The 144,179-nt window shown below is 32.0% G+C and overlaps 3 protein-coding genes and 1 long non-coding RNA gene across 5 annotated transcripts; 2 read left to right on the forward strand and 2 right to left on the reverse strand.

Annotated features, from left to right (window-relative positions):
- The first annotated feature begins 21,454 nt into the window (after window positions 1-21,454).
- Window positions 21,455-25,841, forward strand: LOC143194952 (uncharacterized). 2 transcript variants are annotated; one of them, XM_076401765.1, is made up of 4 exons: window positions 21,461-21,911; window positions 21,972-22,090; window positions 22,375-22,870; window positions 22,973-25,841. In XM_076401765.1, exons 1-4 carry the CDS (start codon window positions 21,590-21,592, stop codon window positions 23,836-23,838), a joined length of 1,803 nt encoding a protein of 600 aa, XP_076257880.1. In that variant the 5' UTR covers window positions 21,461-21,589; the 3' UTR covers window positions 23,839-25,841. The 2 variants fall into 2 exon arrangements, with proteins under 2 accessions (XP_076257879.1, XP_076257880.1); XM_076401764.1 differs by having other exon boundaries at window positions 21,455-22,090.
- Window positions 25,842-26,495: 654 nt separating this feature from the next.
- LOC143194954 (uncharacterized) lies at window positions 26,496-89,668 on the reverse strand. Its single transcript, XR_013005417.1, has 2 exons — window positions 89,462-89,668; window positions 26,496-26,741 (listed from the first exon to the last, which is right to left on the reverse strand). It is a non-coding gene; the product is annotated as an uncharacterized LOC143194954 (long non-coding RNA).
- On the reverse strand, window positions 69,227-71,682 carry LOC143194810 (piercer of microtubule wall 1 protein). The gene is made up of 2 exons (XM_076401527.1): window positions 71,305-71,682; window positions 69,227-69,409 (listed from the first exon to the last, which is right to left on the reverse strand). Exons 1-2 carry the CDS (start codon window positions 71,481-71,483, stop codon window positions 69,277-69,279), a joined length of 312 nt encoding a protein of 103 aa, XP_076257642.1. The 5' UTR covers window positions 71,484-71,682; the 3' UTR covers window positions 69,227-69,276.
- Window positions 89,669-103,803: 14,135 nt separating the features above from the next.
- LOC143196330 (uncharacterized) lies at window positions 103,804-125,184 on the forward strand. Its single transcript, XM_076403996.1, has 7 exons — window positions 103,804-104,057; window positions 115,637-115,772; window positions 115,957-116,086; window positions 117,204-117,399; window positions 120,516-120,659; window positions 122,482-122,652; window positions 124,916-125,184. The coding sequence occupies exons 1-7, from the start codon at window positions 103,804-103,806 to the stop codon at window positions 125,148-125,150; spliced, it is 1,266 nt and encodes a 421-aa protein (XP_076260111.1). The 3' UTR covers window positions 125,151-125,184.
- Window positions 125,185-144,179: the final 18,995 nt, after the last annotated feature.

Here is a 144,179-nt window from a genome sequence, read left to right on the forward strand (position 1 = left end):
TTACTTTATTAAGAGTTTTTGAAGAAATGTCATAATCTCCACGTTATTAAATTTAGTTTGTGAAATAAAATATATATTTTAATTTTAAGATAATCATAATAGTTACAGAAAAAGATCTGAGTCTTTTTAGTCATTCCTCATTTTTTTTAGAATACTTAAGAACCACCTCATATTTTTTCTAGCATTTAAGTTATATATAATATATCTCTACACAAACTTCTAGAATAAAAACAAAAGCTATTGCAATGTTGAAAAAAGCAGATATTGTAAACTGTCAAGGTACAAGAATCCTTTAAATAATTATATATGAAAATAATACGAATCAGTCTTCACAACTCGGAAAAAAAAACTCCACAAGTTTATGGAGGAATATAGAAAGTGTTTCATTGTCACTCTTGTTAATTGTTAATTTTTATTCGATATTCGACTTTATCCTTTGGCCCTCCATATTATCAATCAAATCACACTATAGTTAGATTACGGAAATCCAATATCAAATATATGATTTCTTGTACATCAAATAGTTCGACGGGCTATATCTCACCAGGTTAAAGTAAGGTATGTGACACATATATTGAACAATATGATTTCTAAATTCTAAACAACAGACGTTTTCTTGGGCAAGTTGTGGATCAATAATAAAAGGTAATTTTACAATTCAGCTTAGTTCTGATGCAGGGCATTCGATGCTCGAGTATTCTTTGGTTTATGAGGAGGGGGGAAACCGGTGTGGGTAGCAGCTGTAACGTTTCTGTTTCGAGTACAGTCATGACTAAGTGCGAGGTACCTTCGTCTGTTGCACAACATTTCATCAATAAGTTAACCAATGAAGGCGTTAAACCATCGGGAATGGTTACTAGTATTTCAAAGACATAGTTTGAGGATGCTTCATTGTTTCAGAATCGAGTATATGTATAGGTCAGGGAATTCATGGAGAGACAAGAACGTGTGGTTAATGAAAGCTGGAACTGTTTTATTAGACTCAAGGGAAGTTTATGGAGGAATATAGAAGGTATTTCATTGTCATTTTTATTAAGCTTTTTTCGACATTCGACTTTCTTCTTTAGCCCTCAATATTATCAAACAAATCTAATTATGGTTAGATTACGAAAATCCGGTATCAAATATATGATTTCTTGTACATCAAATAGTTCGACGGGCTATTGTATTTCACCAGGTTAATGTAAGGTAAGTGACGCATATATTGAACAATATGATTTTATCAAGTTTTTACAGCCTGGTGATATGGCGAACAGAAGTTTGAAACATTCCGAACAATACATACAAACAATGTATGAACCCAAACCCAAAAATAACCCAAACAGATATTTAGTTTAGGAATTTAGAGACGAACTTAATATGTTGGAGCAGAAATAGCTTAATAAATCTAAACACATCTTTGGTAAAGTACTTGATAAAGGACTATATATTAGTTGCGGATGCTTTTAATAATTAATAATTTATTTAATAGTGAAGTTCAAAATTACAATTTGTGCATTTTATCTACCTAAATATTAGATGATAATTTGAGATAACACCAGATATGCTTTTCTATTCCACAGAGCTGTTATAAATGAAAGAAAATCAATCATCCCTCATTAAATGTATATATTTAAGACTTTTTTGTGTTGTAGTTACTATTAGCTATGTAAAATGAATATTTTGCTGCCCCTGTCAAATACATTTACATCTGCATCTTCAAATTATCATCATAACATTTTCCAGTAGGTTCGCCATTGATACAGCTTTGATTTATCTCACCAAATATAGGGTACTTAATTTCAATAATACTCTTCTCACATTTCCCAACTGGCGATTGTGGTACTCTTTAGAGTTATCACCAGCATTTATTAATTTGCCAAAAATTAAAATTTAATTGCCATTAAAATTGCATTGCATTACAATTAAAATGCCAAATGTTACACTGATAGTATTTTTACTAAATGTTCTTCAATACTATAAAAATCCTGATACACATTTTAAAATTATTATTTCAATTAAATTTTTTCATTTCTCTTTTTTTTTTCCTTGACTGTAGGAAACCAATTCTTTATTAGAACTAGGCAATGAAAGATGAATAATTCAAATAGAATCGAACCAAATGAATAAAGTTGAAATGTTGAACCGCTGATTTAGGGTTAGAAAAATTAAGTGACGGAGGGTGAGTTTATTTTCTTCCTTTTTTTTATTGTATGAGACCATTCCTTACATTACAGAGGTAAAAAAGAGCAATGAGGTTTGCAGCGCCAAAAATTTGTAGGGAAATAAGTGACCATCACACATATTGTTATTTTTGCATTGTAAATTCACTTAGAGGTAAACATTCAAAGAAAATATCTTATTCTGATGTACCATCGATATCCGCTCCAATACCCTATACAGAAAAAATCCTGTACCTGCTCGTCTTGTATTGAAAAATCAACTAATCTCTCAAGGTAGCCATCCATCATTGAGTTCATCTCTATCAGTATATTCCGAATTCGGTATTGAAACCATCGGAACTTTTCACTCGCATTTCAAGGCCATAGTTTGAGGATGCTACACCGTCTCAGAATGGAGTATATGCGTGGGTCAGAGAATTCAGGGAAAGGCAAAAGCGTGTCGAAAATAAATGCGAGAACTGTTTTCTTTGACACAAGGAGTATTTTACTCTGTGATTTTCTTTGCGATCAACGAATAGTGAATGCGGCTTAGTATTCTGACACTAGTTTGTATATGCCATTGATCAATAACTTTATTTTACTAAATTACCATTTATATTTGATATCTAAACTATCTTATATCTAAGAAATATGTTCTATTCTTTAAACTAAAAAAAATATGACATCTAAAGAATCTAAAATAGTAAATCAACTAATCTCTCAAGGTAGCCATCCATCATTGAGTTCATCTCTATCAGTACATTCCGTATATTTGATTCCCCTCATAGAAAAAGCTTGTATCTTATATCTAAACTATCTTATATCTAAGAAATATGTTCTATTCTTTAAACTAAAAAAAAATATGACATCTAAAGAATCTAAAGTAGTAAATCAACTAATCTCTCAAGGTAGTCATCCATCATTGAGTGCATCTCTATCAGTACATTCCGTATATTTGATTCCCCTCATAGAAAAAGCTTGTATCTTATATCTAAACTATCTTATATCTAAGAAATATGTTCTATTCTTTAAACTAAAAAAAAAATATGACATCTAAAGAATCTAAAGTAGTAAATCAACTAATCTCTCAAGGTAGTCATCCATCATTGAGTGCATCTCTATCAGTACATTCCGAATTCGGTATTGAATTTGAACCAAAAATACCACATCTCGTCAATTCTGAAAACCTCACTGACTTAATAAGAGACTTAACTATTCTAAAAAATAAAGCAGAGTTATTGGCATCGCAGTAAAAACAACGGGACTTATTTGATTCTGATGTTTGAACATCCAGTACACTGAAAGCATGATGAGGGATTATATTTGGGGGTTGATAAAAGAAACTTGTGTTGAACATAACAGGAATTTCATTGATTTTCGTTCTTTTTTAAACATTTGGATTATATTTTAACACAAATAAGTCATAAATGGAAGTTCGTTATATGTTAATAAATCATTTTTATGTACAGATTATATGTATTCTTATTAAGTTGGTTTTTAGTATCTTTTCACGCATGAAATCAAATACAGAATTAATTATTGTTCTTATTTTTATTTGCTGGGTATAAAATCAATAATCAATTAGTCAATCAAATGAATTAGACCGGTGTAATCTCTCTACAATATATTATTATTATAAATGAATGGTTTGTGATACTTTATTACAGTCATTTGATTGCAAAACATTTGATATTTTTCTGTTAACTACTAACGGACATGTATTCAACATGATGAATTCCAATAACGAATACAAACTCGTTCCGGACTATTCCATTATTGTAAACAATCCTCCATTACAACCATAGTTACGTAAGACAAGACCGCATTTCAGAACGAAACATATTTATTTACCAAAGGCCGACACTTCCTTAAATCATGCCTCAGAAAGGACAGAGGCAGCGAGGACCGACCACTACATCGCACATTATAAAAGATGTCGTCGTGCCCACCTCAGACCCAACGCCCGAGATATATTGTTTCAATTTAGCCTGGTGCAGAGCTAACTTATACTCCGCAATTACTGTTACGATTTAGGAACGGGTCATAATGGTTACGGTGGGTGTGGTTTAATGCAAGCGAAACTGTGGGGAAGAGGCTTAATTTGCCCTTAAAGTTAATTGCCTAACGCGAGAAGCCCCGATATGGTCCTGTTCGGTGTATGTACGTACGATAACAGCCCTTTTCCCAAATTTTCATTGGCAATTTAATCTTAAAAAAAGACTGTTAACTGTACCTTTTTTGTGGTCCGTAGAAATAAGTTTGCATTAGCACTCTCATAACTTCTTATACTTAGGCACACCCACACAAATACTTAAACACACTCATATACTGGGGCATTCAATAAGTTCATTGAAATTAAACGGAAATTTCTGGAAACAGAAATGACAAAACTATATAATTCCTTTATGATAATTATTACCACGTTTTTCACAAAAACTATTCCAAAATGTGAGAAGAGCTCCAAGCCTGAAGACGCTAAACGTGGCGAATTAGCTAAATACTGAAAAAATCGTTCTTTAATTCGCTCAGACTAGTTCATACTAATATCAAAACTTGTTTTGTGTCCTAAACAACTGCTTGGGCAAGTTTGAAGAATTTTTCAGAAAACAAAAAGTTCAAATAAGTTAAGAAGCTTAATATAAAATTGTAAAAGTAGTCAAGGTAGAGTCAAGGTAGTAATATCCATAAAAGTTAGGATGTGGTTATTATCTTTAACGAATTAATTTTAGGTAGACTACGATAAGGCAAGAACAGTTTCAGAAATTAATTTAAGTCTGTCTATATAAGTTCTTTTTTTGTTAAGAATGCTATACTACTCAACATTGAGGCAAGTTCATGTAGCCAATGTGAATGAGAGAATTACATACTACAATTGTTTTTGACAATGTAATAGGGAATTATATATTTAAGTAATTTCATTTAATCGTCCAGTTTATAGGCATTGCAGAGGTGCCGGAAAAGATTGCATACCATTAATTATAAAAAGCTAGCTATTTGGGAAAGTATTGTACTTGCTACAGCTGTATGATTTGTTGATAACGAAGAGTAATCTGCCAAAATATCAAGGAAGAGAGAAGCAGATCTAATTACAAACAGAAGAAAATACTTGAAAGGTATATACTAAATACTGAAAGAACACACACAATTTTAACATCATTGAGTTTTTAGGTACTTGGGTCATGATTTCATTAATATGGTGGTGGTTTTTTAGTGGGTAAACCCTTTTTCCACGAAATATACACAATAACCAACTTTTATTGTAATTTAATTAAATACTGTAAATACTGTGGGAAGTATAAAGGAATGTATCTATAAGGAAGTTGAAAAATTTTAATATTTAAATGTTTCGTAAATTAATGTCATCTTATTATTTTCTAAACTTCATTTTTGCTATACATACATATATATGGTATATATATAGAATATATTTTATCCTTTGAAGATTGTTACTATAGCGATATCTGAAGTTTGATTATAAATAACACATAATAAACGCAAAGTTAACCACGACGTCCCAAGCAATACTGAGAATAATCATTTTTTTTTAACAATGTGAAGGCGCGCGCCGGCGATTTGTATTGATTCTACCGAACCACGATGATCTTTAATATATCCTAACCGATGTGGGTAGCAGCTGTGCTCAGTTCTGTCCGCAGTACAGCCAATAACAATGCATCTTTGCGAGGTACCTTTGTCTGTTGAACAAAGTATCATCATTAAGATTTAACCAATGAAGGCGTTAAACCAACGGAAATTTTCACTCGGATTTGAAAGCCATAGTTTGAGGATGCTACACTGTTTCAGAATCGAGTACATGCGTGGGTTAGAGAATTCAGGGCAAAAGCGTGTCGAAAATGAATGCGAAAACCGTTTTCTTCGACTCAAGGGACTTGTTTTGCTGTGTGATTTTCTTCACAATCAACGAATAGTGAATGCGGCTTACTATTCTGACACAGTTGTTGCTGTTACAGTCAATAAAAATAACGTATCAAAGCAAACGATGGGGTTTGTCCATTCAAGAATTCATCATCCGTCATGACAACGCCAAGCTACTCTCCTCATTTATGACAAGGAATAAATTGGAATAAATGCGCTGGGAAACCCTCAAGCACCCTCCCTTTAGCCCTGACTTGTCACCTTGTGACTATTTTTTGTTTGCGTCCACGAAAGAATTACTTGGATACAAAATATTTGCAAACCAATGAAGAAGTCGAGGAGTAGGTGCACAGTTGGCCGACAACTCTCCCTCAAACTTTTTATGAAGAAGGAATATTCAAGCTTCCAAATCGGTGGTAAATATAAAGCACGGAGGTGATTACATTAAAAATTATTAAATTTTTAGTTTGTGTATGCCATTGATCAATAACTTTATTTTACTAAATTACCATTTATATTTGATTCCCCTTCATAGAAAAAGCTTGTATCTTATATCTAAACTATCTTATATCTAAGATATATGTTCTATTATTTAAACTAAAGAAAATTATGATATTTAAAGAATCTCTTTATAATGTTGATTAACTTCTGTTTGTTCAAACGTTACTGAAGATAATTATTATTGATTTATTTAACCAAAAACTGCGGTAATTATGTTAAGAGTTTTTAATCCCACGTAACATATGCTTCAAATAATGAATCAACAAAATCAAAACATGTTTTTCAATAACGGTGGGTCGATGTTGATATTAAATAAAACAATTTGTGTGTGAACAAAATTATATATATTTATGTAATTTTTATTCCCATATCGACGGTGGCAAATATTCATGTGGACTTATTCTAACTCTGTCACACAGATCTGGCTGAATTAGAGCAATGGTCTATGTTATGTAGTCTTTAAGGACTCTGGCTGCAAATACGTGCACAAGTCACACCCTCTAATTTATGATGCTGAATGTTCATTGCGTTCGTTAGCACCTAATGGAATCATATTTCATTACGTTCATATAATTCAATTTGGGTCAAAAAAATTACTTAAATAGTACAATATAAAAATATACAAATTATTTTAAAGTAGTACTCAAAGGTCCCGTTAACATCTTTTTATAGATGCTAGGGTGTTGAAGGGTTTTCAGTTATTCCTAAAGAAACATCGCTAAAAATTTTTTCGGGGACCCACTCAGAAAACAAACGGCATTGTATAAGGATAAATTTGAGCTCTTAAGTCAGTTGGATCTTACGCACATGTAGACCCAAGCAAAATTAAGCTAGATGAAGTGTGCGAAAAATCTAGTTTTGCTTACCACCACTAGTTCTCCCTTACATTTACGAACAGCAATCTAGCATTTTTTGGAGATGTACATTTTATGCCAAACAGGTTCTTTCTAATGTGCCTTCCAAACGAATTCCTCAATTTACCAAACTTTCAAGTACCTTACTTTACTTGATATCAGTAGATGAGTAATGGAAAACGTATACATAGCTTGCAAACATGACCCGTCTCAACTGAAAACTTTATGTGAAAAGCGGAGAAGACGCTTAATAGGAGACTAATTTAATAGGAGACAACTATGCTTATTTATTATTATGACTGTCCCTCTCAGTTGTAAAACCTAAAGTAACTAATATATGTACAAAAAAACAATTTTTAATATTAAACTATTATAGTGCCTCTAGACTATTTAAAAAATATCATATTATAAAAAATAATGATAACTAAATTCATAGTATGAAATACTTGCTGTGTATTATTTAAACTTACTCAAGATAAAATATGTATCCTGAACTGCACCCTGAAGAAAAAACTGTAAAACCTCTTTATTAGAGTACGACGAAATTTATAAAAATGTAAGAAATTTTGTCAAATTTAAATTATTACATGGTACCGCTCCGTATCTAAATAGATTCTGAAGGACGATCTCCTCTTCGGTTAGATTTAGATTCGGGTTTGTATTCAATAAGAAATCACACTTCATGTTGTACGAGGGTGGTTCAAATATTATGGAGACAAACGCTATAGATGGCGCGCATGCATGTTTTGAAAGTCGTGGCTTGAGCACGTGATAGCTGGGTCCCTTACGAACAGTGTGGCATAGTGTTTGTCGGGAGCGCATGCTACGACCATAAGTGAACGTCAAGTACCAACCGCCATAGCGCAACTTATTGTCATTCGTTTTTTAGTCTAGGAAAGCGTTAAAAAGACGAAAATTTTCCTACGTTTGAGAAAACAGTTCGGTAGTGAGTGCCTGAATAGGGCTGCTGTATTTAAATGGGCCAAAGCTTTCAAGTATGGCCTCGAAACCGTCGAGAATGAGCCACATGATTGTCGACCACGAACCAGCAACACACCAGACAATATTCGCCGCGTAATAATACTATATTCTGGAGGACCGTAGGATGAATGTCCGAAACATTTCGGCTGAACTCGGCATCAGTATTAGTAGTGTAGAGTCTATCATTCACGAAAACGTTCAATATCGCAAAATAACGGCGCGATGGGTTCCTAAACTGTTGAAGTTCAAGCAAAATTTACGCGGTTGAAGGTTTGTCACCACTTGCCGACGCGATACGAGGCGGAAGGGGGGTTCCTTTAACGCGAATCCTCACTACAAACCAGACATGGGTACAGTCCTGAAAGCAAGCTGTCGTCTAGAGAGTGGAGAAAGAAGGACGAACGGGCGCCAGTCAAAGCGAAAGCAACCAGGTCCGCGGGTAAGGTTCTTTACACGGTGTTCTGGAACCGGCGGGGCGTGCTGTACGTCGATTTCCTGCTCGCCTAACGTACCATTAATGCTGAATACTACTCTAAACTTCTGAAAACACACGTGAAATCCGCTTATCGCTCGAAACGGAAGAGCATTCCCGCACGAGGTGCGATTCTTCTCCAGGATAACGCGAGGCCTCATACCGCGTCTCACACTCGATACAATATGGGAATTATGATGGGAGGTACTAGAAAACCCCAGTTTTATAATATATAGTCGAGCATTGCATGCTGCCGTCCGACGGGTTCTCACGTATCGCTCTACTCAAGCGCATCGATTCTAGTCGATAGCAATAACCATTGCTAGTTTAATCAAGCCTTAGCAATCTTAGCTCCTGATATACTACACCAGGCTGATCCCACAAAACACAAAGCATTTCCATGGCTTTGCCGTTGATGTTGATACGTGACTAAGTGGTCCCCATTTCTTATTAGCTTTAGATTATAACATTGGATCCACTTTACATGTAAAAAACCGTTCCTATTTTTCCTTTAAAATAGAATTTCATATGCATTTATACGGCACAAAATATCCAGGCTCTTGGATACTTCCCGTATTCTTAAACTGATTGAAAATAGATTGTTATGTTGCGCTCAACAATTCTGCATATCTTTCCTGCAGTTTACATGAATCATCATCGAGTAATGCCTTCAAATATTCGTCTTATTTGTTTTTTATTTTCTAGAACGCTTTCTATGACCTTGCCGACGGCGTCACAATCACCAATTTTAAAACATCGGAACTAGTAATCGCTAGTTGAAATGTATCGAGCATGATGGTTCTGTGACCTCCAACTGCCTTTGTTTTTTAATTCAAATTCAGATATTTTCTTCGGAGTGAGCAAATTCTTATACACATTTGATCAAAATGAAACAAACTGAAAAGCGAAGCCTTCAACATGAAGTTGTAAACAAATGTAGCCGATGGTAATTCACTTTAATGCGCCATCTGTTTTAAATCGTTTATTACTTAAAAAAAAATTCTTGAAGTAAAAAAATGGTAGTACTTAATGAAAGTAGTTAATATATTAAGAAATGAAAAAGAAAAGCCGGAAAATATATCAAATTAAGACACAAATCGTAACGTTCACAAAAAAAGAACGCATTCATAAAAAATAACGATATATAACAACAGCGTGATTTCTTGGATTAATCTCGCTATTTACCACGGGCAATGGATGTCTTCTTCGCGAAAAATGTATTGTTATGTTTATTTCGACGATTTAGATGCAGCGCCGATGGTCCCGGAAAAGAAAGAATAACGACTTTCCGAACAGATTGACTGGGGGAGGGCCGTCTCTCTATTCGCCCGAAAGTCGAAAAAGCGATCCGAAAAACGACATTACGGCCGTCGTTCGCCACTCCCGTCGGTTTTTTTTCCTACGCCGAACGAAGATCGCAAATAAAAGGCGTCTTCTGGCGGCCCGCTCGCCTATTTTACAACCGGCATTAGGTTTTCGGTCACACTTTTCCCATGTTTTCGGGCTACGTCGCGCATTCTGCCAATTTTAAACGTTCGAGGAAACCACGTTTTAAAAAACCAGCAGACTCGGTCCGTGGGCTTCTCATTGATAAGTGATTCGTATAACCGAGAAGGAAAATTCGATAAAAAAGTTTTTTTCTTTTCGAGGATGGGGGTGAAGGAGGAAATTTCGCGTCAGTTATTAGACGATATTGGCATGTTAACGACGTTGATCAAATACATTTCGATATATCTCCTCTATATTTATATTCTATATATATATATATATATATATAGAGTATCTCAACTATAATCCATTCGATAAGAAAATGATCTCACGTAATCTAAATTTACGAAGCCAAAACGCCGCAATATTATTGCACCAACCTGGGCTTTTAATTCATTTTGGATTTTACATATAATAAAACTCTAAACTAAACAAAATAATGTTATCAAATATAATTTATTTTAACAATATAGTACATATAATGAATGCACTATCAAAAGATTTAAACTACAATAAATTATACAGCCGCAATAGTTTGTAGGCTAGTGTTACTTTTTATATCTAGTAGTAGAGCTTCAGGTACGTTTTTTTATGTAGTAGCCTGCCTGGAGACTCCTAGAGATTAATTTTTTTATATTATCTAATGCTTTATAATATTTATGATAAAAGCAAGCGGGCATATATTGCAGTTTTTATAATGTTATTCGTCTGTTTTTTCGTGTATTCTAAAACGTCTATGACGTTGATGGGCTTCAAATAAATATTATATTCTCTTTTTTTTTGTCGAGTGTCATCAACTCCATAGGATTTTGAATATATTGTTGTAAAAGAAAATTTGTACAAAAGAAATGTTAAAAATATTGTTATTTATCTGTATAATATATGAATAAAATAACATATAAATCATAATAAAACTACAGCTAAAATGAAAACAATATATTCAAAACCCTATGGAGTTGATGACACTTGACAAAAAAAAAGAGAATATAATATTTATTTGAGGCCCATCAACGTCATAGACTTTTAGAATACACAAAAAAACAGACGAATAACATTATAAAAACTGTAATATATACCCACTTGCTTTTATCATAAATATTATAAAGCATTAGATAATATAAAAAAATTTAATGTAATACAAAAAACTTTAGAGTGATAAGTAAAACGGTCCTGGTCCTAAACGCGATTTATAGAACACTCTACCTTTGGGCGTTTATATGTCCGTAATATTTTTTTGCGGGACAAGGGTTGCTCCTTGGCCGATACCAGCTTCTGCTCCACTCCAAAGCTATTTATTTCTATCTATGGAAATGTCTGAACCCTTTTAACTGTTTTCTATGCCCGTTTCTACGCATATACATATGTTCTCGCGCTTTCTTATACCTTATCTTTCTACTTGATTCCATATTTTTGTCCCTCACTTTGCCGGAATTATGTCAAATCTTAATCTATATCAAGCATTTTCGGGGTAAGTAGGAATAATACAAATATAGAATGTTTCAGCTGTTTTATTACATTATTACAGATAATATTACAACAAATATCAGAATTCATAGTATTATTACTATCATCAACATATACATATTATTTTTTTATCCTAAAGAAACATTTATTGAGAAAAATTGGCACAATATATATTAATCCTGACTTTCCAATTATTTTCTATAATTTTTCCCATCGCTTTGGCAAAATAGTGATACCGTGTCAAATCAAGGGTGTAAGTTTTAAATGGCGCTATGTCTGGTGAAAACTTCCCATTTCCTATTCGAGCTGAAACAATATATACTCACACTGCATTATCCTAAACCAGCGGACTCCTACAACTTAGCCCTTTCCTCGGTATCCTATTGAGAATAAAAATAGCTGTCAGTTGGCAATTTACCCTCAAAAAATTACAAACTTCTGCCTCATCATCTGAGCTCAGTAACAGCGATTTTGTTATGAAAGAGAGGCATTTAATTTTGGAAAGTTAACAGAGTAATTTGATACTGAAGGATTTGAATTTATCTAAACAAATCATTGCAGATATATTGTTGTGCATGTTGTGTTAGTGTTACTCATTAAATATAATTTAAATATTTGTGTTTTTGTAAATAAATTTTTTAGAGACAAGCCAAAAAGATATACTGTAGAAAAGAGCATTGTCTAAAATAACACTTTCGCTTTGGAAAAACTGCATCATGAGAGAGACGGAAAAAGACATTAACAGATGGTGGAATCATTAACAAGTTTTCGATAGATTAGAAATTAACTATTTGGTAATTGATAATAAACTCGTTATTTGGTAATGATATTGGTATATACTGGTATACACTGGTTCTGATAGTGAAAAAGACAGAATAAAGCTTTTTTGTTGTTGGCTTATCGCCCGATGCTGATAATTACCAACATAGATTGATAACCACAGAAGCAACTACTAGTTTAAGTCCTTGGGAATTATATGCACTAAATGTACTACAATGTTAAAATAAATTATATTTGCTAACGTTATTTATGCTTCATTGTTTCATTTACATTTGTATTTTGTTATGCCAGAGTCTAAATAAACCAAAACTTAGCAACGTTCCATTAAAAATTTTGATGACGTCTAATGGCTGTTTTATTGGAACGGCTGTAGTATGTTTATTGGCATAAACTTTAATATTGAGGTTATTAGATAAGACATGATTTAAAAAATGATATAATAATTTTAAAAGGCATTAATTATCATTAAAACAGAATTATTAATGAAACTTTTAAAGCTTAAGTAAATACAATGTTAAAATTAATGGTAAATAAGTGAATAAATCACCATAAACTTCTTCAAAGAGTTTTAATTACATAAATTATACATAAAAATTGAAACAATTAATTTATTAAAATTGTTCTCAATCTTTTCTCCTGTATTTTATTATTGTTTTGGACTTATTTTCCTGGACGTTTAATTATTTAGAATGACTTAATGCTTATAATATGTTACACCGGGAAAATGAAATCTTAATTTAAATTTACACCCGAACAATTTATTTTCGGATACTTTATCACTTTTGTTGGCACTTTATTGTATATAGGGGGTTACTTAATAACACAAGTTTACAAATTCGGGTCAAATTTTGGACCCGAGCAGGTGAGAACGATTCTTAACGTTTATGTTCTAAACTAACATCTTCAATCCGTGTGTTAAGTTTGCTTCTAATTTTCGAATTTGAGCATGATGGCAGCATTGCGCTCTTATAATGACTATCAGCTGATGGTGTTCAGTTAAATATTATTTTAAAGTTATTTTTGTACGGTGATTTTGCTTTAGGATATGCGAAAATGTAACGGCGATGTTGCAAAATCGATTCAAAGCTCGGTAAATGTGGAGAAACCAAGACAAATTAAAAAATCATTAAAGTTGTATATTTTCAGTACCTTGATTTTGTTGTAGTAAATACTGACAAGTCATGGGTACCCAAGATTATTTTACAACGCGAGCAGAACAAAGATTTGGAAGTGTGATGAAAATGTAAAAATGAAATGAATGAAAATTTGGCCTTATTAAGAATTTTGTCACAGCGCTCAATAGGTTTTCCAGTAGTTAACCAAGTTGTTTTCAAAACTGTCATACGTCAATAAAATAACATAATAGAAGAAATGTTCATCGGATCTCATATACGAAAACTAATGGATGACGCAAAGTTTTTACGCAAAATGTTTAACGAATAGGGGAAGCAACAGAACGGGCATCGTTTCAATATATTTTAGTGAATTAATTATGTTGGCTCAGTGAATGGAGGTACGTTGAAAATAAAACTGTAATGTGCCGGCTTGGTTAGCGCTGTGGTCTCCGACGACGGTCTGAAGATGACAGGAACTCCTGCTGTTTGAACTACTGAAATGTTTACAACATTTGAACGTTATTTATAGGCGCTATATAAAACAGAAAAATATAAGAAAGGGTAAGGGCGCAGTATTTTCTGCAAAGAATCTTGGGTGGTGTCTGAACATATCTAGATACATTTGAGCACGTGGATGGTGGCACGTCTGATGTGTACGATGGTCATTGACTGAAAGTATGCAAAGCACGCTTCAATAATATCGTACATCAACCACTCGGGGTTGCCGGATTTTCGTTACAGTTTAGTGATCAATGCTGCTGGTACTCTGCACGTGCTCAACATCTGGAATAATGTTTCTGGGTATTTTATAGACCGTTATTCTAAGAGCGCTACATTATTACTATTGCTACGTTACAACTCTCTCAGTAACTACAAATCGCCGGATTATGAGCACGTAATCAATAATTTGTTGCCAAATTAAAACAATATTAGCGCTAGAATGTCTTTCAACACTCAAAAAAAATTCTGCATTCACATCTTGTTTTTTTCGTACACAATTTGAGCGATAGGAGCGACGAATTAAAAGAGCAGCTACGCCAAGGTATAGCGAAAATCGCAGATTTTGGGACGAAGCTATAATAAGCAATTACTGTTGAAACCTAAAACATGAAACAGATCCATAAATATTCAATCAAAACCAATTCATTGAATATTTCGTTAACTAGAACCAATTTTAGAAAATGGTCTAAAGTTTTGAGTTCGCTCTTCCAATTTACCTTATAAACCAGCTTTTTGAGAGTTGCTCAAGTCCAAAACCGTGTGTAACAGGTAAATTGAAAAGTACCCGGCCTACCATAGTAAAATACATTTTTTATCAAAATTAGTTTTTTATTCAACATAATTCCCTTCAAGGATGATTATGACACGGTGCATTGTGTTGGTGAAGCAGCACTTTCTTTTTCTACAAATACGGCAGTTTTTCTGCGATTTCATCCTTCAAACGGTACAATAACGCTATGTACTAGTTGCTGATGATGGTCCTTCCTTTTTCAAGGAAGTTAATGAAAATTATACCATGCGCATCCCAAAAAGCAAGACGCCATAGCCTTGCCAGCCGACTGTTGCGTTTTCCCACGCTTAGGAGAGAATTGGACTTGGATTGGAAAGTTTGAAGTGAAATGATGGAGCCATGTTTCATCCATTGTCACACAATGATGCAAAAACTCGGGTTTATTACGCTTGATAATCTTCAAACAGTGCTGCGAATCATCAACTCTTTACACAGAGCTTTCTCATACCCAAATATACGTGAATGATATCATGTACACGTTCATTTGATATTATTAGAGTGCCTGCTCTTTCATTCAAGTACTTTTTACCGCCATTCAAAATCATTTTGTGGACTTTTTAATGTTTTCGTCGGTAACAACCTCTTTTGGGCGTCCACTGCGTTCACCGTCTTCGGTGCTCATTTCACACCATCCAAACTTAGCATACCAATCCTTGAGCAGTGTCCGGAAACTCGGCATCAAGCCAAGTTATTGCTTCAACTGTATTTTTTTCGTTCAAAAAGCAATACTTTATCAACACACGAAAATCCTTTTTACCCATTTTTCTCACAATAGCAAAAGTTGCTTCATTCAAAATGCTATAATTCACCAACTAATGATCCGACAGCTGTAAAATTCTAACACGCATCTTTTGAGGGTTAGGGCTAGCTAAAAGATATATGGATTTAATTCCCTTAATGCCATATATGTATCAGGCCGGGGACTTTTCAAATAACCTATTATTTCTAGATTCGTTTATATAATTATTTATTACTACAAAGAGAAAATTAATAGCAGACAATACACCTGTAAAATATGAATTACAGGTGAAATGTTATAATTTAGTAAAGCAAAGTTTATAGAGTGCTAAGGAACAACTAAACAATATGACATAGTTTCGGTAAGTGCGATATGAAAAAAGGACTGCCGAGTAAAGTATTACTAAAAATGAAAAATATATTTAAATTTATATCATTGATAGTGCCATAAAATGAATATCAAATGTATAGTGTGTAAATACATGATGATGTCTGCGTTTTTTTTTATAAGAGAAGCAATCCTACCACAGCTATAACAGCAGAAATGTGAGTAGAATATGTGAGGATTGCTGTATGCTATAAAACTTTGGGATGTAACCCGGACTCACGAAAATGCTGCTTCTTATGTCTGTGGGACAGCCGTGCAGTAGATTATCATTATGGGAAAAAAAGTGTAACTGACATGTAATTGGTACATGATCAACAGTAACAAAACGTGCACTACTTGTGAACCCACTGAATGTTTCAATGCGACCCCTTCACATTAAACTTGGCCTTATTAAGAACTTTGTCGGTGCTCTCAGTAGTAAAAGATCGTCTTCCAGTACTTAATCAAGTTGTGCCTAAAACTGTCACAGGTAAAAATAAAAACAGGAAAAATTGTCAGACCTGATAGTCAAAAACCAATGGTTGACGTAACCTTTACAAATTTTTGAACGAAAAGATGAAGCAACAAAATGGGCATCGTTTCAAAATATTGTTAACAACTTTCTTGGTAACCATAGATCACCGGATTACAGGCACGCAATTAATAATTTGTTACCAAATTACCACAAGACTGGAGCTTGAAAGTTTTTCAAAATACATTTTCTGCATTCATAACTTGATTTCCTCACACAAAACTAGGGTGATACGAACGTTTTGCAAGGACAACGGCTACGCTAAGAAATAGTGAAAATAGAAAAGAGATACTAATGATTTTGGAACCAGGTATGACGAGCGTTTACTGGTGGACCCTAATGCGTGAAACACATCCATAACAATTTGGTTAAAAATCTATTCATTTCTGATTTATACTTGTTAATTAAATAAATGGCCATTAATGCTCAAAAACAGTAAAATAATGAATTTATTGAAGATTTCGAAACTAGAATCAATTTTAGAAAACGGTCTACTGTTTTGGATTCAGCTTCCCAATTTACCTTATGAAAAGTTTTTTTGTTGCTCAAGTCCAAGGCCGTGTGTATTTGTATTATTTAGAATGACTTAATGCTTAATAATGGACTAGTTACACCGGGAAAATTAAATCTTAATTTAAATTGACACTAGAACAATTTATTTTCGGATACTTTATCGCTTTCGTTGCCGCTTTATTGTGCACGGGGATTGTTTAATAATGGAGAATGGAATCGTGCAAAGTTAAAAAGTTTTAATCGTTTTTGCCATACACGCGCCACAACAGAAAAAAGCAGACAGATAAAAAAATTAAACTTTCGGAGTTATGTTGCAGATTGTGTCAAGAGCCGCGCCGAAATCATAAAATTATTTCTGATACGAATGCGTATAGCAGTGGCTCGCCTTTTTCTACAATGTTTAAATTAAAAAAGTTGCGGCGAGAATGGCGCGAAGTTGAAAAGAATGGCGCATTTTTTATTGCCGCCCGTAACGTTCTTAAAAATTGCGGGCTCTGATAAAAAACGCGGTCTAATATTCGAGATATACATAAAGAATTAGAAGTTATTATGCCGAGAGTTGGCTAGAAATGGACTGAGGAAAGTTGTAATCCGGATTAGTCCCGTGATGTGTACGTTTTATCATTGGCGATATGAAATTCCCGACTCGGTTCCAGAAAATACTGGTTCAAACTAAACAACATACAATCTGATATTTATGATAAAAATGAACCCAACTGAACCACACTGGATGAAATTTCATCTTTTTTTTCTATATAGCTGAATCTCTTGAAATCTATTCTATGATTGCATGTTTTCTGATAATTTTTTTCACCATAAACTAGCATTTATTAACTAATTTTAGGAATATATGCTTCATCATTTTCTACGAAATGTTTCCATTTTTCTGGCAACATTGAGATTGCCGTGTTCGTATAATCCAAATATTGATTTATTATCGCACTTTTTCAACATTTCGTAATTGTGTAGCAGGCATGCTACATAGACTTTAGTAAAAGTACCATTTTAGCTTATACATGGTATCGTCCACATTTGCGTATGGCCGATCGTTGTCATGCAATTTTTTTAATTAATTACATCTTACATTAGATATGCTTAGTACAATCTTAATTTACAAATTAATTTATTACTACTATTCTGTTGTACTTGCATTAATACACAAACAAAAGGCGTGTACGGCATTAATACATCAGTATGTATTTCCCAAATTAGAATAAAACTAATCTACTTAACCTAGAGCTAAAAATACACTTATACACTAAACTAGTTCGTGTGATTTGATTCGCTTCAGTGTTCTGATTTCCTGCGTGTTGCTCAGTAGCTGCATTGCTTCCACGTTGCTGTGATTTAGAAACGTTATTTCATGTTTTAGTTTTTACTTCGTGTGTCTATTTGATTCCGAGGTCATGATACAGCTCTTCGTTGTTCACGTAGCGATAAACATTGGTAATTAATCCTAGAACTTTGTTTTGAGTGCGTTGGACTACTAGTTAGTTTGATGTTTTAGTGCAACCCCATATTTGCACCCCACAGGTCCAAATGATTGATATGATTAACTGATAAACCAATATATTTAATTTTAAGTCAAGTTCTTCCGACTAACCAGTACAGTTGCTTAACTTTGAGTCTAATCTTCTCTGCTTTTTGTCTGACATGATGTTTCCCGTTTAATCTACCCTCGAGATATATTCCGAGATATTTAGCTGACACATTTGGAGCTATTAAGCTAAAGTCTCAGTTATTTTCCAGTCTCTATTCCATTTGTAGATTTTTTGACTGCCACTTGTACTTTTTCTACAGCCTTAGACAGGAATATATCTTTTGGCGTTATTACTGTGTAATCAGCAAATGTTCTAAGTGTTGTGTCTTTTGGTGTAGGAACAGCAGTATAGAGCAGAACAAAAATGGTTTCAAGACACTACGCTATCGTACTCCGCCCGAAATAGGTTTAAATGTTGAGAATGCCTAAATTGTATTTCGAAAAAATATGATTCCAGCGGTCGACAATTCCGCGGTAGCTATTTGCTCATTTTGTAAATTAATCCCAAATATTATACCCATTCAAAAGCTTGTGAGACATTCAAGAATATTGTAACGCAGTATTTATTTTCTTCGAATGCCTTTTCAACAATCGCTTTTACTCTGTGCACTTGGTCGATTGTCGAATGGTGATTCCGAAATCGAAACTGAAATACTGGCATTTTTATAAATGGTCTACAGCATTTATACAGTAAATTCTCAAATAATTTTGAAATCGCAGGTAGCAACGAAATAGGCATGTAAGATTCAACTTCTCTGAATGGAACATATAAAGAAGAATAGAAAAGAACTGGAATTGAAATATCAGAAAATGTATTGTCTAATTGGAAGAAAATCAAAATTATCAGTCCATAATAAATTACTATTATATAAGCAAATACTGAAACCTATATGGACATACGGAATTCAATTACGGGGACGTTCTGCAAAGAGTAACATAAACAAAATACAAATTTTTCAGAACAGAGTCCCGGGAAGTATTGTGGGCGCACCCAAATACTACAGGACTGACTATCTTCATCGAGACCTTCAGTTACCCACAGTCAGTTAAGAAATCCAGGGAATTGTAAGAGGATGAGGAAAGACTCCATTATCATGAGAATGTTGAAGTATTGCAAATTTTGGATACCACTATAGCAGAGCACAGACTCAAAAGAATCTAACCATCTGATCTTGTATAGTGTTGTGTAGTGAGGTGCAGTTAATAAAAAAATACAGCAGTGACATTTATAGACATTATTTCACCAGGGATTGAGATAGGGCCGATGAGTTTTCCTAGTTATATACCTAGATTTAAGTTATTATAAAGACAAATGGTAGGTTAGTCGGGAACGACTAGTAACAACGTAATATTTAAATAACAATATTTTTTTTTATCAAAATTCCCATTTCGAGACCAATAATTACATCCGCTAGCTACAAGTGCACATATTTCATGTACACAGAGGACAGCATAAACATTCGTGCGGGCAGTGAAGGATTGACTAATCAGTTGAATTGGAAACTATCGACTGAAAACAGTCGAAACAGTCGTTAGTCGTCAAACCGTCGAAACAGTCGACAGTAATCGAACTAGCGACTGAAAATAGTAATTATTATTTTCAGTCAAATATACGGTTCAGACATTATGTCAGACGAAGATGTACAAACCCTTTCCTGTATAAATTGTGTGAGAGGAAAGGACCGAGATAATTGCTTGGAGCAGTTAATTTTATATGTGCTTATATTTTCCAAGGGTAGTATAAGCGAACGGAGATGTGTATATTCCTTCACATACTTTAAAAAAGAAAAGGAAAAAAATTATTACTGAATACTAATAACATGCAATTAATAATTTCATTTTAAAAGAAGTAGAATTACTTTTATATTTGAATGTTCTGTGGAAAAAGGAATGGAATTTTTCTATGGAATGGAATAATACCCCACAAATATTTTATCGTATTTTAATGTGTTAATTGCTATTTTTAAATAATATACTATAATAAATATAGACAATACAATAGAACTTAAACAAAAGCTGCAAATTGAAGATGTACATAACCATAAATACTAAATAAAAATTAAACATATACCTAATCATAGAAAAACGAACTAATCCATGACAAAATTAAAAATGATGGCACAAGTTATTGTACACACTACAGCGTTTTTAAATAAAGTAAATGCTTTATTTATTATTGAACGGTATTATTTTTTAACAAAAATCGAGAGAGTAATCAAAATATTACCTATTATTGCCATAAAAATAGTCAAATGTATTTTACAATTTTCATACACAATATTAATCTTTTTACCCTATTATATTATTAACAATCTTGAAAAATATCGTTCCAAAACGCTGTTATATTAAAATACAACAAATAGAAGTAATCTTATATATAAAAATGAATCGCAAAATATGTTCCTAAGCGCATAACTCAACAACGCCTGGACCAATTTGGCCAAATCTTTTTTTAAAATGTTCGTTGAAGTTCAGGGATGGTTTTTACGGCGAGAAAAATTAGAATTATTGCTGGAAAAACCCTAAAAATAGCCCTTTTTGTTTGAATTTGTTTCGTGTATCAGTTGACAATTCATCTGTCATCTGTCAAAAGTCATCTGTAACAGACAACTTTTTTTTTTTTAATTTGATATGACTTGAACTCAAATCCTTTTAATCCGTACGAATTGTTTTATTTATTTAAAATTTTTTATTTGTTTAAAATTTAATTCAAATTTTAAATAAATAAAACAATTCGTACGGCTTAAAAGGATTTGAGTTCAAGTCATATCAAATTTAAAAAAAAAAGTTGTCTGTTACAGATGACTTTTGACAGATGACAGATGAATTGTCAAGTGATACACGAAACAAATTCGTATATCGTGTTTTGTGCAGAGTGTTTAGTTAGTTAGTGTTTGTTTAGTTCGTGATTAGTGAAAAAATAATTTATATTTGATATGCCTCCTATAAGACGAAGCAATTTAGGTAGAAGAACCAGAAATGCTATAAACCAAGCTAATTACCGATCTAATCGTACTGCACAAGAACGTGACGACGGAAATGAACGTGAAAGAATTCGGATATCACAAACGCGTGAAGCGCGAGCGCGACATTCAACTAATAATCGCGCAAGTTTGAATCCAGCTGCTTTCAGTTACGATGTGTCAATTGACTACAGTAACTACCAATGTGTTGTTATTGGTTCTATGAACTTGGTTTGCTCACACTGTAAGGCATTAAAATACAAAAACGAAGCCAATGGATTGTGTTGCGCAAATGGTAAAGTGAAATTGATACAATTGGATCCACCACCAGAACCATTGTACTCATTGGTTTCAGGAATAGGAACAGATTCTATACACTTTTTGACACATATTCAACAATATAACAATTGCTTTCAAATGACTTCATTTGGGGCAACAAATGCAGTTCGGGAAAATTTTATGCCAACTTTCAAGGTATGTATTATAGCAGTTACTCATAATTATTTTAGCGAACAAAATTTTCTGTCACCAAAGTTAAGATGTGTTACTAATCTTCAATTTCTTAATAATTACGAAATATATCACTTAGTCATCATATTATATGGTGATTCAGTTTCAGTGACACTTTTATTATATTTTATATTTGATAGATATTAGTTAAAACTAAATATATACTTTTTAAGATCAAATATTATTTAAGTTTGATCATTGACAATCCATTAATTTATACCACACCATAATATTTTTTTTATTTACAGATACAAGGGCAAATATATCACAGAGCAGGTTCACTGTTACCAGTGTCAGATAGCGACAACAAATTCCTGCAAATTTATTTTATGGGCAATTCACCACAAGAAATTGATCTGCGTTGTGCACATAACAATTTAGTAAAAAGGTCTATTGTAGAACAATTACAAACTTTATTTCATCAACACAATCAATTGATTATATTGTTTAAAACTGCCCTGGATCTGATGCCATCCGATAATCACAAAATTGTAATCAGAGCTGATAAAACACCTGCAGGTCAACATACAAGACGTTTTAATGCACCAACTATTGATGAAGTTGCTATCGTTGTAGTTGGAGAAAACTTGGAATCCCGTGATATTGTTTTACATCGTCGGAATTTTCAATTACAACCTATAAAGGAAACACACCGCTCATATGATGCACTGCAATATCCCATTATATTTTGGCAAGGTGAAGATGGCTACGATTTATCAATAAAAATGATAAATCCCATTACAGGTAACTAAAATATTAGTTTAGCTATGGCGATAATATCTCAGTCACTATATTATGTATTTTAATTTTATATTTGAATGTTATTAAAACAAAATCTGTTTACAGGTTCTGAAACCAACAAAAAAGTCAGTTCAATGAACTATTATTCATACCGCCTAATGATTCGGGAAAATGCAGATAATCACATATTGAAATGTCGGCGATTATATCACAAATATGTTGATGACATGTATGTTAAAATTGAAACGGAGAGATTAACATTCATCAGGTTGAATCAAACCAAACTCCGATCTGAAGAGTATATTCACCTTCGAGATGCGATTAATACTGATGGAAATGCACAGAATGTCGGTCGGATGACTATTCTTCCAGCAACATACATCGGAAGCCCTCGGCATATGCACGAATATGCTCAAGATGCCATGTCGTATGTTCGTCATTATGGTACAGCAGATTTGTTCATCACATTTACATGCAATCCGCAATGGATAGAAATTAAGCAGGAGTTATTACCTGGGAAATCATCCATTGATCGTCATGATATTACAGCCAGAGTCTTTAGACAAAAGTTGAAATCTTTAATGAATTTCATCGTAAAACATAATGTGTTTGGTGAGACACGCTGCTGGATGTATTCTGTGGAGTGGCAGAAACGAGGATTGCCACATGCACACATTTTGATTTGGTTGGTTGAAAAGATAAGGCCAAATGAAGTTGATGCAGTGATATCAGCTGAAATCCCTAATGTACAAGTAGATCCTGGATTGCATGAGGTAGTTATCAAAAACATGATACATGGTCCCTGTGGAACTCTTAATCAAAATTCACCGTGTATGATGGATGGTAAATGTTCAAAACGATATCCACGGACATTAATATCGGAAACAATTACTGGTAATGACGGTTATCCATTGTATCGTCGCAGATCGACAGCAGACAATGGAAAATCAACAATTGTCAAATTAAATTAACAAGATATTGAAATAGATAATCGTTGGATTGTTCCATATTCACCCATTTTATCAAAGACATTCAAAGCACACATCAACGTTGAATCTTGCCATTCAGTGAAATCGATTAAATACATTTGCAAATATGTAACCAAAGGGAGTGATATGGCTGTGATTGGAATTGGTGCAGGGAATTCTAATGATGAAGTTACCCAATACCAAATGGGCCGCTATGTCAGTAGTAATGAAGCAGTTTGGCGAATATTTTCTTTTCCTATTCATGAGAGACACCCTTCTGTTGTTCACTTAGCTGTGCATTTAGAAAATGGACAAAGAGTGTATTTTACAGCACAGAACGCAGTACAAAGAGCTGCTCAGCCACCATCTACTACATTAACCAGTTTTTTTGAGACATGCCAAAACGATGATTTCGCACAAACATTGCTATATTCTGAAATGCCAAAATATTATACCTGGAATCAATCCTCAAGGAGATTTATACGACGGAAACAAGGAAAACCAGTTCCAGGATATACAGATGTATATTCCACCGATGCGATTGGCCGGATTTATTCAGTACATCCAAGCAATGATGAATGTTTTTATTTACGACTGCTATTAGTCAATGTACGTGGCCCAACATCATTCCAACAGTTACGAACTGTTGATGGTGAATTGTGTGGATCCTACAGAGAAGCCTGTCAACGTTTGCAATTGCTTGAAAATGACGCTCATTGGGATCAAACTCTCAATGATGCTGTAATATCATCACACACTCATCAAATACGAACATTGTTTTCTATAATCATATCTACATGCTTCCCATCAAACCCAATTGATTTGTGGATGAAGTACAAAGATTATATGTGTGATGATATTTTGTATCAAATACGGAATAGAATGGGAAATCCAAATATACAAATCAGTGAAGAAATTTACAATGAAGCATTGATTTCAATTGAGGACATGTGCTTGATAATGTCAAACAAACTATTAATTCAATTAGGCCTGACCGCGCCCAATCGTCCAATGCATGACGCTTTTAACCAAGAGTTGCATCGAGAAAGACTGTATGATCTCAACGCTTTGAAAGAATAAATTCAAACAAATCTTCCACTGTTAAATGAACAACAGAAGTATGTATTTGAAACTCTTATGAAAGTAACAAATGATGAAACTGGAGGGATTTATTTCTTAGATGCACCTGGTGGTACAGGAAAAACTTTTTTTATTTCATTAATATTAGCAACAATTCGCTCACAAAATAAAATTGCACTTGCACTCGCTTCGTCGGGAATCGCAGCAACTTTGCTTGAAGGTGGTCGAACAGCCCATTCAGCACTAAAATTGCCATTAAATATGCAAAGCAATGAAACTCCAACCTGCAACGTTTCGAAGAACTCTGCAATGGCAAAGGTTTTGCAGCAATGTAAATTGATTGTTTGGGATGAATGCACGATGGCACATAAAAAATCTTTGGAGGCTTTAGACAGAACCTTAAAAGATCTACGTAGCAATTATAACCGATTTGGTGGTGCAATGATTTTATTAGCAGGAGATTTTCGTCAAACATTGCCAGTGATTCCACGATCAACGCCAGCTGATGAACTCAATGCATGTCTAAAGTCCTCCAATTTGTGGAAACATGTTAAAGTACTTCATTTAAGCAAGAATATGCGTGTCGAGTTGCAAAATGACCAATCTGGAAACATATTCTCTAAACAACTCATTGACATTGGTAATGGCAAATTTCCTATAGACATGTTGACGGCTTGCTTTTGCTATGACTATAAACAAGTCCCAGGGGCAATCATTAAGTGTTTGTGGTATTAATCTAGAAAACCCATGTTTCTCACATGGTCAATTGTATGTTGCCTGTTCCCGTGTTGGAAAACCATCAGATTTGTTTATCTATGCGCCAGGTAATCAAACAAAAAACATCGTATACCACAAAGCAATATAATGATAATAATAATAATAATTATGATTCACATGATTAACAATAAAGCGATTACTTACTTTTCAATCCTTATATATGTTTTATTTAATTATTTTTTATTCACAACGCCCTATCACCAGGGTGATGGTTCTGTTCAGGAGAATTTTTTAAAATACGTAGGCACAAAAACTGCCACATTACAAATCTTTTTGACAGGACGAAGTCTGTCGGGTCAGCTAGTTTATGATAAAATATACCATAAATTGTAGTAAAATCAGTCGAACCAAAAATAGCGACTGAAACAGTCGATAGTAAAAAGTCAGTTACTAACGTCGATAATAAATTTCAGTCGATAGTTTCCAACACTACTAATCAGATCTAATATTCTGATGTGAAGTTAACAAAGATACCGCGTCGGCCGCAGAGCAGAGCGAAAGGCTCCATTTCTCACGTTACGCTTAATCAGCATCTTACTATTTGGGTTTATGGAATTTTGTTTACGAAATAATTGATATATTTTAGCTTTCGGTTTACCGCCAGATAAGAAACTCTTCACAAAGTTTTTGCGTATTAATTTCAAGTCTTTGATGAATCGTTTTTAAATAAAAAGAATTATTAAAGTAGCGACAAGATAGAATTTAATTTTTTAAGAGGATTGGAAGTGTAAGTACGCATATGAACTTATTAAGGAGCCGCCTGTAAGAAATACTTTTATTTCTTGGTAAATAAAATACATATATTCAACAAAGCGTTATAATGGTCACTATTCATTCAACATTCGGCTATCAATTATGTTAACAAGTACTCTTCGACTAACTCTAAGCAATTATCTGATCTCCAGTCAAGGCGTCGGCCTTTATATCCTGAAGTATACATCTCAGGATTCCCATCGCCCGGTCCCGATACCACGTCAGCCTCGATTAGCCTATGAGTCATCAGGTGCCCTCTACGTAATTCGTCAACAATGCAGCGAAAGTGTTAGGATCTGGAAAAAACCTCACAGTAGAATTAATTATAGAAAAGAAGACAGCGAAATTATCGATCCAATAAAAACGCTACTGAAATATTTTTAGGGTAAATGATGTGGCTCGATAGTCGAGTACTCAATCATTGGAAATACCGTTCAATAACATCCCAGATCCCAGTCTCAGTGTTGCCAGCTATTCGTTATCGGGTTCTAGTTGGTGCTGCTGGCACCCCGCCCGTGTCCAACATCTGGGATTATTCTGGGTATTTTCTGGGTATTTTATAGACCGTTATTCCACTATGTAAAATTCGACATACCTCAAGGTCACTACATATTTTTTAATTAATTTTAATTTATGTTTTTAACAATTTTTTTATCCAGATAGATGGTCCAGATTTACCTTAATATTATCATTTGTTCAGATCCTCCTGTTTATACCAAAGCAATCTCCGGGATAAACCGAGCAAAACCACTTATATTAAATTAAAATGGGTGTTCGCCTATTGTTTGGAGAAACTTTTACAGGCATCTTTTATGCGCACATCAATTTACATTGATAAAACGACTGAAAATTTAGTATTCCAGGGGCAATTTCGAATACTAAACTCGCCGAAAACCTGCGAAAATCCACTTATTACCTTTACAGAACAGCCAGTTCCCTCCGTGTACTACTATTAACATAAGGTTTAATTACCTCATTGTAAACTTCGTTATTTTAATATGTTTGCCCGGCATTAAATTTTGTTTTGTTAAACTGCGTATCATCCCTGACCCAAAAATTTTCTTCGTTTTTATTAGATTTAATAATCGTAATAAATTATCATACAGGAAAGATGTTTTAAATAAACCATTAAAAGGTTGGCCAAAATATTCTGTTTTCACGTAACTCACGTCATAGAATTTATTACGTAACATCGTCGCAATGTTGTTACTTCACCTTTATTCTATTATCATCATATGACCACCATCAGTTTATTTTGACTTAGATATATATAACACAATACTAATTAAAATAAAATAATAAATCTAGTTTTGCGTAAATGGGTGAAATAAAGTTAGTTTTAATTTAATTAATTTACACAACTTACTAATTAATCAGCTATCTCCGCACAATACTACAGTCCGTTTTCAGCTTCATATGTGCTATTTTCGACTTTCCATTGTTCTTTTCGAGCTTCATTACTGTTTAGAGAGCTGCGTCGATTCTGTGGGATTATGCTACGATTGTAAATTCCTTAATTACAGACATTGTCAGTTGTGCATTGTCCATAATAATAAATAACGGTTCCTCCAAATTATTTAAGATTGGTTAAACAAGATAAGGTGTTCTCCATTGTTATGTTACGTAACATCGTCGCAATGTTGTTATATCACCTTTATTCTAGTATCATCATATGACCACTATTAGTTTATTTTGACTTAGATATATAACAACACAACACTTAACACAATACTAATGTAAATAAAATAATTAATCTAATTTAACGTAAATGGGTGAAATAAAGTTAGTTCTCGTTTAATTAATTTACACAACTTGCTAATTAATCATCTATCTCAGCACAATATTACAGTTCTTTTTTAGCCTCATATGTGCTATTTTCGGCTTGCCACTGTTCTTTTCGAGCTTCATTACTATTTAGAGAGCTGCGTCGATTTTGTGGGATTATGCTACGATTGTAAATTCCTTAATTACAGACATTGTCAGTTGTGCATTGTCCATAATAATAAATAACGGTTCCTCCAAATTATTTAAGATTGGTTAAACAAGATAAGGTGTTCTCCATTGTTATGTTACGTAACATCGTCGCAATGTTGTTACATCACCTTTATTCTAGTATCATCATATGACCACTATTAGTTTATTTTGACTTAGATATATAACAACACAACACTTAACACAATACTAATGTAAATAAAATAATTAATCTAATTTAACGTAAATGGGTGAAATAAAGTTAGTTCTCGTTTAATTAATTTACACAACTTGCTAATTAATCATCTATCTCAGCACAATATTACAGTTCTTTTTTAGCCTCATATGTGCTATTTTCGGCTTGCCACTGTTCTTTTCGAGCTTCATTACTATTTAGAGAGCTGCGTCGATTTTGTGGGATCATGCTACGATTGTAAATTCCTTAATTACAGACATTGTCAGTTGTGCATTGTCCATAATAATAAATAACGGTTCCTCCAAATTATTTAAGATTTGTTAAACAAGAAAAGGTGTTCTGGTTCATTTCTCCATTGTTATGCTACGTAACATCGTCGCAATGTTGTTACATCACCTTTATTCTAGTATCATCATATGACTACTATTAGTTTATTTTGACTTAGATATATAACAACACAACACTTAACACAATACTAATATAAATAAAATAATAAATCTAATTTAACGTAAATGGGTGAAATAAAGTTAGTTCTAATTTAATTAATTTACACAACTTGCTAATTAATCATCTATCTCAGCACAATATTACAGTTCTTTTTTAGCTTCATATGTGCTATTTTCGGCTTGCCACTGTTCTTTTCGAGCTTCATTACTATTTAGAGAGCTGCGTCGATTTTGTGGGATTATGCTACGATTGTAAATTCCTTAATTACAGACATTGTCAGTTGTGCATTGTCCATAATAATAAATAACGGTTCCTCCAAATTATTTAAGATTTGTTAAACAAGAAAAGGTGTTCTGGTTCATTTCTCCATTGTTATGCTACGTAACATCGTCGCAATGTTGTTACATCACCTTTATTCTAGTATCATCATATGACTACTATTAGTTTATTTTGACTTAGACATATAACAACACAACACTTAACACAATACTAATGTAAATAAAATAATTAATCTAATTTAACGTAAATGGGTAAAGTAAAGTTAGTTCTAATTTAATTAATTTACACAACTTGTTAATTAATCATTTATCTCAGCACAATATTACAGTTCTTTTTTAGCTTCATATGTGCTATTTTCGGCTTGCCACTGTTCTTTTCGAGCTTCATTACTATTTAGAGAGCTGCGTCGATTTTGTGGGATTATGCTACGATTGTAAATTCCTTAATTACAGACATTGTCAGTTGTGCATTGTCCATAATAATAAATAACGGTTCCTCCAAATTATTTAAGATTTGTTAAACAAGAAAAGGTGTTCTGGTTCATTTCTCCATTGTTATGCTACGTAACATCGTCGCAATGTTGTTACATCACCTTTATTCTAGTATCATCATATGACTACTATTAGTTTATTTTGACTTAGACATATAACAACACAACACTTAACACAATACTAATGTAAATAAAATAATAAATCTAATTTAACGTAAATGGGTAAAGTAAAGTTAGTTCTAATTTAATTAATTTACACAACTTGTTAATTAATCATTTATCTCAGCACAATATTACAGTTCTTTTTTAGCTTCATATTAGTTTACTATACTATTTTACTATGCTATTTTCGGCTTGCCACTGTTCTTTTCGAGCTTCATTACTATTTAGAGAGCTGCGTCGATTTTGTGGGATTATGCTACGATTGTAAATTCCTTAATTACAGACATTGTCAGTTGTGCATTGTCCATAATAATAAATAACGGTTCCTCCAAATTATTTAAGATATGTTAAACAAGAAAAGGTGTTCTGGTTCATTTCTCCATTGTTATGCTACGTAACATCGTCGCAATGTTGTTACATCACCTTTATTCTAGTATCATCATATGACTACTATTAGTTTATTTTGACTTAGACATATAACAACACAACACTTAACACAATACCAATGTAAATAAAATAATAAATCTAATTTAACGTAAATGGGTGAAATAAAGTTAGTTTTAATTTAATTAATTTACACAACTTGCTAATTAATCAGCTATCTCAGCACAATATTACAGTTCTTTTTCAGCTTCATATGTGCTATTTTCGGCTTGCCACTGTACTTTTCGAGCTTCATTACTGCTTAGAGAGCTACGTCGATTTTGTGGGATTATGCTACGATTGTAAATTCCTTAATTACAGAGATTGTCAGTTGTGCATTGTCCATAATAATAAATAACGGTTCCTCCAAATTATTTAAGATTGGTTAAACAAGATAAGGTGTTCTCCATTGTTATGTTACGTAACATCGTCGCAATGTTGTTATATCACCTTTATTCTAGTATCATCATATGACCACTATTAGTTTATTTTGACTTAGATATATAACAACACAACACTTAACACAATACTAATGTAAATAAAATAATTAATCTAATTTAACGTAAATGGGTAAAGTAAAGTTAGTTCTAATTTAATTAATTTACACAACTTGTTAATTAATCATTTATCTCAGCACAATATTACAGTTCTTTTTTAGCTTCATATGTGCCATTTTCGGCTTGCCACTGTTCTTTTCGAGCTTCATTACTATTTAGAGAGCTGCGTCGATTTTGTGGGATTATGCTACGATTGTAAATTCCTTAATTACAGACATTGTCAGTTGTGCATTGTCCATAATAATAAATAACGGTTCCTCCAAATTATTTAAGATTTGTTAAACAAGAAAAGGTGTTCTGGTTCATTTCTCCATTGTTATGCTACGTAACATCGTCGCAATGTTATTACATCACCTTTATTCTAGTATCATCATATGACTACTATTAGTTTATTTTGACTTAGACATATAACAACACAACACTTAACACAATACTAATGTAAATAAAATAATAAATCTAATTTAACGTAAATGGGTAAAGTAAAGTTAGTTCTAATTTAATTAATTTACACAACTTGCTAATTAATCATCTATCTCAGCACAATATTACAGTTCTTTTTTAGCCTCATATGTGCTATTTTCGGCTTGCCACTGTTCTTTTCGAGCTTCATTACTATTTAGAGAGCTGCGTCGATTTTGTGGGATTATGCTACGATTGTAAATTCCTTAATTACAGACATTGTCAGTTGTGCATTGTCCATAATAATAAATAACGGTTCCTCCAAATTATTTAAGATTTGTTAAACAAGAAAAGGTGTTCTGGTTCATTTCTCCATTGTTATGCTACGTAACATCGTCGCAATGTTGTTACATCACCTTTATTCTAGTATCATCATATGACTACTATTAGTTTATTTTGACTTAGATATATAACAACACAACACTTAACACAATACTAATATAAATAAAATAATAAATCTAATTTAACGTAAATGGGTGAAATAAAGTTAGCTTTAATTTAATTAATTTACACAACTTGCTAATTAATCATCTATCTCAGCACAATATTACAGTTCTTTTTTAGCTTCATATGAGCTATTTTCGGCTTGCCACTGTTCTTTTCGAGCTTCATTACTATTTAGAGAGCTGCGTCGATTTTGTGGGATTATGCTACGATTGTAAATTCCTTAATTACAGACATTGTCAGTTGTGCATTGTCCATAATAATAAATAACGGTTCCTCCAAATTATTTAAGATTTGTTAAACAAGAAAAGGTGTTCTGGTTCATTTCTCCATTGTTATGCTACGTAACATCGTCGCAATGTTGTTACATCACCTTTATTCTAGTATCATCATATGACTACTATTAGTTTATTTTGACTTAGATATATAACAACACAACACTTAACACAATACTAATGTAAATAAAATAATTAATCTAATTTAACGTAAATGGGTAAAGTAAAGTTAGTTCTAATTTAATTAATTTACACAACTTGTTAATTAATCATTTATGTCAGCACAATATTACAGTTCTTTTTTAGCTTCATATGTGCTATTTTCGGCTTGCCACTGTTCTTTTCGAGCTTCATTACTATTTAGAGAGCTGCGTCGATTTTGTGGGATTATGCTACGATTGTAAATTCCTTAATTACAGACATTGTCAGTTGTGCATTGTCCATAATAATAAATAACGGTTCCTCCAAATTATTTAAGATTTGTTAAACAAGAAAAGGTGTTCTGGTTCATTTCTCCATTGTTATGCTACGTAACATCGTCGCAATGTTGTTACATCACCTTTATTCTAGTATCATCATATGACTACTATTAGTTTATTTTGACTTAGATATATAACAACACAACACTTAACACAATACTAATGTAAATAAAATAATTAATCTAATTTAACGTAAATGGGTAAAGTAAAGTTAGTTCTAATTTAATTAATTTACACAACTTGTTAATTAATCATTTATCTCAGCACAATATTACAGTTCTTTTTTAGCTTCATATGTGCTATTTTCGGCTTGCCACTGTTCTTTTCGAGCTTCATTACTATTTAGAGAGCTGCGTCGATTTTGTGGGATTATGCTACGATTGTAAATTCCTTAATTACAGACATTGTCAGTTGTGCATTGTCCATAATAATAAATAACGGTTCCTCCAAATTATTTAAGATTTGTTAAACAAGAAAAGGTGTTCTGGTTCATTTCTCCATTGTTATGCTACGTAACATCGTCGCAATGTTGTTACATCACCTTTATTCTAGTATCATCATATGACTACTATTAGTTTATTTTGACTTAGATATATAACAACACAACACTTAACACAATACTAATGTAAATAAAATAATTAATCTAATTTAACGTAAATGGGTAAAGTAAAGTTAGTTCTAATTTAATTAATTTACACAACTTGTTAATTAATCATTTATCTCAGCACAATATTACAGTTCTTTTTTAGCTTCATATGTGCTATTTTCGGCTTGCCACTGTTCTTTTCGAGCTTCATTACTATTTAGAGAGCTGCGTCGATTTTGTGGGATTATGCTACGATTGTAAATTCCTTAATTACAGACATTGTCAGTTGTGCATTGTCCATAATAATAAATAACGGTTCCTCCAAATTATTTAAGATTTGTTAAACAAGAAAAGGTGTTCTGGTTCATTTCTCCATTGTTATGCTACGTAACATCGTCGCAATGTTGTTACATCACCTTTATTCTAGTATCATCATATGACTACTATTAGTTTATTTTGACTTAGACATATAACAACACAACACTTAACACAATACTAATGTAAATAAAATAATAAATCTAATTTAACGTAAATGGGTAAAGTAAAGTTAGTTCTAATTTAATTAATTTACACAACTTGTTAATTAATCATTTATCTCAGCACAATATTACAGTTCTTTTTTAGCTTCATATTAGTTTACTATACTATTTTACTATGCTATTTTCGGCTTGCCACTGTTCTTTTCGAGCTTCATTACTATTTAGAGAGCTGCGTCGATTTTGTGGGATTATGCTACGATTGTAAATTCCTTAATTACAGACATTGTCAGTTGTGCATTGTCCATAATAATAAATAACGGTTCCTCCAAATTATTTAAGATTTGTTAAACAAGAAAAGGTGTTCTGGTTCATTTCTCCATTGTTATGCTACGTAACATCGTCGCAATGTTGTTACATCACCTTTATTCTAGTATCATCATATGACTACTATTAGTTTATTTTGACTTAGATATATAACAACACAACACTTAACACAATACCAATGTAAATAAAATAATAAATCTAATTTAACGTAAATGGGTGAAATAAAGTTAGTTTTAATTTAATTAATTTACACAACTTGCTAATTAATCAGCTATCTCAGCACAATATTACAGTTCTTTTTCAGCTTCATATGTGCTATTTTCGGCTTGCCACCGTACTTTTCGAGCTTCATTACTGCTTAGAGAGCTACGTCGATTTTGTGGGATTATGCTACGATTGTAAATTCCTTAATTACAGACATTATCAGTTGTGCATTGTCCATGATAATAAATAACGGTTCCTCCAAATTATTTAAGATTGGTTAAACAAGATAAGGTGTTCTCCATTGTTATGTTACTTAACATCGTCGCCATGTTGTTATATCACCTTTATTCTAGTATCATCATATGACCACTATTAGTTTATTTTGACTTATATATATAACAACACAACACTTAACACAATACTAATGTAAATAAAATAATTAATCTAATTTAACGTAAATGGGTAAAGTAAAGTTAGTTCTAATTTAATTAATTTACACAACTTGTTAATTAATCATTTATCTCAGCACAATATTACAGTTCTTTTTTAGCTTCATATGTGCTATTTTCGGCTTGCCACTGTTCTTTTCGAGCTTCATTACTATTTAGAGAGCTGCGTCGATTTTGTGGGATTATGCTACGATTGTAAATTCCTTAATTACAGACATTGTCAGTTGTGCATTGTCCATAATAATAAATAACGGTTCCTCCAAATTATTTAAGATTTGTTAAACAAGAAAAGGTGTTCTGGTTCATTTCTCCATTGTTATGCTACGTAACATCGTCGCAATGTTATTACATCACCTTTATTCTAGTATCATCATATGACTACTATTAGTTTATTTTGACTTAGACATATAACAACACAACACTTAACACAATACTAATGTAAATAAAATAATAAATCTAATTTAACGTAAATGGGTAAAGTAAAGTTAGTTCTAATTTAATTAATTTACACAACTTGTTAATTAATCATTTATCTCAGCACAATATTACAGTTCTTTTTTAGCTTCATATGTGCTATTTTCGGCTTGCCACTGTTCTTTTCGAGCTTCATTACTATTTAGAGAGCTGCGTCGATTTTGTGGGATTATGCTACGATTGTAAATTCCTTAATTACAGACATTGTCAGTTGTGCATTGTCCATAATAATAAATAACGGTTCCTCCAAATTATTTAAGATTTGTTAAACAAGAAAATGTGTTCTGGTTCATTTCTCCATTGTTATGCTACGTAACATCGTCGCAATGTTGTTATATCACCTTTATTCTAGTATCATCATATGACCACTATTAGTTTATTTTGACTTAGATATATAACAACACAACTCTTAACACAATACTAATGTAAATAAAATAATGAATCTAATTTAACGTAAATGGGTAAAGTAAAGTTAGTTCTAATTTAGTTAATTTACACAACTTGTTAATTAATCATTTATCTCAGCACAATATTACAGTTCTTTTTTAGCTTCATATGTGCTATTTTCGGCTTGCCACTGTTCTTTTCGAGCTTCATTACTATTTAGAGAGCTGCGTCGATTTTGTGGGATTATGCTACGATTGTAAATTCCTTAATTACAGACATTGTCAGTTGTGCATTGTCCATAATAATAAATAACGGTTCCTCCAAATTATTTAAGATTTGTTAAACAAGAAAAGGTGTTCTGGTTCATTTCTCCATTGTTATGTTACGTAACATCGTCGCAATGTTGTTACATCACCATTATTCTAGTATCATCATATGACTACTATTAGTTTATTTTGACTTAGACATATAACAACACAACACTTAACACAATATTAATGTAAATAAAATAATAAATCTAATTTAACGTAAATGGGTAAAGTAAAGTTAGTTCTAATTTAATTAATTTACACAACTTGTTAATTAATCATTTATCTCAGCACAATATTACAGTTCTTTTTCAGCTTCATATGTGCTATTTTCGGCTTGCCACTGTTCTTTTCGAGCTTCATTACTATTTAGAGAGCTGCGTCGATTTTGTGGGATTATGCTACGATTGTAAATTCCTTAATTACAGACATTGTCAGTTGTGCATTGTCCATAATAATAAATAACGGTTCCTCCAAATTATTTAAGATTTGTTAAACAAGAAAAGGTGTTCTGGTTCATTTCTCCATTGTTATGCTACGTAACATCGTCGCAATGTTGTTACATCACCTTTATTCTAGTATCATCATATGACTACTATTAGTTTATTTTGACTTAGATATATAACAACACAACACTTAACACAATACTAATGTAAATAAAATAATGAATCTAATTTAACGTAAATGGGTAAAGTAAAGTTAGTTCTAATTTAATTAATTTACACAACATGTTAATTAATCATTTATCTCAGCACAATATTACAGTTCTTTTTTAGCTTCATATGTGCTATTTTCGGCTTGCCACTGTTCTTTTCGAGCTTCATTACTATTTAGAGAGCTGCGTCGATTTTGTGGGATTATGCTACGATTGTAAATTCCTTAATTACAGACATTGTCAGTTGTGCATTGTCCATAATAATAAATAACGGTTCCTCCAAATTATTTAAGATTTGTTAAAAAAGAAAAGGTGTTCTGGTTCATTTCTCCATTGTTATGCTACGTAACATCGTCGCCATGTTGTTACATCACCTTTATTCTAGTATCATCATATGACTACTATTAGTTTATTTTGACTTAGATATATAACAACACAACACTTAACACAATACTAATGTAAATAAAATAATAAATCTAATTTAACGTAAATGGGTAAAGTAAAGTTAGTTCTAATTTAATTAATTTACACAACTTGTTAATTAATCATTTATCTCAGCACAATATTACAGTTCTTTTTTAGCTTCATATGTGCTATTTTCGGCTTGCCACTGTTCTTTTCGAGCTTCATTACTATTTAGAGAGCTGCGTCGATTTTGTGGGATTATGCTACGATTGTAAATTCCTTAATTACAGACATTGTCAGTTGTGCATTGTCCATAATAATAAATAACGGTTCCTCCAAATTATTTAAGATTTGTTAAACAAGAAAAGGTGTTCTGGTTCATTTCTCCATTGTTATGCTACGTAACATCGTCGCAATGTTGTTACATCACCTTTATTCTAGTATCATCATATGACTACTATTAGTTTATTTTGACTTAGACATATAACAACACAACACTTAACACAATACTAATGTAAATAAAATAATAAATCTAATTTAACGTAAATGGGTAAAGTAAAGTTAGTTCTAATTTAATTAATTTACACAACTTGTTAATTAATCATTTATCTCAGCACAATATTACAGTTCTTTTTCAGCTTCATATGTGCTATTTTCGGCTTGCCACTGTTCTTTTCGAGCTTCATTACTATTTAGAGAGCTGCGTCGATTTTGTGGGATTATGCTACGATTGTAAATTCCTTAATTACAGACATTGTCAGTTGTGCATTGTCCATAATAATAAATAACGGTTCCTCCGAATTATTTAAGATTTGTTAAACAAGAAAAGGTGTTCTGGTTCATTTCTCCATTGTTATGCTACGTAACATCGTCGCAATGTTGTTACATCACCTTTATTCTAGTATCATCATATGACTACTATTAGTTTATTTTGACTTAGACATATAACAACACAACACTTAACACAATACTAATGTAAATAAAATAATAAATCTAATTTAACGTAAATGGGTAAAGTAAAGTTAGTTCTAATTTAATTAATTTACACAACTTGTTAATTAATCATTTATCTCAGCACAATATTACAGTTCTTTTTCAGCTTCATATGTGCTATTTTCGGCTTGCCACTGTTCTTTTCGAGCTTCATTACTATTTAGAGAGCTGCGTCGATTTTGTGGGATTATGCTACGATTGTAAATTCCTTAATTACAGACATTGTCAGTTGTGCATTGTCCATAATAATAAATAACGTTTCCTCCAAATTATTTAAGATTTGTTAAACAAGAAAAGGTGTTCTGGTTCATTTCTCCATTGTTATGCTACGTAACATCGTCGCAATGTTGTTACATCACCTTTATTCTAGTATCATCATATGACTACTATTAGTTTATTTTGACTTAGACATATAACAACACAACACTTAACACAATACTAATGTAAATAAAATAATAAATCTAATTTAACGTAAATGGGTAAAGTAAAGTTAGTTCTAATTTAATTAATTTACACAACTTGTTAATTAATCATTTATCTCAGCACAATATTACAGTTCTTTTTCAGCTTCATATGTGCTATTTTCGGCTTGCCACTGTTCTTTTCGAGCTTCATTACTATTTAGAGAGCTGCGTCGATTTTGTGGGATTATGCTACGATTGTAAATTCCTTAATTACAGACATTGTCAGTTGTGCATTGTCCATAATAATAAATAACGGTTCCTCCAAATTATTTAAGATTTGTTAAACAAGAAAAGGTGTTCTGGTTCATTTCTCCATTGTTATGCTACGTAACATCGTCGCAATGTTGTTATATCACCTTTATTCTAGTATCATCATATGACTACTATTAGTTTATTTTGACTTAGACATATAACAACACAACACTTAACACAATACTAATGTAAATAAAATAATAAATCTAATTTAACGTAAATGGGTAAAGTAAAGTTAGTTCTAATCTAATTAATTTACACAACTTGTTAATTAATCATTTATCTCAGCACAATATTACAGTTCTTTTTTAGCTTCATATGTGCTATTTTCGGCTTGCCACTGTTCTTTTCGAGCTTCATTACTATTTAGAGAGCTGCGTCGATTTTGTGGGATTATGCTACGATTGTAAATTCCTTAATTACAGACATTGTCAGTTGTGCATTGTCCATAATAATAAATAACGGTTCCTCCAAATTATTTAAGATTTGTTAAACAAGAAAAGGTGTTCTGGTTCATTTCTCCATTGTTATGCTACGTAACATCGTCGCAATGTTATTACATCACCTTTATTCTAGTATCATCATATGACTACTATTAGTTTATTTTGACTTAGACATATAACAACACAACACTTAACACAATACTAATGTAAATAAAATAATAAATCTAATTTAACGTAAATGGGTAAAGTAAAGTTAGTTCTAATTTAATTAATTTACACAACTTGTTAATTAATCATTTATCTCAGCACAATATTACAGTTCTTTTTTAGCTTCATATGTGCTATTTTCGGCTTGCCACTGTTCTTTTCGAGCTTCATTACTATTTAGAGAGCTGCGTCGATTTTGTGGGATTATGCTACGATTGTAAATTCCTTAATTACAGACATTGTCAGTTGTGCATTGTCCATAATAATAAATAACGGTTCCTCCAAATTATTTAAGATTTGTTAAACAAGAAAAGGTGTTCTGGTTCATTTCTCCATTGTTATGCTACGTAACATCGTCGCAATGTTGTTATATCACCTTTATTCTAGTATCATCATATGACCACTATTAGTTTATTTTGACTTAGATATATAACAACACAACACTTAACACAATACTAATGTAAATAAAATAATGAATCTAATTTAACGTAAATGGGTAAAGTAAAGTTAGTTCTAATTTAATTAATTTACACAACTTGTTAATTAATCATTTATCTCAGCACAATATTACAGTTCTTTTTTAGCTTCATATGTGCTATTTTCGGCTTGCCACTGTTCTTTTCGAGCTTCATTACTATTTAGAGAGCTGCGTCGATTTTGTGGGATTATGCTACGATTGTAAATTCCTTAATTACAGACATTGTCAGTTGTGCATTGTCCATAATAATAAATAACGGTTCCTCCAAATTATTTAAGATTTGTTAAACAAGAAAAGGTGTTCTGGTTCATTTCTCCATTGTTATGTTACGTAACATCGTCGCAATGTTGTTACATCACCATTATTCTAGTATCATCATATGACTACTATTAGTTTATTTTGACTTAGACATATAACAACACAACACTTAACACAATACTAATGTAAATAAAATAATAAATCTAATTTAACGTAAATGGGTAAAGTAAAGTTAGTTCTAATTTAATTAATTTACACAACTTGTTAATTAATCATTTATCTCAGCACAATATTACAGTTCTTTTTCAGCTTCATATGTGCTATTTTCGGCTTGCCACTGTTCTTTTCGAGCTTCATTACTATTTAGAGAGCTGCGTCGATTTTGTGGGATTATGCTACGATTGTAAATTCCTTAATTACAGACATTGTCAGTTGTGCATTGTCCATAATAATAAATAACGGTTCCTCCAAATTATTTAAGATTTGTTAAACAAGAAAAGGTGTTCTGGTTCATTTCTCCATTGTTATGCTACGTAACATCGTCGCAATGTTGTTACATCACCTTTATTCTAGTATCATCATATGACTACTATTAGTTTATTTTGACTTAGATATATAACAACACAACACTTAACACAATACTAATGTAAATAAAATAATTAATCTAATTTAACGTAAATGGGTAAAGTAAAGTTAGTTCTAATTTAATTAATTTACACAACTTGTTAATTAATCATTTATCTCAGCACAATATTACAGTTCTTTTTTAGCTTCATATGTGCTATTTTCGGCTTGCCACTGTTCTTTTCGAGCTTCATTACTATTTAGAGAGCTGCGTCGATTTTGTGGGATTATGCTACGATTGTAAATTCCTTAATTACAGACATTGTCAGTTGTGCATTGTCCATAATAATAAATAACGGTTCCTCCAAATTATTTAAGATTTGTTAAACAAGAAAAGGTGTTCTGGTTCATTTCTCCATTGTTATGCTACGTAACATCGTCGCAATGTTGTTACATCACCTTTATTCTAGTATCATCATATGACTACTATTAGTTTATTTTGACTTAGATATATAACAACACAACACTTAACACAATACTAATGTAAATAAAATAATAAATCTAATTTAACGTAAATGGGTAAAGTAAAGTTAGTTCTAATTTAATTAATTTACACAACTTGTTAATTAATCATTTATCTCAGCACAATATTACAGTTCTTTTTTAGCTTCATATGTGCTATTTTCGGCTTGCCACTGTTCTTTTCGAGCTTCATTACTATTTAGAGAGCTGCGTCGATTTTGTGGGATTATGCTACGATTGTAAATTCCTTAATTACAGACATTGTCAGTTGTGCATTGTCCATAATAATAAATAACGGTTCCTCCAAATTATTTAAGATTTGTTAAACAAGAAAAGGTGTTCTGGTTCATTTCTCCATTGTTATGCTACGTAACATCGTCGCAATGTTGTTACATCACCTTTATTCTAGTATCATCATATGACTACTATTAGTTTATTTTGACTTAGACATATATAACACAATACTAATGTAAATAAAATAATAAATCTAATTTAACGTAAATGGGTAAAGTAAAGTTAGTTCTAATTTAATTAATTTACACAACTTGTTAATTAATCATTTATCTCAGCACAATATTACAGTTCTTTTTTAGCTTCATATGTGCTATTTTCGGCTTGCCACTGTTCTTTTCGAGCTTCATTACTATTTAGAGAGCTGCGTCGATTTTGTGGGATTGTGCTACGATTGTAAATTCCTTAATTACAGACATTATCAGTTGTGCATTGTCCATAATAATAAATAACGGTTCCTCCAAATTATTTAAGATTTTCTATACAAGAAAAGGTGTTCTGGTTCATTTCCCCATTGTAGACGCCATTGGAGGAAAACACTAACTCGGTATCAGCCAACAAAACTATGTATGTTTCTAGCGTGAAGAATGATATATATTGAACGAGTTATTAAAACACCTCATGACTGTTAAAACCCAACCAAGTGTTTTCGTTTATCTATGTTTAATTCTATCTCAGCATGGGTGAGCCAATATTCCATCTGGGAATCTTTATTAATGAATATTTATTAATTTGATGATATTAATATGATAGGCTCTTAAAAATTAAGTTAATTTAAAAACAATGTCTAGAATTTTCATCAACCATCTTCATGGGTTTTCTTTAAACCATTTAAAATCTGACCTTGCATATGTAGGGATAATCTACGTTCCACAAAAAAATTGCATATTCCGGAGTTTTCTGAGAGTACATCGCAGATTAACATTTAAAATAACTGTATTGAAATATAATTATATCGAGAAAACAATATAGATAAAAATCAGTTGATCTTGATTAGTCACACACTTCGTACACAGTCACACACTTATTACACAATATTTTTGATGAATCTAGCATTATATCAGGCCAATTGAAAATTCCCCGGTCTACACATTTTTTTGGAAAAACTAGTATTTTTATTCAACATAATTCCCTTTAAGGATAATATACTAAAGCGACCCTCCAACTTTTCGATGCCATTTTTGTAGTACGATTTGTCCTTTGCTTCAAAATAGGCCCCAGTTTCGGCGAGCACCCCTTCATTCACATCATTCACAGCGAGCATTCTTTTTTAAGACTTGAGAACAGCAAATAATTGCTGGGAGGGCTAGATCTGCAGAAAACGATGGTTGAGGAAGCAATTCGGAAGCCCAATTCATGGATTCTGCCATCGCTTTCACTGACTAGTGACATGATGCAATGTTTTGGTGAAGCAGCACTTTCTTTCACTTCAAATGCGGCGTTTTTCGGCGATTTCGTCCTTCAAACGGTCCAAGAACGCTATGCAGTGGTTGCTCTTGATGGTCCTTCTTTTTCCAAGGTAGTCAATGAAAATTATTCCATGCGCATCCCAAAATTCAGACGCCATAACTTTGCCACCCGACTGTTACGTATTCCCACGCTTTGGAGCGGGTTCATGGTGTGCAGTAGACTCGGATGACTGTCGATTGGACTTCGAAGAGAAATGATAGAGCCATGTTTCATCCATTGTCACATATTGATGCAAAAACTCGGGTTCATTACGCTTGATCATCTTCAAACACTGCTCTGAATCATCAACTCGTCGTTGCTTTTGGCCAAAAGTGAGCTCGCGCAGCACCCACTTTGCAAAGAGCTTTCTCATACTCAAATATTCGCGAATGATATGATGTATACGTTCAGTTGATATTTTTAGACTGGCTGCCTTTTCATTAAATTTCAATTTACGGTCATTTAAATTCAATTTGTAGATTTTTTAAATGGTTTCGTCGGTAACAAACTCTTTTGAGCATCCACTGCTTTGACCGTCTTCGGTGCTCATTTCACCACGTCTAAAGTCTACCAAACCTTGATGGCTGATTTTCCTGGGGTAATGTCCGAAAACTCGACATCAAGCCAAGTTTTTGCTTCAACTGTAGTTTACCCTTTAAAAAGCAATATTTTATCAACGCGCGAAATTCCTTTTTATCCATTTTCTTCACAGTAACAAAAGTTGCTTCACTCAAAATGTATCCCATCTATGTATCATGCCGGAAACTTTTCAATTGACTTGTTATTTTTCTTGAGAATTGACTTCTTGAGAGATTTTAGTTCAGTGTAGTTAACATTCTGTGCATTTGCTACACGTTAAGAAATATTTCCAATAAAAACCCTAACTTGATATTTTATACTATCAATACTTCTAAATATCAGTCCGCATTATTCACTAAAACGATTCAATACGGTTGAGAATCTATTGATACATGTTTATCCCCGGATTTAGTCAATCTAATTCGTCACTTTTTAAATTAGCTATTTAACTTATTTTATTTTAGTTATAAATGTTTAATTTGGACTTGATCATAAACATAATTAAGCAAATTTGTACCCGGGATAATGTTTATGATAGCTATTTAGTAAGTTTTCGCATTTAGAAATTATTTCAAGGGCTTGGAAGATACAGAAACGGGACAAGAATGATAGCGAATGCCTACAGGAAAATGAGGTTGGATTCACGTTGACGAAATCAGTCAAAATTTAATATTCCAAAGGGCGTTTAATTTATACGCTTTCGCCCCGGAAAGGTCCATTTATTACCTTGACAGAGCCAAGCGAGTTTAACCTGTAGAAAAATTAACCTAAGGCCGGAATTTTCTCACAGATGTCAAGGTCAGCGTCATGTTAAAAGTTTCCCTTTCATGTACGATTTGGGAATTTAGAAGATTAAAACCCGTTATCCCTAATTCAATTTGTATAAATAAATTATGTTTAAATTTTGCGAAAGCGAATATAATAAATTTAAAATTACTTAAAGTTGTATTTATATTTATCAGCTAATTATGCAAGATTAACGAGATTAATATGAATCATCTTTAATTCGTTGAAGAGTAACTACTTTTCAACAAATACTCTTTAACCAGTTCATATCAATTCATAATGTTACTGTTAATTCATATGCGCTCTTCGTACAAGATAAGGAATTTCATTCATATTGAAGCAACTCCACTCTATGTATTTCTGTATTTCTGACAGTGATCAGAAAATAGCAAAATCTTAGTGTTTTTGTTATGAATTCTTTTCACTAGATCAAATCATTAACAATAAATATTATTTAAGTATCATGCGCCAATCGCCTCAAGATATTTTCAAGACAACTCAATCTCAAAAAATACAGAATAGGATTTGTTCGCTATCATAATCAATTATATCATTCGTCAAACACTATATTGGACTGATTTAACTTCACAGAACTTTTAGATATTCCCTAACAAAGAAAAACAAGTTCGGGGAAAATAAAAGACGCTTTCAAATGACAATTAAAAATAAAATTCGAAAATTATTCCAAAGGCTGTAATAATTTTTCTATGATCGTATTAATCCAAAGGAAATGACTAGATTTTCGCGAGTATTTTGATTAGTGATGTAACGGGTCAATTGAAAAGTCCCCGGCCTACAATAGTAAAACACATTTTTTTGGCAAAATCAGTTTTTTTTATTCAACATAATTCCCTTCAAGGGTGATACACTGAATATAGCGATTCTCCAACTTTTCGATACCATTTTTGTAGTACGATTTCTCCTTTGTTTTAAAATATTGCGTCAGTTTCGGAGATCACCTATTCATTCGACGAAAATTTCTTCCCAGAGGACATTCTTTTGAAATCTGAGAACAGCAAATAGTCGCTGATGGCCAGATCTGCAAAATACGGTGCATGAGGAAGCAGTTGGAAGACCAATTAATTTATTTTTGTCATAGTTTTCACTTTCACTTTCAAGGTTCCATGCGCATCCCAAAATACAGAGGCATAACCTTGCCAACCGACTATTGCGTTTTTCCACGCTTTGGAGCGGGTTCATCATGTGCAGTCCACTCGGATGACTCTCGATTGGACTTCGGTGTAAAATGGTGGAACCATGTTTCATCTATTTTCATATATCGGCGCAAAAACGTGGATTCATTACGCTTGATCACCTTCAAACACTGCTCCGAATCATCAACACATCGTTGTTCTTGGTCAAAATTGAGCTCGAGCGGCACCCACTTTACACAGAGCTTTCTCATACCCAAATATTCGTGAATAATATGATGTACACGTTCAGTTGATATCTCTAGAGTGCCTGCTAGTTCATTCAATTTCAATTTACGGTCACTCAAAATTATTTTGTGGACTTTTTAAGTGTTTTCGTCGGTAACAACCTCTTTTGGACGTCACTGCCTTCACCGTCTTCGGTGCTCATTTCACCACGTTTAAACTTAGCATATCAATTCTTGATGGTTGATTTGCCTGGGGCAATGTCCGTAAACTCGGCATGAAGCCGAGTTTTTGCTTCAACAGTATCTTTTTCCCTTCAAAAATCAATATTTTACCAACACGCGAAATACCTTTTTATCAATTTTTTCACAATAACAAAAGTTGCTTCACTTAAAATGCTATAATTCTCAAACTAATGATCCGACAGCTATTAAATTTATACACGCATCTTTCGAGGGTTAGGGGTAACTAAAAAACATATGGATTTAATTCTAATAGCGCCATCTATTTGCCAGGCCGGGGACTTTTAAATTGACCTGTTATATTGGTAATAATCGGAAGTATCAGTAACTGTTATATAACAAATAGCTGTTAAACAAGCTAAACTAACTGTTTTGCCTTTTCAATAGATTAATTAATTAAAAAAACCAGCTCTAACTCTCATAGAGAGTTTAAAAATTAACAAACAAACTCCTTCCAGTCCTTTATATGCGGTGGTAAATATATGAAAGCGTAAATATGGCTATTACTTAAATATACTTGAATTGTCACAAAACTGAGGAAATTGTTCCCAAATATCGCAATAATTAATTGATTTACCAGTTTGAATATAATCCATGGAAACAAATTAATTGAGAACTAAATTCCTTTGCGATATCAAAAATTTGATAGTTAAATACTCTCTTGGCCGATTTGTGAACAAAAACTCGCCTCGCAGCCGAAGGTTAACATCAATCCTTCAGTGATATTTCGATGTCAAATGTGATGATTAAAGCTGTACCGAAATATGGCTCCAGAACCATTACCATTTACCTCCAGTGATGAAATGAAATACAAAATATTTTTAATCATTTTTAATGCATTCACACACACTGAAATATGTATTTTTTTTAATTTAAAGAAATATCTTTAATTACTTTAATTTAAATGCCTCCAAGTTTCCTTGGCGATTTCTTCAAAATATGGTCCAGTGTTACCGTATTCTTATTATTATCAATCTACACCCAGCACTTGGGAAAATTATCTACTTCTGAACTAATACAATATTATTTCGCCCATAGGACTTCAACAAATCTCGCCACCGTCGGCAATCGGATGCAACTGTTCTGACCTCTTGTAAATTTAGTCTTCTGTTTTTTTATTTCTTTCACTCATTCCTTATCTTTTTGGGATAGTTCATGCACCCAAAAAGGTCGATTTCTTTACTAATATGCTAGAGATTCGTTCACCTTTAATTTGATAATCATGCCTACATTATTATAATTGCATAATATTTGGATTTGCTTCTCAACTGTGTACTGATCTCAATCGAATAACTTTGAATTAAATCACATTAAAAAAATCAGCGTACATATTCAAACTGTAAAATAAGCCGGCTTGGTTGGCGCAGTGGTAAAGGCGACAGGACTGTCCACCTACTGTTGCAATAGTCGCGGTTTCGAATCCTGCTGGGACATGGTTGTAAATTTATGTTTGTGATTGTTTAATATTTGTGATTGTCCTAGGCAAGAGTGCAAAATCCGTTAAGGTAAATAACCACACTCACGACAGTAACCAGGCATCAGAGTAACCAGAGGTCACTCGCAAGTCAGTAGCCTTAATGCCAAGAACCCTTGTCCAGAGCTCACATTAAACTGTAGATCCAGTCCAAGCAAACGTCTAGTTGGTAAAAGGAGACTTTAAAATATAGAAAAAAAACTATAAAATAAGTCTCAGGATCATACAGGAAGGTTAGTTTTGTAAATCAGTGGAATATCTAGTTTAAAAATCTGGAGAATATGAATGAAAAATGCTATTAAAGCAATCAGGAAGCATCAATAAAGGCAATAAAATAAGTAAATAAATAAGCCCAAAAATAAAACATAAGATCGAGCATTTGTTATAATTAGCAGTCGGCTTTTCTCAAATATAAACCCCTATAATAACGCTCTCCCTACAACCTCGCTTTCGCCTCATCATTATTTTTATTAATAATAATATTATCTCATAACTCAAAGTTATACCTAACACTTTCTTGTTTTGCTTGGTGGGATATACAAAATCCCCTTACAGATAAATTGTTAAAACGTTTCTTGAAACGAATAAATTTCGCAGAGTTATATCACGTAATGTAAAATAGGGCACGCATATTAAAATAACCACTTTAACTGTACTGTCATTTAAGTTTTATTGAGTTTCTTATACGCTAGTCGACTTTATTATATGATCACATTAATTAACATAATCTTGTATGGACGCGTGACTAATACTCAGGTGATTTGTATAAAGACAAATAGGGAATTGTAAAGCGAAATATATAGTATAATATTCAGTACCATTATGACGTAATATTACGGAATTGTTCCTCTCGAGATAGATGGCATAAAGTTTATTATTTATAAGATTTAAATAACTTTTTTTACGTCCAATTTTTATGGGAACTTATGATGGCTTTTATGTTTTTACATTTTTAATGGCAACACTGAGATACGGGGCTGCTATAACTGTCTAGAATGTCAATGAGATCAAAAATGAAAAATTCAAGTATGTAGCCGAATTGCAATGTTGGAAGTGTAATGTATCAAGTAGAATAAAAAAAAACTATTACAGATAAAAAATCACACATAATGTCGGTTTTCATGAATCTATTTCAAACCATTATATCTCAACTGGGAATAAAATTTATTAATGAAGGCTTTTATCAATTATTAATATCAGTATTATTTTATCATTTTTAAACGTAGTTGGGTAAAAAGAAACAGCAATATCAAATCTATGAGTTAAATTAGAGATTTCGTTCAAATATTATAAATATTGAGGTCACCTTACAGAGCTCAGCCTCTGTAATTCCTGGAAAACCAGGAAAAAAGATTAGACTGAGGTAATTATTAATTATTAATTGGTTTCCCACCTAAGATATATTCCTCTTTTTTTCTTGAGTGAGAGGCTCTCCATTTAGTCATATAGAAAGTACCGCAATATTATTCTGATTTTTTATTACTAATTTAGCTACAAGGCTTTACACTCATTATAAGAGATGGAAAACATACAGATGGAAAAATATTGTCCTTGCTGGGTTGCTTTGGACTGAGAGACCCGATTTTTTTTCCGTTCCTTGAGAAAATATTTATTTTACATTTTGTGACAAAGATTAGAAAAATTAATGTAAATCTTCCCACCAAAGAAGGAATCTAAAGCAGGACTGGATGATTGAGGAAACCTGATGAAATATACATTAATCAAAATGTTTTCCATTGTTTACTATAACTTTTTTTTCATTTTTCTAGTAACATAGTGATACCTTGTCGAAAGACCTAACGTTGGTTCGGCAGCGATCCAATAATCGATCTAAGCCATACTGGATTGAACCAAACAACTAGTAACCAGAAAACTCTATGTCTGGTGAGTATGCTGGATGAAACAAATATCCCCATTCAATCTTCAAGAGTGTATCTTTGACAACTCTTGCAATATATGCCCAAATATGTTATGCAAGAGAATGAAATTTGTTATTCGGTATTATTATTTTTTGCAAATACATCAGTCATTTTGCTCAATGAATACCGATAAATATCTGCAGTAATAGATTCTTTTGGTTTTAGCTGTTCATAATACATTATACTTTAGGGTAAATTATATGTCTCTTTGAATGGATGTAAAACGAAATAAAACCGTAGTGTTTACATTATGTGACCTTTATTTATTGGGTAATACAAAAATATAAAAATACAAATGATAAAACGGATGGCAGCGGTGTTACCTGGAGACGAGGATTGGGCAGTCGATGGTGGCACGTCTAAACCAAACGATGGTCGAGTACTGAATGAATGGAAATACCCTTCAATAACATCCCAGAAAAACGTCTCGGGGTTGCCAGCTATTCGTTATCGGGTTCTAGTAGGTGCTGCCCACCCTTGTTCAACATCTGGGATTATATTTCTGGGTATTTTGTAGATCGTTATTCCATGATATAAAACATTCCCCAAGGTCGGTACAATACAATACTGATCCTACCATATACACAGCAAGACTTCATCGCCTTTTATCATTTAAGTTTTTTTTATTTTGGTTAACTAATCTATGTATTTGTTCTGTTGTCCCGTGTTTATTGCGAGAGCCAAATTGATGACCTGGAATAATATTTCTCTCTTCTGCGATTATTTTGAGTCTCTTAATATATAGTATTTCAAAAGTTTAGAGATCAGCTTATAGGATGAAAAATGGAGACGTCTTCTAATTTTTTCCCTGGTTTAAGAATGAGCCACTTTCCATGTGCTATGAAAGTAATTAAGTCTTAGCATGTTCTAACAGCTCTTTCAAGAGTTTTCGAGTAATTTAGTCAAAACCAAGAGCTTTTTTAGTATTGATTTCTTTATTTGCATTTGTTGTGCTTCCTTGACAATAAATTTATAATGTGGCAGATCTATTTGAAAGGGAGTGTTAGGAAAGTTAACTACATTATTTTCTTATATTGCTATAAGGATATTTCAGACGTCTACGGATTAAATACTCACTAATGTCGAAAATGTAACTTTCTTTGGTTAGCACATCTAGACACTGAATAGCTCAGTAATACTAAATGGAACACGGTTAAGTTATATATACCAAATTTTAAAACTATCGACATTAACTGTTAGGGAGTTTGTTTAACAGTTGTTTAGAGTGACACTTCGTATTTTCAGCAATAGATATCTATCTCTGATCAAAATACATGCAATCGTCTAATATATTCGCGGATAAAAAACTCGAAATAACACGACGATATTGATACTGTTCGGGTATACAAATTGTATTTTATTTCATACAAAGAACCTTCTGAAATTTCCTTTCAAATATCCCGCTGCTGCACAAATAAACGTACTCCTACGAACTATCCATCCAATATAGAACGAGCTAATCTTGAAAAATCTCCTTCGGAGTATTTACATATTTATTGAACACTACCTAACGTTCATATCTGAATATGCGATACGGCTTTATATAGATTCCCTCTCTTACGTAAGGAAACCAACTTGTCTCCTTTTTGAAATATTAAAATGGTCTCTTCTGCGATAAGATGGAATCCTTATTGGTACCAAACACAAAAAGAAAACGAAAATATATACAGTATGTACGAAAACAATCAATTTTTTGGTTCATTTTTAATATCCAGTGGTCGAGTAAATTCTTACCATTCGTCAATAGTGTAAATATTAATATTTCAATGATTTTCCCATGATAGTTTTGTTAGAAGCTATGATTCAAAACAAAGGACTAATAAGTGGTTATAAGCAGTTGAAGTAATTATGTGTTAAGAAATTAGCCTAGAAGCATTATATTATTATATATTGAGCATAAATACGTAGCAAGCATAATACAACAAGTTATACGTGCATTTACTCTAATTTAGTGTTTAATAGTTGTACGCAGCAACTCAGTCAATGCCCACTGAAACAGAATTTCTACCAAAAAACTTTTTGGTAACTACCCAAATGCAACATTTATGAACATCTAACCTATAAAGCAATATCGAACGAAAAATTAAAATAAAATAAAAGTATTTTATTATAAATAGTATTAAAGTATTTTATCTTTATCATTTATTCATTATCTGAACATATGGAAACATAATCTTTAGCATATTCGCAATAACACTCAGAGTGAGCCCATTTCCAACAAGCTTTGCAATGTTACCATAATTCCTCATTTTTAACATCTTACATACTATACATTCAAAATCTTCCTCTAAGTATTCAGAATCATCATTACATATATTATTATTATCGATAGATGTTTCCCCAGCTATATGGTCTTAAAACAAATTTCTAGTCCCCTACTTTATGATTTTTTTAAACGATTTATTCTTAATATTTAATATGGTACACTTAAATATCTGTTTTTTATATTTTCGTTGGTCGTTCTTTATTATCGATTTTATTAATTTTTTCTCCGTTCTTCTCGAAAGTGGAGATTCATGGCAGATAGTCAGGAATATGTGAATGCAACTCATTTCTACTCCTCTTTGTGGATATACTAATAATTGTGGTTGAAAAAGTATTTAAGTTATCAGCATAAGTTGTTGAAGGTTATGTAGAATTGCTTTGATGGTTGACATGTTGTGCAGGTGTAGTGGTCATTTGCCATGGCCACTGGATAGAAGATACCAGTAACTGAAGTGAAGTAATTGTAGTTTAGCTAGTGCTTCTGACCACTTACCACCTTTAGTTGTGCTGCCATTATGTTCATCAAGATGTTGATTCGGAACGACTCATGGTGCATAAGAAATAATCAAATACATAGGAAACTAAGAGTGCTGTTAATCTCTGAGTTCACAAACATAATTAACGAAAAGGTCATAAATTCGAGTATTTCCCGCTCTCCTACCATAATGCTATTTAGCAGAACTTGCAACAATATATTATTTGGTATTTAGATAGATCAATTTCGTACCTTTCTTGTTCAGAAATCCCTCTTGTTCTATCGAACGCTTGTTCACGATTCCACTATTTGTTATTTTTTTCTTCTGGGTATCTGGTGAAGTTCAATCAAAAAAATTGTTATTTTAGGTAATGTTTTATTGCACAAACAATTCTTTATTGTATATTCCTCTCGGCCTACTAATAATCTGTGAGCATATTCTTCTGCCATCCGATGTACACTGTATCCTTTTTAATAATATGAAATTACATAATACGCATGTATTTAAATCATATTTGCCGAGTGGCAATTAGTCAATTAGCAAATAGTCGTCCCTCAAAGAGTTACATATTCCCGACTTTTTTGAGAATATTTCCTGTTAACAACGTCAAAAAAACGTTTATTCAAACATTACATCTATTTAGTTCTAAATAGAGCTAACAACAAGGTAATCTTGATTCGTCACCCTCTTCACATGTAGACGACTTCTGTTTGTTCTTGTTCTTCTGCTATAACAGTATAATATAATACTTTTTGCATCATTTTAATTATACTGCAATATTAATATTCAGTGCAGGTGTAAAACACTGAAAATATTTCCAATTAATATTCCCCAGCAACTTAATGTTTAATACTTTCAACACTAGCTCTGAAAGGCATTTTATTGGAATCCTCATTATCTCATCCCTATTCGAAGTAACTGCTTAGAGGCACAGTTTATTTATGCCTATAACTATTTACTGATTTTGGCATCAAGAATTTCTCAGATATTTAACAACCAGACAAATGCTATATAGTGATTATTTTACATGTTCATGTGCATCAGTATTTTATCTCTTTTTGCTTATAGTCTTTCCAATAAAACAGCTAATGGACGCCATAAATATTTATAAAGCAACGTTGCCGAATCAAATTTAAGTTTTGGTTTATTTTGACTTTGACATAATGAAAATATTAATGTAAATAAACATAAATATACAATAATATCTTAAAGGACTTAAACTACAGTAAACTAAACAGCCACAATAGTTTGTAGAGAAAAGTTGTTTTATTATGTTTACATAGTAGTCCTTTCCACACCACCTATGAGTTCGAGTTCTAGGCGCATTTTATGTAGTGGCATCCCCTGGAGCAGTCATCTGAGACTGCACACGATGAACCCGCCCCAAAGCGGGGGAAAACTCAATAGTCGGCTGGCAAGGTTATGGGATCCGTATTTTGGGATGCGCATGGAATAATTTTCTTTGACTAACTTGAAAAAAGAGCGACCATCAACAGCGATTATTACATTGCGTATTGGACCGTCTGGAGAACGAAATTCGCTGAAAAACGACCGCATTTGAAGAAAAAGAAAGTGCTGCTTCACCAAGACAATACACCGTGTCACAAGTTAGTAAAAACGATGACAAAAATCAATTAATTGGTCTTCGAATTGCTTCCTTATTCACCGTATTCTCCAGATCTAACCACCAGTGACTATTTCCTGTTCCCTGTTCCCAGATCTCAAATTACAAATCGTACTACAAAAATGATATCGTAAAGTAGGATAGTCGCTATTATCAGTGTATCACCCTTAAAAAGAATTATATCGAATAAAAAAAAATTTCCAAAGAAATGTATTTTACTATGGTAGAGAGCCAGAGATTTTTCCTTTGACTTGTTATATACGTACAATTCAGACAATACACTTATTTTAGAAGGTTTCAAAATATAACTATTTTATTATTTTTATCACATTGCCCTATATTTTCTGCGTTTTTCAAACAGTCTCTTCCTCTTTTCCAACAAATCAACTGTAATAAAGTTTCCATGCCCAATATATTGAATATTTTTAAATTTCCGGCTCCGATAATGGCCCTTGTTTGTTACTTATTTTATAATTAACACGATTATCGATTTTGATAATTTGTTTTCTTTGAAAATCCAGTAACATCTTAAACGTATTTTTCCGCGACGGAAAAAGATCGACACCAAGTTCCCCTACCGCCTCCAATCCGCGTGCTCTCCTGTCCCCCCGTCAAGAACTTTTCTCTCGTAACCAATTTAACCGGTAAAATTACGCGGGATTTATAATTAACGTTAAACTTTCGGCTAAAAGTATGGATTGTTTCCAAAGTGCGGAGGTGAAAATGTAAATTAAACCCAAGATAAAGAGAGGCGCTGAAGCGCAATCATGCTACCTTCAGATAAAACGCTAGTTTTAAATAATCCCGACCGTTCTTAGACCGTATATTAATTAAAATATTAATTTATACACGCGTCTCGTCATGACATTCCGCTTAAATCTCATTCGAGTTCCACAATAAGGAGAATAAAATGAGGATGGAGTTCAGAAGTAGAAGTAAAATTAAAAGAGAAAGTTTAAAAGATATTACGCCTAGCATAAACTATTATTTTTTTATCTCTAAATTTTAGAAAAATTATAAATTAATTCTTCTAAAGGGATTTTTTTAATCGCCAAAGAACCACGCATGCTCCTTTCTCAAATGTGTAGTTTACATGTTGGCCTGAGATACCATACAGAAGTCTCTAAATATCGACAAAAAATAATTCAATTTCTAAGGGGTTCCAACGCGAAGGAATACCCGAAAGACTCTCGCAACATATTCAGCAACAACATATATAATATATCAAAAGTAACAGTGTACTCATGTCATCAAGATGTATAATGTTTTGTCTATTACGTTGAGTTAGAGAGGTAAGCATTAATACTATTAAACATCAGTCTGCTGGGGTTTTGGAAATAATCTTATTGTGTTGCAATGAATATTGGTACGGGAACTATAACTAAAATCTGTCAAATTAAACAAAAACAATATAATCTTGGATTTATCGAATAGAAAGTGTAACCTTGATGTTAACTGTATTCAAAATTCAATTTTTGAATTGTATAAAAAACGATGAGTAGCCTTTTTAATATAAACATAATTTAATACAATTGTTTCAGAGATAACTGTTAGTATCGAAAATATCCATAGAAAACTAGAGATATAAGGCATACAAGTCATCCATGACATCCCTTCAAACATTGTTAGGAAGCATAGAATTTAAATAGTATAAATAATATAGCCCACCCAGAGGTCCAATGGAACTTCTAGATATTGCTTTTAAATGAATACAATTCTTAAAAGTATATATTAAAATTAAAGGAGATTTGCCATTCCCATTTGTGTACAGACATAGTTATAACAAAATATTATGTTAGACCAACCTTGGTAAGACGCTAATAAAAAGAGTGTAAAAACAACAGCAGTTGATAAAGATAAAAGGTAGAATAATATAAAAAGTTCTGTAGATCATAATAGTTTTAATATTTCATTGCAGATATTTGTTTCATACTAGAAATAGGAATCTAATTAAAATATCCCAACGAATGGTTGGCAAGGGCTGAAATTAAGGAAGGGCTTGCAAAATATAAATTAAGTTTTGGAGATACCATATTAGAGAGACAATTATTTATAATTAATACAAATTATCACCTGGTAAATAGAGATGAAATATTTAATTGTGTTTTATGTAATTTAGTTTTTAGAAATAGGCCTGAAAAAGAAATACAGTAGATTATATGGCTGAATAATATGACCACATATTATATATCAATCAAATCGAGTTGTTACAATATGTGGCAAAGACTCACTACAGTAGATATGCAGCTCGAAAAAGATATATGGGAGGCAGTGTTTCGATATGTGTAAAGGCAATAACATAATAAAATAGCACCCTTCGATTTGGATGAAGACCAGCCACCAAACACACATAAGAAAAAATTGAGTGATGATGGAATTGTGGACTAGTATTATATTGTAAATTAAGAGCTTAGTTGAATAGTGACTCAGAATGTGACAGCGAGTGAATAAAACAAAGTGAATAAAAAATCGATGTCGGAGTATGGTACAATGCTGACAATACCAAGTGGCGACTATAGACTGATGATGATGATGAAGTTAAAAAGAGCAAGGTTATTATGAGCAATTTATATTTTCAAACTAAACCCAATAAAGATCGTTTTTCCTTAGATTCCTTGTGCTAATATGTTATAACTAAAATGATATATATTCTTTTAAAATTAATTATTACATTGTTACTAGTCATTTCCGACTAATCCACAATTTTTCTTTATGAAAATTTAATAATAATATAATATAATTAATGTTAATATAACTAGGAGGACCCATCGGCTCTATCCCAGTCTCTGGTGAAATAATGTTTATACATGTCACTGCTGTATTTTTTATTATATGTACCTCACTACACTACATAAGATCAGATGGTGTGATTCTTTTGGGTCTGTGTCCTGTTCTGGTGGTATCCAGAAGTTGCAATACTTCAATATTCTCATGAGAATGGAGTCTCTCCTCATGCCCCCTTAAAATTTAGCTTGATTTCTTAGCTGACTATAGGTACCTAAGGTCTCGATTTATATAGTCAGTCCTGTAGTATTTGGATGCACCCACAATACTTCTCAGGACTTTGTTCTGAAAAATGTGTGTTTCGTTTATGTTACTCTTTGCAGAACATCCCCATAATTGAACTCCGTATGTTCATATAGGTTTCAGTATTTGCTTATATAATAGCAATTTGTTATGTACTGATAATTGTGATTTTCTTCCTATTAGCTGATACATTTTTCGATATTTCAATTCCAGTTCTTTTCTTTTCTTCTTTATATGTTCCTTCCAGCGAAGTTATACATCAAGATTCATTCCGAGATATTTAGCGTTGTTTCTATATGGAATGATGGTCTACTATTTATATGTTATTGGTGCTTATACGGTCTGATTGTAGGTGAACTGCACATGCACAGATTTACTTTCGTTAATTTTTGTTCTACAAGCCTGTCTCCAATTATTTATATTGTCACTTGCCTGTTGTAATTTTCGTGTGGATTCTTCACTATTGTCTCAGACAGCTATAATCGCAGTATCATCAGAAAATGTAGCCATCGTAATATTCTCTATTTGTGGTATGTAACAAGTGTAGAGTAGATAAATCATTGGTCCCAGTAGACTTCCTTGTGGTACACCTACTTTAGTTGCTTTTATTGTAGAGTAAGCTTATTATTGTTTAACTCTAATCATTCTGACAGTAATGTACGATTTTAGTAGTTCGGTGTATTGTTTTGGTAACATTTTTTGTAATTTATGAACAAGGCTTTCATGTCAAACCTTATCGAAGGCTTGTGCTACATCTAAGAATATGGCTGAGCATACTTTTTTACTTTCGTAAGCTTTTTCAATAACATCTGTTATTCAGTGGACCTGGTCAATTGTTGAATGCTTGTTAATAAACCCAAACTGGTGTGTTGGTATTAGGTTTTTCCTCTCTAAACATGATATATGTAATGTTAGATTTGCGAATCAAGAAAAACTGTTCATTATATTAGAACTATTCAGATATAATTAGGTTACTTGATTAATTTGTAGATGTAACAATATTAAATCCAAAGATTAAAATCAGAATCTTTAGAATAGGTATTGCAGTATAAAGTAAACAGGACGAACAGTATATTTATATCATCATTTTATAACATATAAATTTTGATATGAAGTAATCCAATATATACTTCGCCATCAATAAAAGGCTGAAATGTATCGATTTCTGGATGGGTTAGAGGGAACTAACAGAACGTGTAATCAATCAAAGAGTAATATAAACCAGAACTCTGGAGAAATCTATCATCAATTTTAATATTTCAACAAGTCCGTAAAAAGATGATAGGAATCCACCTGATCAGGACAATCTGAAAATATAGAGAATATTCTGTTATTTGCTCAAGCAATCAATCGGCGCTGTTTTATTCTCTATGACTCAATATTGTTTAAAATTATAGACCAAATGTAATTTCGTCTAATGTTATTTCATATAACAACAAATTCACTTTTTATATTTTAGTTTACAAAACTGCCCAAACGTATTCCATTATTTAAATGTTCTCATTATAATTATATATTTTTTATCACTGAATATTTTGAAATTTACAAGACATATTAACTTTTTCCAAAGGTGAAACTACGGTATAATTGCCACTCACTATTAAAGTTGCAACAAAAAAGACGATTATTATTCAATGCTAGCAATGGTACGGTAGAATTTCGAAGTTTTCAGCAAAATCTCATCAGTGTTCACAATCCTCAACATCCGTTCTAACTACAGATACTCTTCACTTTAGAGGATTTTCTGTGATCTCAATGGCTGTCACAAAAGTCTCTGGGCAAGTGGATCACTATTTCATTCCTGTAAAGGATATATAATAATAGGAAATAATAAATCTTGGAATGTACTTTACCTCGTTTCACCATACCTAAATTTAATATTAATAATTCGAGACGTTTTCGAAATTGACAATGAATCTATATAAAAAAGAGCTTGAAAGAGTAATTCCCTTGCCGATCCACAGCAAAACAAAATAAGCGAGGACGAAAGTAAAAGTAAATATTAAAATGAGAATAATGTACTCGCAGATGTATCAATCACACCTAGTGTTGGGAGCCGTAACCACTTATATTTTGTTGGAAAAGATGACACTAAATGGAACAAACATCGCTGAAGATAATATAGCGCCAGTGATGAAAGTATTCGAAGAACTAGTGGAAAATTTTCAGAAGTATTTCTCTGTGAAATACTACTAGCGTTCAGATAACGTTGACGCTTCCGGATGTATATCCCAAATAAACCCGTCCGGTATGGATTTGTTTCATTTTTTGTTAGTTAGCGGGTTGGGTGGACGTTTGTCGGATTCTTTCTACACATACAATATGGAAGTTTATTGCAGTAAGCAGCCCGAAGGTCTTTATTTCGTGAGCAATACGTCATATGATGTAGTAGACAGATTTTGATTACCAATTCTCCAGTCATGAAAGAACGTAAGCATGACTCACTTCTTTTAAAATTGCCGAGGGTTTGCAACAAAATCTCCTACTAACTGTAGTTGAAACCAGAAGAAAGAACAAAAAGATCACAAAAGACCGGAAAAATAAAAAATATTTGGCTTTAAGAAGGATATGACAATTGTTTCATACATTCCAAAAAGAAACAAAAAGTAATCCCTCTTTCAACTCTTCATCATGATGACTCAATATATCCGGAGCCTATCCGTAATGAAACTAAACATGAAATAATAACATACTATAACACAACCGAAAGTGAAGTTCATAGAGTCAACCAGCTTTCTGCGAAGTTTTATGTGGCCAGAAGTACTCGTAGATTACTACTAAATGACTACTAAATGTCGCTGGAATAAACACATTCGTTATTTACAAGAGCATTTTAAAATCCGATGTCCATTCGAAAGATTCCAGAAGAATTTTCCTTACTATTCTGAGACCAGAGCATTTTCTGGACTACATGAAGTCAAGGTGCAGTTCCAGTATCTACCGCGGGAAATTCGCCATTTTGCAGCGAGACTTAACGACACGAAGACGATAGGACCTCTAAAGACCGACAAAAAACCGAATGAGATGAGTGTACTGCAAAGATCAGAAAACGAAGATATGCGAACGAATTTTTAAAATATTCTTCTTCTTTGGGCTTGTCAGACGAAACCCGTCCTTTCGTATGAATTTAAAACACCCATTCACTCACGGGTTAACAGTAGATAAGTTTTTAATATTTTTAAGATAAAATACGAGAAACATAATAAAAATCTGAAAACTGAGTTTATTACAGAATAAAATATTATTTGAAAAATAATCTCTTCCTGAGTATTGTTGCCCTAATTCCACCCTTCTAGTCATCACCCTCTTAAGTAAACATCCCCTCCAGAAATTTCCAAATAATTCTTTATATGAGAACGTTCTTATTATCTCATTTTCATTCACGGCACGTCGCAAACACCGCCGGTGTTATTTAAATACACGCCATCTAGAAACGAAATAAATTGCTAAATACTGTTAAGCATGAAATAACCCCTCAACGCAAACAACTATAAGTAAAACCCCCGACGTTATCCCTCTGTTTTTCATTGTCGAATTAGTATTGCGGAAACGCCAATTAATAGCGCCATGAAAAATGGTTCAAACACAGCATGTCGTCTTTTTATATAAGCTTATTTTATTGTTAAATACAAAAAGACGTTTCCAGCCTGGATAAAAGAACGTAACGGACAGAATGAATCATGTTAAAATTGTGTGATGTAAAACGTCATAGCTTATTCCGCTGGTACTCAAAACTGACGCAGTCAGTAATATTTTCGAAGTAACCCAAAGCGTCTACTAACATAATTGGCTACCAAAGGCGAACTGAAATAAATTAGCTGCCCAGCTGTGGAACCATAAGAGAAAACCGAAACTTTGAAACGCATCCCCTAGAAGTTTGAATAGAAGCATCATAGTTAAGGATGTACGACTACTAAAGATCACTCCAAAGATGTAAACACTGCCGAAATTATCCCTATCTGTGTACTCTTTAAATTCTATCTCTGGTCTACCGGAGTTTAAGTAGAAGCTTGCAGTTTAGGGTGTATATTATAGTACATACGAATATATCTCCGGTATTGTTCGAAGTACGATGGACCAAACATGTCACGTTTACTTGTTCTTGGAATATTTACTTAAATAAAAGTGTGTTTTCATCCCTTCACAGATAGCGCATGATATTTCTATCATAAAAAAGCGCCCATTGAGATTTATTCCCTCCAATTTCTCTAATAAGCATCATTCGCTCGTATAGTATATTTTCAATAAGGACTAGGTTCAACTTATTAATATTGACCTGCGATTACAAAAAATCATACAAGGAAAAGCCCAGCGAATTCAAATCAAACGATCTTGTTGGAGGATTGACGTTACAAAATAGCTAATAACATGTTTTTATTCTTAAGATATGTGTATATATCAGGTGCTTGCATTCTTCCATTTTTTCCTTCCACAATTTTTTTACTGTACAAGCAAGCATCCACATATCACTTCTCACTCATCTTCACTTTTGATTTGTTAGCAATGAAAACACGACTATGAAACAATTCAAAATGGTATTTTTAATCAGTTTTTGTGGTAGTTATTCTTCCTCCTTATAGTACTTTCCATCACGTATAACACTCTAAAAACTGTTTACTCATTAACTTCTAAGCTATTTGAATATTGTTTGAGAGTTTGAGCTGGATTTTCTTTCAAAAATCAAGTAATTCATTGCTATGCAACTTTTTTAATCATCTAGGCCGGTCATTGCAATTGACATCGACATTAAAACTTCTAAATTTTTGAAAAGAACACTAAAAGCTCTCTGAAAGTGTTTGGTAGACTTCGGCATCAGATTTCGTCAAATCAAGAAACAAAAGCTGAATTAGAAGACTCTAGAGAGATAGCCTAGACACTGAATGTATAACACTAAATGAAAAATTATACATCGTTCTTTCGGGGTGAAATTCGTAAACTTCCTGAAAAATGGGAAAGTGTAGAAGCTATCGATGAAAAATATACCGATTTGTATTACATTTATTGAAGCGATAGTTTATAATAGAGTTCTTGTCAGCCTTAGTAAAAGTATCTAGTTGTTATATCAATAGTTACAGCTTACCGTATGATTAATATCCTTATAACAAATTCGTACAGTTAGAGATATTGCTTAAAATATATCATTTTAAAATTTTATTCCTCAGTATTGGACAAAATCTGCACGAATTCCGTAAATCCGCCCTTATAACCTCATAAAAATGTATATTAAAATCGGTCGCTTACGTGGTGGTAACTGAGAGAAAGCGCCCGTATGAAGTGTTGCCAACTTATCTGACTGGAAGGCCTGGCAAACGACTCATGAACGTTGATTATCGTTTGCGGGTGGTAAACCATAGACGTCGACTATAATTTTCTTTATATCCATAACTACAATAAAAATAAATATATTTAACGAAAATTATTTGAAATTCTCACACTTGTGTCGGTGGTATAATTACCTCATTTCTTATCGTAAGTTGTGCTAAGAAAAACAGAAAATCATGCACTGCATGATATAATTCGAATAATAGTATGTCGAATTAATTAGCAAAAACTCTTTTCCGCCTTCTTACTCTTATCAATATTTCCTTTATATATTCAAGTAATATTATTCTCCAATAGAACTATTCACTTGATTTGGTTCACTCAGAACTAATACATAAAAGCTGATGGTTGTTTAATCTAATAGAGCTATCATAGAATATAGTTTAGAATTAATTAAAAATAAAGTCGAGCAAGCTGAGAATTTTTTTTTGAAAAACAGAAAACACATTATAAATTCATGAGTCCATAAAGGAACATCCTGAAATGATGAAATAAATTTACAGGGGATTGACAAAATAAGATGAATACCTAACATACGCAGAATATCTATTTATTAATAAGGTATTAAATAGTTCCTCTTCAATAATGTTGCAGACGAAAATCTATTATCTGCCATAAAACTTCTGATAACGGTTTAATTATGTTGTGGTCTGGCGATTATGCTCCCCTTATGCTTAACTGTAGAGAAGAGGCAGTCCGAATCGTAGCCTTCCTTTAGTATTATCCATACACAAACCCGACCGTTTGTAGGAAATAACACATTCCTCTAACCATCAAGTGTCCAGGTTTTATAACCGTTGCCCCACTTCTTTCCCAGCTTAACGTTAGCTTCCGTAATACAAAATTTCACAACCGCAGCTCTTTCATAAATTTTAGTTTTATGGTACTCCCACCGTACTTTTTGATCGACACAGAATTACTTAAGTGAATATTGCATTTTGCTGTGAAAAAAGAGTTCACGGTAGTTAAAAGTTCTCTCATCACATTTATGTTCAATGTTCGTTGGTCTCTGTCAGTTAGCTTTGGGTTTCGCCCACTATTTCTCCTCGGCAATAATACCTTGTCATGTTTTGTGTATGTTGTTATTACCGTGTATACTGTTACTTATGAGACGTTAAAAATCTAGCTAGCTAAGCAATTTACCCTATTTCAAAATCTGAGCGATCCCACCGATCACTTATTTTAACTTCCACAGAACAAAAGGTTTAATACACTAATATATCACTTACCATTCTTAGCATGTAAACTAAGCATCACATAATCATCGAATTATTTGCCTGTAAGCAGTGTTACCAACATGTAACATGTATAGTATGTTGTACTATATATATGTACATCATACTATATAACATGGTGTTCATGTTATTTTATCTCCTGTATAAGTAATTTTCAGTTTCCCCAACATCATACTTCCTTCTATATGTAAACACATGCCTTAAATATATTACTACAAACAGTTCGTTTGCTATTCAACTGAAAGCTACATAAAGCATTCTTAGTTTATAATTCTACAATACCTGTTTCACTTTTGCCTGACCCGCATTTAAAATTTCACAATAACGTTTCAGCTTCTACATCTATACCAGGTAAATGCAACTTTCTCAGTAAATTTTAAAAGATTTTAGATAGCGAGATGCTGTAACAAAATGGTGAGTATCTTCAGTTGTGTTTGTAATAAAATATTCGAAACTGGTATACTAATTAATCTCCCTAGATCTAATATTTCATGTTCATCTCGATGGCTTTATTATTCCTTAAAACTTATCGCAATAAAAATTTAGCAAAATAAGCGTTCCGAAAAATGTAGAAATATGAGTTAGAATTGGAATATGGTTTAAAACGTGGCGTATCAAAACAAATGAGATAAAATCTAACCATGTAACATTCATCCTTTGTAGAAGAACATGTCCCAGCAAAATTCAATAACCATGAACTTCCGCAAGCAACAACGTTAGATGTCTGGCAATACATTTCGATCGATGTTTGACATGGAAAACACATATAGTGACAAGACGCAAACAGCTTGGGCTTAAACTAAACCAAATGTATTGGCTGATAGGGCGTGAATCTAAATTATCATTAAATAACAATATTTTGGTGTATAAGTCAATATTTAGGCCAATTTAGACCTATGATATTGTACTGTGAGGTACTCCTAGCAAATATAACATAAATATCCTTCGGAGGTACCAGAATAAATTGTTACGAGTCATGATCGATACCCCATATTACGTGTCCAACAAACTGAATCAACGCGATGTGAAGTACTCTGAAAGAGTATTAATGCATCCCAATGTAGTTTCCAAACAGTTAAATGTGCGCGATGACAGTGTATTACATACACTCATATACAAACTATCATACGAACTAATTAATAGACACATAGAGTGAGATTTAATAATATCTAGAATAAACTAGAATAAATTTTAGTATAAGTTAGGATAGACTTTAAAATAAGTTAGAGCAGTTTCTAGAATAAGATTTAGATTATAAGTTGTACAGCAAATCACTTACTGAAGTGATCTTCTACATGCCTGGATGGTTATATTATATAACTGAAATCATGTAATAAGACTTATTGCCCAAGGGCAGATTGTTGACGTTCTAGGAGATTAATAAAAAAAAAAGAATATGAATATTTCTTCTTCTTCCTCCAGCTTGGCCAATTCACCTTATTAATTCAGGTGTATACAACGCTATCTTTTCCCGCATTTCAACTCTTCTAAAATCCCGCTTCTTCTGATCTAAAATCATCTTTATCACTACACCTACCAGGTTCACTAGTACATTAGGTCTGATGTTTTTCTTAAATAGTTCATTTAAAGAATTTTTTTATACTTTTCTAAATTATCTTAATGCTCCCATAAGCACTGAATGGCTTTTTTCGTATTTTTTATTGCACTCTTTATATGGCTCAAAATTCTACATATATATCTCACAATGAAAATGATAGGTTAACTCCAATAAACTCCAACAGCACTAACCTTTTAAAAGACCAAGTCAGGGCATTAAAATTATGTTAACTATTAATGTGTAAAAAACTCATCTCATTTTCGGAGAACCTGCTAAGAAACCAGCAAAAAAAAATAAGAAAACAGATCGTGTTCTTAAAAATCTTTAAAATCTTAATAGGTTTGCCCAAAAATATTTACACCCGCAAACAGAAATAGTCCAAAATATTATACACTATAATATAACTGACGACTAAGTTATAATATTGATGGTTATAGAATATGAAACGTAAAGATAACAACTATAGTCTGTTCAATCGAACAGTGAACTAAATCATCCAAGTTGATGACGTCAAAACGTCGCAATATTACTGCATTAACTCTGAGTTTAGTTAATTTTGATATAATATATATAATGAAATGTAATTTATTTTAACATTAAATAAATCTACATAGTATCTAACGACTTGTTTTTTATATTTCCATTTAAATCTTTAGTAAAACAGTTCAATTTTTAGGCACGTTTTTTATGTAGTGATATCCTCTGGAGGCCTAATCCATCTAATTAACAATTTCAATGTATGTTACCCTCTGTAGCGAGCATACCTACCTTTTACCTTTAATTATTGTTTCCTTCGGTGAAATATATCCTCGTGAAGTCATTTTAATATTATTGTGTTTCTCCTTAGCTTGTTCTTATTGTTATTACGGTTGTTATTACCTTTATTCTCCATTGTGAATTTGCTATGTATACAAAACAGTTAGTATTATTTCTCCTCTCATACATTTTAACCAAATATTCATGTATATTCTGAACAATAACACATATGTACAAAAAGCTTTCACACTTTATAATACGATTTCCTACAGTTAAGGTATATTAATTATATATATTATCACCTTTAGTTGTTTCCTCCTTCATCGGCCTGTCTTTAATTGTAATTGTAAGCACTCAATCACAATCACACATTTAGACACTGTCACTTTCGGAACTTTTGTTGTCTTAACACTATTTTTATTGTCATCTTGCCATGAGTGACCCAATGTCTCAAATATCCAAATCTCATCTAAATATACAAATTGAAATAGTAAGTCTTCCTTCATTTTATTATATTCCTTTAAAGGGAATGTCGGGAATGTTAACACCAATCCTATATTACACAACAGTGTATGAAGGGATGTTCTACACCCCCCAAAAAGCTGCATATCTGTAGGTTTTCTATGGATACTTTCCTGACTAAGTGATTAGAGACGCAATCTGTTTCTGACTCTGACTAATCTAATGGCTTCGGCATTTTTAAGTAGAATAATAAACAGCGATTTAGTATTTATAAAAACAAGCAAAGCGCTACAACAATGGTTGCCGCTTTAAAAACTGTAGTTGCTATAACTAATATTTTGAAGAATTTTGCAGGCGTATGACAACAGGACGACTTTAGCTGGCTGATTAGGTTAGATGTTCGAACGTATCAAACAGCACTGTATCTCTTTTTATCTATAATAATATAAGAAGGCAAATATTATCTGTATCCTGTTGGCGTGAGTTCACTGTTAATTTGAATAGAGTATATGTTTGTCCAACAATAGCATAAATTTATTTTCAAATAAAATAATATAGCCCTTATCGTTTTTTAGTGATTTGTTTCCTGGAAATAGTACATAAACCACTACGGAAGCTTGTTGAAGAATTTTGAAGCATTCTGCAGACGTTTGACAGTAGGACGCCTTCTGTAGGACGATTCGGTTAAATGTTCGAACGTATCAGATAGCACTGTATCTCTTTTTAACTAGAAAAAAATATAGGAAAATATTATCTGTATCTTAATAAAGTGAGTTCACTGTTATTTTGAATAAACTGTAGGTTCGTTGAGCAGTAGAATAAATTATTTTTCAAAATAAAATAATAGAGCCAGTATTTTCCTAGTGATTATATCAGTAGAAATTGCATGTTAGTGACTACGGGCGCTTATTGAAGAATTTAGAGGATTTTGCAGGTGTTTGACAACAGGACGACTTTTATAAGATGATTCGGTTACATGTCCGAACGTATCAAACAGCACTGTATCTTTCTTTAACTAGAATAAAATAAGAAGGAGAATATTATCTAAACCCTGATGACGTGAGTTCACTGTTATTTTGAATAGAATAGTCTATAAGTTCGTCTAACAATAGCATAAATTTATTTCGAAATAAAATAATAGAGCCCGTATCGTTTTTTTTTTCAGTGATTTACTTACTGGAAATTGCACGTAAACGACTACGGACGCTTGTGTCCGAAACTTGGACTGACGCCAGCAACGACGGATAAAGAATTAGTTCGGAAAACCGCATCCAGCTAAGGTAGAGAGCGTCGTCTCATCTGCAATTCGTCGTGATAAATGGCACGCGATAAATTCCCACTGAACAGGTAATGAACTATTTTACACCGCAGTTACAATTTTATATCGTTCGGGCGGGCCATTCGGTGTGGGCCCGCTTTATGAACGATCCTTTCTGGAGCCGAGATTGAAATTTTTCGGTTGCAAATTTGCTGGGTCAACAGTTCAAGGTTAGGCTTAATCTCGTTTATTAGAGATCTTTTTATGTCCGAACGAAAATCGGTCTGCAACATTATGTTCGCCGCGCTAACGGTGTTACAGTAGTGTAATAGACTCGAAAAAAATTGCCTCTGTTTTTGTGAAGCTCGATTTTTTCTTGTAAGGTTTTTTAAGAACTTGAGACTGTTATAAAAATTACATTAAAACATAAATTAGTGTTAAACTAAGGCATTATGAAAATGATTTGTTAGAAGAATTTTTAAAGCAAATAATTTAAATAATAATAAAAAAGAAAGTGAAGCTAAAACATTAAAAAATTAATAGGTCAATTGAAAAGTCCCCATCCTACCATAGAAAAACACGTTTTTTGGCAAAATTAGTTTGTTTTATTCAACATAATTCCTTTCAAGGGTAATACACTGTTTAGAGTGACCCTCCAACTTCTCGATACCATTTTTACAGTACGATTTGTCCTTTGTTTCACAATAGGCCTCAATCTGAGAACAGAAAATAGTCGCTGGAGGCCAAATCATGAGAACACCGTGGATGAGAAAGCAATTCGAAGCTCAATTCATGGATTTTTGCTATCATTTTTGACTTGTGACACAGGGCAATGTCTTGGTGAAGCAGCACTTTCTTTTTCTGCAAATGCCGCGTAACCGGCTGGCAAACGACTGTTGCGTTTTCCCACGCTTTGGAACGGGTTCATCATATGCAGTCCACTCGGATGACTGTCGATTGGACTACGAAGTGAAACTCGGGTTTATTATGCTTGACCATCTTCAAACACTCCTCCGAATCATCAAATCGTCGTTGTTTTTGGTCAAAAGTGATTTCGCGCAGTACCTCCTTTGCACAGAACTTTCTCATACCCAAATATTCGTGAATTATATGTTGTACAGGTTCAGTTGATATCTTCAGAGTGTCTATTAGAGCATCAGTGCTATTTCATTCAATTTCAATTTACGGTTATTCAAAATAATTTTGTGGAATATTTACATGTTTTCGTCGGTAACAACATTTTTTGGGCGTCCACTGCGTTCACCGTCTTCGGTGTTCATTTCACCACGTCTAAATTTAGCATACCAATCCTTGATGGTTGATTTTCCTGGGACAATGTCCGGAAACTCGGTAAAATATTGCTTTTTGAAGGAAAAAAATACAGTTACAGGAAAACTTGGTTTGATAAGTTTTTCTTAAACTGTATTTTTCTTTTCAAAAAGCAATATTTTATCAACACGCGAAATTCCTTTTTATCCATGTTTTTCGCAATAACAAAAGTTGCTTCACTCAAAATGCTATAATTCACAAACTAATGATCCGACAGTTGCCAAATTTACACACGCATCTTTTGAGGGTTATGGCTAACTAAAATACATATGGATTTAATTCTGTTAATGGAAGGTGTTTCTGTTATAAGAGTTTATTGCAAATTAATTTTTTACCATGCATTTCACATATTTCTAGTAGCTTTTCCTCTAAATTAAGTTTAAATTTAAATTTATATTTCTAAAGCACATTACACTAAGTTAGACATTCTCTAAAGAATATATATATATATATATATATATATATATATATATATATATATATATATATATATATATATATATATATATATATATATATTTATATATATATATCCCGTCTTACCCAGCCTATTTACCGTACTAACTGGATTGGTAAATAAAGTAATTAATTGAACAATGATAAATTAAAGTGATTGATAATACTTTTCCATGTCGGAGTAGATACCTATGGATATAAAATATATTCATTTCACATCACTCTGACCATAAAACAAAATAAAAAATTCATAACGCCAAATATATATTTTTCTTATTTATTTAACAGTAATTTTGTGGTATGTATATTAAATTTAGCTAGAATAAGTGTCCAAGCCTGTATTCAATGAATAGTTTCTGTACATTCCTGCTTTTGCCAAAGCTCTACTAAACTCTTGTGTTGTTGGGTAGAATGATGTTGGAACAGTATGGATAGTAGGTGGATATCTATATAATAAAATAGTAGTCCATTACAATAAATCTAGTAACAATGTTATATACAGAAGGTTTATATCTAAACCTGGAGAAAAAGTAACTTCGGTTTTTCCAACTTGGTGGTTTTAAAATGACATATTTCTAGTAAAACTTATTCATTAAAACCATAGATGGAAGTAGCGTCACTGGTTTACAAAGTCAATAGATATTGTGATTTAAAAATGAAGATTGCTAAAGGTTATTCTGTTATACTATATTTGTAAATCAGACCTGAAAAAAGTACAGCTCTGCAAAAAGCAGTGTGAAATATTTAAAATAAATCGTATCCGAAGGCCAGGGGCTTTACAAAGGTTTTCAAAGCCAACATTGAGTCCTGAGAAGATCTAAGTGATTTGTAATATTGGAAAAATGTTTTTCATCATGAGCTGCTCAGACCTGGACAAATATTTGACTACATATTTTTTTACATTTTTTTTTCTCGGCTAAGGCAATATCATCAATTTAAAAGCCGAGCAGAATTAATCAATAAAAAAATTTTCTATCTGTAATAGCAATGTCTTCTATAACTACAACAAAATTCCAACGACACACATTTTAGTAACCCAACAAAAATTGAGAGGTATTGGCTGAAAAATAGTGTTATTCTCGACAAAACTCTCTTAATGATTTATAACTAGATACAAAAGAGGCTTATGGAAATCAGTTCAGTTCTATGTCCGAAAATCTGAGAAAATAAACAATGACGGAGTTATTGTTTTACTAGAAAAATGTTAAAGGATAATCAATCAAAGCGGCATATATATTAATGATTATAGCTTGAAATTTACATGAATAAATTCGTCATAAAAAAATTAAAAATACTACGAAGTTACTTCTTCCAACCATTATATTAGATCTGGTACTTAATAATTAACATTTTAATTACATTAGTGTTAATATATAACATTAATAAAACACGATAAAACCATCGGCTTTAAAAACTGATATTTATTTAGCTGATAGTAAAACATCATCTGCCACCATAAGGTAAAAACAATGTTATTTAAATATAGCAAAAGCAACATTTTGAAAGCTACAGATACAAGTCTAAGAGCCATTAGAACTGTTCAGTAATAAAAATTAATATTAAATAACTTAACTATGGTAAGTATTGAGAGATCACTAGTAGTTTATGAAATTGCTTCTTAAATAAAAAAATTAATAAAATATTTAATTTAAACTTTAATCTTTATTCTGGTTACGTGTAATAGAAATGTATTTATTTCAATGGAAAATATCCATATAATAAAAAGATAAATTATAATAATATGCTCTATTAATACACTTCTACGAAATTTAAGCCAACAGTTTTGTAAACTGAATTATTTTTCATAATTGCTTACCACCAAATGGTTATAATAATAATGTGTTATTGGATTACTCATCCAGTAATCAACAAACAACATTTCTTATACACTTCATAAAATCGACACTAATACTTTATTAGGTCAATTTTGAATATGAAGTAACTTCAGAGTCTAATATCTATTTTCCCATCGTTTCTTATACTCTTGTCTTAATTCAGCTTCATAGTGAGAGACCGAAACATGATACACAGTGATGACATAATACACAATATTATTTTAATTATTTTTAAAGAACCTATCTGGTATCTAGTGGCACGATGCTTTAACCGACCAATACTGTGAGGAAAAAATAGCTTCAAAGAAAACTCGAATTTTACCGATAGTGGCAGAAACCTTCAGAAAACAAATCATGGCTCTGGCTGGTATAAAAGTAATTTTAGTTATTTTTATTAAGACATATAAAATTAAATACCATATCTAATATTTCCGAAATAGGTGTATCAAAACAAATATGTGCATTTACTGTAATTTTTGTGTTTATGCTTGTGATATCAACTATACCTGCCATATTCGCTGGAAGTAGTTTTGTAAAAAGGATGTTCTGGTGGCCGCCTCTGTACCCCATATCCGTAAAACCAACTGGGATAATCGAATCGTTTCGGTAACTGACACGTTCTGTAGAAATCAGATGTTCTCAATCTTGGTCCAGACTGACCGTCAGCGTCCGGGCAGTCAACCATGGCACGCGAGTCTTTTACCAATGTTAGGAGAGATGAGGATGTGACAAAAAAACGCAAAATGTAAAAAAAACAGACGACGAAACCGTCTTCGTTGGAGAGATCGACAAGGGTGTCGTTTTTGAAAGTAAACGTCAGTAACGGTTCGCCATTTGCCAGATTATCGATCAATCTTTCTATGGAAACCTTATATAGAAACCAGGTAATTTGCGGTATGCTAATGTAAATTTATCTAGATGTTCCCATTAATGAAAATATACAAACAATTGATTATATCAGATTTTTAAATATTTAATATCTATTATTAATATTAGTATCTAAGCACATTTACGTTATATTAACGAAATATTTGCTACTCAGCAAATAAATTAAATAACTGCACAGGTGTAGAAGAAATATTTTTTATTACAATGAAATATTTTTAACAAAAAAACGAACAGACTTCAAGAAAATAAATAAGGAACAAAAAAAACCTTTTAAAATAAAATATGTACCTAATAATCGTTGTAATAAACAAATAAAAATTGAAATAAACCTTATTCAACCTATTAACCACTCGTATTTTATATTTTACTATATACAAAATTTAGCTAAATACCTACCTAAACATATTTACCTATTTACAACATTATTTTAACTACTACCAAGTAATAGCTTTGAAGATGGTACCGAGTCCAAACAATACAAAAATAATGATAATAAGCCGGCTCGGAGGCGCAAAATTGCAAAGGCGACAGGACGGTCCACCTACTGTTGCGATCGTCGAGGGTTCGAATCCTTGGAGCATGGTCATAAATTTATATTTGTGATTGTATAATATTTGTGATTCTAGGCAAGAGTGCAAAATCCGACAAGGAAAATGATCTCAGTCTCGCCAGTAACCAGGCTGGTTAAGACCGGATGTCTTCTGGGATAATTTCTAAGGTCCGTTTCTAGTTTAGTTTATAGGACCGTGGTTCGGAGTCCACGTTAAACTGTAGGTCCAGTCCAAATAAACCCCTAGTTGGTAAAAGGAGACTTTGAAATATATATAAAAGATAATTAAAATAAAATAATAATACAATTTTGTGACATATACAAAGCCGCTAAAGGGGGTCGCTGTATACTCACACAAAAATAGTTTAGTTAAATTTAGACGGAAGCCTGCTGTTCAGAGTATATTGGATGTAACCAAAAACTGATTTTGGTAGCTCGATTACTAAACTATAGCTGCAAATGCCACAGCAGAACTCAAACCTCACTTGGGTAACATTGTTTCAACAAAACCTGTAAGGCGGGAGATCCACCAAGCTAAAAAGACAAGGCTAAGCTCTGGAATAAGTGGTGCTATGGTTTGATGAATTATTGTTAACATTGTTTATGTCTGGAAAAACCCAAATGAGGTCTACGATAGAGACTGCCTGCTTCCTATAGTAAAGCATGGGAGAATGTATGTTATTATTTGAACGGCTATATCATGATATTCAGCTGATCCTTTCATTCACATTGCTTTTCGAGTTAATGCAAATGAGCGTCTCGATATCTCCAATGATGAAGTACTTACTCTCACTAGCATATTGCTGTCAAATAGTACCGTATTCGAAGATGATAAAGCACCTTTATATACAACCAAAAAGGTTCCAGTTCACATTCAATATTGGTTAAAGGATACGTGACATCAAAATATAATGAAACATCTTCTCCTGTCAGAATAATGAACATAACCATTAATATTAGTGTTAGAACATAAGCTGGTCGTCGTGCGTTACCTTCCGTTCGTACCGTGTGCACATGTCATACTTCATCTTGCCATTAATTACCATTATTACCTATTTTATAATGATTGTCCGTCAATGTTGTTGATTACTATGTATTAAGATTACTAATCATGGGTTATTGTTATTGTCTACCAAAATCGTTGTCATTTTCAATACCATCCATTATCATTATTTTTCATTAAATTTGTTTGCCGATACTATTGTTCATCGGTACCGCCAGCACAATTAGTTACAATATATTGTCAGCGCCGTTATATTTTGAATATTTCATGGCATTAGAAGTACCTGTCGTGATAGTCACCAATCCTTGTTATAATCCTACTAAACATTGTCAATGAAAATTAGTTGCTCAAGTACGTTTTTGTTATTTTTACGGAACTGTCATCCGACCACCTCGATATCAAGATCTCCCACGCTTATTTGCTTCTATATTTTGTCATTTATTGAGTACTAGCGACCCGCCCCGGCTTCGCACGGGTGCTATGCTGATACTAAATTAAATACACTACAGAAAAAATATGAACGTTGTATATAAAAACATAGCGGCCCGCTCCGACTTTGCACGGGCATAAAATATATATGCCTATGTCACTCAATGAAAACATGATTAAAATCGATCCAGTATTTTTGGTTCATTCATTACTGCCCTTGGCCTGCACGCATTAAATTTGGAGTAAAACAATTCCTCTTCCCCTATACTTACTATGAAGATTTCCTGCTATCTTTGGAATATCTAAATTCATACAATTTTTATTACATTACACATTTTTAAACGCAAATTTTAAATTTGTAATATCTCCGAAAATATTTGTTTAATTTACATGCTGTAAGGAACCATATTGATCTATATTAATTGCACACTGTATTTAAGGTACTTAATTCGATAAGGATTAATGCCGTATTGCTTAAAATAGCTTCGTAAATAAGCCATTTTCTCACGTAAAAAGTAAACAATAAAAATGGTTAATGTGGGTTATCCCTAAAAGATAAACATATACCATCGCGGACTTTTTTGTAGACCTTTTTATGGTGTACAATACTGTAGTACATTAATTTGATCTAACTCGTAGGGTTAGGCAGCGTTTTTGCTAATTGCTAAATAAGCCTAAAAAATAGGTTAATTTACGACATCACGTTAGAAACCTCTAAAATTAGCAATGTTGCCTTAGTACATTATGCATGTATTATACATATAAACCTTCCTCTTGAATCACTCTATCTATTGAAAAAAACCGCATCAAAATCCGTTGCGTAGTTTTAAAGATTCTGTGCGCTTGAAGGGATATAGGGACAGAAAAGGCGACTTTGTTTTATACTATGTAGTGAAGTAGTTTTTATAACATTTAATTTGATCTCTGTTTTTATTTATTTAAGATTTTAATTGTTTTATATCGTTTTATTAAATATAATATTTGTTTTACGTCCTGGACTTTGAAATAATCCTACAGTAGTAGTGAAGAGACATATCTTCAGTGTTATTGATGAAGCATTGACAGACGTGCTTGTGTATTATGTAGGAATGGAAGAATACTCCGGCAGATACTATTCTAATGCAAATATTAGTAAACAATACCTTATTCATAAATAAATATTGTATATATGTCAAATATTTATGTTATTTTGTCCATCCACTGTAAATGCCTTTTGTCGCTTCTTAATGAAAAAGGTGTTATACTGCGAACAAAAAATGGTAGGTTTATATCTGTCTGTTATATGTGTGATCATTAAATAGGTTTAGGACGTCGGCGTTTTCTGTACAGTCACACAAAGATGTCGCCATATGTTTCTGCTACAATAATCATTATCAAGTAAAACAAAAGTGTTTGTTTTAAACCCTACATGTTACATAACATCCTACCTTTAATATATTAAGTTATATCTTTTTATGTCTAAATTTACTCACTAAACCTGATATGTGGTAGTAAACTTTTTCTATTTCTACCTGAAAACTACTTACCTTACTAAATGAGCCGTTTAAATTTAATATATCATGTTCTTCTACCTTTACGTGTCTCCACCCCCGACAAATAAACCGGCGCCCTCATCCCACGGGCCGGCTTTATCGCCGGTACGTGTCACGTTTTGAAGAGATAATCCTTCGTCTCGGCCACCTCCGCTGATTGATTGGGACGTGAGAGTTGACCGTCGTCGCCGCTATCGGACAAAAGACGAAAAATAATCCAGTTTCGGCCTACTGCGACCGGTATTTGGGTCACGTGCCGTTTTAATGCCGCCCCGAACGTCGACGTCGTGGATCGGTCGACCGGCCGCCCCAGGAAATTGCACTTTGTGTGTCTTTATTTTGATCGATTCGTTTCGCTTTGACGGCGTCTTCCGCTCCCGTCGGTTTCTCAAGTTTGGTTTGGAAAATTGTTGGTGGCTGTTTGTCCAAAGAATCGTCGTTTGTCGAACTGATTATATACGAACCCTGTACCACATAGACTAAACCTGGATAGTATAATAACAAAGTACTGTAAAATTTGTCAACAATGTGTCTAACCTACAATTTGTCTTGTTATTACGTTTAGTTCTTTTTTTCTTGGTTTCTGTGCTTCCCTTACTTTATTATGACGTGTCGGAATATCTCCTGATTTTCTTCTGTTACTGCCTGTATACATTTCGTTTAAAAAATTAGATTTAATCACTATATTATACCTAATGAATTTGCAATATCTGCAAAAACAGTTAGTATTAATTCTCTGCTCTTAAATTATATTCTAATGATCAAAAGTATATTCTAAAGGATTACCAAATATATATACCTATAAATAATTCAAACTCTACATTATAATTTTCTGCAGTTATCCCATATTAATTATATATTAATATTTAGTTGTTTCTGCGCTTGTAACTCTGTGTTGGCAATTATCTGCATTGGACCATAATCCAACAACAAAAAAGGTTCATTCATTCCCTCTGACGATCAGACTCACTGTTTGAACTAATTACCCAATTGTTAATTTTAACGCTTCGGTCATGTGTCAATTTTTTTCTGCCGGTGTGGCGGAGTTTATCCGAAGAGAAGGTATTATTGTAGAAACTGTTTCTTTCTACAGCGAATCTTTTTTCAGACTTAAAAAGTAAATTGCATAACACACAACCATTGAATTTATATTTAGCGACTACACTAACACTCATTCCGTTCCAAGAATGAACCCACGCCTTTTGCCACTATGAAGAATAATATATTTGTAATGAATTATTAGGAAACATTATATATGCTATTATAACTTTTACCTTTTTCCATCCGATTTTGTTGTCTTGACTCCCTTTATTGCCGTTCTGCCAAGAGTGGCCTCAATAATCGTTTTAAATAATATTTATATGGAAATATCTACTCACTGCTTTTATATATCTTATAAATTTAAGCCCGAATATTTGCAATAAAAATACATCTTAATATTTAGTAGTATTAGTTATTGCCTCTTAAGGCATTTTAATGTAATTTAATTGGTAATATTGAGTAATGCTTATTCGTCAAATAAGTGGAAAAATCCGCACCGAGTTTAAAACGAGTTTTGCGTTTTTACCAACTGAATTTGGCAATTCATTCGACAATATTGTTGACGAGCAGTAGCTATATGTATGTATATATATCTAAGAGAACTATTGGACCTATCTTATTCTGTGAGGTTTTAATCATGTAGCTATATTGCATGATTATGTATCATTATTTATTGTTAACGGTACGTGTGCCGTCTGGCGAAACGTTTATGCACAGATTTACTTTCGTTAATTTGTATTTTACAGTTTAGGTCCAATTATTTATATTGTCACTTGTCTGTTGTTATTTTCGTGTGGTTTCTTCACTATTGCCCCCGACAACAAGAATCTCAGTGTCATAAGCAAGTATCACATGTGTAGAGTAGATTGAGAATTTGCGCCTATACAATTTCTTGTGGTACACTTCCTTTAGTTTCTTTTATTGTAGAGTAGGCTCCCTCTTATCTCTAACATTCTGGCTGTAATGCAAGATATTAGCAGTCTTCGGTAACACTTTATGTAGATCTGGAACTAGGCCATCATGTCTTGTTATATCTTATAGAAAACTTTTTACTACATCTGAAGACATAGCTGAACATATCTTTTTATCTCCCTGGGATTTTTTAATTATATATGTTATACACTATGAAACTGGTCAATTGTCGAGTGTCAAGTATGAATGTATTAATATACCCGAACTGGCGTGTCGGCCTGTTTCTCTATATAATCAGTTTTTTTTTCAACAGAATATTTTGAAATAACTTAGATAATACTCAGGTGGTTTAGACGAACAATACTTGGCTACACTTTATACATAGCAGATTACATTCTAGATCTGCCTATCCCGTGCGTTAAGTAATATTGTACTCCATAATTCACAGAAATATGTCTAGATTATAATGTACAATTTAGTATAAATAATTTTCTTGTTATAAATGATGTATGACAGTCTATATATCATAATGAACTACAATTAAATTGTAGGAAAATACTTAGAAGAAGGGAAAATAATTTCTAATCGAGAATTTCAAAGACGAATATTGAATATTGAATTTCACGGAAATATGTGAGGATAATAAACAATAATATACAATTTAGTATAAATAAATTTAATATAATAAAATTAATTATTAATTTTATGATTATAAACAACATATGATATGCTATACATCAAAAAGAATTATAATTAAATTGTGAACGAGATAATTGACCTACAATTAAAAAAAATATTTCTAATAGAAATTTTCAAACTTGAATATTGAATAATGGGTTTACAACTAAGTATATTCTATAATTCATGTAAATATGTCTAGATAATAAACAATGATATACAATTTAATATTAATAACATTTTCTGCTTATTAACAATATAATATGGTATATATCAAGAGGAATTATAATTAATTTACAAACAAATTCTAACCTAAAAGGAGAGAGTAATTTATAAACGAGATTTTCAAAGTGGAATTACCACTAATTATTCCATAATTCACAGAAATATGTCTAGATAATACACAATAAAATACAATTTAATATAAATAAAATTAATTTTCTGGTTATCAACAATATCAACATAATATGCTATATATCAGAAGGCATGATAATTAATGTATAGACTAAAACTAACCTAAAAGAAGAGAAAGCAATTTATAATCGGGATTTTCATAGTTATTTTTTGATATGACGGATACCGAAAAATTTTAAAAGCTTTATGAATAAGACCGTCAGAGAGATTGGACGATGTGTAACGTCCGTAAGCGGCACGGGCCCTATTACCGCCTCGCCGAAAGAATACGGAGCACACGGATGGCCTACTTGATGTATGGGCTAGGAAATTAATCACGAGAAAATAAGGAGAAGGGCGATCGCAACCGGTCGGGGAGGGCGGAAAGATTGCGCGTCTCGGCTCATTAACACGCGTCCTACACAATGCTACCAACTGCGGCGAAATTAATCAGACGACGTTTAGAAAGGTGACAGGGCGACCAACATTAATCAGAACATAATTCTATTATTGTCACTTGCTGAACCGGAATCGTTTTATTTCAAGTTGGCTTTGGTACGTTGACCGGCTTGAGGTTCGAACCGAGTCTCATTTATGGTTTCGTTGTGTTTTAGAGAGTATACCACAAAATATACAGACTTAGAATGCGATCTTTCATGTATAAAGTAATCAAACCGATCCAAGTTTTGTTCGTCCGAGCCACCAGAGGGCGCGCTTAAAGGGTTACTTACCGCGGGAAGAAATTAAAAAATATTTTTTTATAAAATATATTATTTGAATACCAGTTAACACCTGTATAAAACATTTTAAAAATACATTAAACAAAAGTACCTAGTGTGCTTGTTGTTCTATCGTCTGGTTGTTATCAGTATGAAGTTGAGGGCACAGATTCGTCTAATTCGAAAACTTCTGCGGAGATACATTGCTTTTTATAAATCTAACATCTTACATTAGATATACTTAGTACAATCTTAATTTATTACTGCTGTTTTGTTGTACTTGCATTTATAGATAAGCACGGCGAGTACGAGATTAATACATCGGTATGTATTTCCCAATTTAATATAAAACTAATCTACTTCGGCTAGAGTTAAGAATAGACTTAAGCAACAAACAAATTCGTGTGGTTTGGTTAGCTTCAATCTTCTGATTACCTGCGTGTTGTCCACTAGCTGTATTGCTTCCACGTTGCTGTGATTTAGCAACCTAATATCATGTTTTAAAGCGAAATCTTGGGTCAATTTGTGCATTCATTTGATTTCGAGGTCATCGTGCATCTGTTCGTTGGTTACGTAGCCATAAGCATTGATAATTAATCGTAGAACTTTGTTTTGGGTGCGTTGGCTTACTAGTTGGTTTGATGTTTTAGTGTAACCCCATATTTGCAGCCCATAGATCCAAATTGGTTTTATGATTGACTGATAAACCAATCTCTTTGACTTTTTATCAGTTTGAGAGTATCTTCCGACCAACCAATACAGTTACTTGACTTATAAAGTTTAATCTGCTCTGCTTTTTGTCTAACATGCTTCCAAACATTCCTAACATCCTTTAACCTACCATCGAGACGTATTCCGAGGTAATTAGCTGATTGTGATTGAGGAATAGTGCATCCGCCAAGTGATATAATTAGGTTTTTGTCATTTCGACGCAACGCAAAATTAACATGGACAGATTGGGAGGTATTAAGCTGTATTTTACAGTCTCTAGTCCAGTTGTAGATCTTGTTGACCACTACTTGTACTTTCTCTGCAGCCAGAATTGGAATTGGAACAGAGATACATCTTTTACCATGAAAACTGTGTCATCGGGAAATATTCCAAGTACTCTTTTATTATTGGGATATCAATAATATAGAGCAGATATGAAAGAGGCCCCAAAACACTACCCTATGGAACACCAGCCGAAATAGGTTTAGATGTAGGGAATATCCCCTATGCTTCTCCATGTCAGCTTCACCATATGAATACTGATTACAACGTTTAAAAGTGGTGATATGTTCATTGAAGGCAAAAAGCGTTTTAGGCAGAAAAAAATTGACGACGAGAATTTGAAGGCATTACTCAGTGATGATCCGTGTAAAATGCCAAAATAGTGTGCACAATTTTTAGATAAAACAGAAAAACTGTTTTTAATTGTATTATTTGTTTAATTTTATGACGTATATATATACAAAACAAAAGTACATCTGGATCATCAACAGACAAAACATAGAACTATCAACAACACCCTAATGATATAATGACAAGCAAAATACAATGCATTATTATATAGCAGTATAGGTAAATAAATAATTGTTTTGTAAATATGATGATGTGTTGACTGAGATTTTTTTCAGCTTAAAAGTACCATAATCCATTCATTTTAGGCTAGTAAACGTACAATATGTTAATCAAAAGCTCGATGTAGTCAATTTTTTAATGGGGTTTGTTTTTCAAGAATAGTAGCAGTCATAGTTGATCATATATGGAGATTTTTAGGAGAATTTCATTGATTTCATATACAGTGGTGGCTTTATCGTTTGGTTTTAACTATATTGACTGGGTTTGATCTAAACTCTTTTGGTCTTTTTTATGGTAATGTCTATTTATATCGTTCTTGGAGTTCTTGTTAATTGTTCAAATATGTAAATTAATTTAAATATGTTTTTTTATAAATATAGAAAGCTATATTAAAATTATTTTTATTATTTGATTTTATTCAATATTTTTTAAAATAAAATGTGTTATTTCAAAAAAAAATTTGAATGTTCATTTCCCTCCTTATATATAGTTTCAGCACTAAATCAATTATCTGTCAAGTTTGTATATATTTATTTATAAAATAATGATGATGTCTAATGTGATGTTTTTATAAAAAAAAATAGAATGGCTGGACATATATTAATTATATTTTTATTGTTTCTTTTTTTAAACAAAATTTGTTATTTCCAAAATTTTAACATTTTTATTTACCTCGTGAATATATTTACTTATTTTCGACACTAAATCTAATAATCACGATAAAAAATGTAAATAAATAAAGCTGTATGTAGGCATGCGCCAAACTCGGCTTATTCTTTGTTTTAAAATTAAATGGAGCTCAATATGCATATGCACCTAATCCGGAGATATTTGTGGAGTAATGTATCCTAGGGCTAACAACGCGTGTCCACTAGCATTGAAATGTTAACAGGAGTTCGGAAATATGGGACATGCGCGATATAAAAAAGAATACAGGTTGCGGCAAATTTTAGTGTATGCTGCTATTTATGCTTTATAGAATAATTGAAAATAATGCATGATTGTATGCCAGAGTGGATCGTATAGCTCTTAACGTAGTTCAAATTATGTTGGTGTTTATGATTATCAAAAATGTATGGATGTTTTCTCTGAAAATAACTCGTTATTCAGTCAGTGATAAAAAAACTTGTCTGAGAATGATGTAAAATACCCAAAATTAAGCCATAATTTAATATTTTACACTCAATTAAAAATGCACTTAAGTAAAAATTTAACTGAAATATAACAGTAAATTAATGGCAGTTACAAATTATATTCAACCGGTATCTTCGTATCAAATTAGGATAAAAAAATCCCTTGTAATCGATCACCTTATTCATCCCTTATTCGACAAACTATGTAGGTGGTTCCATCTCAAGTTCCTACAAAAACACTTAGCCAACAGAGAACATCCCGGAAACTGTGGAAAGGATGAAATATGAGCGGCGATCCGAAATGGTAGGATTTATAGAAATTTCAAGTGGTGTTTTCAGCAGGAACATAACAAACTACAGTAACGGTGGTGAGTTTATTTTACCCGTTCTAAACTGAATATACGATATCGAAGAGTTGAGAAAAAAGGATACTATTTTGCTTTATAAATAAATATTGTTGTTGTGGTCCCTCTGACATATGATATATTGTTCATTGTTTTTATATATGATATTATTCCTAAGTAACTACATTGACTATTAATAATTGAATACGAAGTATCTTTTTACCAATTGTAGAATGAATAAATGATGTATTCTATACTGTTTGCATATAAGACGCTACTTTTTTTCAGTATTATTTTATAGAAGCATTTAAAATTAACAAATAAAGAATCATTGTGTTTTCGAGGATCGTCATAAAATAAAAAAGCGTTCGATCAAACCATATGTTTGTTCTTTTTGCTAATAAGTATGGTTGAAAGTGAAGAAATTGGAAACATTGTGAACTAGCAATTGTGATTTCCACTAAACTAATTCAAACTTCACAAAATGGTCAGTAACTAATAGTGGGATCTTAAGAATATATCTGAATAAAACCACTTTACTTTAAGGAAAAACCTTTAATATAATCCATTTTCTATTTAGTTTATCATTTACGGTTTCAGTATTATATGGGTCAGTGAATGAACACAATCAGGAGCGGCGCTGGCTTTACCTGAAGACGAGGCTTGAGCATTCAACTGAATTATCGTTAGTGACTGTATGATTCAAAGTACCTTTCAATCATATCCGAAATCAACGTCTCGGGGTTGCCAAATCTTCGTAATCGTTTACTAGTCGGCGCTGTTGGCACTCCACACGTGTTCAAAATCTGGAATAACATTTTCTGGGTATTTTGTAGGCCGCTATTCTAAGATGTAAAATTCGACATGCCTCAAGGTCTCTATAATGGTATGAAAAATAAATGATAAGTATGAAAATGGTATAGCAATACATGCAAGGAAAATTAATCACACAAATAAAAACCAATTGTTACTTTTAACAAAGGCGAAATTTATTTGTTTATTTAAGGTTTCCCTTAGTATGAACATATTGCCATTACGTGCTAAACGCACTAATAATGTGCAGATAATGTCATTATATGCTAAACCATGAAAACTTATTTTTTAAATTATTTTAACTATAAACAAAAAATAAAAACAAATGTGATGAGGAATGTAACTTTTAAATATTAAGTTATACATACTAAAACAAAATTTTCAAACATCTTAGTGTATCGTAGATCCAGTAGTTTGTGGCCTTTGTAAATGACAATATATTAATGGCATTAACTGTAGGTCACGTACTCTATAATGTGTACTCACTAAAATTCTGCACTTTCTTGTAAATTTATCTTTGTTAAATGGATTATTGCACATTAAAAAACATATTCTGATTTTTCAAGTAAAATCAACCTTCAATAAAGCCCTGATGAAATTGCTGCATTTTAACCTTACTTCTTCAATACTGAGGCAGGTTAAGCAATGAATTAGTGTCCTAAAAAGAGCTCTCTTTACCAATAATGGGTTATAATGATGACGACAACACTTTGGTTCGTTAAGTTGAAGCTTTATATCATATAATGTGTTAAATAATGCAATAATTACAAGAGATATTTTGTGGGCACGTCCGCCCTAACGATATGATATAGGAGCAATTTTTTTATATTTAAGATATCCTTACTGTACATATCTATTGGTGAAAATGTAAATTATGTAATCAACCAAACCTAACTTAAATTCGATTATTTTGGCATGCCTCTATATAAAACAACTGTTTTCAGTGACAAATAATGACTTGGAGAATCAAAAAAAACATTCTCAAATACAATAAATTACATGACTTATTGAACGATAACCTAGCTGAAATTCTCCAGGAACTTTCAGAGAACACTACTTTTGTTATTTTTAAAATAATGGATCAAAAAAAATTCGAGTTTTAATGTTACACTGCTTCTTGATGGGAAAAATACCGTTCAATTGAAGCCATGGCTTGAAAAATGTTATTAAAACTTTACACCTCGGCCTCAAAGGTAGTCGTAGGAAAACCGATGATTTAGAACGCAGTGGACATCCAAATGAGATGGTAACGCCAAAACATAAAAGAATCCACAAAATCATTTTAAATGACCGAAAAGTGAGGTTGTGTGAGTTAGCTATCATCGTAAAAATATCAAAAGAACGTATTGCTTGTATATTGCATGAGCATTTGACTTTTTATTCAAAGTGGGTGCCGCGTTTGCTCACTGTTGATCAAAAACAAGAACGTTTTGATGATTCTGAACAGTGTGTGGGCATGCTTAAACGTAACAAACTAGAATTTTTACGTCGATACGTGACAATGCCTGAAACATGGATCCATCACTTGGACTCCGGAATCAAAACGACCGTCATCTGAGTGGACGGCAGCTGGTGATAGGTTTATTTTTCTATAAAAATCTTAGGCCGGAGCTGGAATGATTGTGTGGCTCTTGATAGAGATCCCGTTGATGAATAGAGCCAATTTAGAAGTTTAACTGGGTCCAGAAATTTTAACAGCGCTGTTTCATTACTTAGCAAATAAAAACGAGAAACTTCCTGTGGCGAATTTTAGCTGACCATGAAAAGTATCTATTACAACAATATATATAAGAAGTTGCAGGTTAATCAAAAGGAGCCACACACATTAACGCTGAAGGAGATTATTCATAGGATAAATTATTGCTAGTGATATGATGGAATCAGCAAGATATAGTATATTACGAATTTCTAAAACCGAACTAAATATTTACTGCAGTTTTTTATCGACTAAAAAAGATTGTCTCAATAAATGCCTTTTTGACGGTGAAAAAATATCAGAAAGAAATGTTTCATATCAACTAACTATTATTATGTTATATATAATTGAAAGTATAAAAAATCCACCACAAGCTTTATGTGATATTGTAGTGTAGTATAGATTTTTAATTTTTGGGCCAATTATTTATTTAAGCATCTGACTGTCCATAATAATTTTACGAAAAATATATAATATACAGGTTGGGGCAAAAGTCCCGCTACATTTTGATTGCGCGCCGTCTTGTTTATGTGACGTTTAGCTCAGTTTCGCTTTAACCATTTTGTAGAAATTGTCTTGTAAAGACCAAATAAAGTTCTTATCAAAACTTACTTATCTTTTCTTTGAGCAAAGTTGTAGGCAATCAAAAAAAATCTGGATTTTTGCCCAACGTATAAATATTTGTTTAAAATAATGTTTGCCATGCCTAAACAAAATCTGCAAACTACAGAAATTAATTTCATATAACATTGTAGGTACCGAATTTGTAAAACTAATTGAAAATACTTCATTTATAATTTAGAAACTATATTCTAGCCATTTAGTGAACTCCGAAAACTGTTAATAAATACATGCAGAATCGACTAATGCCTAAGAGACAGATATGACTCTTCAGCCCTTGTGTGTTTTTGGGCTTCAAGGTATTTTTACGGTGCCATCCAATATTCTTCAGCTACATGACCTGCCAACTCTCGTCCCCACCGTATTGGCGAAGTTCCTTCCACTAATAATAAAAATAAACAAATTACAAACCAATGCTGATGAAATAATCGCTCTCTCTCTACATCTATGTATCTTATCATTGAGTATAAATTTATGTTAGATCTATCTAATTAAAATCCTTCATCATCCTTCATCAACCCTCATCTGTGTTAAAATTTAAATTAAGTTAAAGACTTATTTAATGTTTGTATACGAATGTAAAATATAATATATACAAATAACAACTAAAAATTTACAACAACAGTTACTGTTACTACCAACATCATTTTCATTTTATAGCTGCAAGAAAGTTTAACTTTGATAAATTGAATATCGATCAATCTAGTACACTATTCTTGAGTCTATGTCTAAGTTTCTTTCAGAAAAGTTAATTTGGCAGAATGATTATCCCATTTCCTTTACGGTCATATTTGCCCATTCCAGTTTGTTAAATTTTAATTGCTTTTTAGTAATTTTACGGCGCTGATTAATGCTTTTCAACTTAATTAGAAAGCTGCATGCTCGCCATTTTCTGGTGCGGAGTTTTATGGATACCGCATTCAAAATTATTAATTATTCCAGACTTAGTGTGACCGGGAGAATATGGATCGCACCGAAATTCTGCGTTCCATTTAATGTGGCGCAAATTGATCGTACAGCTTTTTATTAAACGGTGATTTTGGGAATTAAATTTCCGGATATTACAGTTAAATGCATTTAAAACAATCGTTTTGTTTTAGCATTTAATTATTCATGGAAATGATTAGTACATTTAAAATTATTTAATGCTATTTCGGTTGAGATATTTTGTGTTTGAACAGTTATATTTTTTTACAAATAATGTATTTTACTAGTGTTTACAGAATTATATTTTTTACAAATAAAATTATTTAAATTTCCTAGTCCATAAAATTTTCTTTAATTATTTTCATTTCTACTATAAATTAACAATTATTTTTTTATTTAAGCTTATGTATGAATTCTATTGTTACTGAATTCCATAACTTTTGAAAATTAATTGAAGTTTTGATAGATTCTTTTCTATTTTGTAAGTGGGGTAGAAGTAATTGAATAATTTGCTTCGGAACTGGAGCTGCGTTTATTGACAAAAGAGAATTGCAAACAATTTTTGTTAAATGCACCAGATCTACATTTGGTGACCGAGTAAAATGTATTACATTTAATGTTGCTTTCAATATTTTCCAACATATAGATGTTCATTTGTACAAAATTACAAGATTCCTACCCTAGTAATATATAAATATTTACTTTAAGTGGCTCAAAACATGGCAGTAATTAAATGTAAAAGCGAAAGAAAAAAATATCCTGTGTTCGAATTCAGAGTTGAACTATTTATCTTTTGCCTCCTATGATCTGTAGCTGTAGAAAATATGTCACAGATAGTAATATAAAATATAAAATATTTTAGCCACTTTTCTTCAATTTATTGTTCTATCTTTTTAATATTCTCAGATTTTATAGGTTTTACTATTTTGTTGTTTAATTGATCTGGTTTAGAACATCAAAACAGTACAACTTATTCATATGGACTCTACATTTAATGTGTGTTGTTGTTGTAAAACTTTTAAGGAAACTTTAATGCACAAGGGAAAATAATGTATATGGCCATGTGAAAAATTGTAATTTCCTCAAGTTAAAATCGGTAACAACAGGACGTGCTCAAAGAACAATTAACATGATTAACTGACATGTGCAGTTTAAATGTTTTTACTATTAAAGTGTGGCATCAATTAATCAATCAGTCACTTAATCGACTTAGATATAGTGTATTCAAAGTTTTTCTTGTATATAGATCATCAAGATGCTTAATGCATTGCCTGTCGCAATTTATAAATTCGTTTCAGAATCAGACAATATTTTCCTTCTCATTTTAATCTAGTTAAAAAGAGACATAATGCTGTCTGATAAGTTCGAACGTGAAACCTAACTAGTCTGTCAAATTCTAAACGTACGAAAAATTATTCAAAATTAATAAGGATTATCAATCGGCAAACGTTGTTTTAAGGCTTTGTTTTAATAAATTCTAATCGCCCCTTTTATTGACAATATTTTTTAGCGTGTTACAGCTACACTGAATATTGGAACGGTCACGGGCTCTAAAATATCTCAAAACATAAAAAACAATATAACCTATAATTCACCAAGAAGAAACCGTCTTTATGCGAAACGGGCGATAAGTCAAGATCAGCTCGATGTTAGCTATACGAGCGTCCAAATACACGAAATGTATAAAAACAGTAAATAGTTTTTTTAATCGAAACATAATTTGATACAATTATTTCAGAGAAAGTCGTTAGTCTAGAAAGTATCCATATAAAGCCGAAAGATATGCAGCTATTTAAGGGATGCTGAACATCTCTTCATACACTGTTGGTTATAGATGAATGGGTTTAAGGGAAGAATTATTATATCAATTTTTATATTTAGATGAGACATGGATATTTCAGAGTGGTATATTGAGTTACTCATGGCAAGATTATAATAAATATAGCGTAAAGGCAACAAAAATTGATGAAAAAAGGTAAAGCTGGGAATAACTATCGATTAGGTTTTGTTAGTCATAACATGTATTAATAATTAATTGCAGCTATAACTATACGTAATGAAGAACTACTTCATGCTGGAAACATGAACATAAATGAAATATTTTATTAGTGTTTTCCCCTAAGACCAAGGGTGACTACCATGGATGAATTAACCATATATTGTCTTTGCAGTGGTTTGAATGTCAGCTTTTAAAAAACTTAGAAGAACCATCAGATATTGTTATGAAAAATTCACCATATCATAATACACTGGTGGAGAAGACCCAAACAAGTGCATCAACAAACGCTGTAATTAAGGAATGGCTTAAGTACATAAAATATGTTTTAAGGAAACCATGTTAAAGAATGAGCTATTGCAAATTGTTACTTGGTAAATATAAATGCAATATTTCAGACCGTTTTCCACAAATTAATTTTTTTAGAAATAAGCCCGAAAAAAGATATACAGTAGATCAGATGACTGAACAATAGAGCCACAGAGGGCTACGTCTTCCTGCCTATCACTGTATATTCAATCCAATCGAGTTTATATGGGGGATAGCAAAGAATTATTATAATAGACATGCTGGTCGAGAAGAATATTCCATCAAGAACTGTATATGGAAGGAAGCATTATCAACCATAACACCTTCGATTTGGATTAACTCGATAAGACATACAGAGGAAGAAATTGATAAATGGTGGAAACGTGAATGGGTCGTGTAGAAAAGAGTTTAATGTAAATATAATAAAACAACCCTACGCTAAAAATTATTATACCTGTGTTCTTATTTGTAGTTTTAGGTCCTTAATAAACTATTTTTGATTACAATTTTTGTTTCATTGTTTTATTTAAACTAGAATTTTTTTGTATGTCAAAGCCAAACTGAACTAAAACTCAGAGTTGATGGGGCAACGTTGTGACGGTTTGACGTCACAAATTTAGATGACGTATATACGAAATAACTTTGAATAAACTCTATATTACATATTTTATCTAAGACCTGATTAATTGATACAAGTTAAAGAATCTCATCAAAACTACAACTACAAATCAATATGGTGAATCCGGTGGATATAGTAAGACCATCTAAGTGTCCCTAAAGTTTGATAGACGATTATTTAAAAAGAATTTAAAAAAACAACCCACGAAGACGTTTAGTTGAACTTCCACTCATTGCTTTTAAACAAATACAATTTTTGAAAGCAAATAATGTTATGGAAGATTTCTTATTTAAATTTGTGTACAGACATACATATTTCAAAATGGAACACTAGGCCCGCCTTGGCAAGACGCTAATAAAAAGAGTGTAAAGTATAAAAAAGTTTGATGTAAAATGGTAACTGCTGAAAGAATAACATTTGATTGGGTTTTGATGATCAAAATATTTTTTTCATAATTATGTGCATTTATAATTTTCCTTATTGCTACAAAGAGTTACCTGAGAAGAGTTAGTGCTTTCTTCCAAGTTATCCAATGTGCAGAAATGAACCATAAGATTTTGCTCATGTTTGACAATCAGCTCTTAAAGAACTAGAGAACAGAAAGAAAAATTAAGAAAAGGCTTGCATACCATAAATTATGTTTTCAAACTGCCATATTAAAGGTGACATATTTCAAATAATTAGTTGCTAAATATAAATTAAATGTTTATTTATATAAATGTTTTCGGTAATTTTATTCAAAATCGGTAATATTATATCAAAACTAGGCCTGAAAAAAGATACGCGGTAGATCGTATGGCTAAAAAATAGACGGCCATAGAGTGTAACATCTTCCGGCCTGCACTGCATATTCAACCAAATCGAATTATTGGAACTACTGGAATTAGTGAGTGACAGGGAGTCACAGTAACTGAATGAGACTTTCTGGATGTGGGATTATGATTCAATACTGACAATTACCAAGACAGAGTGATTAGAGTGGATATACTTAAAGGTGAATATATAACTAATAGAGGATAACTATAGAAAATCATATTATAAGGCGTGAAAGGTTTTGGTAATTGTTTAGAATATACATGAGCATTTGGTTTCAATGTATGAGGAGAGAATGAGCACCAACGGTTTAAACTGATTAAACCTAATTTTATCAAGAAATATGTTTTAATAGAATGTCTCTAATGAAAGTAAAATATATTACCTGAATACATAATTGTTAATTAAGTAGGTTAGGTAGGCCTCCACAAGATATAACTAATGATATATATATATATATATATATATATATATATATATATATATATATATATATATATATATATACATATATATTCAGTGCTTTCTAATAGGTAGTTTTATTTACTCAGCTAGACATTATAATTACGTGTTTATCTGATATTACAATCAGGTCTTACCCGAAGCAGCACTGCAAAATAATTCAGAGGATGGATCTCGCAGGTATCTGATACGGAAGAAAAACATTCCGCTCTCAACGGACCTCGCAGGAATCCTCGAATTGGATTCCCGGACGATACAAGATAGTATCGTGGTCCCGTAGCGGGGAAACCGAATTAGCATTGAAAACAATCAGATAAGAGTATTTGGGCGCGTCTTTCTCCGGAATTAAAAAATAAACTTAAATCTTGACGCCGTCTAAAAAGTGTCGAGAGTTGGAAACGGGAAACGGTGCGACGCCATCGTGTTCAATTTGCGCGCTAGGCGATTCGCAACGGGACCGAGGCGTTCGCTAAATCCGAAGAAGAGCATTGTTAGGCCTGATTATGCCATAGGAAGACGCTGAAAGACGACGAAATAGACGTTCGTCGGGTCACAACACGCTCCCCTTCGCAAAAGTCAAGAAAATTACCAGAGAAAAGTGACGGAAGAAGGTAAGGAATAATTTCAGGACGTTTTCTTGAATTAAATTACCATATATTGGCCAGAAGCCGATTGGATTCGAATTCTGGGTCAGTGAAATGTAATTTTTATACAAAACATTAGGTGTCAGGATAAATCCGTAGTGTCTTCTTATATAAAAGAAAATAATTATTTGAAATGAGATTTTAGAAAAAGTAGTATTAAAAATCAGTAGAGGGGTAATCAAAGTAGAATTTTTTACGTATCTATTATTATTACTGTTGGTTTGTCGCGCAAAAAATTCGAGAACGTCTGACTAATTTGGCAAATGTTGGTTTAAGCTATTTGTGAAAATTCAGAGAAGGTTTATATTGTAAGAAAATATGGAATAATTGTTTTGATATTAATTACATCTTTCATTAGATATGCTTAGTACAATATTAATTTACAAATTAATTTAGTACTACTGTTCTATTGTAATTGCGTTAATATACAAGCGAGACGAGGATTAATACACCAGTATGTATTTGCCAAGTTAAAATAAATCTAATCTGCTCAAGATAAAAGTACACGTATAAGAAAAATATTAAAAACAATTTTGTGATGACCCTGATGACCAACGAGAAATAGAAAATGTTATTTAAGAAATGTATAGGTGTCCTCACAATCTAACAATGAAGCTAATTATGGTCAAAGAACTAGAAACGTCTATTCATAATAGAAACGATTTACACAAAATATTTCGTTATATGGCCTTAACATTTCTCTGCACTTCTTCATTTACTATTATTGAATTTATTTTCAACTTTCATTACTCTTTTTGCTTGAATTGATGGAATCGCTTGACAAGTTCATCAATCACCTTTGGAAGAAAATGATGATTCTGCTCCATCATATCCCATCTAACGCTTTTGGTTACAACGATTCAAAACTAGTAATTTTGAGCTCAGCGAAAAAGAACGCTCTGGAGTATAAATTATTAAGCTAGTACATTACACATATTGCATTGAATGCATTTTTGACTGTCATCCTCATCTTCATAAACCATATTTTCAACGCCGATGAATGTGGTCTTCATTGATACATTTTTTGCAGAAAAATACATAGGCTTCAATGCTAGTATTTCACACATACGTTAATAAAGCCAATGATAAAAAAATTAACAAAAACAAGCATTCATTAGAAGACCTTTATACTTCTACTGAATGAAGATTTTTCAAAAATCACTTGGTTGACAAGAAATATATTCCTGATGTCATTTTATAAGTAGTTATACCGATAACTTAAATATTCATATATATTTAATTTGTAGTTTGACGTGATTTGTTGTGATTTGTGGTTTGATTGTAGATGAACGAGAATGCATTTATCGAATTTAACTACATTAGTCAAACCAATGGACCAGAACATAATATGACTTATCAAACCATACTACCGCAAGTTTGTAGCTAAATTTCTATCTGTCCTATCAAAAAATCCTGAAAACATAGCTGTTTTCAATTGAAGTCAGTTAATTGAAACTATAAAAAAATTTTGGAACGATCTTTTTTGTAGCAATGATGAAGATGAAGATGTTCCCTTAAATATAATTAGGGGACAATTTCTATGGAAAACAAAAATGTGACGGTCCCAATATTGATTGTATGACAGCTGATATTAATATATGGAACGAAGATAACTAGATTACTGATAATCAGGAGGAAGATATGGAGAGTGAAAACAATGTGGGCGTTCACAATAAAATTAGAAATACAGTAATAGACGGACATTTATACGGGAGAGTTTTTAACCAATTCCTAAATTGAGCTGTAAGAAAAGAAGTATCATACAAATATTGTTATTTTATTGGTCTATTTAATTAGACAATGCTAAACGTCACTTAAGGCCTGTTGAAATTGCAGTTTTTTTTTTCTAAGTAACAAATAATTACTTCTGTTTAAATGTTTATTTAGTTTTTTATAAATATATGTATATGTATGAATCATTTTCTTAATGAAACATTATTTTTTATTAAGTACGTCTTACATTAGATATGCTTAGTACAACTTTAATTTACAATCTAATTTATTGATATTGTTCTATTGTACTTATTAATACACATCAAGGCCAGTATGGAATTAATAGATCAATATGCATTTCCCAAAGTAAAATAATTAATTTGAAGTTAAGAATAAGACTTATACACTATGTGAGTTCGTGTGGTTTGGTTCGCTCCAATCTTATGATTTTTTGCCTGTTGCCCAGTAACCGCATTGCTTTCACGTTATTGTTGTTGTAGCAAACGTATATCTATTTGATATCAAGGTCATCGTGCTTGTCGTCTTCATTGGTCTCGTAGCCAATGAAGCCACTTTGCTTATCATTGGTAATTAATAGTGTAACTTTGTTTTTGGTGCGTTGGATTACTAGTTGATTTGATTTTAATACAATTTTTAATAATTTTCTCCGCTTTTTATTTGACATGATGTTTTCAATTTATCCCACCATACAGATATATTCCGAACTATTTAGCTGATTCATTTATTATTTAAGTCGCTTAAAATGGCTTGGTTTGAATTAGTTTATATTAACGATCGTCTGCTGTATTACTAATGCATATCACAAAGAATTAAACAATAATGAAATCAGCGAAATTTAACAATAAACATATAAGCATTTATATAAGAAATTTAAAGTTATTAATATATTTCTACAAAAAAATCGCCCTATATATAGAGATATAAACTCAGTCGAATGAAGATAATGATTTTCTACACCTATGAAATGTTCATTTCGTTCGAAGTTCTTGCAATTTTTCCGTCCACTCATAGCTGTAACACACACGGCACCAATGCTATTCCGCCAGACAATTAGACTGTGCGGCGAGTCCTGATCGTTAAATGGGAATAACGGAAATTCTAGAGCGTTACTGGAACACGTGTTAAGATGATTTGTAATGGGCATTCGAGGGGTCCTAATGGCTTCGTTAAACAAATGCCAGTCGAGCCCTCAATGACCCTTTGAGAGAGCCCTATAGCCCGTGAATATCCTATGATTATCGTTGTGATGCTTATGACTTGTACAGGGTGATGGTTGTGGTTCAACTCTCTCTTTACAGTTTCGTGGCTCCAGTTATGTTCTTCACGTTTAGTAAATTCAATAATTTTGTATATTGAAAATGTCATTATCACAATCACGCAGTGAAATGTTCCTTCAAGAAAAATATTAGGTTTTCAATAACTATACGTATGGATTTTGTGTTACGTTTTTTTATCATTGACTTGTACTAATTTGATATTTTCAATTAATATATGTATATGTATGTAACTTGTTCCCTCATTTTATAGATCTATTAAACTACGTTCAATCAAAATAAAAAAAATATGACGAAACTGTGTTCTGATTTTCTATATTTTTCGCTGTTAGGGTCTCGTTTCCTCAAACCATAATAGTGACGCTAACATAATTTAGAACCACTAAGGAAATGTGATTTTTCATAGAGTTTATGGAGAATTAGATGTAGAATTGAATTTGAAAAGTAAAAATAACACTAACCTGTTAGATATATCTTATACAATATTTTAGATAGACTCTAAGAGTATCTGATATAAGCCAAAAAACTACAGCATAAATATTTTTGTCTTTAGCAAAAAACTAAATTTCCAACGAAAAATAAAAATAATACATCTACAACACAATTCAAGCAAGTGTGGAATGGGAGACCTGTAATACAGAGTATAAAACATTAGATAAACGTGTGATATAAGAGAGTGGATAAACCACATAAAGACAGAAGTATATAATACATAATTAATGGACTGACAAAGAATAGTATATAGAGAGTATCCAGTTTATAGCAAAGAATGGACACTAACATAAAGAACAACAATACAAACAAATAATAATGCAGACTAGAAAGAACAGCTACTAGGGACGAGAAAAAATGTAACTATGAATACACAAATAACCATAACAAATATATAAAAACAACTAAAAATAAATTACTAAAAGAAGTGCTAAATAAATATATGAAGGAAATAATTAAGCTAGTAGATAAATTTAATAGGTATTCTATCAAGATTTATGGAATTTAGTTTGAGTATATGTAGCAAGGATAACGAGAATAATAATAGTGATAAAGGAAAAGATAACACCATTCATCAAAATATAATAAATTTTAGCCACGCCACTAAATAAGAACTAACACAACTAATATCGTCAATAAATATGAGAAATTCAATGAAGGAAGGAATAATGACAATTATTCCTTCCTTGGATTTCGAAGGAAATATCCATGTGAAACAATATTGGACCAATGAAAATAAGTGATGATAAAAGAGCTAGAGTTATAACAAAATACTATTGCTAAATATGAGCGATACATTTTACAGTTAGACTGTCTTTAGGTGTGTTTAATACAGGGTATTTAACAGGACTAATTGCTGACTCAGATTATCATTCGCTGAGCAGGATTTATTTATTTATTGGTTGGATTTGATTTATCAACCTCAAGGACCTCAGGGAGAAGATATTAGGGTCTCCTGTATTATTCATATATATTTCTTAAAACAGCAATTTAGGTTAAATGTCGGAAAATAGTCCCGTGTTTTCAGAAACATCATCAATGTATAGATATTACTTGAAGATTTGCTCTTACTGTACTTCTCTCCTGTATAATTAAGTGTAGAAAATATCCAATTTGGTGTAGTGGTTCTGAAGTTATACGTGTACATATATTTCGACAAATTCACTTTTATTGATATAGATAACAGCTCAGATTTGGAGTCCGGAAATTCTTGACAGCTATACAAGCGATCTAACAGTTTTATCATTATGCACAGCTTCATTTCATTTAAAAATATTAAAATTAAATATCATATCCTAATATTATATCGCACCATGAAACTAACAAAATATAAAATTTAATAGTGAACAAAATGTCTAAAGGACCAGATCGAGCATTGTACGTGGAGAAATTAAAGTTTGCTCAAGTGCTTGAACTTATCCAAGCCTCACCCCTCGCCCCCGCACCCTTCACACCGCGTACGTAAAAGCGCGAATGCGATAGTCACGGCAAATATAATCGCGGGAAGGGGGAGGGGGAACCTATGGGGACACGGCAATTTCTGCTCCATAGTTCGTTAACAAATCCGATTTTCCCGATTTCCGCCGCGCATTTCCACCGATAAATTCGACGAACGTCGTCGAATTTTCCGCGAAATTTTCTTTGCTGCGCACACACATTTCACCCGGCTGTAATTGAAGCTTTATTGCAGTTTAATATTTGAGGGTGGATTTTATTGTTCCACTTCTTGCCTCTCTCGTTGTGCTATATCCTCGTCGGCCGTTCTCCCCCCTCCACTGTCGCACCGAGAGTCAGTTTTTGTCTTCTTCTGGGATGCTCGTGGATTTCCGTTGAAGAAGTAGGTCGTGTTATAATTGTGCGAAAATATGTCTGTCTCGTATCCTTAAAATAGATGATTTGAACAGGTAAATTGAAAAGTCCCCGGCCAGTTAGTGCCGATGTTATTTGTGTATTGAATTTCAAGTTGTAGTAATGTATTTGTATTTTTTGAATGTAGAAATGGAATATATCTCTTTTGTGATAATTTCTTTTATCGCCTTAGCATTATTTGTAATACCAAATACTAATTATCTAAAACTGGAATTGCAGATAGCAGTTAAGGATTCTCTTTCAAAATATTCGCAAAACATAGTACGTTTAGCCGAACGCATCATTCTACTGAAAAGTTATAAAATAATAAAAATATATTCTAAAAGAGATTTCACTACCTTATCTGCTGAAAAAATAAATCGAGTTTTTAAAAAAGTTTCGAAACCATCATTATTTTCTTGTATTATTTAATAACCAAGAAAATAAATTGTTGAATATTAAAGAATAATTTTCCTATCATAAAATGTATTTATTAGAAATATTTGGTATAAATATTGTATATAAATATAGTTTATCACTTCTTTACGGATAATTTTTTACGAAATTTAAACGGTACTGTAAAATCTTCTTCAAATTTTTTCGAATCGATTCAACCTCTAGAACCTTTCGAATCTAAATTTTGTCTTCAAGATTTTAGGAAAGAAGTTTTGACATTCAAAAGACTTCAAATAAGAATTCAAAAGAATAGAGTCAGATCTAAACCAAAAAGTCGATCATAAAAATTATTACCTATTATTGCCATAAAAACAGCCAAAAGTATTTTACTATTTATCATTCATAATTTGAAACGAAACCTTGAAAAATATTGTTCCCGAATGCTGCTATTACTATATATATATATATATATATATATATATATATATATATAGTAATTAAAACTAAAGTAACTATAGTAACTAGTAAAAATAGAGATTTAAACAGTCGATATTAAAAAATAGTCAATTACTAAACGGTCGATAGTCAATTTCAGTCGAAAGTTCCCAATGCTAGTGTGAAAATTGTCGCGAGTAATCATTTTGTTAATCCCGTATATTCCTTGTAATTTAAGTTTTATTATTAAAAAAGTAGTTTTAACTTTTCCAGTTTTTCTCTTATAATCAGGACAAAAAGACGAGCAACAAGGATGGCTATTAAGTGATATTGTAAGGTTTAGGGTTTCTTTACTGCGAATATTTCAGCTGTAGGTATAGTGGAAATAAAAGGCAAACTAAGGATTTTATTTTGAAATCCGTTACGTATTTCCGTACCTACTCCTACACAGTACTTAGAGCCATCCGTATAAATAAACTCACAATTCAAGAACTGGAGACGGTCAAACGAGAGTTTGTATTCACTCTGACGAGAGTTTTTTTTGGCCTGGAACCGGGTAGGGGAATCCTGTTACGAATACCTGGTCGGGAAGACCCGCAGGAATAAGCGAGTTGGACTGGTTATGTGGAGACTGCCTCTGGGCTACCCGCTAAACCCCACCCTATCAGCTGATCCAATGACCCTAACTGATACTTCTCACTGTTAGTAAGAAGGGTGCCCGTAACCGGTAACACCGTTAAGAGGCACAAGGGCCAGGCAAGGACATGGCGTCGTTATCACACCACGCAGCTTGCGGTACATGAGTTAATCGCTCGCCGGAGAAGGTCGAGACAATTTGGAGTTAGAGCACGAGGGGGTGGTGTCGGCTGTGATAGAATAAGGTTACCTTCGTAACCTTATTCTAGCCGAATGAGTTATGCTGACGAGAGTCCAGAGTAATGGCAAATGGCAGAATGTTAACAGAATTTGAAAATCTCAAATTAGACAGCCTTTCCCTGTTCAAACTAATGAACTCGTTACAATAATTTTATATATTTTAAATGTAGAATTTTTTTGCGTCTTTATTTTTCCCAGCAAATAGAAATTACTTTACACTTCCATAATTTCTGCTTTATTTAAATAGTCCGGGGGATATGAACGCCCCCCGCGAAAATAGTTTCATACAGGTGGTGTATGTTTTTATACTTGCAAATTAAATTTCCAATTTATATTCGTAAAATTTAGATAGAAAGAGATTGGCTCTGATTCAGGCGCGACGCGAGGATCGCACTGGAAAAAAATACAATTTCTGTTCCAGCGGTCTTATCGTCAGGTGGTGCCCGTTAGTAAAAAATCAAATACAACCGAACAAGGAACGCTTTCATTTGCATTTGATCTTCTTGAATGTCGCGCCACCGTGCCGAAACTCCCTCGACAGATTTGCATCTTTTAATTCGTTATGATTTTAAATATTTATTCCTCACCACCATGCATATTCATGCATTCCGTGGAAAATTATTTATTTTTGATTTAACATTTTTGTTAATATTATTTCTAACCATATGTACGCTGTATACATATGGTTAGGGCAAAGAAGTTTATCTAATGAAAATATTGCTTTATTTCAATAGAAGGGCGCAGCGTAAATACAATAAATAAACAATAAACCACTGTTCATAAATACATCTGAGGAAGGTTATATTTAGTACAGCAATAATTATTCCAACAGTAGCTCGAATACAGCCAACAAAATAAAAAGTAAAAATTTAAATATTTTAATTTGTTATGGTATTTAATATGTATTCGTCACCAACATGCATATTCAAGTATTCCGTGGAAAATTATATATTTTAATTTGATATTTTAGTTGAGATTTTTTCTAATCCAATATATCTTGTGAATGTGCCAAGGAGAAAAAAGATTATTCACATATATTGAAAATATGGCTTTATTTCGATAGAAGAAGCAGCGCAATTGTAACAAAAAAGATACTAAAATACTATGAATAATTACATCTGAACGTAGAATATACTTAGTACAGCAAAAATTATTCCAATAATACTGTACCGAAAAATATTAATTAAATTCAAGCCTTCAACAAGTGGGCGTCAAATCCCATCATGGTTAGATTACAAAAATCCAATATCATATATCCGGTTTCGTGTACATCAAATAGTTTGATGGGCTATAAACCACTAGGTTAAGTGTAGTTGATATATACTTGAATGAACAATGGAACTTTATAAACATTTTACAGCCTGGTATAAGGCGGGAAAAAACTTATCAGCTCAGTATCGCTTTAACCATTGTGTTGTGTAGACGTTCAAATTTTATTATAGTTAAATATACGCCACAAAAACGAGCAGGAATAGTGATAATTATTATTGAAAAAAATTGTTCCATTATTGCATCTCAGCGGAAATTGCATCGAATGGTAGCGGGATTTTTGCCCCACGTTGTATGTGTATGTTATGACAAACATAAATTTCGAAGAACATTTTGAACTATACTTACTTATAAACAATACGAACCCAAATGGTGTCACGGAAATCAAGTGTTGAGATGCGGGAGAGAAAACAAGGTTGTAAATTAAATACAATTTATTTTCTCTCTTCCCTGAGTAAATTAATACCCAAAGACGAGTTGTTTAATTGATAATAAAGAATACACATATATACATTTAAAAGATATTACTTAATACGTCATGGGAAAAGGATTATGATGCAAATCGCATGTACTTACTATTGACGAGAGGTGTAGATTGGCTAATATAGACAGGAATTCTATGCTTTCAATAATACTTCAAATAATAGAATGAATTCTACAATGTTTCTTCAATTAATGCTTATTCGATTCTTTCATCTTCTTTCAATTCAATACTTTCTCTCAGCAATACATTATTCTTCTTATTTTTTAATAACACTCTTTTCTTCGGTATTCATGCAAATTACTGTCAGACTGTCTTCTCGTTGTGGATGCACAGTGTTTTATCGCTGAAGCTCCCCCTTGGGTTCTTGGTGGTGGTGGACAAGGCTGGTCCAAGAAACCCTTTTCTGTACCCCGAACACTCTGGGAAACACTCTTCCAGCTAGGAACCTGTCACGCCGATAAAACATGTGCGTTTCGGACTCTTAAGGAATTCCCAAAAATTCCACGATTTCGGGTCTTCTTGATATATTTATGGTTATGCGCCATAAACAATCCTCTACCAGGTCTAACATCCGACACGTTTCGTCTAGCCTCGGTATTTAAATTATTATCGTTATTCCAAACACTTGACACCCGCGTCGCAGCAACTATCCACCAGGCAATGATAAAAGGTCGAAAAACAGGAGCCATATTCTTAGATGTCTCCAAAGCTTTTAACCAAGTATGGCACCACGGTCTAATATTTAAAGCTAAACAACTAGGTCTACCGAATGACCTAATATGCCTGAGAGATTCACACCTGGCATCCCGATTGTGAAAAATTTCATAAACATGCTCAGTGTGAGGTTCTCCATAGGAACCTTAGAACACAATAACACCTTATTAAAATCCCTACCGGTCCGGTAGTAAACAAACTACGACAGTCCCAGTCGTAACACAAGGCCTCTGTCGCCCGCAAAACAGTCATATTTCGAACCTGAAGCGACATCAGTCGAAGACCATTTGGTTCTAGCTGGTCATTCTAGTAAACGAAAAAAAAAAACACTTGACAACGAGCCGATGGGAATCATCCTTGTTGAACACGTATGTTCTGTTTACTTGGTATCTTTTTGCCTGTCTATAGTTACCCGACGTTCAATATACTGCGAACGTTATGTTTTTTACCAGGTCATAATTCTTTTCCATGTCATATATATTAAAAACTTCAGTTAAAAGGTTTAATAAATTAGACCCTCTAACAATAGAACCAAAAGAATTCTATAATTAGATTAACTTACATTTTACAGGGCTGTCCCAACCGTCCATAATAACTTTGCGTCGCAACATCAAGACAACCTAATTTCTTAAAGCATGTCCAAAAAATATTTCATAAAATACTCGATGTTACTTGAAGGTGCATTTGCTTATAAGTTTGTAAGGCTGTTATTAAAATAAACTCCAAATCAGAATTGGTGCATTTTCAATATCGTGCAATCGGATACATTTTTTCTTTCACAGAACTGCTAAAAGTTTAGTCTTAACTATTTAAACTTATCTAACTTATTTAAACCTTGGTCTATGTTATTGTCAACTATGTAAAATTAAAATTTTGATATCCCTGCCAAATACATTTGCATCTGTGTGTTCAAATTATAATAAAATTTTTAGTAGATTTACCATCGATGTAATTAGTAGTAATTGGTTATAATATTAACTGACCAGATAATATTGTCAATACATAGGTTTAGGTGGGTAGTTAAATTGTCTGTATATATTAGAATATAGAATACGTATAGTAGGTAAGTTAAAAAAGGTTTTTGTTTATTTGTATTTAGTTATTAAAACTATTATTATGAACATATCTTATTTTAAAGCACGATCTTTTTCGTGTTAAAAATCAGTAGAAACCCAAAACCCAATAACCCAAAAAGTTCGATTATTTTTTACATTCTAGTGAATTCCTTATTTATTTTTTGATGTCGGTTCAATTATTTTGTTAAAAATTTTTTATTTCTCTCTTTTTGGTGTTACATATTATAAATGTTACAACTAAAGGACCAGTCCGTATGAGGAAAAATAGGAATAAAGAAAGAATGATTAAAAACAAGGAAAGATTTAGGCCTCGGGGTTGGCTACCTAGCCCAAGTGATTTGACAACCGTTCAAACCAAACTAGAACAACAACAAAAGTCGTTGCCTACGTCCGGAATCAAATCCACAACCTCCGCGTGTTTGATAAACACTCTAACCACAACACCATAGAAACAGTTACCTGCAATACTTCTACGGTTTCTGATATGATGAGGTTTACGCTTAAAAAGCAAACTGAACGGATTTTATACTGAACTACTTCCGGTCTTCCGTCACATGAGTTTAGCAATAACATTATATACAAAAGTGTGATTATTTTAGATAGAAAAATATGTGAAAACTTTGTACGTGCAATTAAAATTTGAGAGCGTCCCCGATTTCCCGGATTCCGCTATCAGATCCTGACTTAGTTCCAATGGGACCATCTTGGAAGTGCAATAATTCGAATAAAACAAAAATTTTGAAAATAGTTCCATAATTAACGGAAAAATCAGTGAACATACGTCAAAAAAAATATACAGCCGATCATGGAACCTCTTCCTTTTTTGAAGTCATTTAAAAATACAATAAACTCCAATGGAACCTAGTGGTAGGATATAATGGTCGTAAAATTATAAAACTTTGAATAGTTTTTTCACAATGGCAGTCACAAATTAACCTTCTTAACGTCAAGCCTTTTAAATATTTGCATGTTGTTATTAAGTGATCCATCAATTTCTATTTTCTTTCCTCTCATTAATTTTTGTCAGCTGCCCATGTTATTTCTGCTCTTGCAAATAAAAATCGTCATATTACATACATACTAAAACAGTAAAATGAAACAAAAACACTTTTCAGCACAAACTTCGTTTTTTTTTTATTGTCATATACTCTTTAATATAATTCAACACAACCAAAGAAATATTATATAAATTAAAAAACGTATGTGTTGTATTGTATTGTATTCGAAAGTGTATATAAAATTTGAATAAATTATTAGTAAATAATATTAAAAAATTATATTTATTGAACTTAAGTATTAATAATACTAATGCAAGATGGGTAAACAATGACTGTATCGTTTATTTGATCGTGTCTTTTTTGGTGCGAGACAGTTTAAGCGATTTATGTCTTTTATAGCTTCGCCATTCCTCTGAATCTTCGAATTACGATTTTTTATTTAAATATACGTCGTCGCCTAGAGGGTAGGCAAATGGGCCGGCTTTTTCTGTATCAGCATACCGCAGATAGCTTGTCCCTTTATATATTTCGAAACCGTTCCCGTGTATTATTCAGAAAGGTCGGCAGCTAGCGCAGCAGGTTCGCACTATTTATTTCGCAGGAGTTGTTGACACGTCGGCAGAAATATAAAATATATAAATTGTGCAAAAGGACCAGTTTAGTCGGAGTTGGCGCGCCTGTCGCAGAGTTGCCACCCTCACGGCCACGTGAACTGGATTTAATATTAAAGACCAAAGTTGAAGGAAATGAACTGACAAGATTTTTTGCCTTTTAATATATCGCACTGGTTTCCATTATTCAGCAATTTAATTTTCTTGGGTCTGACTCTAAAATTATTTTTATATCACTGCATTCGTTTACTACTACTTTAGTGAGATATGATTGCTGACATTTTTGTCAATTAATGAACAGTATAACAATTTTTATATATAATGTCCGATGTATGAAAGGTAACACAGAGTAAGAACACAAATAAAAACCCCTCCCCATCCTAAATGTTTGTATCCGCACTGCCCTTATCCCATTCATTTTGTGTTCCGTCAAGAAGGTGGTACAGCATTCTTGGGCTTAAGAAGTCAACCTTAGTAAGTTCTTTATAATTAAAACGGAATTTTGCCTTTCTCTTCACGTTCCTTCCCTTTGTCTTATAGAGTCTAGCCTATGCTGAGATAAGTGTGAGTAACAATTACCGTTACCATGCCGGTGTAGGAGCTAGTGTATGCAGTCTGGATTTCAGGTGTAATAAAAATACCTTATGTCTCAACTTTAATTAATCTTATAATAAGTAAAAATATATATAAAACGGTGACATTTTATGTCAATTATGTCAATATCCTACGTTAATATAATATTACTTTTGATTAATTACACAATAATTTGCATTTCTCAAGATATTGATGAAAACAATATAAATAATACTTCCACTAGTTCATTTTCAAACACCACAACAACAGAAAAGGATCAAGAAAATGTTGAGAAAACCCGAGAAGCAATTAAGAACATAGCGTACTATCTTAGATCACATAAATTCAATGAATATGATAGAAGATACTATCGAAGTGGTCTTAATGTACCCAGGTAATGTAAAAAATATATGTTCACATATTTTATGTCATAATTTAATTCCTTGTACGATTTAATTTTTCGTGGTGCATAAACTCTATAGAAGATAAATCTGTATTTATCTCCAATATTAGTATTGTTTATAACTTCTTTATTTAGTCCTAATGCCCATATAGAGCCACATTTTGGAATCTTAAAAATAATATTCGCCATGATTGAACTCTATATCGTTTGTAGGCAGACCGATTAGTTATCGAATCTCGATTTTTGCACTATGGGTGATAGTCGAAAAGGATATAATAGGATAGAATATAGATTTCTAACGTGTGAAAAGAGTACATTCAATGGTAGGGCAAATAGCAATATAAGGCAATACAAAGACCATCTGTTTGATGTTGAAGATATTTGATATTTCACAAAGTATTAATAATTGTAAATTACTACGACACTGAAGAGTATATTAAAGTATCATAGGTAAGATTAATTTCAGAAACGTAACAAATTCAGAGCATCAAATATCAGTATAAATAATCTTTCTTGACATTTATGTTATAAACGTAACATATGTTACAACAGTTTTGGAATTGATATTTGACTTATAATCAAATTAATTGATACAAGGTTCAAAAAATAAAATGTCATACAGTCACATATCTTATTCCAACAATCATTAAACGTCTTAATATTTATCCAATGCTTTAAAATATTTAGAAATTTACTGTTAATAATTCATACACTTTTGTATTTGACCTATGTATTCCATCTATTCAAATTATGTAGTTAGTTTCATTTTATCTTCTGCATATTTTCATTACATTCATCTATCCCCTAATATATATATTAGAAAAATAATAAATACATCAGGTTAATTAAAGGATTAATTTCTTTACTTACGTTTTTAAATAATATGGCATTGTTCTCCACGTGGGAACTAACAACTCGCCATTATGGTATTTATTACCAGCAATATTTGATTAGTGCTTTTTTAAGAAATTGATTTACTAATGAAACCTGAAATTAAACAGAAGTTAATTCCAGTAAAATTTACAGAAAAAAATTTACAATCATAATTACCTCCAGTTCAATTGTACACTATGTCTCCAGAACCGTATCAATTAATAATAGTCATTAAGCAAGAACAATATTTCTTTCCCATAAATGAAATTAAATCATAAGCTGATTTCAAAAATTTAAATATCTTGTAAGCAACGAAAGCAGACGATTCTCGAATTTTGTTAATATATGTTGGGATAAAATCTTTACATAAGTCGAGTTTTCTTTCACAGCTGTATATATCTTCCGATAAAGCGGACATATTAATTTGTATTCTCTCAGAAAAATCTAAAATATAACTCTTTCCAACAATACGAGAATAATCGAAAGTAACAATCTAACATAAAATTTGTTTAAATATATATTTCTTTATTTATTTATAGTCGCGTTATTTAGCGACTTGAAACACTAACGAATACTATCCTTTATTTTATTTTATAAACTTGAAAAAAGACTTCTAGCCCAGCGATATTCCATCCTATGATGTATTGTCGGCGAGCTAAACTCTTAGACACTGCTACAAGCAGGGTTTTTCTCATTATTTTATTTTCGTTTTATTGGAATACATTTGTTTGTAGGGTATATTGCAAAAAAATATTATTTTTGTTATTATATTATTTTGTTAAATGTTTGTGTTTTATTTATCTAAAAACAAAGGTATTTCTAATAAAATGTGGCCGTATTTTTCTGATAAACTAAACGTGAAAACCAAATTTATCCTTACAATTTTTTTTCATATAAAGAAGATTTTTTAATTATTTTAAATTGTCCTTAACAATGGTTTTTATTTTTCTAAATGTTTTTTTGCCATTGAAAATCGTACAAAGAAAAAACGAAACCCGGTCGAGATCAAGTGACTCGTAGTTGCGAAACGCGAGACGTGGCCTGAAACGCAACGATCTTGCACCATTTAAAATTCAAATTGCCGAACGGCAAAAAAGCTTATATGTGCTTTAATGTTCTTGGAAAAGTTCGGAGGCCGACGCACCGCGCTCTCTCACCCGAGGCATTAAGACCGGAATTAAAATTCGGTAGATGTCACGCCAACTTTTTAATAATAATAAAGTTTGGCCTCTGAACACGTGATCACCGGCGATACTATTTAATGAGAAACTCAAGTTATTCCGCAGCAGTTTTTGAATATCTCTGATATGTTTTACACCCTTGCTTTATATCATACACCTAAATTAAGTGCATTAATGGTGCATAACAGCTAAATGTTACTAGTCGTTGCCAACCAGCTTACAATTTGTCTCTACATTAACTTAAATCTAGGTATATATCTACGAAGACCCATCGGCCCTCTCTTAATCTCTGGTGTAATAATGTTTATGTATTAACACTACTGTTTTTCTATTAAATACAACTCAGTACACTAAACTACACAAAAATAAATGTTTTGATTCGTTTGAAGAATTATGACACTTCGACCTTGACTAATATCCTTGCGATTATCTTGATTTCTTTGTTCTGATCACTCATCCAATGTTTGCTACCAGACCCAAACCAATGTTTAGGTATTAGGTTTTTTCTCTGTATCATTTTCAGCGTGTGTTTTTCAAGCACCTTAGATATTACTGGTAACAATGAGATATGTTTAACAATTTTCCAGGTTTTGGGATCATGATAATTTCAATCATCTCCCAAACGTCTGGGATATTTTTAGTGGAAATTCTGGATTTTTAGTGAAAACAACAATATAAAATTGTATCACAGTGATTATAGCCACCCTCCAAGTTTTCGATACCATTTTTGTAGTACGAATTGTCCTTTGCTTCAAAATAGGCCTCAGTTTCGGTGATCACCTTTTTATTCGACGAAAATTTCTTCCCAGTGAGCATTCTTTTGATATCTGGGATCAGGAAATAGTCGCTAGGGGCCAGATCTGGAGAATATGGTGGATGAGGAAGCAATTCGAAGCTCAATTCATGGATTTTTGCCATGGTTTTTACTGACATGTGACACTGTGTCTTGGCGAAGCAGTACTTTCTTTTTCTTCAAAAGCGCCCGTTTTCGGCGATTTCGTCCTTTAGCCCAATAACGCTATGTAATAGTCGCTGTTGATGGTCATTCCTTTTTTAAGGTAGTCAATGAAAATTATTTCATGCGCATCCCAAAATACAGATGCCAAAACCTTGCCAACCGACTGTTACGTTTTCCCACGCTTTGAAGCGGGTTCATCGTGTGCAGTCCACTCGGATGACTGTCGATTGGACTTCGCGGTGAAGCAATGGAGCCGTGTTTCATCCATTGTTCAATTAATGCAAAAACTCGGGTTTATTATGCTTGATCTTCTTTAAACACTGAACCGAATAATTAACTCGGCATTGTTTTTGGTCAAAAGTGCAGCACCCACTTTGCACAGAGCTTTCTCGTACCCAAATATTCGTGAATGATATGATGAACACGTTCAGTTAATATTTTTAGACTGTCTGCTATTTCATTAAATTTCAATTTACGGTCATTCAAAATCATTTCTTAAATATTTCTGTTGGTAACGACCTCTTTTGGGCGTCCATTGCGTTCATCGTCTTCGGTACTCATTTCACCACATCTAAACTTAGCATACCAATTCTTGATAGTTGATTTTCCTGTGGCAGTATCCGGAAACTCGGCATCAAGCCAAGTTTTTTGCTTCAACTGTATTTTTTCCCTTTAAAAAGTAACATTTTATAAACACACGAAATTATTTTTTATCCATTTTTTTTTTCACAGTAACAAAATTTGCTATAATTCACAAACTAATGATCCGACAGCTGTCAAATTTAAACACGTATCTTTTGAGGGTTAGGGCTAACTAAAAAACATATGAATTTAATTCTATTAGCGCCATCTATGTGTCGTCAAATCATTATTTTCATATCTTTGACATTGAAAAACAAAAAGTTCTTTACACCTTGGTTATAACACAAAGAAATAATTGTAAGAAATAATACAAATTCGCCACATAGATATGCGCCACCCGAAACACCGTATTGGCTCAAAAATATTCACTCTCCCTGAGGGCAGACCAGTCATATATGATGATGACTTATGAATACCGATTTTTTATACATTTTATATCAATAATTTCTTTTGCATCAATTATAATAACATCAATATCATCAATTTATAAACTTATGACAGTTAAAATGTAGAACTAAATCTGTATATCCTCATCCATAAAAGAATAACAAGCCCTAACACAGTCACCCCGAACCCGAGAAAACCATAAATTAATTGTTATATAAGCCAACTGTAACCGCAATAAAACTATTACGGCCTTTAAAATCTCCATAACTAATTAAGCTAGTTCGAAGTCATTATTTTACACCACAGTCCACCGTAAAATATTAATAATAAACATATATATTATTATCGTCACACGTAAAATGGATACGGTCTCCATATATATCCGGAGGTATGATCATAAATCTGCTGCCATACATATATCTCCCATTTAATAATGATTGTCAAATAGAGGCATAATCAAGCCAATCGATTATGTATCAGTTATGTCCGCTATTTAATATTTTAGGCAAAGACATATGTTGGCTAGACAACAATGTCGAACGCAATCGGTCATACATATTTGAGCTTGTATCTCATTTATTTGCATTCGTCTCGATTAATGTGCTGTTCTGTTTCAAAAATTAATTATGCTACATTGCCTATTTGAGCGCTGAATTACTATTAGGTGCTATATATTATTTTTTTCACTTTAAAAGACTTTAAGAGACAGAAAAATTGTTACAACATCAAAATGCTACATAAAATAACAATAAAATACTACATAACCGAAATATTTTAAATTATTGATTTTTTTCCATTTTCATGACTACATAAAATACCACGTTGAAATTATGATGCAGGATTAGCATTTCAAAACCGTGTGTCAAGTATTTTTTATTATGATTCTCTTAGCATTACACAATCTGTCCAATGGACAATTAGTATTTGATGATATTTGATACTGCGATTGTTATATCATGATATGTAGAAGAACGCTTCAGTAAATCATCTAATGTACAAACCTATGAACTAGTATTACACTAAAAGCATCTCAGCTCGAAGGAGAATGAATGTTTTAAAAATTCCACTTCACTGACATCGCGAACATTTAATTGTTTGATCTTTGCATTACGGTGCACTGACATTCTTTCAGAGTACTTTTCAATGGCACATTGGATTACACTCGTTATAGTTTCCAGGGGGATATCGCGCTGAATTATATTGTTTCTCTAACACACGGGCTAAAAGTCCCGGGCCTAATACATAGATGGCGCTGGTCTTATTGCATTTTGCACTTTTTCAGTTAACACTAAACTACAAAAGAAAGCTGTTAGAATGTCTAATATTCTACTCATAAGTTTGTAAGTTATTATGTCAGTACTTTTGTTGTTTTCAAAATAATGTCTGAAATTGAAAACAATGAAACAATGTGTTGGTCTTATATATTGCATGAGCACTTGACTATGAGAAAGATCTGTTCAATGTAAGTGCCGCGTTTGCCCACTGGTGACCAAAAACAAGAACGTGTTGATGATACTGTTTGGTCATACTTAAACGCAACAAACTGGGATTTTTGCGTCGATATGTGACAATGGATGAAACAAGTATTCATCACCTCACTCCGGAATCAAAAACGATTATCGTCTAAATGGGCAACAACTGGTGCCAGGCCTATTTTGAGGCAAAAGATAAATTGTTTACAAAAGTGGTATTGTAATGTTAGAGCGGCGTAGGAATAATTGTCTGGCTTTTGATGAAGATTTTTAATCAATAAAACCGCGTCTTCTTTGTTACGTCTGGGACTTTTCAACCCATGTGATATGGCACGTAGCACATGCATGTTTAATAACTGTAGTTTTACTTCCAGCTAAACATTGAACAGCCATCTCTTCTGTTATATGTATAACGTGTTTGATAAAATTCCTGATGATTCTGAACACAATATTGTTCTGCTACTTTTAATATAATATCAAATAGCTATGCTCTATTTTCCTCATTTAATTGTGATGACAGTCCTCGTCTTCCATCTTCTTGGCAATTAAGAAAATCAAATAAGAATATGTAAGTTTTATCACCAATAACAATTTTACCATTAAAATAACATTCGGAAATCAACATGTCCAAACTTCAAATACAATATGCAATATTCATCGAATATAAGTAAGGTATGAAGTTATATATGTTGAAAGTTCGAAAGAATAGAAAGAATATTGCCGTTATCATATTTCTAAATAAATAAATATTCTCTGAATTATACATTCACAACATTTCGCAAGTTAGACTAAAAACAGTTATTTTAGATTAACCAGGGCCGTATCAATCTCGCTATATAACAAATATTTATGCAATATTAATCTTCTTGACAATATTTTAAACTCATTTTGATCCATCGTTTGGGGGATAATTTGTTATATTATTTCGATATTCACTGTAGCAGTGCTTTCTACATTTTTCTCTGTATAACAGCCTTCTTACAAACTTTATAAGTCACATATAAACCGTAAATATATCTATCTAAATGTAATTCTATAACATGCGCTTACTCAATAAGCTATTTATTTATCAAACACTACCCTCTTGATTAAACATAAACATTCCCTCGTTAAAAACAAAAATTGTGCGCTATTTGTTAAACAACATTTTGTTTTACATGGTTAACTACATTTTTCTATTTCCAATAATCGTAGCCTACCCTCGTACAAATTCGTTTCATTGGTAAAACTTTATACACGCAAAAGATTAATTATATCAATGGCCTTTTTGGATGCTACATAATATTGTAATTTTACGACAGAACCATTGTCTGGTTCGGGATAATTTATCACAATACATATTTTGTAATAATACATATTTTCATTAATATAATTGGTATAGTATGGTTGTTACAAAAGACAGTAATTTACCAAAATTATTTAAATTAAAGTAAAATAAAAATAGACTTACGGTAATTAGAAATGATTTGCTTAACATAAAATGTGATATTTGAAAAATTAAAACAAAATATTTTGATAAAACGAGTATAAAAAAGTTATTTCGAAAAGGTACCGCTTAGCTAATCTATCATCACATAAAACAATTAATAATACTTAGTAATATAGTAACATTGACCGGTGATCTATATAGAGAATCTTAAGAAAATCAAACAAACCGTTTCATCAGTTTCATCATCATTATCAAGCAAAATATAAGAATTTCTTTTTATTACTCTTCGTGAGTCTACCCTATTGGCAATAAGTATTTCTTGTGTCTATATTATATGTACATAGCATGTAGAAAATCACTTCATTAAGCAATCTTCTGTATAAAATATTATCTTAATTAATTAGTCTTATTCTAAAGCTTATTCTAAAGTCTACATATGTCCAGTAATCAGATCAGTTGGTGTTAAACGTTTTAGTCTACGCACTTCATTATCACGTCGCATATTTAGCTGATTAGCGAGTACATTGGGATGCACTGACACGCTTTCGAAGTACTTCACACAAACACCTTGAATTACACTCGTTATAGGTTCTAGAGGAATACCGCGTTGTATCACTTTATTTGAAATATAGTACGGAGCATGAACAATGGCACGCAACACCTTATTTTGAAACCGTTGAATGATGGATATATTAGATTTGCTAGCGGTACCCCATAGTTGGATTCCATATGCCCAAATGGGCTTGAGTATAGACTCATACAGCAATACCTTGTTATCTAATGATAACTTGGATTTGCGCCCGATGAGCCAATACATTTGATATAATTTTAGTCCCAGTCGTTTCCGTTTAGAGAGTATGTGCCTCTTCCAGGTTAGGCGTCGATCTAAGTGCATATACCAAGATATTTAACATGCTCTGCTTGGGTGAGTTGACGATGATTGATATTCACTGGTGGACATGTTCTTCTATGCAGGGTAAACGTTATATGCGTGGATATTGTTTCATTGGCTTTAATGCGCCATGTCTTCAACCATAATTGTATTTGCTCCAGGTGGGTTTGTAAGTTTATTGAAGCTGTGACTGGATCTTCATGGGATGCTAAGATTGCTGTATCGTCTGCATATGTTGCCAAAGTAGTTATTTTTGTAGTGGGTAGATCAGCCGTATATAGAAGATACAGTACTGAACCTAGTACACTACCTTGCGGAACTCCTGAATATATGGGATTTAATTCGGTATGTTCATCGCCTTAATTTACAATAAAATGTCTATCAGTGAGATACGATTTTAGTAACTGATAGTACGGACGAGGGAGAAGTTTCTTTAGTTTAACCTGCAAGCCCGTATGCCATACTTTGTCAAAAGCCTGAGATATATCTAGAAAAGCAGCCGAACAGTATCTATTGGCATTTAGGTCAGCGTTTATTTTGTCTACAAGTCTATGCACTTGTTCTATAGTCCCATGCTTATTGCGAAAGCCAAACTGATGTTCTGGAATAATTTTTCTTTTTTCTATTATATAGTTTATCTTTTTCATGTATAATTTCTCGAAAACTTTCGAGATTATCGGTAATAAACTTATAGGTCGGTAGGAGGTCACATCTTCTGGTATTTTTCCTGGTTTAAGAATCATTAATATTTTAGCTACTTTCCAGATACTAGGGAAGTAATTAACTTGTAGCATAGCATTAAATATAAATGTTAATAGTTTTATACCCTTTTCTGATAGTTCTTTTAAAATTTTGCCAGTAATTAAGTCATAACCAGGAGCTTTTTAATATTAGTCTCTCTCATTATTGTTTGTTTAACTTTTTTGACCGTTAATTTCTCGTGCGGTAAATCCATTTGAAATGGCGAATTTAGAAAGCTAGTAATTTTGTTTTCGTCATGTTTGTGTAGCTGAGACTGGAAAGGTTTAAAAACATTTTTAAAGTGTTTTGAGAAAATGTCGGCTTTCTCTTTATTGCTTCTCGCCCAATTATATTCGTTTGTTTTAATAGGTGGGTTATGCTGCTGGGATCTCTAAGCTTTTTTGTTGCTTTCCACAACGAATAGTCTGTAGAAAATATAAGAATAAATACCAATATGCAGATTTATATTTAAATACTTTTGCAGTATTTTTGTTAACACAAAATAGGAGGTTACCAACATATATTAATCAGAACACTTCATTCCGTCATTTCCTTTCGTCATTTAACATTTTCGCATTATGGTGATACCGTATCGGAAGAACGAATGTGAATGGCTCTCCTGGACTAACCCAAGACCCTCTCCACTTGAAACTGTAATAGTAGATCCTAGGGATGCAGAAAAAATATCGATATATCGATGTATAGATATTTTATGAAAATATATCGAATTTTTTCAGAATAAATTAAATACAATTTCTTATTTATATATATTTATACAATAAACCTTTAGAATCAACTTTATAAGGAAAACAGAAACACATGAATATGTGAAATTAGGCAGGTTTAAATCTCATAAAGAGGAACATTTTTGGGTCCAATATTTTTGTGTAATATGCTTTAAAAATAGTAATTCCAATAAAACGATATAAGCCCAAATTAAACAACATGAATAGGCGTCAGACGGGTGACAAAAAATACATAAAAAATATTTTATGTATTTTTAAATAAGGCTCTATTTTCATTATATCACTGTAGATTTTTCATCATTTATGTTGTACATAAACCAACCATGCTGGCGTAATTTTTAAAATCGAAATCTAGCAGCGCTGTGCCGCAAAATACCGGCAGAGAATTTTAAATTGTAAGACAAATACCTACATTTTATATTTGTGAATGTGTCGAAACATTATTAACCAAAGTTATTTAATTTTGAGCAATGTTGTTTAAAATATTGTATTACTTTCGTCCAGTATTGCTAGAACTATTAAAAAGTTATGGCAAGTTTGGGTAAAAACGATAAAGAATAGTATGATCATGTCAAGCTTCATTTTACATATTTTGTAGCGACAACAAATTAATGTGTCCACTTTTTCGGAAGAAGCAATAGCTGTGAAATCAAAACCCGACATATACTAAAATTTAGCCCTAACGTAGATTAATAATATTCGAGAATAACAAGAATGGTCCGTCTACTTTCTCTGCAAGGTATTTACAATTTGGCAAGCAGCTTTTGATTTAATTTGATATCTGATGAAAACAGAACTGCTAAGAAAAATTGTTTTGCTTAATAACTGATATAAATATGGTTATCATTCTACATATAGTATATCATTGTACTAGAGGTAGTTCTAATGGTTTTAAGGATTTTTTTGTTTGAATCGAATTATCGGTAACAAATACAATAATATACACGCAGAGTTAAAATGAAAGTTCCAAGCAATATTAACAATTATAAATGGCTTCATACAGTTTTAATTCCTCATGTATTGATAGACAAAGTAGAAAGCAGTAGATTAACAAGAGCCATGAAGGCAAATTAAAGATGAGCTATCTGCAAGGGTAAGATTCCAAATTTACATAAAATATCCAAAATGATATATAAAAAAATATATCTACTGACAGGAAAAAATACGGCTACTGTTTTAAATATTCAATCTTATTTAGTAATTTATATAAAGAAATTATTTTTTATTCGACCTGGTGTATTTGTTGTTTCTCAACCTATATTTTAGGTGAGAAAAGTGGAAAACAGATTATATGAATACATAAATGAAGTAACGAAAATATGCATCAATTAAAATGAAATTAATTACATAATTTTCATAGATGGAAACGTAGACATAGCAAAATAAAAGAAATTACGAATTATTAACAGTAATTTTAAAGCATTGATAAATATAAAGGAGTTTAAGAATTAATGCAATAATATACGTAACTACAAGACATTTTATTCTTTGAACCTTAAATGAATTATATTAATTATTCACTTTATAGATCTACGTTAGTAGTACATTTAATTATTTTAAATACATCCCTTAAATGTATATAACGAAAAGTAGACTAAATTGTAAGAACTAAATTATCTAATTCGATTTGTTATTGTTTTAATACACAAGCTAAAGCCAAATATCAAATTCAAAATTATTTCATTAGTATATTCCTTGTTTTAAGAGAGAAATATGTAACACATTACTTCATTTATTATTACATATTTATATTTATAACATAAAAGTAAAGAAAGATAATATATACTTATGTTTGATGCTCTGAAGTTGTTATTACAGTTTAGAAAACAATCTTAGGATAATCTTTAATATTCAGTGGTATGTAGTAATTTAAATTTATCAATACTTTGTTGATTGTTGAAACAAAAAAAATGTATATATTTCTAAAATATATTTCTAAAAATTTTTTCTAAAATATATATATAAGAAAAATATATTTCTTGTATTATTTTCAAAATCAAATGTACAAGCTAGTTTTAGTAGCATAAAATATCATTTTAAAATTATAATATATTAATATAATATAAATATATATTATATATTCTTTAATATATTATGTGGGAAAAATAATAAGTCGTCGAATTTCAGTCACTGGGCGTTCACTATTTTTTTATCTAAATTTCGATATAACCATTTAAATATCAAAGAAGACTGATAAAGGAACCTAGGTCATTAATAACACGCTGTAATGACTCTTATTTTCTTTGTAGAACATACTATAAACAGTTTGCTAAGCCTCCATTAAGATCACTCCACTGGGAGGTTCGCATGAATTGCGAGTACTCATTCACGGATTGCGTCGACTACTTGAGAGGCAAAATAAAAGGGACCGCCCTGAAACGACAGGTAAAGAACATTTATTTTGATTTGTTCGGGCCCGATGTAAAAAACGCGAATTCATGCACGCTAGCATCAAGAAAAAAAACATTTTTTACAATTTCCTGCCAACGACCAAAAGAGATTGTTCCGCGCCGAAAAAATCCCGTCATTGTGAAACTTATTTTCTTTTGTTTATGCCTTCTCTTTCAAGGATGACACGACTATTGTGGCACTGGAAAATAAGTGGAATTACATGAATAATTCCAACGAAATCAGTCTGGCTGATATGGAATGTCGCAGAACGTTAAAGGTGGATTTTAATATTGCACCGCCCTTTGAAGGTATGTAATAAACGAGAGCATTTGATATTACTTAGAACATTATAAAATTTACTAACTTAATGCTTAACTATTAAGGAATATTTGTAAGTTTATATGTCTAACTCAATTGTTGTTGATTTTAATACAATTGCTGACATGTCAAATCGTCTAGAGGCTTAACAAAATTTCTAAACTTCTTTAATATTGAAGTACCCCCTGTCAAGAGGGACCTACTTTATGCGGAAGCTTTCAGTATATACAGAGTAAAAGTTTGTTTTCATCCTTACTAGTGTCGGGAACTATAAATTGAAATTGACTATCGACTGTTTAGTAATTGACTACTTCTTAGTTTTTTAGACTGTTTCATTCGCTATTTTTGGTTCGACTGATTTTACTAATTTTTACCAGTGACTGTTTCAGTCGACTGTTTTCCGTAGCTATTTTTGGTCCGACTGATTTTGTTACTATATACTATAGACTGTTTCAGTCCTACTTTTAGTCACTATTTTTGGTACAACTTGTTTCATTCGACTGATTTTTAACGTTCTCGCTCTGTCGTCCTAGCTGCGACCTTGATAAAAAATGTACCCAATTTATGCTTACGTAGATTTATATGTAATATATATTATTTAATTTTATGATTTTTTTGGTAATTTGCTTGTAAATAACAATATATCGTATATTAATATTATAACATTTTGGTACGGTTTTTTTAAAGATTGTTAATGTAATAGAGTAAAAAGATAAAAATTCTGAATGATAAATAGTAAAATATTTTTGACTGTTTTTATGTCAATAATACGTAATATTTCGAATTTTTACATCTCCTTCTCACTTATTCTACCAATTATCTCCGTCCTTTCCTCTCTCACAATTTATACAGGAAAGGGTTCGTACATCTTCGTCTGACATCACGAATTGAAAAAAAAGTCGAACCGTGTATTTGACTGAAAATAGTAATTACTATTTCGAGTCGCTAGTTTTTAACTATCGACTGCTTCGACTCTTTTGCGACTATAGACTGTTTCGACTTTTTTCAGTCGATAGTTCTCAACGCTAATTCTTACATATAACTTATATAGATTGTCCTATATATTAACTGGAAACTGTATGGTACATAAAATTACAAATCTTCTAGGTCCATTAGAACGTTATCAGTGGCGAGTCACTGCGAGTTATTATATGTGCTGGTATACAATGAATGAAATAGTAGAATTATCCCATTTGGGAGAAAGATGTGATAATTACGCTTTTTGTATGGATATGAGTTATGGACCAATGAATGAAGATCCACGAGCTGATGACAGTATACCTTTTGCCTGTGCCCAATATAGGTATATTTACAAGTAATTATTTAAAAAAAAAAACTATAAAAGTTACAAAAGTCGTAACAAAAACCCGGTTTTAAATTTATGATACGCGTTACTGTGTTAGCGTCGTTATTAGTATTTTATTTTTGAAAGCATAACGTCATGTGGTTCTGAATGGCATTTTACCAGTATATCGGGTTGCTAAGCTTTGCCTTTTTGCGAAAATAAATACATTCAAACTTGCAATCATCAAACTGATGGTTCTTCTAAAATTTTATTGTTATTACTATTTTTAAAAAGGTTTTCAGAATTTTTCAAATTACCACGTGGCCCTCGAACCACAGTCCTCGACATCAAATCTACCGAGCAGTGAGTGAACGAAACCTTCACAAACGTATCACAAATATTTTATAAAATGTAGTACAAAATGACTTATAACCTTCTTTAAATGTTAACGTTTGGGCAATATTAATCTCAAGACAACTCGATGCTATCTCACGATAACTTCATGTCGGACCTCTATGATTTCGATTATACTCTGTTATTACTGCAGCAATATTTTTGAGATTAAAGAATCATCAGTCCCCTTTTGTGTATAACGATATTTCCACTTCAACGTTCAAATCCTTTAAATCACATTTAAGTACAAGTTTAATTATATCGAAGGATCTCTAAACATCAATTTGTAAACCAGTCCAAGTTTTAGGGAAATTTTAATATATCATTTTTAACAAATAATTATATTAAATAGATATATAGTTCTATTAATTAAAATAAATTATAACAAAGCAACACGTTTCATTTTTTTCACTTAGCAAAATATAAAAAGCAACACCTTCTAGCTGATTTTTATCTATATATTACCAATATCTATAAATGGTATCGTTGGGAACTATCGAATGTTTTGTAATTGACGTACTAACTAATTTTAGCTTCGACTTGTAATTTTGAAAGTCATGTGCCGATTAATGCTTCTATATAAATATGTGGTTTTATATTTTGTTTATAATATAACTGCAAGAATCAATCTTACATATAATACAGCAAAATGTATGCGCCATTATAAACAAAACTTAACAAAAAAATTGAACTGACTTCAAATTACTCAATAAACTATGCAGTTATTTTGTTAAGTATTACAATGGATAGCCCAAATAAAAGTACAGCCAGTATGAGGAAAATACGAATAAAGACACAATGATTGAAAATAAAGCAAGTTTCAGGCCTTGGAGTCCGCTACCTAGGCTAGATGATTTGACTAATGTTCTAAATACAACTAGAATAAAAAAGGCGCTGCCCTGTTGGGAATTGAATCATCGACCTCCGCGCGTGAGCTCAATGTTCTAACCACCACACCACAGAAACAATTACAAAAGCGCTTCTACGACATGTCATATGAGATGGTTAGTGCTTAAAGAACAAACTGACTAACTTATACAGAACTACTTTCGATTTTTCATCACATCAGTTCAGCAATAACATTATACACCAATATCATTTATTTATTAATGTAATATCTTATCTTGCACGATTAGATCCATTTTTTAATTGATTTTTTCAACTTTCTAGGTCTTTCGACGATCGATGATTATTAGTACGAGAATAAATACATAAATTTCCGTCTCACTTATGACATGGTTGAGAAAAATACATAATCATTAGTAATTCCGTCGTTTCCTCTCTCTACATTCAAAGTCAAGGCGTGCATTTGACTGAAAAATTAATTACAATTTTCGGTTCATATTCAGTCACTGGTTGCTAACACTAATACATTTAATCTAAACGGTATAAAATAATGATGATTTTGACTTGGCGAAAAATTAATCCAAATAACTAAAATAAAGATTATTCTAGCCGGCTTCGTTGGCTCAGTGGTAAAGGCAACTGGACGGTCCACCTACTATTGCAATAGTCGCGGGTTCGAATACTGTTGGGGCATGGTCGTAAATTTGTTTGTGATTGTCTTAGGCAAACGTACAAAATCGGACAAAGAAAGTGGTCTGAGTCACTCCAGTAACCAGGCGTGGTAAGACCGGATGTCTTCACTACATAGTATAAAACAAAGTCGCCTTTTCTGTCCCTATATCCCTATGTGCGCTTAAATCTTTAAAACTACGCAACGGATTTTGATGCGGTTTTTTTTTAATAGATAGAGTGATTCAAGAGGAAGGTTTATATGTATAATACATGCATAATATACTAAGGCAACATTGCTAATTTTAGAGGTTTCTAACGTGATGTCGTAAATTAACCTATTTTTTTAGGCTTATTTAGCAATTAGCAAAAACGCTGCCTAACCCTACGAGTTAGATCAAATTAATGTACTACAGTATTGTACACCATAAAAAGGTCTACAAAAAAGTCCGCGATGGTATATGTTTATCTTTTAGGGATAACCCACATTAACCATTTTTATTGTTTACTTTTTACGTGAGAAAATGGCTTATTTACCAAGCTATTTTAAGCAATACGGCATTAATCCTTGTGGAATTAAGTACCTTAAATACAGTGTGCAATTAATATAGATCAATATGGTTCCTTACAGTATGTAAATTAAACAAATATTTTCGGAGATATTACAAATTTAAAATTTGCGTTTAAAAATGTGTAATGTAATAAAAATTGTATGAATTTAAATATTCCAAAGATAGCAGGTAATCTTCATAGTAAGTATAGGGGAAGAGGAATTGTTTTACTCCAAATTTAATGCGTGCAGGCCAAGGGCAGTAATGAATGAACCAAAAATACTGGATCGATTTTAATCATGTTTTCATTGAGTGACATAGGCATATATATTTTATGCCCGTGCAAAGTCGGAGCGGGCCGCTAGTCTAGTATAATTTCTAGGTTGCTCAATCGCCAGTTAATAGGCTTAATGCCGCGGACCGTGGTTCGGAGTCCACATTAAAGTATAAGTTCAGCCCAGATAAAACCTTGTTGGTAAAAAGGAGACTTTAAAATATAAAAAATGTTACTCTCAACAATAATATGTATTTCACCTTATCAATAATGTATGTCTCCTGAAAACGCCTGATAATAATTTTGTTTTTCTTATACGGTATAATGGTTATTGATTGCAAATCGTTTCGACACCGTTGTATCAATATAATCGTTTTTATTCTGTAAACTTTATTTTGTAGCTTTTGTCCGGACCCCTGTTGTGCTAACAAGCACCTGGGTGAGGTCGAAATATGTTGGAACGACGAGGAAAATCCTTGCTTCAACGAAAATCCCCTCGGACAAAGGCAATGCCTCATTAACAGATCCGAAAATACTGAGTTTACGTAAGCAATTTTTTTCAATGCAAAATCGACTTGTATATGTGTTCGAAGGTTATTTATGGAATTTATTTTTATTTAGGTTGTTTTTGTGGATATGCTACTACAGAACGAAGTTTTACAATAATTGATTTGTGAAAAATGCTTTGCTTTCTTTATTTTATATCTCATTAGGGATGATATCGAGAAATCTAAATGTATTAACGTTGATAGTAAAGTAAATGATTCATTAGATATTTCTTATATACCATAACTAACAAAATAATGAATTTACATGAATTTTGAAAATTCGAAATATCACACATCGGTTAAAATAAGCATGCACTAATGGCACACAATTTCAAATTTGCCGCATGCGCACTATATTGCATCGAATAAACTATATAAAAGAATAAATTATAATGCTTTCCTTTTCTAATGTCGCTACATTATTTTCAAGTCGATGGAACAATAATTCAATTATTGTGTTATTCTTGGTGGTTTAACATACATTGGTTTTAAAATATGGAAGAACAAGGGTAAGTGCAGAATGTAAGATTAAATTTTTAAAAGTTGTAAAATCCAAACAGCAACAATTTTATTTATAATGGGAATTTTAGCTGCCAAATTTAAAAAAAAAAGAATATTTTCAACGACATCAAATCAATTCATTCAAGGGGTCTATCACGAATAGTAGTAAAAACTGTAATAATTAGGCATTTATTTTAATCATGGTATATTTTAATATTGACTTTGTTGCTAGAATTTGTTGAGATCGGTGAATCGATGAAGTCAAAGAAAGGTAAATTAGAATAAGAGAAGTAGATATTAGACAGGATTTCCCCAGAATGAAAGAATAGTGGAGAATGATACTTGATGATGACTTGACGTGGATCAAATAAACAAGACATGGTTACTTCTCTGAAGGTAGACGGGTGTAACTAACAAGGAAAAGAAAGCGTATATTTTTATATCGGAGTATAGATAAATAAATTATAGTTTTGTAAAAATAATGATGTATTGATTGGACACTTCTTTCAACCGAAGAGTACGATCATCCATTCGTTTTAGACTAAAATTTGGATATAGTAAATTCATTAAAAGGGTTTGTCAATCAAGAATAGTAGCAAAAACTGCAGTAACGATCATAGTTGATGATATTTAAACATATTTAGGAAATTTTACTGCTTTCATATAAAATGGTGCTAGTGCTTTGTTTTAACTGTGTTGGCTGGATTTGATGTACACAAATCTTATCACATAGTATTTTTCTAAAAATAGAAAGGCTAAACATATATTAATAATAATTTTATTATTTTATTTTATTCAATATATTTTTAATAAAAGTGCTTTGTTTTAACTGTGTTGGCTGGATTTGATGTACACAAATCTTATCACATAGTATTTTTCTAAAAATAGAAAGGCTAAACATATATTAATAATAATTTTATTATTTTATTTTATTCAATATATTTTTAATAAAACGTGTGATTTTATAAAATTCCTAATGTTTATTTATCTCCTTTAGCGATATTAAGAAAATTTGTTTAAACGCATACAAGAATATATCAGTTTTCCTGGAGAATACTTCGAAAAGCAACAAAGCAAATTTTGTTAATAAATTACTATCTTTTCTTTATTTGACTTAAAATAATAACCCTCGCAAAACAGAAAAAGATATATAGAATAAAATTTTATCCTCTATGATTATATCGATTTAAAGTCAATGTCAGCTAAAATGCAAACAAAGCGGCATCCATTTTTGTAGAGCAAAACGTAATTGAATATAATTAAATTGAAATGTAAACAGGGCGCGTTCAAATAAATCGATGGTATTTCTTGTTTGTAGAGATCAGGTCCTCAACCGTTGGAACGTCTCGTGCCAATGTTCGATCGCTGGATACACGTGGAATTCTATTTACGGTATTTGCGTCGACATCGATGAGTGCGTCGACGACTCAAGGGGCCGGAAATGTACTGCGGAAGGAGAATCCTGTTTGAATTTACCAGGAAGTTTTATGTAAGCACCACAGTAAAGATTTTAAATAACAAAACGATATATGATATGCAAACATATAAGAACTCTATATCAAATATCTACATGTCGATATTCTTTGTTTATAAATTCGTTTTAGTACCAGACAATATTTTCCTTATCATTTTATTCTAGTTAAAAAGAGATACAAAGCTGGCTGATACAATCGAACATGTAACTGTTTGTAAATTTATTCAAAACATTAGTAATAATAAGAGTTTATACACCAGCAAACGTTATTTTAATAAATTTAAAATCGCTCTTAATATTTGTGATTACTCTGGTTGAAAATGCCCGAGGCCAAATAAATAGTCAATCGATATCGGAATAAGTATTGATACTATTAAATATTAAGCTACTGGGGTTTTTATTGGAATTATTTTTGTATTGCAGTTGCACATATTGCAAACATTAGTATGGGCTATAATTAAAATATATCAACAAGAAAAACAATATAATTTTGTATTCTCCGATAAAAAAGTGTCTACATGTCTTAATATTAGTTCTATTGAAGATTAATATATGAAATGAATAAAAACGGTGGGTAGTTTTCTAGTATGAACATAATATAATACAATTATTTCAGACATAACTGTTATGAGAGTAGTCACAGAGTATGGAAAGTATCCACACAGATCTAATCACTTCAAAGTTAAAAGGTAAAATTAAGGTAAACATTTTATTTCAATTTGTGTATAGACAGAAGTATTTCAAAGTGGAATAAGAGTGTAAAGACAAAAAAAGTTGATGGAAAAGATAAATTATAGAATAACACTTGATTCGGTTTTATCATTCATAATATTTTTTAGTAATTAACTGCAGGTATATTATGTTACATGCTAGGAACAGGAATCCAACAAAAAGATCCCAACAGGTGGTCTCCAAAAACTATAACTAAGGAATGGCTTGCAAGACATAAATTAGGCTTTGAAGGCACCACGTTAAGGAGTGAAAAATTTGAAATTCTTGCTTAGTAAATATAAAAGAAATATTTAGTTGTGCTTTATGTTATTTATTGTTTGTGTATAATTGTTTAGAATATATATGAACATTTAGTTACTAAGAAAAATATGCACAGGGTGTAAAAGAAGAAATTAAGAATAAATACAGGGATATCAAAATAATTTGATTACAAGAAAACGAAGGGAAAATATGAACTACATTACTTAGATGCATAATTATTAATTAGATGGATTTAACCAGGGTATACCCCAGGCAGTTTAGAAAACAGATCAATTTTCAATGTTCAATACAAAATATTGTTGCTTTTTTATTAACCGTAGTTTAAATCCTTCGATAATATATGAATTGGAAGTACTATAGTGTATATCGGGTGTAATAAATTATATTTTATAACAATTTTCTTTCATTATTTTATTTATGTTAAAATGTTCTTAAATAAAATAAAATAAATTGTAATACGTGAAATGTCATACGTTAAGATGACGTGAGTTCACTGCAACTGCGAACGAAATATAGCAATTGTGAACAAATATGCTCAGATTCCGACCTTACCATCTAATTCCGTCATGGGTATAAATATTTTTGATACAATTATGGATATTAACTATAGTTTTTTTTTTATTTGAGCGCCAATCAATATATAAAAACGTGGTTGAAATTTATCATTTATCAGTATATATCTAAAAAAGATACTCTGTATACCTGTTGAGATGCATCAGGGAACTAGCATTCTCTTTATACCCAGTAGTAGAATTTGATACCCACGGAAATATGTTACGGGTTAATGGATAAATATCAGTTTATTGGAATAAATTAGGTAAATGTAAACGTAATCATACTGAGTGTGAGTGTTTATTTACAAAATTCGTTCTTATAAACAAAGTAAACTTGTAGTGAGTAAACTTCATTGAGTTTTAGCTTATATATTAATTTGAACTGATATAAACTAATTTTAAGACAAAATATATTTATTTGAACGACTATACTTCAACTTACGGCATACGTTCATTAGCTTCATTTTTAATCGAATTTATAAACCATATCATATATTTTTGTCGAAGCAATTGTACCTGGTGAATTTGAGGATAGTTCTTAACCTAAATCCAAATTTTTACTTATTTATTTGACCCGTTAACCAAAAATTTTAAAAAGACACATGAAAAAATCAAGTTTCAGCAATATTCTAATTATATATAAAGTTTAATTAAAAAAACATTAGTAAAATTATCAGAGCTAAAATATTCAAACGATCTTAATAACTCTTTTAATATATTAATATTTTTAGGTGTATATGTCAATGGGGCTATTATTACAAATCAGGAAAAGGCAAATGTATAAAGAGCGATGTACTAGACAAACTAAAATTACACAGCGAAAGCAACAGAAATGCGACATCAAATAGATGGAAACAGTTCATGAAGAGCGTTCTAAACCTGTTAAGAAAATCAAGTAGCCATAAAAATAATGTTAATTATTATCAATTATTTTTAACAATTTTATTTTTAAGTAACTTAACGTAACATTATATTAAAATGTTATTATTACACTGTAATTAAAATAAATCAAACAAATATTAATATATATATTATTTAATATATTAACAAATGAAAACTTTTTTGACAATTTCATAGTTATACAGCAGTGGTTGTATTTTGAAATTCAATTACCTTTTACTGTTAAACTGTTATTATGCTATTATTATTAGATGGGTGTAAGCATTTGATCATAAGTATAGATGATGCCATAGATTTTAATTCTAACGGTCTCTAATTACACTAGTTCACAGTTTTAGATCTGAGCAACCAAAAGATGTTTAAAAGGCAAATTGGGGGCTCAACACAAATCATCAACGCGTTTTTTTAAACTGGTTCTAGTTTTCGAAAAATTCAATAAATTCATTATTTCAATTTTATGACCATTAACGGCTATTTGTTGTATTAAAAAGTCCAAATCAAAAATAAACAGAAATTAAACGAGGCTTTTATATTGCTTGGAATAGCAACTGATCCTCATGTATGGCCTTTCGATTTTCTATATCTTGGTGAAATCGATCTCTTTACTCGTTGCTCTTGCCATTCAAGTATTGTAAGAAAAAATCAGGATGTAATTGCAGAAAATGAATTTTGAGAGACTTTATAGCTCCAATCGTGTGGTAGTTTTATAACAAATCAACTTTGAGACGATGCCCATACTGTTGCTTCATTAGGCTTGAAATATTTTGTAAGCTTTTCATCATCCATTAGTTCTCGAATATCAGGTATAACAATTATTCTTTAATAAATTAAATGCTTTTCTTCCCCAACAAAATCACTTTCATTGCTCGCCGAGATGATGTTCGTAAAATATTTTACATTTGCACCTGGACAAATTGGCATTGTGATCCATACGTGAAACGTTAGGAATATGTCACAGAAGGGATAATTCTTCAGTGGTATTGTACTATTTGTTTGTATTGTAGGTATTGTACTAAAATCCACATGATTGGTTAGTTAGAAAATTATAAATATATATTTCACTAAGTGACCACTTGTACAGCTTTTTTCTACATGCACTATAAATCAATTTCGGCACCCATAGTATGTCAGTGTATACTACAGCTAAAATCAAAGTACTGTAATTACGCATATTAATTACATTCACAAACGTTACAAAAATAATTTGTATCGCCACATTCCGAAACACATTCACAGCACTAAGACACGTTCCAAATGATGTTTAATACAAGGTTAAAAATGCGCAATGCTATCACCATGCACGAACTCGAAAACTAGAACCAATCTTGACGCTCTGAGTTGAATATATAAATTCAGGGCATCAAACAATATTAAGAATCATTCTCATGCTCGGATCCAAAAGTGGACCCGAATTTTAATATTGTGTTAATTTCGTTAAAATAATTTTTTTTTAGTAAATCAAAACATTTTATTTACTATTTTTATTGTTAACATTTTGCCAGTTTTTCGGTATAATACCGTCGCAGCAAAACTTCTGAGATTTCTGGGCTCAGGGAATATACACTACCAAGATATTTTCGCACACTTATTTTGAGGACAGCTTTACACCATTAAGATAGTTTCGCTGAAATTGGAAAAAGATGCTAGTCGCGTCCAGTATATACGGTGGATATATCAAGTTTTCTTCAACAATCTCTCTCTCTCTCTCTCAACATTTACATAACCTAGATGTCTGTGGTCGACAATGCTAACAGTGATGGAAGACAATGCCTTTGCTATTAATTACTTCTGGCCATATTTTTATATCCTCAGTCAGCTACATCAGTTTTTAGGAGTAAAAACAAACCAAACATCATACCTAAATATTTTTAAAGTTTCATCAAGTTCTTCAATGATGAGGCAAGAGAGGTTCATCTTTAACTTCAACGTATCCAGAAGGAAAACAAGCAACCACCTTCTTACATTAACCTTTAACAATCTATATATAAATCGGCTTGCCGAAATTCTTGTCTCCTGTAAATTCCAACCTGACCAACCAACAAGACCCTGTTTCTTAATATAGACCAAAATTGTAAAATGGTCTTATGAATTATGGATTTCGTTCCAATTCACATTCCAAGTAATATTCGGCATTCTAATTATGAAGCCGTTTGCCATATTGAATTATCTCTTATAGTTTCCGAGATATAGGCTATCGAAATTTTACATGTTAGACCCTGACGATAGATTATTCATCCTTTCTGGTGTACGTAAATCAAACGCGGACGCGTAATTTTTTTAGTCAAAATCAGGCAGCGCTGCAACGCAAAACATCAGGAGAGCACTTTTAAATCAGACTAAAAATCCTTAAACTTTATGTTTAAACCCATAATAAGGTCCAAAGTCGGGTTTTAGAGGTCGAAGATTGGGATAAATAAGCAAATAACAATGCAATTTTAATTAAAAAATTAGGTGAAAGAATTATTTTAAATAACCAGGTGTATTCATAGTTTTTCAATATATATTTTAGGCCAGAAATATGAATAACATATAAACATTATACGAATATATCAATTAAGAAATTAAAATATGCATAGTTAAAATGAAACTAATTTGTAAAGATAAAATCACATAAGACAAATCGAAGAAATTATGAACAGTAATTTTGTAAACATTTTAATGTATTAACAAATTCTAAGATATTTAACAATAAGATATGCAACTATATGACATTTTGTTCTTTCAACCTTATCAATTATTGATTGATTATTTACTTTATAGGCTCAAATGTTGATTGTAAATAAATTCACATAATATATCTTTCTAAATTGTAAAAAATAAATTATCTAATTATTTTCGTTATTATTTTAGTACACATGCTAAAGTCCAATATCAATCTCAAAATTGTTGTATTCATATATTTCCTGTTTTAGCAAGCAAACATGTATTATTTGATTTATTATTCCATATTTCTGTTGTTCCAAATTTCAATTGTTCTAAAGTATCAATGGGATTTTAGTATAACCTATTGATGACGTTGTCCTCCAGACTAGAGATAAATTCGTATTCTTGCCATATTTTTCGAAATGTTCTAATATTTTGTATAACGTAGATCATAATATATTGTTATAAATAATATGATAAAATATTTTAGTAAAACAATCAATTCCAAGTTTTCATGATTTAAATGCTTGTTTAAAACCATTCAATTAAATTAAGCTCATTCAGATATTCAAAAATTTTAAATAAAGCTATAAAATACTTCTATATTTCCCTCTATGTAAATCTAAAACAATTATGGACTAAAACAATGAGAGGAAAGTACAAATCTATTTTAATAAATGATCTTTTGAAAAAGTAATCATTCAATACAAAATACGTATAAATAATTGTCCCCTCCATGTACCTGAATAACTTTATACCAAACAAACTTACTTTTGGCTAACTAACTGAGGAGCGCTCACTACATAATTTTGGTGTTACCACTCGTCGTTTTTGTGTAAGTTAAAGGAAAAGTTTCACCTGGAACGGGGGTGTGAATCAGAGCATTCCATAAAGGGGAGAAAACGCTATTCAGTTACGTTGCAAACCAGGAGATTTACACCTGGATACATCTGAAGGATAATTGAAAACAATACCCTCGAGAAGAATTAGGCTTCATTATTTCTCCGTATGCTATAAACCGTGAACAGAAAGGATTTTTCTACATCAAGTCTTCATTGATTTTTAGTTATACGAATCGTATACGATGGTGTGTGTGAAATATAATATATTTTTCCTTAAGTTTTTAACAGGTGGGGCAAAAGTAACGCTGAAAATGTGGCTCTGATGCGCGATAGTATTACAGAGTCCCCAGAAACATCAATTCGGAGACGTGGTTTCCAGTTACACATTTCTCAGCGTAGTTTAAAGCGAGTTTTGAAAACTGATTTGAAAATGTTCCCGTACAAAATTCAATTAGTCCAAAAATTGCCGTCTTCGGTGCTCATTTCACCACGTCTAAACTTAGCATACCAATCCTTGAAAGTTGATCTGGAGCAGTGTCCGAAAACTCGATATCAAGCCAAGTTTCCAAATTCCTTTCTATCCATTTTTTTTTCACAATAACAAAAGTTGCTTAACTTAAAATGCTATAATTCACAAACTAATCATCCGACAGCTGTAAAATTTATATATGCATCTTTTAAGGGTTAGGATAAACCAAAAAACATATGGATTTAGTTCTAGTAGCGCCATCTATGTGTCAGCCCGGGACCTTTTCAATTGACCTGTTATATAAATTATTTAGACTAGAATAATCATTTAGATCACGGTCAACGTTGTATATAAAGATAAAATTTCTGATGTTCCTGTCCATTTGTTTTGTAATATAAAAAATGGCATACCAGCACAAGAGAAAATGTTCATTTCCAGAATTTGTCTGCTGTGTAGTCCATTCCATATTAAAATGTTTTCAACGTAAATTTTATCAAAAATCATCCAACATACTGATCATCGCAATCAGATGTGTACTGCAAACTTAACCAACTTAGTGAAATATAATCAAATTATCTCATTCTTGATACTGTCGAATAATAAATAAAAAATTATGGAATACAACTAATAGCTACATTATAGTGAACTGGTATATAAAAGGCGTTTCCTTAAAGATTACACATGATTTATTTCAAGCTCAGTGATGTATTATTTCTCCTTATATTGGAATTTTTTATATAATATATTTTTGTGAATAAAAATATAACTGTAACTATAATTATCAACCTATAATTTGCTATAAAATGAAGAAAACCTTTAACAAATAGTTTTTGTTACTAAAAATAATGTGATGGACAATAAGCGTTAAAAATAAAATACCAAAGTGCTCAGTCGCTTTTATCTATCTCTTTTGCTCATTCAATGTATTTAATTTGTTTTTGGTGGAGGGAAAAGTGCGCCGAAATAGAAATTAATGGAAGGCCGTTGACGATGCGTAAGATCTTCTGATTAATAATCAACCCTTTTTGAATACAGGGCCCATTCGCACAAAGGAAATGCCTTTAATTACTATGCCGAAATGGGCAGCTTTTATTTCGGACTATAAAAATAATTCATGCCTTTTGGTCAACGATTGTTCCATAGAATTTAAAGATATTTGTCCTATTATTAATGATATATTATTCTGTTATAAAAATAGCGACAAATTCGTATGGTAATTAATTTTATAAATGTCATATGACGACTCTTTATTTTCACTCAGCTCATGGAGATTTGTTGTCCTACTAATATTACTACTATACACACTTAGCACAAATATGTTAAAGAAATCATTGAAACCTATTTATTAAAAATGTTTTTCAATATCTTACTTTTGTATTTTCCCAGAAGAGTGTTACGCTTTAAAATAAAGAAAAATTAGCCTCTAATTACTACTATTAAACAATGTTTTCTAGTTCATCTAATTAATCATCAAGCAATACAATTTTTCTTTGTCAGTCAAACGGTATCTTATGTAGAAACAACATTCCTTATGACTTCATAAGGCTCAGGTGCTATCCACGCACAGACAGGATTTGATAATATTATTTGGAGACTGTGAACACAGGCTAAAAATATTGTAGAAACTGAGGGCTAGAATTTATCTGTCTGTTGCGCTTTCCGAGGAAACCCGAAACCAAAATAAACAAAATTTATAACCAAACATGCACAACAAATATTGAAACAAAACATATATCTAGGCGAAATTAAATAAGTCATAAGATGAAGCCATGTACATGGTAAAATTAGATTTTAAAATAAAAGACGATTTCCTTAAGGATATCAAATAAATTGAGCATATTTTAAGTGAATTTTAAGGCCTTCTGATAGAAGAGCAGAAACTTATCATTTCGTTAAAATATGGACTGACATTGGTTCCTCACAATAGTCTCTCAGTTCGACTCATCAGGAAATAATGGGTAAATTGGCAACGACCAATCAGCAGCGTGTTTAGTTTTATTTATAAATTTTTCTTTGCTAAAGAGATAGAAGATAAATAGGAGTTCATCTTAATGTGCCAAAGCTTATTTTCTTCCTCCAGCAGGTACCAGCTGCACCAGGCTATTTATCCTACGATCAACAAAAAAGGAGGTGAGATATTTATAATATAATATATTCATAATAATAACATTTTTTACTTTTAAAGTTATCAGCCAAATTATTTCAAGGTTTACCCTTGTGGTTTGGTGGAATAATTTGTGCGGAATAAATCCTATGGATACCTACTCCATGGGTTATATGACGTAATGATATTTTGACTCGTGGGATAGTTTCCCTGAAGAAAAATTATGTATATTCTGGGTTTCTTAATTTTAATGGATATTAATAAAATGGGAAGATAAAAAATAATCATGTATTTTCATAATTATGTGTTTGACAAAACAATATTTTAATTTTTCAGATGACACAATCCTTTTTGGTATTTACTTACTTTAGATACTCTTGTAGCGACATAAATTATTATATAACAAATTCTTATTCAGATCTCTATTAGTTAACGTCAATAGATGGGACAATCGACTTATACACTAATCTCAAATACTTATTGTTTTAAATATATTCACAATCCCTTTCTAGCTTCTTCTTTCTTGTTTCTTTGTCTTCTTTCGTTATTTCTTCTGGCTATAACAATTTTTATTTTTAAAGGACATATTTTTTTCAGTGCGCAATTTTAAACGTTGACATTCATTACAATAATCACCGTATAATGTGAAGGTTTCGTGTAACCATTTTGAATCCAACCTACGTAAACTAAAAATAGGTTATCGTTACTTTTTTCCATCCATCCATTTCCATGAAAACCAGTGAATTAAATCCATTTTAAAAAGTTAGTCATAAATTAGAGCATCTTACGCATCGACGATGTTTTCCATTAATTTCCATCCCGCCGTGCTCTTCCGCCGCCGAAAACAATTAAAAACGTTCGAAGGTGAACGAGATAAAAGCGGCATAACTCTCCGATATTTCGCTCCTTCTCCAGCCCGTTACGAGAACCGTTAACGGGAAAATAAAACAATCTCCATATCCATTACTTTCCACTCTCTATTGTACCGCCGAGAGGACATTAGAGGGAAAATAATACAGGCTGCAATAAAAGGAACAGGGCTAATAATTTTGAAAATTAGTTGAACAAATAGCGGGCTTCCCTTATATTCTGTAAATATTCGAATGAAAACTGAACAAAAGAGCCCGATAGAATTCTAATACCGCTCAGGAGTTACTTAAAAATTTGTTGGGACAGTTTTAGGGTCAATTCTGTAGATTATTTAATGTTTAATTTATTTTTAAATGGTATCCATTGATACCCAAATATGGTATCCAACAAATTGTTTAGTAAACTATTATATGGTTGAAAACACTGATCACCAGCTGTGAAAAGAAATATATTATTTTATTCCTTATATCTACATCTACATGAATGAACATATTTAAATCTAATTTACCCCATAAGAAAGCATAATTTTTTTAAATAACTAGAATTTAAATTATTTTATATTATACCATATTAGGGTTTTGGTTGTTATATTTTATAGACCTTATCTCGACTGGTTAGAGACCAACTTAGAAACCACCGCCAGAAGGCATCCGGTCTTACCCATCCTGGTTATTCGCAAGACTGGGATCATCTTACTAGTCAAATTTTGCACTCTTGCCTTTCAAAGAATCACAACGATAAATTTACGAGACCATGCTCCAGCAGGATTCGAACTCGCAGTTACTGCAACAGTAGGAGGTCCGTTCTATTGCCTTTACCACTGCACCAACCTGTCAATTAAAAACATAATAAAGAAGACATATTATTATTTTAACTCATGAATCTGGGAACTAGAACTAAGATAAAATGAAATTAATTTAATTATATCTAATTATTCCAGGTACATTTACATATTTCAGCAAATATAATAAGGGCTTTTTCTTTAAGGTTAGCCGCTCAAAGCGAACTCTCAAATCTTTTGTATTTTATTTTCTTCTTTCATAAACTCCTTAACTTTAACACACTTGATCCAACGATTCTCCAACATCAGTTTCCCTTCCCAAAAATAAGATTCTATGAAAATATTCAACTACGGCACTCTTAATTTCATCATTGGATATAAAGCACTTCCCAAAAACAAGTCTGTTCCAGTTGTGGAAGAGATGGAAATATTGGGGTGCCAAATTACGAAAATAGAGCAAATAAAGCAGAGATCATAACCATAGTCCTATAAATATACTGGCGAGCGAATGTTGCAATAAACTAAAATGACTTACAATAATAAAACAAGAGAAAACATGATGGAGTTATGTGAGACAAGCTTCAAATAATAGCAATATTGATAGTTGCACATCGGTGACGGGTACATAAAGATGTACAGGAACTATTATATATATTCGCAACTTTAATTAACAACAGCGTTTGCATCCGGATATTTGCTAATGTTTGGGATACTCAACATAGTATGTATTCTGCAAGCCATTGTTATCATAAACAATATTCGAGATATTTCAAGGTCACTATAATATAATTATTGTGCATGTGTTTTCGACAAGCACGATTAACCATTCCATTAACCGGTATCTGACTGTAAGTAACTCGTGTAGAGCGGAGATAAAATTAAATTAATTTATTTATATCTAAATATTCCAGGTACATTTACATATCTCAGCAACTATAATAAGGACTTTTTCTTTAAGGCTAGAGTTTCGCCGCTCAAAGCGAGCTCTCAAAACCTTTGTATTTTATTTTCTTCTTTCCTAAACTTCTTAACTTTAACACACTTAATCCAACGATTCTCCAACATCAGTATCCCTTCCCAAAAATAAGATTCTATAAAAATATTCAACCACGGCACTCTTAATTTCATCATTGGATACAAAGCGCTTCCCAAAAACAAGTCTTTTCAAGTTGTGGAAGAGATGGAAATATTGGGGTGCCAAATTAGGAACATAGAGCAAATAAAGCAGAGATCATAAGTATAGTTCTATAAATATACTATATACAATAATAAAACAAGAGAAAACATGATGGATTTATGTGAGACAAGCTTCAAATAATAGCAATATTAATAGTTGCACATCAGTGACGGTTACATAAAGATGTACAGGAACTATTATATATATTCGCAAATTGAATTAACAAGAGCGTTTACACCCGGACATTTGCTAATGTTTGAGATACTCAACATAGTATGTATTCTGCAGGCTATTGTTAACATAAACAATATTCGAAATATTTCAAGGTCGCTATAATATAATTATTATACATGTGTTTTCAACATGCACGATTAACCATTCCATTAACCGGTAAGTAAGTAACTCGTGACTGCCCATAAAGAAATGTAATAACGTTAATGATAAAAGCATCCACTAATGGGATATCGCTTTACTCTTATTCCAACTCCATTTCTATGTTTTACTATTTTCAACTTCTTCCAATCTTTATTATTATATCTTTCTTTATTTTACGATATTTGCTAAAATTGTTACTATTATTGCTACTATCCTATTTCACTGTATCTTACACACTTTTACTGTATCTTCCGTTTACGTTATTAGTCATAGCATATTTTGTAATCATCAATTGCTTTCCTTATTTTTTCTCTAACAATGTATCTTATTTTGTTTCTTTATCTACCTCTATCTCTGATTAATTTTCTCCTTATTTCTCTATTTTTTTATTTTTATTACCCGATTTCCTTCTCCACATCCATTAGAAATTTTATAATCGCTCTGGTTTCTTCGCCTAGATATTTTTGACTTCTTATTAGAGTCCTTTTTAATTTGTTTGTCCTTTAGTGTTTCTATTTCTTATATTTATAATTTATATTAAAAAATCTGTCCATCCTTTTCGGTAATGCTTGACAAACTTTTTCATATTTTCTTATGTCTAATTTAATTTATTTTATAATTTGCATTAATTTATTTCTTAACGTTTATGTTTTTATATCTCGGACATCCCTGAGAATTATATGGAATTTGCTTTAAGAATCTCAAGAACATCCATGCGCCAGCAGGATTCGAAACCGCGACTATCGCAACAGTAAGAGGACCATCCTTGTCGCCTTGACCACCGCGCCAATGAAGCCGACTATATATCAGACCGTAAAAGTATCCAACTCCTCCAACAGCAGAAAAGGATTAGCAGGATAATCATTTAAAACAATCTGTACTTACGTCTTAATTGTAATATTTTCTCTTTTCCAAATGCACTACCTTAGAGAAGTAAAAACTTCTGCAGCTTGACCGATTCACCTTGTTACATTTGTAGCAAATGCCACTTTCTTCTCCTATATTACTAAACTTAAGTATTAGAACTCCTATATTTGTTGTAGATGAATTTTGTTGAGTTTTACTATAGCAGGTTATCTTTTAGTTGTCGATACGTTTGTCTTTTCAGACGTTACTTTCCCCAATGACCAAATCTGAGTAAGCAGAACGCGAAGCTGTTGCATACTTGCCCCATCAGACTTGATCAGTTCTACCGTCACTTTGTCGACTCCTGTGGTTCCAAAAAACTTAATGGTGTAATACTAACGGTGTCTGTAGTGGGCCATGAATTTATAATTGCGTGAAGAACGGATGCCTGACTTCTTCCACTACCTCTTTGTTGTTTTTCAGAATTGGGCTCAATTGATACATCTGAATAAATTTTACAATACGACTTAGCGACCTTATTTATCCCCTCTGTTGAATACGTGTGGGCTGCCAGCAGCGCCGACTGGTAAACGATAACGAATATTTGGAATAGGATATTATTGAAGAGTACTTCGGATCATTCAGTGGTTCTGTGGCCATCGTTCAGTTCAGACTTGCCACCATCGACTGCCCAAGCCTCGTCTTCAAGTAACACCGCTACCATCTCTAATATCTACTGTATTTTTCATATTTTTATTGGCCAATAATTGTTCGATTTTTATCCTACCTCCATTCACCAAGCCATATAGACAACCCAAAAACATCAAACACGCTAACAATTTTATTCACAATTCACATTTTTATTTTATCTTATTTTTTATAATCTATAATTTAGTTAAAATGATCAGTTTAAATCAAGAAAGTACACAAATAACATTAAAGCAACCGGACAAACTACCGCAAAATAGAATCCGATAGCGACGAGCGAAAACCGACGAAACCGGAGAAACGAGAACGAAATAAAAATTTCGAGGGAATTTACGGTTTCCTGAAAAGTTGTACTAGTAAAATATGAAAGCGCGGTGGATTTCGTGTCGTCGCCCCGCTACGAAACCGTTCCCACTAACAAAAATGCCCGCCATAATTCCGCTTAATTTAATAAGCACCACCGTAAACCAAGAGTCCGTTAAATTGAAACAGATAGTTTCATTAAATAACGCCCGTAATTAAAATGAAAAATTAACGGTTCTCGTAGTTTCGATAACGAAATAACGAAATTACTGAGGAATTATGCGAATTTTCAAGACTGTTACAGTTTATAAGGTAAATATTTAATGTAAGTATTTAATGATAAAATACGATTTTACTGTAGCTACTAATCGCCCACTAATCAAATTTCAGTCATAATCACCATTATCATCCTTATCATCAATCCATAGCTGGCGCTCAAGGAGAGTCTTTAATTCTCAACCAATACGCCGCTATTGGTTTCCCAGGACTTCGAATATCCTTTAATAAATTTCACCGTAGATAATGATGATCATAGTTGGTATACCAATTGTTAGATCACTTTCTATGATCTTGATACATGTATTTTTCAGAGCAGTTCGCTGTGCCTTCAACTCAAGAGCTCGGCTTCCCCTCAAAAGCCTGTAAGGAACTGATTCGCCATTCATTCGACTGGCATCATCAAACAATTATAATTTGCCTCTCTCAAATTGTTCCTCAATTATACACTGATTGTCGCATTTTAAACAGATGACTTCATTACTAACACAATCTCGGAGAGGAACATGTAGCATCCAATTTAACAAATCTCTAGCTCAAGCTTACGGATGTCGGGGACTCAAACAGTGTCTAAGTCTCGGAGAGATATAGAAGAAGAAGACACCATCTAAGAGAAGCAAAAGCTCCTGCCTGTGGCTTAGACTTACCCAGTTTTAGTGGTAGAAACCACTTTCTTCTGCTGTATAACTAATACCAACTACTTGAACTCCTACATTGGTTCTAACTGGATCACATCGAAATTTACAATATCATGGAATCCGTCAATTATCGGTTCACCGGTTTTTTCTTTAATTTATTAATTTAATTTAAATAATTCTCAAGCCATATGACAACAATGAGATCTATATCATGAATAATAGCAAAATCAGCTGATAGAGCACCGTTATCAGATTGGTCAAGATGATTGTAGCATTATGTAGAACGCTATGTATATTTGTTGACCTTTTCGCGCAATTGTATATAATACAACTTTGAAGAGCAATGAAGAAATGATACTTCGTTGGCAAACATTGCCTCAGATCTCAATTGTATGAATCAACGCTTCCTTTGTAAAACTCTATATCTACTGATATATAATCAAAATTATAAAAAAGTTAGTATTTTAATAATTTTTTCAAAGCACCTTTTTTGTAAATTATTTAATCCCAATTAATGTAAATTGCCTAAAAAAATTCTTGACCAAAGCATAAACTTTCAGATAATAAAATGCACTCGGAGCTATTAATTGCTAATAATTGCTAAATACTATTTCAATTCATTCATGAATAGAAATTGCGATTAGCTGTTATCCGTTATTATCCATAAAGTAGAAAAGATTTGTCTTCAAAATGTTCAAGTTATTCATAAGCTCACACTCTTAAATGTGTGAAAATATTTCCAAAAGGATATGACTCAATTAAAAATGCCCCCAATTTATTATTTCATCATTATTTTTTATAGACCGTAAAGAAACAAAAACAAACGATATTTTATAGAATAATGGCAATTAATTTTTAAAATATTTATATATGTAGAATTTCTGACATCTGTGATATGATTTTGAATTTTCAATAAAATGTGGGTAACTAATATAGGCAAACATATTAATGAAACTAATGTTTCCAATTTAGAGGCATTATCAGAAAAGGTTTTCAGAAAAATATTGAAGGCTTCATATATAAAGAATTAACATAGAAAGAAACAAATGATTTACCAATTCGCCTGTACTAAAATAAAAAGCACGATGGCAAGCTCAATAATATATTTTCAATTTAGTGATATTATTGTATATCAACATACACCTTAGAGTTATATTTCATGCACACATAACATCAGTATATTATATATATTTATATTTATATAATGAATAAATAAGAATTATATTTATCAAGTAATAAACTAATATAACAATTGACAATATTTTTAAAAAAGTTTAAAACTCACCCAAATTTAAAAGAACTGTTAAATAATTCGTTATGTTGGTTATGTGTTGTTTCTTTTGCATTTTAACTCGATTTGTTACTCAACTTTAGTTCAAGTTTATTGTCCATTCAATTTTTCCCATCGCCACCTACCCGATCTTGTAAATCTAAGCCATATTCTAATCGACATAAACACATACAAAAAAGTTCAAATTCGATCTAACCCTTTAAAAGTTAAGTGGTATACATACAGCAGAATCAATACGGAACAACTATTAATTTACTTGAAAATAGTTTTTATTTCGTGAAAAGAGCAGGCGAATTGCAATATCCGATGTCTATTTCAGATATCTCACTCGTAACATCATTCAAAGCAGATGCTATCCATCCGTAGCCGGTGCTGTACTAGTCGTACAATGTAACACTTCCCTCCTAAAGAAAATGATACAGGGATGGACGTGGCGGTTGTCCCATCTAGACAACTCATATAGTAAAATTATGTTTGAGTGCCGCCTGAATGTTCACCCCTTTGAAATCCTTTGTGAAAATCTTCGAAATTGCACTGTTTCCACCCATATTTCTATAGTGTCCCTCCATGAAATGGTTTTCCAAGCTTTGATGATTCCAAATTCTAATAATCTACGGCTAATAAACTGAACCACTACAATGAGCTTTTGGTCAGCGTTCACCCTGAACTTCAAGCTTTTTGTCCAAATTCCAGAAGACTATATTGATTCACTTGCAACTTCAGTCCGCATTTGGAACTTTAGTTTATGGTCTTTGAGCACTTTCAATCAAACATTTGTGACCTTACAGCTTCACAAGCGATACTTTTACCCAAACTCGACTTAACTACGCCAAAGAATTCTTCGAGCAACTGCGGAACGATTGCCAGTCCAATGTCAAGCTATCTTCTTTTCTTGATAATAAAATACATTCCGATTAATTGAAACAATTCAAAGAAGAACAGCCTTATGATCTTCCCAGAATTCTACCGACTGCACTAGTTATAATATGGGTGAAGGTTTTTAACATAGAAAAAATGTTAATTTAATTTAAAAACGGTGGTCTGCTTTAAGCTAATATGCGTTAGAACTATCATTTTCAATTTGGAACAATTATCTCTAAGGAAGAAGAGAATTTTGGTTGAACAAGCCGAATTGCCATATGTGAATTTACGTCTATACAGACAAGGTTCATCAATTGATAATGATTTTACGAAATGTTACTTCTTACTGCATTTTATTTTCTCTGCTTTTTAGCCCAGAGACGTCATCTGTATTTTATCATCCCGATAATGGTGAGTACTACAAATAGATAATATTTTTGCTCAAAATGAACAACATATACAAAGACGTCATGCTGTGCCAGAACCTAAGCCATCACCCAAATTCACAAAATCTGTACCAATATGAAAACCGTGGAGATAATTTTAGTTTATTTCATTTCAACATGGACCCCATCCTTAATGAAAATTGCTATAATTAACTTAACACTAGGCTCCGGCTCAATAATTATTGTATTATTGCAAATTAAACCGCTAGAAAAACTTAATTTATTAAACAATTAGCTACAATTATCTTTTCCATAATAACATGAAGAAAATTCAAAATAACTACATAAAAATATTTAAAACAACCAAATCCCTCGAAATAGGACTTCCAAAAATAGCCCGGAGATAATTAGTGTCAATACACGTGTGTTTGCGAACTAAATCAAAGCTATATCTGTTTTAAACTAATGTTTGTGTTATATATTTAATTAAAACTACTACGTGCTTAGATTTTCGTTAATTTAACGGAATTAAATTATACAAACTACAATATAGTACATAAAGGTTTAATTAAATTGTTTATTGCTTTTAGCACACTCTAGTAAAAATATGTTACACAGTGCTTACCATGAATGGATGTTTGCGCGCATGAGGGCCCAAATACGTACATTGTTTTCCTTTGTGTTCGCTAGTTTCACAAATACAAATCGCCCCCTATATTGTTAGTAAATGGAATTAATGAAACGTAGGATTTCTTTGAAGCGGATGCGTAACGATCTGCTAATAGAAAATTAATAAACCAATATGTTGTACCAAGGTGATTCTCGTTATTCGTATAATGATGTTGACTAATATTTATCTAAGTATATATAAGTAATATCTACACATTCCTTTCATAATTCATAATTGATAATGTCCGTTAAATATATGTTTTTAAAGTAAATGATGTGGCTCGGTGAGTGAGGTAAAACGAATTGAAACAGTGGTGTTTACATTATGTGACCGTTATTTATTGGCTATATAAAAAAAATGTGAAAAATACAAATGATAAAACGGATGGCAGCGGTGTAACCTGGAGACTAGGCTTGGGCAGTCGATGGTGGCACGTCTAAACCAAACGATGGTTGAGCACTGAATGAATCGAAATACCCTTCAATAACATCCCAGATAAACGTCTCGGGGTTGCCGCCAGCTATTCGTTATCGGGCTCTAGTTGGCGCTGCTGGCACCCCGCCCGTGTTCAACATCTGGGATTATATTTCTGGGTATTTTGTAGACCGTAATTTCACGATGTAAAATTCGACATGCCTCAAGGTCGCTACAATACTCCCCTGTCAGAATTTTACATACAATTACTCCAAGCAACAAAAATACAAAAATGTATGAAAAAATATTAAATACAAAAAAAAATTATATACCAAACAAAATGTGCTGCATGAAAAGGGCTTTGAAAAATGGAGCTCCTCTGTGACTATTCCGTAGTCACATACGTTACGGTAATTCAGAAAAAACACATAACGACGGTATCCGACCGAAGCTGCCCAAAGCCTTTCGACGGCGAGCGAAGGAAGACGTTATGATTTAAATATAGCAAATTTTTAATGTGGAGGTATCAATGTTTTTTGGAAGACGTTATTTTCACAAACCTTAAACATACTCTGTGACCGCCAACACTTTTTGGTGATTTGCTAAGTTAGGAATTTGGTGAAACGAGCCTGTTTAAAAACAACAATATGCACTACATTTTTGAATCGCCGTACACTTGCCAATGAAGCTCTTCATATTTTAATTTGCGGGGGACCAATCCCAAGTTATTGTATGATGAATCCTTCTTTTTGATGAATCTGTGAAAAAAGATCAATTTACTGTATCGTACTGCATCTTAAAAGCATTTCAAAAAACTTGACGTTTTAACCTAATTAGAATACATAGAAATCATTTCAAACTTCGCAAAATGCTTTTTTCGTTACACATTTGTGTTATTTGAAAGTAAATATATTTGAAATAAAATATTAGAATTAAGTCAAAATGAGATTATGTTAAGAAATTTTTTTGTAGGATCGAGATAGAGATCTATAATTCAGAAAGTCGCTTTTTTGTCAAACCGACCTCGTATTATGATTAAAACCTTTTAATATATTCACCTTGATTTAGTATATAACTATAACTATACCTATCATACTAAGTGTTCAACTTAATTTTTGCTCCTGCATTTTACTTTCTCTAAAAATGAAAACCCACGACCTGTAGAATTAAGTTGGAAAATGCCTTAATAGATTGAGATATTTATTCCAATAAAGTATCAACTTCAGGAATATTAATACATGCTATATAAACCTGCCATTGACACCAGGATTTAGAGATGCCGAACAAACATCGATATAAATAAATAATTTATAAATATTTTTAAAAAAATTGTCGATATTTTATATCGAAATATCGATATTTTATAGGCCGATATTTCTCGATATTTTTTTCAAAGAAGCATCAATAGTTGATGAATTGAGTATCGAACTTTTAGTTGTAAAGTAATATAATAATAATACCGATATTAAATACCTAGGGTTTGGGAAGGAAAGTACGAACCTTTTGTTTTGGAATTTCTCCCGCTCAGTCATCCCGTGAATTTTGCGGAGAAAAATGGGACTGGTTCTTGCAAGAGAGTATCGAACTTTGGTTTGGAGATTTTATTCGCCCAGAACATCAAATGAATTTTGTGTGATTTGATACGGACATTTTTTGTTTGCCAATATATTTTTTAAATATTGAAATCAATATCAATATATCGAAATATCAATATTTTATTCCTCAATCGACATGTCTACCAGGAATATTACAGTATTGCTCTCTCGTTTTTATCAAGTTAATTTTTTTTTCTTAGTTTCTTGTCGACCTGCTTTTGGCCTTTAGCAGTATTTTATTTTATTTCAGCAGCCACAAACTTCTGTTGTCATTTCTTCTATATAGTTCAACATCCTCCAAGAGTACAAAATCAGAGAGCAACGAATTCTTTAAATACATATTTCGAACTAAGTTAGTACCAACTGGTTAGTATATTAATTAATACTTTCACAACGAATTTAATGAAAAATTATAACTAGTAATGCCAGTTTTTTATATTTTTCTAATAGCATTTAAATTTCCATCACTTTAGGGTAACTTGATAATAATTACTAATCCAAATTAGTATTTATGATATTAATAGTAACAAAAGATGGTAGTAGCAAAACAAGTAAATATTAATACACATTGTCAGTATTATAAATAACACATATCAGCGATAAAAATTAAAAGAGAAAAAGAAGTATGATAATGACTAAAGTCAAAAGCAAATGAAATCGAGCTCAGCATAAAAATTCCGAAGAAATTTACGACTCCCAACAATGTTGTACTTGTAAAATATGAGAGCAGGGAAGATTTTACGTCGACGCTTGCGAGAATACTATTTGCAACAAAAATTACCGCTATAATTTCCTTTAATTTGATAAGGGATACCATAAAGCACGAGTCTGTTAAACTGAAGCTAGCCGCTTCCATTAAGTAAAAATGGAAATTAAAATGAATAAGAGGTTTTTGTATTTAGACGCATATTCTCCAAGTTTTCTTTTACACATCGTAATTAAAACATTGTTAGGATTCTTTTTATAAATAAATGGCTTAATTTAAAAAGTCAAAAACCCCATTTTAATGATATTGATATCCATATCCATATTGTCTTACGTTTCTAATAGTACTATAATCTAATATAGAGAAAATATAGTTCTTATGAGATCCAACTGTTAGAAGTTAAGTCAATATCTAAGTTATAAATATAAAAGCCAGTATTTGATTAATAAGGTGGATGACTAAAATTTACTTCGTTAGTTTCCACGGTTTCTCTTAAAATGTGATCTAACTTTGTTAAATTAATGATATTTTACCGCCTAATAATACGGGTTTGGTTTATACAGTTAAAGGCATCAAAGGTTTATTTTCTTAAATTAATTTATTAATACTAATGTACAACTAACAATTATGTTTTCTTGATGTTTTTGCTTTGTTTGAGGTATTGTGGTTTTCGCATGTTCTTTGAAATGAATCTATCCACAGTACAACTCAGCACATTATTTTGCAATCTTTGAACCATTTTATTGTTTAAGTCACTGACGCAGCCTCACGGCCAAATGTCAATAAACTATTTTTAAAGCATCTATATCAATCTACTCATGAATTAACTGAACATTGTCGTAGAAGGTTTCAGTTAAATTTTTTAATTCGTCTATTTTCTTTCACAATATCTATTCGATAAAATTCTATAGCAAAATTCGTTTTTTTTTTTTATTATTACGAGGGTGGTTCAAATATGATGGAGGCAAACGCTGTAGATGGCGCGCATGTATGCTTTGAAGATCGTGGCTTGAGTATATAATAGATGGGTCCCTTATGGAATAGTGTGGCACAGTTTTCATCGAGAACGCATGTTTCACGCGCGTGCTACGACCATGAGTAAACGTCAGTTGCCGACCGCCGTAGCGTAACGTATTGTCA

This window comes from Rhynchophorus ferrugineus, unplaced genomic scaffold, assembly GCF_030347505.1.
Source record: "Rhynchophorus ferrugineus isolate W39M unplaced genomic scaffold, kcgeb_rfMv2 rfM4, whole genome shotgun sequence".
Lineage (NCBI taxonomy): Eukaryota > Metazoa > Arthropoda > Insecta > Coleoptera > Curculionidae > Rhynchophorus > Rhynchophorus ferrugineus.

Coding starts and splice junctions, on each gene's coding strand:
- LOC143194952 (XM_076401764.1), top strand. CDS start 21,590: ATGCCTCCTATAAGACGAAGCAATTTAGGTAGAAGAACCAGAAATGCT. Junction 22,091..22,374: donor ATTTTATGCCAACTTTCAAG/GTATGTATTATA, acceptor TTTTATTTACAG/ATACAAGGGCAAATATATCA. Junction 22,871..22,972: donor AATGATAAATCCCATTACAG/GTAACTAAAATA, acceptor ATCTGTTTACAG/GTTCTGAAACCAACAAAAAA.
- LOC143194810 (XM_076401527.1), bottom strand. CDS start 71,483: ATGGTTGACTGCCCGGACGCTGACGGTCAGTCTGGACCAAGATTGAGA. Junction 69,410..71,304: donor ACTTCCAGCGAATATGGCAG/GTATAGTTGATA, acceptor TTTATTATATAG/ATATCCACCTACTATCCATA.
- LOC143196330 (XM_076403996.1), top strand. CDS start 103,804: ATGTCAATATCCTACGTTAATATAATATTACTTTTGATTAATTACACA. Junction 104,058..115,636: donor AGTGGTCTTAATGTACCCAG/GTAATGTAAAAA, acceptor TTTTCTTTGTAG/AACATACTATAAACAGTTTG. Junction 117,400..120,515: donor TTTGCCTGTGCCCAATATAG/GTATATTTACAA, acceptor TTTATTTTGTAG/CTTTTGTCCGGACCCCTGTT.